At 45.5% G+C, this 141,891-nt stretch overlaps 7 protein-coding genes and 1 pseudogene across 10 annotated transcripts in view; 2 read left to right on the forward strand and 6 right to left on the reverse strand.

The window, feature by feature from the left end:
* Positions 1-4,875: 4,875 nt before the first annotated feature.
* Positions 4,876-18,553, reverse strand: LOC119806364 (zinc finger protein 398-like). Of its 3 annotated transcripts, none has more exons than XM_042054440.1 (6): positions 17,307-18,553; positions 16,065-16,197; positions 12,976-13,329; positions 11,380-11,506; positions 7,282-7,389; positions 4,876-6,860 (listed from the first exon to the last, which is right to left on the reverse strand). In XM_042054440.1, exons 2-6 carry the CDS (start codon positions 16,086-16,088, stop codon positions 5,755-5,757), a joined length of 1,719 nt encoding a protein of 572 aa, XP_041910374.1. In that variant the 5' UTR covers positions 16,089-16,197; positions 17,307-18,553; the 3' UTR covers positions 4,876-5,754. The 3 variants fall into 3 exon arrangements, with proteins under 3 accessions (XP_041910374.1, XP_041910373.1, XP_038173985.1); XM_042054439.1 differs by having other exon boundaries at positions 16,065-16,451; XM_038318057.1 differs by having other exon boundaries at positions 16,065-18,553.
* LOC121677096 (zinc finger protein 382-like) lies at positions 17,760-19,377 on the reverse strand. Its single transcript, XM_042054566.1, is given in 2 exon segments — positions 17,760-17,941; positions 18,531-19,377. Coding segments are annotated over 2 exon segments (942 nt in total). The 5' UTR covers positions 19,291-19,377.
* Positions 19,378-20,308: 931 nt separating this feature from the next.
* Positions 20,309-30,171, reverse strand: LOC119807356 (protein ZNF783). Its single transcript, XM_038319388.2, has 6 exons — positions 30,148-30,171; positions 28,037-28,375; positions 27,822-27,948; positions 27,579-27,704; positions 21,330-21,467; positions 20,309-20,424 (listed from the first exon to the last, which is right to left on the reverse strand). Exons 1-6 carry the CDS (start codon positions 30,169-30,171, stop codon positions 20,309-20,311), a joined length of 870 nt encoding a protein of 289 aa, XP_038175316.2.
* Positions 30,172-35,650: 5,479 nt separating this feature from the next.
* LOC119806368 (zinc finger protein 212) lies at positions 35,651-47,007 on the reverse strand. Of its 2 annotated transcripts, none has more exons than XM_038318075.1 (5): positions 46,871-47,007; positions 42,329-42,718; positions 42,073-42,199; positions 39,135-39,215; positions 35,651-37,492 (listed from the first exon to the last, which is right to left on the reverse strand). In XM_038318075.1, exons 1-5 carry the CDS (start codon positions 46,892-46,894, stop codon positions 36,639-36,641), a joined length of 1,476 nt encoding a protein of 491 aa, XP_038174003.1. In that variant the 5' UTR covers positions 46,895-47,007; the 3' UTR covers positions 35,651-36,638. The 2 variants fall into 2 exon arrangements, with proteins under 2 accessions (XP_038174003.1, XP_038174002.1); XM_038318074.1 differs by having other exon boundaries at positions 35,651-37,495.
* Positions 47,008-59,244: 12,237 nt separating this feature from the next.
* On the reverse strand, positions 59,245-88,006 carry Znf282 (zinc finger protein 282). The gene is made up of 8 exons (XM_038318058.1): positions 87,561-88,006; positions 84,990-85,409; positions 75,275-75,401; positions 74,716-74,835; positions 72,443-72,562; positions 70,782-70,895; positions 69,917-70,030; positions 59,245-61,675 (listed from the first exon to the last, which is right to left on the reverse strand). The coding sequence occupies exons 1-8, from the start codon at positions 87,723-87,725 to the stop codon at positions 60,843-60,845; spliced, it is 2,013 nt and encodes a 670-aa protein (XP_038173986.1). The 5' UTR covers positions 87,726-88,006; the 3' UTR covers positions 59,245-60,842.
* On the forward strand, positions 78,325-78,862 carry LOC119806373 (annotated as a pseudogene).
* Positions 88,007-98,243: 10,237 nt separating the features above from the next.
* LOC119806361 (zinc finger protein 398) lies at positions 98,244-129,615 on the reverse strand. The gene is made up of 6 exons (XM_038318049.1): positions 129,410-129,615; positions 120,586-120,981; positions 104,993-105,119; positions 104,528-104,638; positions 100,839-100,952; positions 98,244-99,931 (listed from the first exon to the last, which is right to left on the reverse strand). Exons 1-6 carry the CDS (start codon positions 129,431-129,433, stop codon positions 98,775-98,777), a joined length of 1,929 nt encoding a protein of 642 aa, XP_038173977.1. The 5' UTR covers positions 129,434-129,615; the 3' UTR covers positions 98,244-98,774.
* A 7,731-nt stretch (positions 129,616-137,346) lies between these two features.
* Znf786 (zinc finger protein 786) overlaps positions 137,347-141,891 on the forward strand; it is a 13,640-nt gene continuing 9,095 nt past the window's right edge. Inside the window, exons 1-2 of the mRNA XM_038318046.1 lie at positions 137,347-137,475; positions 140,863-140,989. Of these exons, the coding sequence (XP_038173974.1) occupies positions 137,458-137,475; positions 140,863-140,989 (145 nt within the window). The 5' untranslated portion in view covers positions 137,347-137,457. The remainder of the gene's footprint in view (positions 137,476-140,862; positions 140,990-141,891) is intronic.

Raw genomic sequence — 141,891 nt, forward strand, 5'->3', positions numbered from 1 at the left:
GGGCTCAAGAGGAGTTAAGTTTGATTATAAGGAGCATAGTGGGGGTAGGCACCCTCTTTCTCTGAGACAAGGTGTCACTGTGTAACCAGGAGCTCAGGATTTAGACCAGGCTGGGCTAGAACTCAGAGATCCATCTGCTTGAGTGCTGGGATTAAAGGCATGTGCCACCATGCCTGACCCGTTTCTTGGTTTTAACCAATCGATTAGGTCATATAACTTTTCTACTGTGCATGTTCCTTCCCATAATGCATCTGATTTTAACTGTATGCATGCCAATTATGCATATGCATAAGATGATAGGTAGGAGATTAACCCTAACAGTTCACTTGAAGGATGCAGTTTGCCTTACTGTTCATGAACCTGTTACAGAGTTTGTGACCCCTGGGAAAAGATCATAGACTCAATCCAGTTAAAGATTTACTGATTCGCTGCTTGCAGTACAAAAAATAAAAAAATCTCTGAGCCAAATTTGAGATTGCTTTAAGAGAAGGATGAGGAAAGGGCTTTTAAAGAGGAAAACCACAAGAAGACCTTCAATGTCTATGCAAGCAAGCAAAAACTGATCTGTTCTGCCAAGTTAAGCAACCCAACATCATAGACACATGCTTGGAAGGACCTTCAACGCAATCTTTGTAGTTGTTCTTGGCCCAGACATACGAGCATAAGACCCTGTTCCCCAGGATCTCCAGACTCCAGCTCATTGGCAACAGCTTCTGTAGTACTTTCCTACCTTTGTTCTTAAAGACTGGGTCTTGAGCCAGGTATGGTGGCCATTGCCTTTAATCTCAGCATTTGGGAGGCAGAGACAAGCAGATCTCTGTGTTCAAGATCAGCCTGGTCTACAGCAAGAGCTCTAGGTCAGCCAGGGCTACACAGAGAAACCCTGTCTTGAAAAACACTTACTATGTAGTCCTAGATATTCTGGAATTTGATATGTAGAACAAACTGGCCTTGAATTTTAGAGAGTCCCCTGCTTCTGCCTCCTGACTGCTGAGACTAAAGGTGTACATCACCATGCCCAGCCAAGTTTCCTTGCTTTTTCCAAACAGGGTCTCCTATAACCAGGCTGATCTTTAACACACTTTATAGCTGAAGCTGGCCTTGAACTCCTGATCTTCTTGCCTCTAGGATTACAGGTCTATGCCACCATGCCTGGTATATTCTTCCTTTTTGATCAAGATCTTTTCCCAAAAGTATTACTAATCCTATCACTTATAGTTAAGTGATTTTGGGGGGGGGTTGTCTTGTTTTTTGTTTCTGTTGTTTTGTTTTTTGGTTTGTTTATGAGCGGTCCCCATAATGCATCTGACAGGGCATTATATGTATTCCTGTGTCTACACATGATGTAGACAGGGTCTCACTGTAATGCCGGCTGTTCTGGAACTCACTGTATAGACCAGGCTGACCTTGAACTCAGGGATACCCATGTCTATGCCTTCTGAATGCTGGGAAGAAAGGTGTACACCATCAATTTCAAGACCCTTTTTTATTGTTTTTATTGAGCTATATATTTTCTCAGCTCCCCTCCCTTCCTCTCCCCTCCCCTCCTACCATCTCCCATGGTCCCCATGCTCCCAATATACTCAGATCTTGTCTTTTTCTACTTCCCTCGTAGATTAGATCCATGTATGTCTCTCTTAGGGTCCTCTTTGTTGTCTAGGTTCTCTGGGATTGTGAATTGTAGGCTAGTTTTTCTTTGCGTTATGTCCACTTATGAGCGAATACATATGATATTTGTCTTTCTGAGTCTGGGTTACCTCACTCAGTATGATGATCCAGATCCATCCTTTATTTTTCTCTGCTCTGTAGTGCTCCATTGTGTAAATGTACCACCTTTTCCTTATCCATTCTTCAGTCGAGGGGCATTTAGGTTGTTTTCAGGTCCTGACTATGACAAACAAAGCTGCTGTGAACATAGCTGAGCACATGTCCTTGTGGTACGATTGAGCATCCTTTGGGTATATACCCAAAAATGGTATTGCTGGTTTCAAGACCCTTTTTAAGAGAATATTTTGTATGAGTATGGGTGTTTTGTCTGTATGTATACCCATGCACCACTAATGTTCCTGGTGTCTACAGAAGCCAGAGAGAGCCCCAGAGCCCCTGGACCTGGAGATTGGAGTCATAGGTAAGGCACAAGCAGCCATGTGGGTGCTGGGAATCAAACCCAGGTCCATCTGGAAGGTTTTAACCACTGAGCCATCTCTCCAGCCCATTGCAACTCTCTTAGCCATTTCTGAGCAACAAGGTTGAGAAGAAATGGCCCTCAGTCTATGACTGCCTAAAGCTTATTATTATTTTAGTTTCACTGCTCCATAGGTGCTTCAAAGCACTGGGCTAACATGATTCAGATCATTTTATTTCTGTAGAAATTTGACAGGTAACAGGTACCCATCTCAAAAGGAATAGTACAAGGATATAGCAGCATATTGACAATCCTGGTTTGTATAATGGTTTCCAATTATAAACTCAAGCCTAAAGTTAACTACCTAAACCAACCAGATGACAACAGGGGTGAGATTTGTAAGCAAATACTAGAAGAAACTAGGTGCATTAAAATAAGTCGAGAATGAAGAGCTATAATGGAATAAAAGGTATAGTACAGCTTTCTTCTGAAACATACGTTCCTGCTATAATCACCCCAAGTTTCTGCCTCAGCTTTGCCAGCTTTCATAGCTTTTGAGGCAAGGTCTTATTGTAGTTCTAGCTGGCCTGGAACTCAATAGGTAGAGCAGGCTGGCCTCGAACTCACAGAGATCTGTCTGCCTCAGCTTCTGGAGTGTTGGGATTAAAGGTGTTTGGCACCACACCCAGTGCCTTTACAACACTTATCTATACACTCCTTAGTGAATAGATTTGGTAATTATCTAAGGCATGCCAGGTGGTTTTGTTCAGGAACAAAAAGTCCCAGTCTTGTGTATTTTGTCTTGGAGGAAGATAATTAAATGATTGTAGTCCAGACAAAGAGCTGTGAAGAAACGAGGCTGTTCGAAGAAGGAACGGCCAGTGTAAATGGTGAAGTCAAGCAGGGTTCCTCACACTGTAAACCTCACAGGCTGAGTCAGGAGCTTCAGGCCAGCCTGGGATACTGCAATGCAAGACATGGACTCAGCATATCTAAGTAACAAAAGAGCAGAAGGGGAATACAGTAGTTATTTTTGTGGTACTCTGGCTGAACATCTACAGAAGCAATCTAATGGAAGGATTTATCTTAGGTGGCAGTATAAGAACATATGGTCCATCATGGTGAGGAAAGCCTGGGTTGGCCTTGTCTGTGCAGGACTTCATTTCTGGGTAGATCTAGAAGCAGAGAGGGAAAGGCTTTTCTTTCCTTACCAGCTCCACAGCTTGAGACACGGGGCCTGTTCTCTCCACAGCTCTCCCCAACCCAGCATCTTCAGGCTTCAAACTTCAGACTAGTCAAACTCTAGCACCTCCCGCACTGGACTAGATTGTCGTTCCTGCCTGCCGCCACCTGTCCCCAGGTACTTTCACTTCCTGTTTTCAAACATTCAGTTCCTATCACATAAGACTTTTTTGTTTTCTGAGGTGATCAAACTACATAGTCCAGGCTGGCTTCAGGACTTCTTGAAGACAGTGTTTCAAGCAGTGAGGCTGGCCCTGTGAAACCAAGGATGAACTTGAACTGATCATTCGGCCTCCACATGCCAACTGCTGGGATTATGGGTGTTCATCAGAGCTGCCAGTTTATATGGTACTGGGGATCAAATCACAGCTTCATGAATTCTAGGCAAACATTCTACCAGGCTCTAGATCCCAGTTCCCATAGCATTTTCTCAAGACACTTGTTCATGCTTTGAGATTATGCAACCAGATGCAGGCCCTTTGTGAGGGAGGACCCGGGCAGTAGCACAAGCCTTACCCATGGCGTTCTCACCCTGACGGGTGTTTGGGAAGTGATCGCTTCCCTGAGGAAGGCACTGCAGAACAGGCCTAGTTTCAAAGTCCTTGTCCTCCTAGTGTGACAGCAGCTGGGTGACTTGGGGTCTACGGAGGCATTTGCTCATCAAGGAGTACTTTCCATGCTATGGGAGGGTTTTGTTGTTTGCTTTTTGAGACAGGGTTTCACTGTGTAAAGCCTTAGTTGTTCTGGAGTTTGATTTGTAGACCAGGTTGGCCTCAAACCCAGAGCTCTGCCTGCCTCTGCCTCTCCAGCGCTGTGACTAAAGGCATGTATCACCATGCCTGGCTACTATGGGACCTTTAAAATGGCACTGGGGTCGCTATGAGGGTCCATGCTGAGTGTGGGATGTGTGTGTTATGTAAAGGGCTCAAAAGGGTGCAAAGTAACAGTGAGGTGCCACCAGCACCTGGGGAGGGGAGACATCTGCTCAAGATCTCCCCAGGAGAGCCTGACACTTTGCTCACACTGAGAATAGAGCTGCAGCTGGGATGCACTTAACTTGCATTGGTAAATCCTAAGGATAGGGCTACTTTTCTTTTTTTTTTTTTGCTTAGAGAAGTAGAAAATAAAGGTTGTCTTATAATCAACATTAATTAATTAATGTAAGTTAATATATAAATATGGAGGTGGGAAGTGAATAGTGTGTGGGGCCACCTTATGGAAAGCACTTACCACCCATTCCACAGCTTCTATATTTACGTGCACATGTCTATGTGAGCATATGCTTCATGCATGTGTGTGTCCATCGAGGCCAGAGTTGCAGGCAGTTGTACTTCCGATGGCCCAGACCCCCAGCCTGCCTCCATGGTGCTTTGCATCATTTTTGCTTTCTGAACTTCAACATGGACACACAGTTAAATAACTCACTATTACCCAGATCTGGGGCTAAATAGTATTACTGCAAAATAAACAAGCAAACTTTGACAGGATCATTAGGACAAGAGGGAGAGTTTACAGTTCTTCCTAAATATCTTTATTTACAGGTTTTAAGCAAATATGTGAAAACCACCCCAGATGTAGACAGAGCCCGGAGGGACGGCGAGCAGCACAGGTCTTTCAGCCACATTCTTCAAAAGTGGAGACAACAACGACGCGAGTTCCAGCCCCTCCAGAGTCCTCGGGAACACGCAGGCAGTTATTCTAAAGCATGGGGCCACTGGCAAGAGACATGGGGTATCTCCCAACTCTGCCTTTGAACTCCTAAGGGATATTTTGTTTCTTTAAACAGGGACACGTGTAGCCAAAGACGACCTTGAACTTCTGACCCTCCAGCATTAACAGGAATGCTAGATCACAGGTCTGTGCCCTCACAGCCAGTTTAACTTGACGTGGGGACTGAACCGTGATTCCATCCATGCGTGCCAGATGAACACTGATAAGTCACATTCCCAGCCCTGTCCTCTGGAACTCTTGGAAACCAGTTTTGAGTTGCTCAGATGGAAGCAGAACAACCCAACTTTTCAAAATTGTAGCAATCCTAACTTGCCAGCCACCTTTGATGGGTGAAAAGCCCACGCTGCTGCCTGAACTGCTGAGATGGTGATATCAGGGAGCCACAGAATCAGGGCCTCTGCTGCTGCTAGCAGATACACTCATGCTTCATTCTTCCTTTACCTCTGTTTCTGCAACATTTCAGGGGCAGGAACCTTCCCTGCAGCGAGAATCTTAGGGGCACTTAGCACCTGCAGTCCATGGGAGAGACCTTCCCCTGGGAAGCCTACAGATGGCAGGTACCACACATCTGACCCAAGAAGTGTCCCTTAGGAGAGGCAGCTTGGATTCAAGGGGACCAGAAGCCCTATGTGGCCTCGTTAGGGACTCTCTGGGTGCTACCCTGCATTCTCCATCTTTACAGACAGACAGCTATGCAGAGACCCCACCAGACCTTCCTGACCATGGTCGCTGAGCTGCTGACCTCTGCCATAGGCCTTATGGTCCTGACTGGCCTTAGTGTCCTTGGATCTGGGAGAGATAGAAGGGTCACTGGAAAACTTGCCCCGAGCTGCACCCTTAAGGAGACTTGTAGGTGACTCAAAGCTTGGTGAGCTCTTCTCACCAGCCACATAAGCAGAGGAGGCTGAGTGGGTATGACTGCCCTGGTGGCGCACCAGCCAGGAGCGACAGGTGAAGCTCTTGCCACACTGGCCGCAGGTAAAACGCTTCTCCTGAGAGTGGCTGCGCAGGTGCTGTAGGAAACTAGGTTTGTGCGTGAAGCAGGAGCCACACTGGGTGCACTGGAAAGCATGCTCACCAGAGTGCACACTCTGGTGCACTGTCAAATTGGCCAGGCGTGTGAAACGCTTGTCACACTGGGTGCATGGAAATGGTTTCTCACCCGTGTGTGTGCGCCGATGTTCCACCAGTGTGGACAGGCGCCCAAAACGACGGCCACACTGTGCACATGGGAAAGGCCGCTCTCCCGTGTGGGTGCGCTGGTGCTCCAGCAGTGTGGACAGGCGGCCAAACCGCTTCTCACACTCAGCACATTTGTAAGGCTTCTCCCCGGTGTGTGTGCGGTAGTGCGTGGTAAGCGTTGACTGGTGGACGAAGCTCTTGCCACACTGAACACAGGTGTAGGCACGCTGGGCTGTGGGTGCACGACGGTTCCTGGTGAGAGTGACCTGCTGTGTGGCACTTTGGGGGCACTGGAGACTGGCAAAGGGCTGAGATCCATGGTGTGGGTGCTCATGCTGAGTGCTGAGCTCTTTGACAATGAAGTCCTGGCCATTCTCAGTGCCCTCAGTAGCTGGCACAGGCTGACTCTGAGAGCCTCGGGGGAGGGAGACCACCTCTCTCTCTCTGGAAACAGGGAGCAGATCCCCACAGGTTCCCCTCTCAAAGTCTTCCTTGCTGGGTCTCCCTTCAGTTGCCCATGCTGGGTTTGGTAGCACGGACTCTCCTTCCAGGATCCTTTTCTTGTTAGCTAGCCAGGTTTCTGGTGGGCAGAGACAGAGATGAGTCATTCCTGCCACAGGCTCTGGAGCTGGGCCACCTGATCCCCCTGTTCTTTGATATGGAAGGCCTGAGGCTCACACGACCCTCTCACTGAAGGCCCTCCCTCTGGTCCTTCTGCCAGAGGCCCACTCTATACCATCTACATGCCCTAACAGCTAAGCTGTGTACCTCTGCTTAAGGCCTCTTCTCATCGATACTTCAACAGCTTCCAAAGAGCAGCTCCCCAACAGCCCCTGATCTGTGCCACCAAGACCAAGAATGAGAAAGCCCGCCCACCACACCCTGATTCTGATTCTGATTCTGGTGCAGAGACAACAGGACAACACAGGATACTTGCTCACTGCAACTTCCAGACATGAATACAGAAAGCCCCAGATATACAGCCTATCCCTGGGCTTCACCTGAGCACAGATAGGCACTGGTCGTCTCTCGCAGACTCTTCTCATATGCCTCTTCCTCTTGCTTGATCCAGGGCAGAATACTGGGGGAGGATTCCAGCTGGCCTGGTTCTAAGGAAAAGAAACACCGAGGGCATCAGATGTCAGGACCTCTAGTGACCACAAGGAACTCGCAAAAGAACTGCAGAGCCCAGGAAAGGCAGAATAAATAAGTACTGGGATTTCTGGTAAGACTAAAATATGGTACGGTGGGGAGTCAGGAGAGCAGAGGTGCCACGGGCCAGCAGCCACAGCCACCCGTCTTCCTACAGGAAAGAACAGCTACAGTTTGCCTAGGCCCACGGATCCCTCCAGAATACAGAGCATATTTTGAGAACACTTCAAGCAGATAAACAACAGGATTAAATAAAGGCTCAGACTTTTCCAGCTACATGATCTCTGATGATTTACCTAACCTCTCTGAAGCTTACTTAATTTCTTCATTTATGTATACAAAAAGACAAAACCTACAAGAGATTTAAATGGATCAATATTTATAGTCTATAAGTATGAACTTTGTTAAACTGGAAATAAATGCATTGTACTAAGAGAAAAGGGCAATTCTTTCCCTCCTGCTAGTTTTTTGTTTGTTTGTTTTGTTTTTCAAAACAGGGTTTCTCTGTGGCTCTGGTTGTCCTGGAACTTTATAGACCAGGCTGGGAAGAAAGGTGAGGTGTGCACCACTACACCCGGTTCCTACTAGCTTTTTTTTTTTTTTTTTTTTTTGAGACAGGGTCTTACTATGTAGACCAGGCTGGCCTCTAACTCAGAGTTCCACCTGCTTCTGCCTCCTCAGTGCTGGAATGAGGGTTTTATCGTCTCTGTCTGGCAGCCTAAGTAACACAGTACCCTAGGGTAGGTGTCCTTCAAGGGCCAAGTGACCTCACTAGTCTGTTCCAATCTCTAAGATCCACATCCATACCACAGCTCATCATGCATGTTCTCCCAAATAAATAAATGTTAAGAAACTTAAAAGAGGAAACCATTTCAAGCCACAACCATCTAGTACCAATCACAAACTTCAATATTGTTCTAAGTTTGCAGCTGGAAATACAGGGTCAGCTTTCCATTGTTCTGATGGCACCTGTGGTTCAATCATACTGAGAAGATGCTCCCCAACCACAAGTACCCACCTCCCCTACACAGGCTGCTTCTATAATTTTAACCTAACAGCTGGAAAATTCCATTTTTAACAGGAAGCACTTTGAGCTTTGGAAGACGAAGTCAACAGTAATATACCACCTGGGTAAAGCACTTGCTACCAAGTATGATGACCTGAGTTGAATTCTTGGAGCCCACATATTAGGAGAAAAGTGATTCCCACGTTACCTCGTAACTTACACACACATTGTGAGGTCTCTGAGTATGTGCACCAATAAGAACAGCAGCTATTATGCTGGGAGGGACTTGGAATGGGAGAGGTAGCCAATAAAGAGAGGCTTTTTAAAAAATATTGTACATATGTACATATGTATCTGTGCACATGAGTGCAATGTGCTCAGAGGACAGAGGTGTCAGACCCTGGAGCTCACAGATGCCTGCTATGGGTAACTGAGCCTTTAGATAGCAGCATGTGCTCTTAGCTTCAGAGCACTCTCCAGTCCCCGAGAAACCTTTTAAATTGGGCCTGTGGTGCACAACTGTAATCCCAGGACTTAGAAGGCAAAGGCAGAACGGCAGGTACAAGCTCAAGGCTGGTCTATATAATAAGTTCTAGGCCAGCCAGGTCTAATAGCAAAACTGTATCCAGAGAGAGAATGTTTGGCCTCTGCACTACTGAGCAAAAACACATTCATATAAGAATGCACTTGCATAATCTAAAGGCTAGAGGCTCATTAGCCCCTGCCCAGGTGACCCTCTAACCAGCTTCTCAGACTCTGAAGTGCCCAAACCAATTAAACATGTTGAAACTGTAATGTCCATGCTTACTGACTGAAGATCCTCAAATTATGCTTTCCTCAGAAATTTGGCAGGAAGAGCTGCCTCTGGAAACTTCTAGAAAATAAAGCGAGTTTACACCAAATGACAGTGGAGAAGCTATCAGAGGATGGAGTGACTACTAAGACAGCAAGGACTATCCAAGGCTAGGCAGTCCTAAGTCCCCTGAGGACACCCATCCACAGCAAAAGTTCTGGGCACCTCCAAGGACATACCAGCTAACACACATTTCATAGGTCCTCAGTGAACCAACAAATGCCACCACCTACTAAGCTAGCCCTTCCTGGCCCTTTATACTCCATTCTCAAGTGCTATTGGCTGATTTCTGTAATCTGGCACTATACCCTCTCTGTGGTATCCCCAACCTGCAGGGACCCCAAAACACTTTTAACCTCTGTGCAACTTGCCAACAAGTCAGCATGTTCTTTCTTAATTTACCTGCCTAGAGAGCTCCCTTCAAATGAGGGCTTTTCTCCTCAAATATAGTAAAATCTAAAAACAAGGAAAGGGGCTTGAGAGAGGATTATTACAGCAGACCTGGGTTTGGTTCCCAGCACCTACATGGGGACGCTCACCACTGACTCTCAGCTCCATTTCTAGGGAATTAACATCACATGTGTACAGTGCCCCCACAGGCACATGCAGACAGGTGCATGCGCGCACACACCCCTCCAACATGGAATGATACCTTTGTTCTGAGCAAAAAGGGACTCTATCCCCTTTCAGCAGGAGTGGCCCCTTCTTCTTCTATTGTTTCTTTCATTTGAACTAAGGATTTCTTCACCTTTCAAAAAGCCAGGTGGCCGCGCGGTGGTGGCGCACGCCTTTAATCCCAGCACTCAGGAGGCAGAGGCGGGCGGATATCTGTGAGTTCGAGACCAGCCTGGTCTACAAGAGCTAGCTCCAGGACAGGCTCTAAAGCTGCAGAGAAACCCTGTCTCGAAACCCACCCCCCCCCCAAAAAAAAGCCAGGGTGGTTCACACCTATAATTCCAGTACTCCAGAGGCTGAGGTAGGAGGCCCAAATTCAAGGTCAGCCAGAGCCACCCAGTAACTTCCAGGCCAGTCAGGATTAGAGTAAGATCCTATCAGATAGGAAAAAAGGCTGGAGCTATAACTTAGTGGGAGAGGGCTTCCCGTAGCATTCACAAGGTTCAGTCTCTAGCAGCAGGAAAGCAAACAGCTTTGTGATCTGCACTCCAACTTAGTGCTGTTACCGAAGAGAGTGAAAACTGAGCTCTCACTCTCGCTGTTTGTCACCCTAGAGTGTGCCAGGCACAGCTTGGAAGGGAAACATCAAACTAAAACTTGGCTCCTTCCCTAAAGAGAACACACCTGGTGGAAGCAGGGTAAAGAGTGGGTCATGGGCATAGGCAGGGCATCAGAGGTCTGATGGAGGTGATAACTATCTGCCTCACCCTTTCCCACAGCTCCTGGGCTGACAGCAGAATTCAGTGGTGGAATAGGAACAGGTATAGTTACAAACTAAGTCCTAGGGGGACAAACAAAGCAGCGGAGGCCTCCATTCCACAGAAATGAACTGGGAGGAACTGGACAGTGAGGAGCAGATTCTAATCTGCGTGTCTCCACTGATGTCTTGGATGAGCAATTTAACCTTCCTGCAAGCTCCAAAATGATGCAAGAGCTGGGAATGTAGTTACAAAATTCCAGACCTAATCAAGTATCACATAAAAACACACTTCTGAACACAAGGCTGGAGGACCTAGTGTTTACTGCTAGTCCTCAATTATCAGACCTGAGATATCTTCAGAAAGCATGCCCATGGGGCTGGAGAGATGGCCCAGTGGCTAGGAGCACTGAACGCTCTTCTGGAGGACTCAGGCTCAATTCTGAGCACATACATGGCAGCTCACCACCATCTACAGCTCCAGTTCCAGGGAATCTAGCCTCTGCAGGCACCAGGCATGCATAAAATACATAGACACACACAAGCAGGCAAAACCACCCATACATACAAAATAGAAACATGGCTACACTTAATTCTAAAGATGGGAATTAAAGATATCTTCTAAGACCAATCTGCTCTTGCTCTCAGATCCAATGATCTCAACACACCAAGGAAAAGAATGAAACATATCTGGAAGCCTTGGGGACGTCTCTTACCCAGAGCACCCAGTACCTCACGGCTCTCTTTTGCTACGTCCTTGCAGAGCTCTTTCTGCCAGTCTTCCGGGCTGCCTTCCTGTTGCTCGGGGAAACACTCAGCCACCTCTTCAGTAGTTATAGAAACCTGGAGGAATACAAATCCCCACACCCCTTCAGAGAACAGCCATAAAAGGCTCCAAAATTATGGGCACCACTGACCAAATGCTAGCCTCTGTCCACATTTCCACAGAAAAGTGTCCTCCCACACCTGCATCTTCAGCTGGAAGCTGAATGGAGACACTTTCTTAGATTTCGTCTCTCGAAAGTCATCCTGGGGCCTTCCCTTCTAGCCCACCTCCGTTCCTGTGTTAGCTGTCTATACAGAACACTTTCTACCAGGGATCCTCCCAGTGGCCACAGCAGGCTGAGATGCAGATCAGCGCCTCATCAGAGAAGCTTCTTCCTGTGATAGGTGAGAACTATCAAAGACCCACAACTGGACAACGTGCAGAGTGAGAAACTGTGGAGCACTCAGTCCTACATGGAGTATCTTCATTAGCCCTCCCCTCAAAGCTCAGGGATCTATGTGGAGAAGGAGGAAAGAAGACTGTGGGAGTCAGAGGACAACTCCAGGCCACAGTGTCCTCCAGACACAGCCAGGCTGTCCATGTGAACTCGCAGAGTTGGATGGAAGTCCCACTCCTAACTAAGAAGCTATCTGCAGCTAATAGCTGATGGCAAAGGAATGAGCAGTTTTTCAGTGGCGTCTCACTAGGTATGTTTAACCACACTTCATGGCAGGCCCCACATCCCCACATCCAGTAGTTGGACAACATAAAACAAATTAAATGGTATTTTTATTGACTTTGCTTAATTTTGCTTTGTTTAGACATGCTTTTGTCTTATTAGTCTTTTGTTTGTATATTTTGGTATCTGCCTTTTTTTAAAATTTGTGTGTGTGTGTGTGTGTGTGTGTGTGTGACAGAGTTTCTCTGCGTAGTTTTAGAGCCTGTCCTGGAACTCACTCTACAGACGAGACTGGCCTCAAACTTATAGAGATCCGCCTGCCTCTGCCTCCCAAGTGCTGGGATTAAAGGTGTGTACCACCACTGCCCAGCTGTTTTGGTGTGGGTTTTTTTTTTTGTTGTTGTTGTTCTTTAAGAAAGAGAGAGAAAAGAATGTAAATATGGGTGGGTAAGGAGATAGGAAGACTCTGGGAGGAATTAGGGGGAGAGGAAAACATGATCAAAATATATTGTATGAAAACAATTTCTTTTTTTCCCCTCTGAGACAAGGTTTCTCTGTGTAGCCCTGGCTGTCCTGGCACTCTGCAGACCAGCCTTGTCTTGAACTCCAAGATCCACCTGCCCCTGCCTCTAAGTGTTGGGATTAAAGGTGTGTGCCACCAATTGAAAACAATTCTTTTCAATTAAAAAAGAAAGGGGGGGGACCATTGTGTAATAAGACAACTGCTGCTGCCCAGACATGTCCTTCCCAACAACTCGCTCTACTGCCTAAGCAGACACCTTGCCAATGTCACACCCTCCTGACATTTTTAAAAGCTCTTAAGGTTCACTGTAGCTGACTGGAGTCCTCCCTTCACTCTGTGAATACCTTGGGGGCTTCATCCTTGCTGCTAGCGGGCAGCCTCAGGACCCAGGAGTTCCGGGTTTGCATCTGGTTCTCCAGGTTCTCCAGCCGCCGCTGCAGCAGCCCGTACTCCTGCAGCAGGGTCCCCAGCACGGCCCACTTGCCCTCCAGCTGGCTGCTGAGCTCCATGGCTGTCTTCTCACAGTCAGCCAGCTTCTTCTCTGCTGACCCTGTTCGTATTTCCAGGCTTTGAAGATGGACAGCCTGGGACTCTGTTTTCTTCTCCACCGCCTGAACAGCAGCCAGGATGGCTAAAAGGGAGATCTCCGCAGACTGGATCTGGGCCTGATGTTGGAAGTCTGTCCCTACATGCCAGTCCTGTGACCAGAGACAAGGAGATGGGTTGGCTTCCAGAAGAAGGCCAAGAACTGTTCTCAATACAGTAAGATCAGGATCTTCTGGAATGGGTTCAGACTCCACTCAAAGACAACAGACACTAGACCCCACAGAACCTTCATGGGAAGAATATTGAACCTAGATTCACTGCAATGGAAAATTAAATAGTGAGCATTCAAATGTATACCAGATTTAATCTTGCTCTGTTGCAGAATATTTAACTATGTAAAGATGTATTGAATTTGTTTTACAACGGAAAGATGTGTTACATTTGTTTATGTTGTCGAATATTTAACTATGTAACGATGTGTTGCTTGCCTGCTTACGGCACCTGATTGGTCAATGACACCTGATTGGTCAATAGCAAGGGAGGAGGTATAGGCGGGGCTTCTGGCCGGGAGTAGGAAGAATTTTGGCTCAGGGGCCAGCCAGACACAGAGGAAGCAGGAAAGTAGAACAGACAGAATGAAAGAAAGGTAAAAAGCCCCGAGGCAAAACGTAGATGAATATAAACAGGTTAAATTAATTTAAAAGAGCTAGTGGGATAAGTCTAAGCTAAGGCTAAGCATTCATAATTAATTAAGTCTCTGTGTCTTTATCTGGGAGCTGGTTGGCAGCCCAAAGAAAACTCCAACCCTACTATTCTACTTCTACTAACCACCTTTTCATGCTCTGGAGACAGCCCAACAAGACCACAAAACCTGCATACCCAATGGCAATATCAGCTCCTCCTCTCCCCACACTGGGTTTCTTAGTATGTCCCTGGCTGTCCTGGAACTCACTCAGTAGACCAGACTGGCCCGGAACTCAGAGATTCTCGGGCCTCTGCCTCCTGAGTGCTGGGATTAAAGGCCTGCACCACCACCGCCCGGTACCCTCACCTCCTCTCACAGCAGCTTCCCCCAAAGTGAGGCCCTGCAGTTCTAACCTCAGTGATTCTAATGCTGTGTGAATTCCTGACCTGCCCGAAATACTAGGTGTCTTAGTTAGGGTTTCTGCTGTAGCGATGAAACACCACGAACAAAAGCAACTTGACTAGAAAATGGTTCCCTTTGCTTACACTTCCACATCACTGTGTATCACTGAAGTCAGGGCAGGAACCTGGAGGCAGGAGTTAGAGCAGAGGCCATCGAGAAGTGTTGTTCAGTGGTTTGTTCCTTGTGGTTTTCTCAGCCTGGTTTCTTATAGAACTCAGGACCACCAGCCCAGATGTGGCCCACCGACAATAGGCTGGGCCTTCCCACACAAACACTAGCTAAGAAAATGCCCTTCAGGCGTGTCTACAGCCCAATCTTTTGGAGATATTTTCTCAGTTGAGGTTCCCCCCTCTCAGATGACTCCAGCTCGTGTTAAGTTGGACACAAAGTCTGTGTGACTGAGGTACCTCATCAACTAGCCCCTGAACAGTCACCACACTGGAAGCCTTGATCTTAGCTGCCAGTAAGTGGGGACCAGAGAAAGCTGAAAGCCAGCATCTTAATCAAAAGGAAATAACCCCGAGAATATCCTGTCTAAAGGAGCTAGACAATGCATCATGTATAACTAAATAATAAGACAAAGCAAGGAGTTCCTCTGTGGGGACAGCAGATGAATCCTGGAACAGGCCTCTTCCAGAACTGGACTCTGTGCAGTCTGGGGCTAAGATACACCATTCCCCCTAAGGCTCTGTATTCTCAATTACAAGGACATCATGACTTTCTCTCTCTTAGGTGGCCAAGAATGAAATAAGCTACAGGTATGAAACAGCTCTCAGGTTGCATGACATTACCTTATATTGTATTACTAATAAACACGAAGGTTCCAGCCCACTGGCCAGAATTTTATATATTATAAATCAAAGACTGAAATGAATCGACTTTTGTGCCACTAAACTTTCTCCAAGATATCTTCCATAAAAGAACAGCAAAGTGCCCCGCACAGTGGACACTGTCGCTGACCCGATCCTTCCCTCCCTTCTTTTACAGCACCATGGGGCCAGCCTGGGGTCTGACTGCTGGCCCATAACAAGCTATGGTTGGGAGGAGTCTTCACAGATAAGGGTCAAATATCTTCGTCTCTCTGTGACCCTTGCCACAAATCTGGCACCGAGAAGTGTCTCTGAAGTTACTGCAAAGCTATAGCCAGCAGATGACCTCTACCTTCAGAGACATTATCTCGGCAGTTCATTCGCACGAGTTGGAAGCCAAAAGGTCAAGCCTGAGCTTAAAACACACCTAACCAACATTTATAAAGATGACTCGCCCTAACAACTACAGTAGCAAAGTCTTCCTGTGGGTTATTGGGAAATAGCTGGCGAGGGTGTATGCATCCACCCTGAATGGAATCGAATTCAGGCCTGAAAACCATGGAACTCCCGTAAGCAGTACAAGATTATGGCTCCCAAGACCAAAAGGGCTAGCTGGAGGGGCCTTAGCTCAGGAATAGATCTGAGATGGCCAATAATTGCGAGAGGAGGTGGAGAGATCCCGGAAAAGGAGTCCTGTGGAATTAAAAACGTCCACAGCCGGTGCATCGGGCCCAGACGTTTCCTGGTTAAGCTCAATTGGCTTATATTATGATCAAAACCCGGACAAGGACTTTATCCTGTGGGCAAAGGAGTCTTAGTCTTCCTCCCTGAGACCCTACCGAGCTCAACCCAATTTCAGGTGATAAGATGTGCTCCAAGCAAATTGAGACCGTTTCGCACCCCCCACATGGTCTGTGCGGGCCGCCCTTACCGGAGCAGCGGCCGCCTCGGTCATGGCTAAGCGCGATCCTGCCTCGTCTCAGAGTTTCCGCAGCGATCTTCCCTACCGACGGTCCTTTTGGCCCACACACAACAGACTCGGACGGCGGTCCGGGGCAAATAGCCTCGGGACGGAATACAGAGTCGTGAGCCAGCGGTGTCTCAGCTGCTCCTCCTCCACTGCTCCCGCGGCTGGATCGATGGCCCCACCCTCCGCAAGCAGGCTCCCCATTGGCTAGTCATGGAGGTCCCGCCTCCTGGCTGCACAGAGCCCAGACTCCATTGAGGTGCCAAAGCACCAGCCCGCAGCGTGCGGGCGCGTTGTCTCCACTCCGCAGGTGTGAGCGCCAGGTGTCTGGCTCCCTTCTCCCATGAACACCTGCGTGGAGCCAAGCGAACCACTGCGGTCATCAGCTCAGACTACCCAGTACAAACTAGGCCACAAGCAAGTAATTATTCAAACGTGTTTATAGAGCACCAATTAGGCTAAGATTGCCACCATCATAGTTCTTAGAGCCACTGGGCCAACCATTTCTTTGTTTTAAAAAGTGAGGGAGCCAGAAGACTCTAGGATCAAATCTAGACTCCACCGTTGGGCTCCTTCAACAAGCAGCCTTCGTTCAGTTCATTTTTAACTCAAAACACTCTTTAACATGTCCTAACGAATTCCAGGATAAACTCAGTAAGCCCGATTGGGCACAATGGCGCAGGCAAGTAAATCCTAGCATTCTGGAGGTAGAGGCAAGAAAATCACTCAAACCCAAGGTCAACCAAGGTTACACAGCACCCATTTTCCCCACCCCTAGCATTTGTTTTGCGCTTTAAACATAGAATACTTGCTTCCAGGGAGCATTTAGCATTAGAAAAGAGGCCCAGGAACCTCAGCCCAGCACCTCCAAAGCAGGGATGAGCTCTTGCAGCTGAGGATTATGCTGGAGACAGATATACTGTATACATCCTGTCTGAGCGCTTACTGACAGCTGTTGTCTTGCTTGAGGGGCTTAGACAACAGTTGGGTGAGCAGGCAAGGAGGATCCAGAACCATGGCTGAACTGCCAACGACTTGCCTACTTATCCCTGGCCCAAGAATGATGGCAGTGAGGGCTTCTGAGAGGCAAGGGTCTGAATGACATCAGAAAATAGCACAGCCAGATGATGGTACCTAGAAGCCCTCCTGATTATGCCCAGGTGTTTGAGAGCCAAACAAGAGAGTACCAGGAGAGCTGGAACCTACCAGGCTGTGTGGGCAGCACCCGACATGGCGTGGCAAAGAGGCAAAATGAACCAGCAACCCTCAAGACGCTGCAGTCTGAGACTGTCACCTCAAACCCCTGGGCTTCAGCTGGTGCTTTTGAAGGGCCCCTCAAGTACCAGCTTGGCTGGAAAGCATTTCTAGAAACTGAAGGAACTGCCACTTGGAAAAAGAAAGAGGTTCTTCCTGATGGAGGCTGTCTGGGGAAAAAGGGCACAAGATCAACAAAGAAGAGAAAAGAGACGCAGACTTAAAAGGACAGACAAAACTAGGCATTTGTCTAGTGCCTCTTGACACAGACTACTCTACGGTGACAGCTGGGCTGTTCTGTGATACAAGGAACATGAGGCTCAAGAGGGTGGAAGGATTCCTTAGCTTCATCCCAGAGTCTTCCTGGGCTTGCTCTAGTTTCCGTCAGGCATTTTTGCAGGTCTGTCACAAAGGGTCAAACACACTACCAACCCTGAGACCTGAGAGGAGTGACCCATTCCTAGCTTCCATTTCCCTCACAACTCCTAGAAAAAGTAGTAAAGGATGCAACTGCCACACCTGAGCCTCTGCTTCAGAACAGCAGCCAAGCCCCCAAAACAGGTCTACACTAAGCAGGTCCTCCCACCCTGTCAGCACCACATGGAGGAGGTAGCACAAAGTTCCTGCCCCTCAGCGGCTTTGGATCTCCAAGAAAAAAACTCAAAGCAACAAAGTAAAAATAACCAAAAAAAAAGAGAAATGCAAATTTCCAGGGCCTTCCTTTAGTCAAATGTGAACTCTGCTTTTTTTCTCAAGTAGACTACAGATTTTCATCCACGCAAGCCTTCTCCCCAAGGTCTCTCTTGTCCCATCCTGGAAGAGACAAAACTTTCTATTCCTACTGACTGCAGTACCAGCCAAAGGTAAGGAATCTTTCACAAGTCAGGAATGTCCAAAAGAGAGGAATCAGGAGATAGAGGCACCTATCAAACACCTACAGTCACCAATAGGATGACTTCTTATTTGAATGGAGAACAATAAAACTCTCCAAAGCCATTCCAGAATGACGGACCAATGTCAGGTCAGGAACAAGGGAAAGGCCTGAGAGTACAGATCCCATCAAGGGTACTCAGGAGAGTCAGAGGGTGCCATGGCAGGCTCCTCTGGTCACCCTTCCTCTTCAGGGCTGGGCTCACAAGTGGACAGACAAAATGAGGAAACACAGGACAGCCTGGCCTCATGAGTGGGTCTGCATGTGAACAGTCAGGTGGTGGTTCCTGTTGAAGGCCCGGCCACACTCAGGGCACTGATAGGGACGTTCGCCAGTGTGGATACGCTGGTGACGAAAGAGGTCCGAGGGCCGGCGGAAGGCCTTGCCACAGTAGGGACAGGCAGGCCAGCCCTGCTTGTTGCCTGTGTGCTGATGCTGGTGCAGTATCAGGGTCTTCCGTCGCTGGAAGGAGAGCAGGCATTCACTACAGTGGTAAACCTTAGCTGTTGACCTTTGTCCCATGAAAGCACTGCCTGCCAGGGAACGGTGGCTTGTGGGCTCCTTAGGTAGCCAGCTGATGACAGGACCAGGCACCACCACCTCCCCTGGTTCCAGTGTGGAGTGGCTTTCCCCTGACCCAACAGGCAGATCACTCCAAACCTCCCTGTGTTCCTCCGCTTCTACATGGGTCCGCTGATGGATTGTCAGATTAATCTTCAAGCGGAAGCTCTCCCCACAGTCAGGGCATGAGAATGCCCGCTCCCGTTGTCGTTGTCGAGGAAGGATATGGGGTGGCTCCTCCCTAGCCTCTGCGGCCTGGGGTTTCCTAATCAGTACCCTAGGCACTCCCTGGGCATGATGCCGTCTGGGGCCTCTAGTCCTGGGCCTTTTGTGGGCTCTATACATGGACTGGCTCAGGGACTCCAGAAGCTGCTGCTCAGATTCGTCCTCAGACTGTGCTTCTGTCTTGATGGTCACAGCACCACCACCTGGCAAAGGAATCATGACTGGTTTCCAAGAGGACTACATGGCTCCCCTTACCATTTGATCCAGGTCCTGTTCCAGGTTCAGGCCTCTTCTCCCTTCCCCAGTTTCTATGAGTGTCAGTCCTATTCACAGACACTATGGGCAGACCTAATGGATTATTCACCTTTGTTTGCTGTATTGTGCTCATTCTTAGATGTGCTAAGAGCAGAGAAGGGAGGAAGTTACAGAAGCCAAGAGGAGCCAGGACTATGGAGTCCAGGATTTGACTTTGGAAGACAGATGGGTGGGACTCTAGTGGGGAGACACTCCAGCCATGGCAACAGTGATACCAAGACCCTAAGTGTTGTGAAGATACTAGTTACAATAGAGATGGATAAGGAGCCCATGGGCCCCAACTGCTTCCAGACCATGATTAAGAGGCCTTGTGACTGTAATCCCAGCACTCAGGAAGCTGAGATGGGAGAATTGTCACAAATTTAAGACAAGCCTTGGCTAAACAGTGGTTTTAAAGCCAGTCAGCCATATACACCCCGAGAGGGGGTGGGGCTACGGGAGGGACTTGCCTGTGTGTCACTCATCCCACATAAATCCACTAGAACATCTACTGCCCTATCAGCCTGTGACTCCTGTAAGGGCTCAGTGCAGGTCTCACTTGATGCAAGGGTGGAAACAGAGTAAAGGTGAAGGGACAGAGCCAGGAAAAGCCCAGGCTGAAGTGAGGACAGTGGCCCTCAGGTGCAGACAGCAAAGGTCTTGTCGTTGAGCCCTATCAGAAAAGCATGGACTTCAGGTGCAGCAGCTTCACTTACACCACAGGTCAACGTGCGGTGCCAGATGTCCCAGCTGTGGATCTAGATAGACCAGCTCACAGGGTTCCTGTGGGCTTAGAGCACCATATGAACAGCCTTCCTGCTACTAGCTGACCATCGCCTAAGGCACGCAGCGTGTCCTCAAGCGGGACTTTCCATTAGGCCAGTTGACCGCAGGCTGAATGCTACTCCCTATGAGGCTCGGCCACAGTCACAAGTGTCTCCTTTCACTCACCTGGTCCCACAGACGGCAGGCTGTCTGGGGGAGGGGAGGGTGGAAATTCTCCCTCTGTAGATTCTCCCTCCTGTTTGATGGGTAAAGTGCTGGTGCTGGCTGGAATTCCTATGAGAGGAGAGAATCAGATGAGAGCCATTCCTGACACAAGTATCACAGGAGACATGGCCATTTCCCCAGCAGGTCCTGAGCATGCTTAAGGGCCTGCGAGGAAGAAATCTTCAGGCGTCCATCTGGAGGGCTTCTGAGGTAGGAACAGAGCTAGTAAGGCCACAAGCCCAGTCACATGTAGGCCCAGGCTCACAACCTCTCCCTCCACATGCTACCCTTCATCAGCTTTAAAATAACAGAAGGTTTGGAAAGGCCCGAGGACAGAGTCCCAGGTCTGTGATGGCCAGGGACACCACCCTCCTACCTGAGGTCCCACGTTACAAATTCTGTGCAAAAGCTTGAGCTTACACACTGATGAGGAACACAGAGAAGGGAGAAGTCATGTGCTATGGGGGAAAATGCAGAGAAACCACTATAAGGATTGGGAATGAGGCCAGCATCAAGAAGGAAGAATAGGGGGAAGAGAAGTAAGCACAGCTGAGAGCATAAGGATCGGTGCCCTCTGCGTAAGTCTCAGAAAAGGACCAGCAAAAACTGCCTGTAAACAGAACAGACACAGGATCCTGGGTGAGTGACAAAAGTCAACGTTCTCAACAGGCTTTCAGAAAACTGAGAAACTGCAGCATGTCAACCTAGCGCCACACTGGAGTTTCCTAACTGACCGCCATGTTGGCATTGCCACTGTAGAAGATCCAGCAGGTCCCATTCATACTCCTACCCTTACTCCATCCAGACAGGTATGTCCAGGCCCCCACAGTGCTATTCAGACATCTGAGCACTGAAGAGACTAAAGCTACCTCTCCAAGGCCCATCTTAGAGGCTTAGAGTCTTTGCAGAGTTCAGTATTTGCTTGTTTCCTATGCTGAGAACGCCAGTGTTGCTGCCCACCTGTCCTCACTTACCAGTGTCTGTCTCAGGTGGAATAACTCTTGCTTCCTCTTGCTGCGGCTGCTGTTGCTGCTTAGGTGCTTGCCTTTCTTTTGGCTCCTCTAAGGCAGGGCTGGCTGGACTTGAGGCATGCTCTGGACTCAGAGGAATTCCTAGAAACACAAACCAACATCACTGAGAACAATACCGAGGTCTCCTAGGCAGGTGGCCAGTGACTCTGGGCCACACTAAATGCAGTTTCGGATCCTGGGCTTAGAAACCAAAGACAGGATGTAAAAATACAGTGGCTACGCCCATTGCCCCACAGCTCTACTCTTGTTGTAAAACCTCTTTTGTGTTGTGTTTTGACACTGGGACTCTCTACATAGCCCTGGCTACCTTGGAACTCACTACGTAGACCATGCTGACCTCAGACTCAAGAGATCCACCTGCCTCTGCCTCTCTTCCCTGGGACTGGAAGTGTGTACTGCCATGCTGAGCTACGTCTAAGCCTCTTTGCCCATAAGAACTCCACCTAAAATGTAATCAACTGAGAATGCAAGACAGGAATGACAGCTGGATCAAGAACCTGGCTATCCGCTCACATGGTGGCTGATAATGAGATGTAACTTCAATACCATAGGTCTAATGTCCTCTTCTGGACTCTGTGGGCACTTCATGCATATGGTATACATATATATAGCAGGTAAAACATCCATAAACAAACAGTAAAATAAATGTAAAAAAATAATAAGTTTTTAAAAACCTGGCTATTTAAGGCAAGGAAGAAAAAATGATGTCCACCAGACATCAGCGTGGCTTCTGGCTTTCCCCCAAAACTACCTTCTGTAGTGCCAGGGAGTCCACTGGTACAGCAGAAAAGACACCCCAAAGACATCTTTGGAGCTCTGATGTCCTTAAATACTTTTTTTTTTGAAAAGGGATTTTTTTATTTGTTTGTTTGCTTGTGTGTTGGTGTTTTGCCTGCATGTAGTCTGTCTGTGTCGGGACATCAGATCCCCTCGAACTGAAGTTACAATTATGAGCTGCCATGTGGGTGCTATTTTCTCTGGAAGAGCAGTCAGGACACTTAATAGCTGTGCCACCTCTCCAGCCCCCTAAATACTCTTTCAGGACAACTCGACCTCCACACCTATCCTCTTCATACCCTTGGATCCACGCATGGTGTTGGGTGTGGCCGGCCTCCCAGAATAGTTTCCTACAACCTGGCTGTGACTGTGGTTATTAGAGGGTCCAAAATGAGCCTAAGCAGCCTCTCATGAACAGAGCTGGGGGAAGGATTAATTTTGCTTTTCTTTTCCTCTTGCTTTTGTCTTGTTTTGAAGACAGGGTCTCACTATATGGGTCTGGCTGGCCTGGAACACAACATTTAGATTGGTCTGACTTTGAACTCATAGAGCTACACTTCCCTCTGCCTCCTGACTGCTGGGCACCAGCCTTCTTTCCTTCTTAACAAAAATTACTAATGAGATATTAGAGTGTGTATGACAGAGAGACAGACAAACAGATGAGGGGGGAGGTATATAGGTCAGAAAACAACCTTCAGCAGTTGGTTTTCTTCCACTGTGGGTTCTGGGGATGGAGCGTCTATCATCAGATTCATACACAGCAACTTTCACCACATTGGTGAGGACCTTTTACCACTGCTGAGCCATCTCAACTGTCCGTCTGTGTTTGTTTCCTGAGACAGAGTCTCTAATGTCTTCCAGAGTGGTCTTGAACACACTATGTGGCTGAGGAGAACATTAAACTTCTGATACGCCAGCATCTACATCCCTAATGGTGGGATTACAGGCATGAACCACCATACCCAACTTTTCTGGTGCTAGGGGTCAAACCGGGGCTTCATGTAGGCTAGATAAAACACTGTACCAAGTGAGATATATACTTCATACTTCCTTTCTTCTCTCTTGTCTTTCAGGACCAAAACAAAAACAAAACAAAGCAAAATAAAAAACCAAATTATTATGAAAAAGATACTATGAGCAAAAGGGTTGATGGTTAAAGAGCTGATGGAGTCTGTCTGATATGAAATCAGCCAAAGGTTCCTACCATGGACCCACATGTGCTGAGGACAGCTGGAAACAGACACATTTGGATGAGAAATTCACAATCACAGAAAGAAGAGGCTCTATCTCTACGAGTCTGAACTCACCAGTGTGATTTTTCATTAACACAGGGTGCAGGGAACAAGGACAATGTGTGAGGCACACAAAAGCAACCTAAGCAGGGCCTCTCCACTGTCAGCACTTCTCTTCCAGGGGAACTGAGAACCCAGCCTCAGAGTCACGAGAAGTGGATCTGTAACTGACAACACTGCTCCCGAGTCTCTTTCACATTCCAGGGAGCTGTGCTGGACGCTGGAGGTCACACCGCGCACAGACATTATACACGCAACAGTCACTAGGTCTTAAAATTGTTACTTCCATAACAAACCCAGAGACAGCTGCTTCAGCTTGGTGTGCTGCTCATACCTTCAACCCAAGCACTCAGGAGGCTGGGGCAGGAGGATTGCTATGAGTTAAAGGCCAGCCTGGGCTACATATTAAGTTACAAGCCAGTTTTGGTTATTGTGTGAGACCCTGACTGAAAAGCAAACAAAGCCAGCAAGATCGCTCAGCAGGTAAAAGCCCTTTGTTGCCAAGCCTGTAGTTCCATCCCTGGGGCTCACATGGTAGCAGGAGAAAACTAACTCCTTCAAATATTTTTCCTGATCTGCATACATATACAAGACACATAAAAGAATATAACTTTTTTAAAAAAGCAAATAACAGCAAAAAGAAGCCAGTGTGGTGTCACACGCCTGCAATGACAGCACTTGGAAAGCTGAGGCAGAAGGACCGCCAAGGTGGCTACAAAATGAGCCCCAAGCAAGCCTGGGGTACAGAATGAGACCCTGTCTCAAAAAGCAATACAGAATGTCTATAAGGGCCAGTGAGATGCTTCAGCAGGTAAAGGCATTTACTGCCTAGCCTGATGACCTCAGTTCCTTCTTGGGACTCATGTAGTAGTGGAAGGAGAGAACCAACTCCAGAAAGCTTTCCTCTGACTTCCACACATGGGCACTGTGATACATACCCATATCTCTCCATACACACAGGTAAGTCAGGTGTGGCAGCACACTTCTGCAGTCCCAGCACTTAGGAGGAGGAGGGAGGGGGACCAGGAGTCAAAGACCATCTTTTGATGACATACTGAGTTTGAGGCCACCCTGAGCTACATGGGACCTTGTCACAAACACACAAAACAGCAATAACAGAAAGACAGCTGCTGCACTGGCAGATGGCAGAACAGAGTTGCTGAAGTCATATATTCGGCTCCTTATAGGAACTATAAGCAGAAACGGTGTTTGTCCTCCTAAACCATGCAAAGCACCACAAGACACTGGTTCAGAAGAGTGAAGCCCCAAGACAGAGAAAGGGAAATATGGAAGAATATGAAACCCTGGCTGTTAAAGTGCCATGGCACACTGGGTTTCTTTATTGTTATCTGGAGTCCTCAGTGTTAGATACTTTCCTCTCATGGACTTAAAAGGTGCCCAAGTGCATGACTGTGAGAGGAAAAGGGGAAGCACTCATATAGAACTCGTAACTATAAATCCAATATCATGGGATCCCAAAACCCTCTTCTAGCCTCTTTGAGCACCAGACATGCATGTGTTATACAGATATACATATAGGTAACACACCCATACACATAAATAATATTAAAAAATAAATAGCTGAGCAGTGGTGGTGCATGCCTTTAATCCCAGCATCCAGGAGGCAGAGGCAGGCAGAGGTGAGTTTGAGGCCAGCCTGGTCTACAGAGGGAGTGCCAGGACAGTCAGGACTGTTACACAGGGAAACCCTGTCTCAAAAAACCTAAATAACAAAAAGGGAACTACAAAGGGAATTCCAAGACAGAAAAACCTGAAACAGAGAAACCCTGTCTCGATGAAAGGAAGAAAGAAAGAAAGAAAGAAAGAAAGAAAGAAAGAAAGAAAGAAAGAAAGAAAGAAAGAAAAATAGGTTTTGGCAACAGTTGCACAAAGCTATACTAAAAAAAACCACAGAAATTAAATTAGCTGGGCATGAAGACTAGCATGTAATTTTAACACTTGGTAGAAATAAGAGAACCAGTTCAAGGTCATCCTTAGTTATATACCAAGTTTGAGATCACTGCTTGCTACATGCCTTAATAAATAAACAAACAAAAAATCCTCCAAGCATGGTGCCACAAAGAATTAAATAGTAAATGACATATGTAAACATCTATGTATATATGCATATTTGTGGTACTGAGGTTGACCAAAAGCGTTGCACACATTAGGCAAAAGCTCTGACATGAAGCTATAGCCCCAGGCTTACTTTCACTTTTTAAAATGTTTATTCAACTTCTTAAGTCTTTTTAAATTTCTACTGATTATTTATTATTGGTGTAAGAGTGTGTGTGAGTGCGAGTACAGCCATGCTATCACATGAGAATGATGTGCAGTTAGAGGACTACATTTTGGGATTTAGTTTTCGCTTTTCAACATGGGTTCTGAAATTTGAACTTGGGTCATCACACCTTTAAGCAAACCCTCTTACCTGCTAAGCCATCTTACCAGCCCTAATTTCATTTTTTGTTGTTGCTGTTTTTGGTTTTGGTTTTTTGAGACAGGGTCTCTCTGAGTAGCCTTTGCTGTACTGGAACTCACTTGGTAAAACAGGCTGGTCTTGAACTCAGAGATTCTCCTGCCTCTGCCTCCCAGATACAGGGATTAAAGGTGTGCGCCACCACTACGACCACTTTTTGAGAGAAGATCTCATTAAATTGCCCAGGCCGGCCAGGAACTCATTCTGTAGACTAAGCAGGCTTTGATCTATGAGTCTCCTGTTCTCCAGGACAGTGTGGATTACAGACCTGTTCTATAGGCCACATTTTATTTGGTAGTTTTTTGGTTTTTAGTTTTGTTTTTTTGAGACAGGGTCATATACCCTGTGTTAGCCTTAAACTCAAACTCCTGATTCTTTCTGGCTATTTGACTTTTTAGAGATTACAATCCTCCCACCTCAGCCCCTGAGGTGTTAGGGTTATACTTTAATAGGCAAATTGTACGGTACTTAAGTTACATCTCAGTAAAAACTGTTGAAAATATGGGAGGACTTTATGTGGGGTTTTATAGATTTAAAAGACATAAACCCAGTGCAGCATTTGAACTTTGAGTTATTAAAATTAGGATCTAAATTCCTACTGAAAATAAGGACCAGGTATTAGATGATTTTCTGTGTATGGGATGATGATATTGTGGTTAAGTCTAGAAAAAGGGAGATGGGTGGCAAAAATCTCCATCACTGACTTGTTTTTTTTTTTTTTTGTTGTTGTTGTTGTTTTGGACACAGGGTTTGCCTACAACTCACTGCTGAAGATCAGCGATGACCATTTGGTGGTCACTGTATTATTCTACTTTGGCTTATGTCTAAATATTTTATTTATTTCATTGGCTAACATGGTAGCAGAGGCCTTTAATTTCAGCACGTGAGAGGCAGAGACAGGTAGATCTCTGTGAGTTCAAGGCCAGCCTGGTCTAGACAATGAGTTCCAGGACAGTCAGGACTATATAACAGCAAAACCCCATTTAAAAAAAAAAATTAGTAAATAAACATGTGTGTATGTGTGTAAGTGTTTTGTCTGTGTATATGTACACTGCATGCATGCCTCCTGCCCAGAAGAGAACACCAGATTCCCTAGAACTACAGTTACAGACAACTATAAGTTGCCATGTGGGTGCTAGGAACTGGACCCAAGTCCTCTGGCAAGAGCAGTGAGTGTTCTTAACCACTGAGCTTCCCCAGCACTCAGGAGTCAGTAACATTCCCTTTGGAGCCACTGAAAAACACTGGCCATGAAGGCCCGGCCCAGACTGTCCCAGAGAGAAGCACAGCAGCAGTGCTCTCCTGCTGACGGCAGAGCTGAGCATCAGAGACAGGAGACGGACATGGACACCTGAAGGCGGCACACGGCAGTGGTGAAGCCACCATGTTTACCGTAATGGAAGCCTATTGTATCCTGGACCTCACAACCACACCTTTAGTGCCGGCGCCACCCACACAGAGGCAGAGTCCTATAGCTCTGAGGAGAGGCCTTCTGCTTACGCCTGCTCAGAGCAGCCTTGCACAAAGTGCAGCCCATTCTGGGTGACGGGTCTGTGCTCCCTTTCCACCCTGAGATGACCCAGTGTATCCACGAAGGTAGTGTGTTCACTTTGCCCAGGTGCTCACAATACCGCCAATACTTACCAGTGTTTGGTTTCCTTGGGCATGTTGTCTCCTCCTCACTCCCCTTCTGGCCCCAGGGGCCTGCAGGACAAGGCTCTTCTCCTCTCTCTATCCGGGTGAGGATGTTGGGTTTGGAGATGGCATAATCTGCATACAGAACGGGGAGGGGATGGGGAAAGGTCTCGGTCTCGCTGCCTAAAGGAAAGGCAAAGACTGTAGGAAGCCGTGCTCAGATGGAAGCCGAGGTGCCCCCTGCAGCCTTACCCAGGGAGACCAGCGTCTCATAGTTGTCTCTCATCACGTGCTTGTAGAGCTCCTTCTGCCAGTCCTCCAGCTTGCCCCACTCCAACTCGGAAAAATACACAGCCACGTCATCAAAGGTCATAGGCACCTGAAACCAGTGTCACACTTGTTCACCCACACATTTACAGGCATGCGTCCCCAGGCTTCCCACCTCAGGGCTCCCCACCAAAGGCTACCTTGGGGACCTCGCCCTTGCTGCCAGGGGGAAGCCGCAAGATCAAGAAGTTCCGGTTGCGCATGAGGTTCTCCACGTTCTCCAGCCGCCGCTGCAGCAGCCCGTACTCCTGCAGCAGGGTTCCCAGCATGGCCCATTTGCCCTCCAGCTGGTTGCTGAGCTCCACAGCTGTCTTCTCACAGTCAGCCAGCTTCTTCTCGGCTGTCCCTGAGCGTCCTTCCAAAGTCAGCAGGCGAGCCAGGCAAGAATCCACTTTCTTCTCCAAGGCCTGAACGGCTGCCACCACAGTCCACAGTGTGATCTCTGTGGAGTAGAGGTATGAGCTCTTCTCTCCATCTGGCTGGGGTTAAGAAGAGGGGTAGGAGGCCTCTTATTACACATCTGCTTGTACCTCTGAGTACTTTTGCTCAAGAAACAAAAGGATCATATAATCAAAATATCTGCATCTTAAACCAGGCATGATGGTACATATCTACAGTCCCAACATTTACAAACTGAGGCAAGGAGATAGCCTCAGGTTCAAGGGCAGCCTGATCTACACACTTCCAGGCTAGCCTAGCCTAAAGAGTTGAGACCAGCCAGGTGTGGTGGCACACGTATTTAATCCGAGCTCTTGGGAATCAAAAGCAGGTGGACCTCTGTGAGTTCAAGGCCAGCCTGGTGTGGTCTGCCTGGCAAATTCCAGACCACCTAGAACTGCATAGTATACCAAACACTGTCTTAATGTAAACTGCAGCTTTACATTTAAAAATTCACCCAACCTGAAATAAAAATAAATATTTAGAAAGAAAAAACTTGTATCTGTTTTAAACATGTTCACACTTTTCTTGTCATTATTTCCTCCATGATGCAACGATTAGCCTTTCTATTGTACTGGAAATCTAGAGATGACGCACCACCGTATTTTGGAGTCTATGAGTGGATTATATGCAAACACTACATTATTTTATGTCAGGAACTTGAGCATCCCTTGTCCACTGGGGGAGAGCTGTAGTTGTTGCAATAATGTGATAGGTAGTGTTGAGATCTATCCTGTTGGCAAGTTTAGGGGGATATTAGGTGCCACAAGACAGGTGAGGGATAGGGCAGGTGGGATGACCTGGAAGACATCATCTGGACAGGTATGGGAAGGCCTTCCAGCCTCACTCCCATAAAGCCTATTTTCTTTTCCTTGTAGGCAGGGAACCCAGAAGGGCACACAGCAAACTAAAGGGAAGGAGAGGTTCCCTTCAAAAAGTTTCCAGGAAACTAAGGTTTCAGAAACTTGTCTGAGATGTATTGGTGATAATAGATAATACTTACAGAGAGATTTTTTACAGGCAAAAGTTCTAGCATGTTCTCTGACATGGCCATACCACCCTTCTAAAACTGCTAAACTTGCAATGATTCTCAACCTTCCTGGTGCTGCGACCCTTTAATGCAGTTCCTCATGTTGAGGTGACCAGCAACCATAAAATCATTTTGTTGCTACTTCGTAACTGTAATTTTGCTACTGCCATGAATCGTAAATATTTGATATGCAACGCCAAGGGGTTGCGACCCAAAAGTTGAGAACCACTGAGGTAATAATCTTTAAAGAAACAAATGAAAAAGGTCACAAAATTCAGAAACCTGTTGCTAGCAGGATTCAGTCAAATTGTTTCCTAAGTAAAAGTAGAGTTGCTAGATATTTTAAAGGAGGTTTCATTCTAAGGTGTTAGTCTGAGACTTAAGCTCGGCCTCTACCTGCCCCTCTGCAACCTCTGCTTTGCGGATGCGGTGGGTAGGCCACACCGGGCCCTCCTCGGCCAAAGGCCTCAGAAGAAACACCGGGCAGGGGCTCTCAGCTGTGTCATCTGCAGGGTTCTTCGAGGCCTTCAGGAGGCATCTGAGCGCCCGGCCTAGCGAGGTTCCGGGGGCCTGGTCGCGGTCACCGGTCTAAGGGCGCAGCCCACGGGGCCTGGTGTTTGAGCCGCCCGCCGCTGGGCGCAGGCCCGTGGCCTCGGTGTCCACCGGGCCGGTGTCTCCATGACCCCCGCGGACTGGGTGAGGGCAGGGTAGGGAGAGAGGGAGCGCTCCGGGCCTGGTGTGCCGAGACCCTCGCACGCGGCGGCCACCGGCCGGGGCGCTTACCCGGGCGGGCGCCGCTTCAGCCATGGCTACCGTGTCCTCGCTGGGGTGCGATCCTCCGCCGACAGGACGGACCACGCGCGGGCTGAGGTTCTCCGCCGACAGGTTGGGCCAAGCGCAGGCTGCGCGTCGGTGACGAGCAGGAGCCGCCCAGCGTCGGAACTGCTTGTCTGGCGGCCGCAAACTCCAACCGACCCGAGCCACGTGCCCCGCTGGCCCTTTAACGGAGCCGCGGGGGAGGCCGCGGCCGGGCGCGCACAGCGCCCCCTGCCGTCCGAAGGGGCGCACCCGAGAGCGCTCCACCCCGCGGCCGCGAGCCTGCGACGCCGAGCCTGGCAGGGGACGCCTGGCAGCTGGCCTCGACGGAAATTCAGGGAAGACGCCCGGGAGGGAAACCCTCAGGAAATTCCCAGACTACACGCTCGGGCGGAACACCCTCATCCCAAGAGTTTTCAGAGTCCCTTTTCTAGGGTCTGTAACCTAGAGAGGAGAACCTAGGAGGAAAGATAAAGGGTCCTAACCCTCCCCCCCCAACCCCCCACACACACACTTTCTGGTTTTTCAGAACAGTTGGGAATCCCTAAGGGGAAAAGTGCTTAAAAAAAAAAAAATCCAAGCCCGAGACTGGGATCTACCTCAGTGGTAGTGGTAGAGTGCTTGCCTGGCTTGTGCCAGAACCCAAGGGAAGTGCTTCCGGAGTATCCTCTCACGCACCCGCATTTGAGGTTCTTAGCCTCTGGGATTTATGAGTGTCACCTGCACAGCCCGGGCAGAGCCCCTTCTTCCAGCCCTCTCTGCCACATCCAGCCTGGGCTAGCATGGGCCATCAGCAGGGCATCCTGTAACCCTTGGCTCCAGGCTGATGACCCGGCTCTTCCAGCCAGGGGAGTTCAAATGGCACAATGGACAGGAGGACAGCTACTGTGTCCAATATCCTTCTCAAACTAGAAACCCTTACTCAGGAAGCCCAGAATTAACCTTGGAATATAAAGTAAAACCTGCTTTTCTTGGTTTCCTGCATTTTTTACTCATGCTATGGTCTTTATCCAATAAACCAGTGAACTTCCCGCTGGCAAATTCTTTTTAAATTTTATTTTTTGGGTTTGTTTTGGTGTCTGTATTATTTAAAATATTTTAAAAATAATTCTAAAATAATCAGTTTTGAGGCTGGCAGATGACGCACCGTGTAAAGTGCATGGCGGAACTTGCTGCCCAAGATGATACAAACCTAATGGTCTAAGTTCCTCCTCCAGGGCTTACACAGAAGTAGAAGGGGAGAAGTAACTTCTACTGACCTACACACACTGTAAATAAAACCTTTTTTAAAAAATTAGTTGCAGCCGGGCGGTGGTGGCACATGCCTTTAATCCCAGCACTTGGGAGGCAGAGACAGGTGGAACTCTGTCAGTTCGAGGTGAGCCTGATTTACAAGAGCTAGTTCCAGGACAGGCTCCAAAACAACAGTGAAACCCTGTCTCGAACAACAAAACAAAAATTAGTTGCATGCTCGGCATGGTTGCACACACCTTTAATCCCAGCACTTGGGAGGCAGAGGCAGGCAGATTTCTGAGTTCAAGGTCAGTCTGGTCTACAGAGAGTTCCATGATAACCAGGGCTACAGAGAGACCCTGTCTTGAAAAAACGAAACCAACCAAACAACTTCATATTCATCTGGATGTGGGACACTTCCCTGTAACCTCAGCACTCGAGAATCTGGGGCAGGGAATGAAAGCACCAGGTCTGCTTGGATTACATAGCTAAACCCTGTCTCAAAAAATCCATCCTTTTGGGGGCTGGAGAGATGGCTCAGAAGTTAAGTGCACTGGCTACTCTTCCAGAGGTCCTGAGTTCAATTCCCAGCAACCACGTGGTGGCTCACAATTATCTATAATGAGATCTGGTGCCCTCTTCTGGCATGCAGGCAGACATGGAAGGAATGTTGTATACATAATAAATAAATCTTTTTAAAAAATCCATCCAGCCGGGCGGTGGTGGCTCACGCCTTTAATCCCAGCACTCGGGAGGCAGAGGCAGGCGGATCTCTGTGAGTTTGAGACCAGCCTGGTCTACAAGAGCTAGTTCCAGGCCAGGCTCTAAAAAAGTTGCAGAGAAACCCTGTCTCGAAAAACCAAAAAAAGAAAAAAGAAAAAAAATCCATCCTTTTCTATCAGTAGTGCACACTGTAATACTGTGTTAGTCTAGGGAAGTCTGTAAACAGGTCCAGTGTCAGAAACTAGATTTTAACAGAAAACAAACCACAGCCAATGTGTTCTGCTCACTGATGTATCCTGAATGTTAAAACTGCCGACATAACAAGTTTCCATCATTTATTTGCTCTCAAAAGAAACGAGGAAAAGTAAGATGGTTTAAGGGAGGAAAGGTGTTTGCTGCCAAGTCTGTCACTGGAGTCTGATCACATGGTAGAAGGAGAGAACTCTTGTCTTCTGAGCTCCCCCGTGTGCTGATGTAGGCCAATTTTTCTGTCCCACCGACGAGCTCCCAAATCACGACATGGATACTTATTAATTATAAAAGGTCAGCTAATAGCTTAGACTTGTTTCTAACTAGTTCTTAAAACTTAGATTAAATCATTTCTTTTAATCTAGGTTTTTTATGTGGCTCAGTTATCTTTATTTTGTAATGCCCATGTGGCTTTCTCTGCATCTGGCTGGTGACTCTGCCTTCTTCTTCCCAGGATTTTCTCTGCCCCCCAAATCCTACCTAGCTATTGGCCATTTAGCTTATTAAGCCAATCAAGTGACATATTTTCAGTGTGAAGGACTATTCCACAACATGCTCACACAAACAAGTGTAAAAACAGATGAGGCAAGCTCTCTCAAAAGGAGCTTAGACACCAAAAGGCAAGAGGCTGATTCAGGACAGGAATAACGCAATTGCAGCCCATCTGGCGTGGCAAGTAAGGTAGGCTGTAGCAAGCCTTCAGCACTAGAGTTTGCTTTGGATCAGCAGCTGGGAACGCCACAGCAAGACCGAAGAAAGCCCATGTTCAACAGCTCCACAATGTCATATGGTGGTGAGACTAGCTAGGCTACCTAGAGCCAGGTGTAAGTGAGCATTATGTGTGAATAGGAAGGAGAGGCATGCCAGTTTAGTTGGGCATGTGACATTGCGGCCCTATGTATTACGTGCAACTTAACCAGTTCACTTTCCAGAACCACCTTCTCCATGCCTCCCAGAGCAGCATTTCAATGTATGACAGTTGAAACGGGCAAGTCATTTAAAACAGCGCCTACAGAGCCTGGAATGCTGACTCCCACCTGAAATAACAGCGTTCAGGAGGCTGAAGGTGGGAGGATGGCTGTGAATTCAAGCCTAGGCTACATAGCAAGTTCTGTAACAGCTGGGGCGGGGGAAAAAGGAACACTTCCTGAATCTGACCCTTGGAAACTCATACTCGTGGGGGGACCAACTCCTACAAGTTGTCCTCTGACCATCACACACACAGACAGACATGCATGCACCCATATACATGCAAATGTTAGAGATCTAAAATAAAAACACTGCCTACTGATGGGTTCACAATGTTGTGTGTTCTGAAACCGGTGGTGCACACCTTTAGTCCCAGTGCTGGGAAAGCAGAGGCAGGTGAAACTCTGAGTTCAAGGCTAGCCTAGTCTACAAAGTGAGTTCCAGGACAACCAGGGCTACACAGAAACCCCGTCTTAAAAAAACAAACAAAAAGTATGTTTTGTGTACACATGGACCCACGAGCTTTCCCCAATGCCCTGCTTTGTATAGACACCTGTGTTCCACCACTCAGCTTTGATTTAGACACCTCCATGTCCTCTTCCTGTTCTTGTGTTGAACAAAACTACATGCCATAAACTACATGTCCCAAGTTACTCATTTTGTTTTGAATGAAGATTCAGTTTCTGTCTTTTGGATATAGGTCTCCATGAAGGGTATTGCCAATCTTAACAGCACAATTGAAGGTTAACTCTACACCAGGAACTGCTGTTCGGGTGGGGAAGCAGGAATCTGAACTTTTTTATTATATGTACATATATATATGAAATTATCTATTATACATTAAGACAATCTTGCTACTGTAATGCAAAACCATGGTGGATTGGAGGTGCTATTGAGTTTTCTCCAACATGAAGGAGGTCCTTCTGTTTAATTCAAAGTCCTACACAAGCTCAACTGGGGAGGAGGGAATCTTTGCCTCTGCCAGCCCCTCCCATTTTCAGAAACTTTTAAAACAAGTTCCTTCATGTGTTGGATACTAGAGTATCTGTCCCTGGACGAGGAGGGATCTCTGAAGCCTTCTTTTTTGACCTGGCCTTTTAAAAAAAATCCTAGGGGCTGAGCAGGGATAGCACAGGCCTTTAATTCCCGTACTCTGGAGGCAGAGGCAAGCAGATCTGTGAGTTCCAGAACCACTGAGGCTATTACAAAGTGAAACCCTGTCCCGAAAAACAAATAAACAAAAATCCTATTGTATTTCTAATGGAATTTTCACGAGTTTTGTAATTTTGTAACTATCCAAGCTCCACTTCCTAAACTTTCAGTACTTTTAATGAAAATTTTAAACTGCAGGCATTTAGGTGTTGTTTGTAGACGTTCTGCCCAATGCACACCCAGCCATCTCTGAGAAGATGACACTGACCATCATACCCACAGCCTCTCTTGGGTTCTGAAGCTTAGCTCTCTGCTCACTGTGACTTCCTGGCTTTTCCTTTGTCTCTTCTCACCTCCTGCTGTCCTGTGTAGTGAGATTTGGTGGGATAAAGTATGCTTTTGTCCCTACCCCCTGCAACATACGGGTTTCAAGTTTTACTATTGCAATGAAAGTGCTATGTGCTGGCATTAAAAGGAAATGGTGCTCAGCATGGTGGTACTTGAGAAATGATGATGGGAAGATCAGGAGTTCAAGCGCGGCTTCAGCCTCACAGAAGTTCAGAGCCAACTTGGGCCATATGAAACCCCACCTCAAAAAACAAAAATATTCTTTAATGTAAATTCCGCCAGGCAGTGTTAGTGTTAGTACACACCTTTAATTCCAGCACTTGGGAGGCAGAAGCAGAAGGCGGCAGATCTGAGTTTGAGGACACCCTGTTGTACAGAGAGGGTACCAGAATAGCCAGGGTATACTGTCTTGAAAAACAGAAACACAACAAAAATGCCTCAACCCAGAGGTGTAGGATGGAGTCTGAGGCTGTACTACTTTCAAGCTCCTAGCAGGTACTGTACTGACACCGTACTTCAGGGAACAGAGAAACAGAACCTAACCTTGACACTAAAGTGTAAAACTGTAGAAGCAACAGTATCCCTGGTCCAGCATCTGAGCTCTGAGGCATGATGGTCATAGGGTCAGGCTAGGCTTCCTGGAGAGGAACCTCTCTTCATTTGACTCCTGGTGACAAGTCTTGATAAACAGAAACATCCCATGTGATTTTTTTTTCTTAAATACAAGTAACAAGATTTATTCCAGACATAGCAGAACATCCAAGGATACATTCACATATGACCAAGGAACCCACCCTCCCCAAATGACAGTGGGGCAGGTACTCAACACTCCTGAGACAAGCATCTGTGCTTTTTCTCCTTCATCTCTGGGAAAGTCATTGGAGGGTCTAATTTGATCCTCAAGAGACACCTGGTGTAGGAATCAAGCGCTGCCTTCTACTCCCTGACCCCAGAACTGCAGAAACACAGCAAAGCCAGGGGCAAAAAAGAGTAGAGTATGAGACACCAAACTCCCAGAACTGAACTCTCAGCTTCCTCAAAGAAGTCTTTACTCCCAGAAGGGGCTTCAGGGACTTCTACTTGGCCCACCTGAGAAAACTAGCCCCATCTGAGTGCACTCTGAAACCCACCGAGGGAACCCAGCAGTGTGTCTTGGCCCTCTGGACTATGTTAAATGTGGGTGGGCTAAAAGAGCCCATAAACTATTCCCTCCTGGAGGGTAGGCTCAGTTCCCATGTTAGGAACAATGTCTACAACTCTTGAAATTTATAAAACAAGTTTTGAGCTATATTTTAAAAAAATCAACAAGAATCTAACTCCAAAAAGAGGTCTTTAGAACAACCTAAGCAGTTCATTTAAATTATTTATACTAGTTTTTAACAAGGAGGCTAAAAAAGAAAGGGAAGTAGAGGACAATACTTCCCGGAACTCTCCACATAACTCTGTGGCCCCATTCATTCAACTGTGGGAAGACGTGTGAAATGCTAGGGTGGGCCCTGGAACTGGCCCCCAGTCCCTGCAGTGTGACAGTGCACCAGAAAGGAGAAAAACAAGGACCTGAAGAGCTAAAGAAACAGTAAACCCAGTAGCAGGGCCAAGATGGCAGAGGCTGGGGCACAGATCTCTCCTGTGTCTCAGACTAGCTTTTGTGCTTAGCCAAGGGGGGTGGGGGGGGCAAAGAAGAAACAATTTTCCTCAGGAAGAAGTCAGCCTAACTTTGTAGTGTCTCTGCGGGGGACTCACGCCACCCCCCTCCACCCCCGGACGGTGAGGGGCTGGCAACCTTAAAGCAGGCCATTGGGCCTTCCATGCTCTGGAGCCAGCCCACCCCTCTCCCGCTGGTGAATTTTCTGGTGCTGCAGGAGGTGCTGCTTCTGGACAAAGCTCTTCTCACACTCGGGGCAGCTGTAGGGACGCTCGCCAGTGTGGATGCGCTGGTGCCGCACTAGGTCAGACGGGTGGCTGAAACTCTTGCCACAGTACCCACAGATGAGAGAACTCCGACTTTTCCTCCATGGGATGTGGCCAGGCAGAGCGACTAAGCTGTTTGGTGAGAACCTCTCCTGGATATGAGGGCTGGTGCTGGGGCCCTCCTGCTGGTGGCAGCGCTGGTGGGTCGCCAGGCTGACCTTGCAGCTGAAGCTCCTGTGGCACACATCACACTGATGCAGCTTCGACTTTTTGGCTTGTGGTTTCAGTCGTGGCCTGGGCCTGAGGCTCTCCTCTGGTTCTGTGGCCGAGTAAGACTCTCTGCCCACGTGGCTCTGCATATGTGCAGTCAGCTGCTGCTTGTAGCGGAAGCTGATCTGGCATTCAGAACACTTGTATGGGCTGCTATCCCTTTTCACCTTCAGGCCCTGTCCACACTCCTGACCCAATTGTACCTGCCTCTGAGACTTCTGTTTTCGGGGGCAGTCCAATTTTCTACCAGGGGCAGGGTTTCTACTGCCTTCAACAGACTCTGTGTTAGAGTCCCCAGGGCCTGAATCCAAGAGGGCAGAATCTCCTGGATTATTCCAGAACACAGCCTGCTCCACGCCAAAGAAAGCCTGCTGTTCAGCAGCACTGGAAAACATGCTGGGCAGACCTGCAGGGTCCTCCTGCTTGTACAGCACCTCCTGTTTAACCATGGCCCTATCTGCTGCAAAGAAAAGACCAACAAAAGATTATATTCCAGTACTTCTGGTGTGTCCAGAACCAAATGCTTGGGTACTTCAGGAAGACTCAAAACAAAGCTTCTTAGGATGACAATCCGGAGGAGGATCTCAACATCTTACTCTTAGACAACAATGTTATTATATTCTCCAAACTCATCTATAAGCTGGTGCTTAAACTCTATGAAAAATGGAAAAATACACTGTAACCACTTGGTTCAAAAGCGTTAAAATAACAAATTTGAAGCTGGGCCTGGTGATACAGGCCTGTAACCTCAGCTACTCAGAAAGATGAGGCAAGAGAGTCACAAGTTAACAGATTGCTTAGGCTGCAGGGCAAGTTCAAGACCAGTGTGAGCAACTAAGTGAGACCCTATCTAAATTTTGTTTTGTTTTGTTTTTTGAAAACATGGTTTCTCTGTGTAACAACTCTGGCTGTCCTGGAACTCGCTCTGTAGACCAGGCTGACCTCAAACTCCCTATGTCAAATTTTTAAAAAGATGTTTTAAAAAGGGGCTGGAGATAAAGCCCAGCCGCAGGTACAAGGCCCTGCGTTTAACACTAAACCAGCAGTTTGAAAGCCACACGACGAGGACGACTCAGTGGTTAGAGCGGCTGCTGTTCCTGCAGAGGACTCAAGTCCAGTTCCCAGCACCCACATGGTGGCCACAACCATCAGTAACTCCAGTTTCAAGAGATTTGATACCTTCTAAACTTCAAGCATGAAGTACACAGGCAAACAGCAAAAACACCATGCACATAAACTAGTAAAATAAAATTATTTCGTTCTTCCTGGATGTTCTGCTCAAACGCTTCTCCTCATTTCTTTCTCCCTTGGTCCTGTGATTTGTTGCCCACCCTCCACCGCTCACTCTGACCACAGCCTATTATGTATATTACTTACAGGGCATGAAAAAGCAGGCTACACAGTCTGCAATACTCCAAAGACTGACAGGGGTTAAGGACCATCTAGAACAGTTCTAGTCAAAGTATGGTGGCTCACACTGTAATCCTACTCAGGAGGTAGAATCAGGAGGATCATGAGTTCAAAGCCAGCCTGAGCTACATAGTAAGTCCAGTCTATCGTGGACTATGTAGTAAGACTTGTCTCAAAAACAGACAGAGGCCAGAGAGATGGCCTGCTGAACAAGAGCACTTGTTCCCAACACCCACACCGGGTGGCTCCCAATCATCTATAACTCCAGCTCAGGGAGGTCCTACCCTGTCTTCTGTGCTCCATGGATACCCCACACACATCATACATTCACGTACACACATGCATACATATAAATAAAAATGAAAAAAACCTTTAAAAACAAACAAGCTGGGTGGTGGAAGTTCCTAGGATCAGGAAGGCAGATGCAGGTAAATCTCTGAGTTTGAGGCCAGTCTGGTCTACAAAGGAGTTCCAGGACAGCCAGGCCTACACAGAGAAACCCTACCAAAAAATAAAATAAAAAAAAAACACAACAACAAAAACAACAAAACCAAACAGGAGTCCACAACCTGCACGTGCCAGTATTGGTACTATTTGGCAGTTCAGCTGTGGATACACTTTATAAGCTATAGGAACCAGAAGGGTAGGGATGGAGGAAGAAGACAGACGAACACTCTAGAACTACTCACCCAGGTGGGTACCTTCTTCTACCAAGTCACCCACCATCTCTGCACCCAATTCCACTTCTTCTTCTGGCTGGCCAAGGACCTCTGGGTTGGAAAAGATACAGTGTGAGTCCAACAGAGTAAAACTTGCAGCATGCTGGTCAGACACCACTGAATAAACGACCAATGCTAGGGAATCAGTACTAACAGTTAAAAAGAACCAGATAAGGTTACTGCCATTTTTCCCCAGACATTTCTGGCCAATGGAAATTTCAAGATGTCATTGTTTTTAATGACTGGGTAATACCAGTCCATTGTGTAAATACACCACACTTTCTTTATTCATTCTTTAGTTGAGGAACATCTTGATTGCTTCTAGTTTCTGGCTATATGAATAATGCTGCTATGAACAGAATTGTGCAAGTGTCCTTGTGGTATGATGGAGCATCCTTTGGGTATATGCCCAAGAGTAGTACAGTTGGGTCTTGAGGTAGATCAATTCCCAATTTTCTGAGAAACTACCATATTGATTTCCGAAGTGGCTAAGTTTGCACTCCTACCAGCAATGGAGGCATGTTCTCATTGCTTTGCATCCTTGCCAGCATGAGCAGACCCTAAGTTCTGCTGTTCCTTCATTAGGGCCGCGAGCTCATGGGCCAGTGTCCACACAGCACCATCACCTCTGCCGTACAGCTCAAGTTTTTCCAAGGATTCCTTCCACAGGGCCTAATTTCATCCCCCTGGCCTCCTTGCTGAGGCAATTCCAGGTAATGCAGTCTCTGTGACGCAGGAAAATAGCCTCAAGAGAGTATATGACCCATCTGGGGTAACATGGTCACCTCTTTGACCCACTTTGACTTTTCTCACCCCCATGGATCTGGTCCAGTCAGTGGCCTCCTTGGTATTTCTCCAAGGACCCACATTTAAAAAGCATTTATCTAACAAGAAAAGAATACATTTGTTATACAGCATGTATTGGTAATATTTTATACAAAAGACTTCCAGTCTACCAAACAAACACAGAGACAGCAGTGGCTGGTAATGATGCTGGCTAATTGATTGGCAAGAAAATGGGTTTTGTCGGCCTATACTGTATATCTCAATACAAGTGGAGACCAGAAAGAAACTTGTGGAATTTAACTGTGTAAAGATATGCTACATTTGTTTAACTATGTAAAGATGTTGGAGGAGGCTACTTGTTGGTTCCAGGCTGCTCATCCCCAAAATAATCACACAGAAACTGTATGATTTAAATCACTGCTTGGCCCATTAGCTTTTAGCTTCTTATTTGCTAACTCTTACGTCTTAATTTAACCCTTCTCTATTAATCTGTGCATCACCATGAGGTCGTGGCCTACCAGCAAAGTTTTAGCACGTCTGTCTCCTGCGGCTCCATGGCTTTTCTCCAACCCTGCCCTTCTTTCTCCCAGCATTCAGTTTAGTTTTCCCCACCTAGCTCTGTTCTACCCTATCAGGCCAAGCCAGTTTCTTTATTAAGCAATGATATTTACAGCATTCAGAGGGGAATCCCACATCACCTCCCCCTTCACAAAGATGTTATATTTGACTATGCTGCACTTATTTAAAGATGTGCTGCTGTTTCACCTTGCCTGCCTACGGCATCTGACTGGTCTAATAAAAAGCTGAATGGCCAATAGAAAGGCAGGAGAGAGATAGGTGGGGTTGGTGGGCAGACAGAATAAGTAGGGGGAAGAATCTAGGCTCAGCTCAAGAGAACAAAGAGAGAGAGGAGAGGAGAGAGGGAAGAAGAGAGGACAGATGCCCAGGACAAGTTAGGCAGCTGCCAACCAGATATGGAAAAAAGCAGTGAAAGTAGGCCATACAGAAAGAAGGTAAAAGCCTTGAGGCAAAACAGATGAAAACACAAGTTAAATTAAGTTGTAAGAGCTAGTGGGATGCCAGGCGGTGGTGGTGCACGCCTTTAATCCCAGCACTCGGGAGGCAGAGGCAGGCGGATCTCTATGAGTTCGAGGCCAGCCTGGTCTACAAGAGCTAGTTCCAGGACAGGCTCTAAAGCTACAGAGAAACCCTGTCGGGGCGGGTGGTGGTGGCGGTGGTGGTGGTGGTGAGCTAGTTGGACAAGCATTAAGATAAGGACAAGCATTCAAAATTGCTAGTAAAAAGAAAACCTGTTACAGCCGCTCTAAGGAGTCAGTCAGTTGTCTCTTTCCATCGTGGAATTGAATGCAGGTTATCAGGCTTTATAGCAAGCACTTGTACCCACTGAGCCACCTCAGCAAGACCAACCTGATCTCCAAATGAGTTTCAGGACAGCCAGGGCTACATAGAGGTTTTTTTTTCTCTCAAAACAAAACAAAAGTTTATTATATTTGTGGTGGTTTGAAGGAGAATGGCCCCATAGAGTCATATGCTTGAAAACTTTGTTCCCAATTGGTGGAACTGTTTGGTAAAAGTTGGGTGTAGCCTTGTTAGAGGAGGCGAGTTGGTGGGGGGAAGAGGGAACAGGGCTTTAAGGTTTCAAAAGACTGAAGCCAGCTTGAGTTAGTTTTCCCTGCATCTTGCTTGCAATTCAAGATAGGAGCTCTCAGGGCTGTTTCAGTTGCTTGCTACCTCCTATCTCTGCTTGGCCATCAAAGACTCAGAAACCATAAGCCGCAAATAAATTTTTTTCCTACAAGTTGCCTTGGTCAGTGTCTTATACAGCTACAGAAAAGTAACTAATACTTCATAGCTATATAGTAAATGCCTATATTATACTTCAGCAATAATATCATCATAAATAACTTCAAGAAGCGATTTGGTTATCACAGAGAAGAAATACAAAAGGCTCAACCCAGAGACCTTCTCAAGTCTCTGCAGGTGAGCGGACCTGGAGACTCATTCCTCCTCCCGGCACAGGCTCTGAGGGCAAGAGCCAGGCAGAGTCCCAGGTGCAATCAGGAGGGCTCTGAGAGAATTCAGAGAGAAAATGGCCACTCACTCAGAGAGACCAGAGTCTCATAGTTGCTCTCCATAACATTCCTGTAGAGCTCCTTCTGCCAGTCCTCCAGGTTCTCCCACTCCTGTTCCGAGAAACAGACCTCATCATTTTCAAGGGATTCGGACACCTGCAATTGAAAGCCACAAGAAATAAGCACTTTGACTCATATCATGAGTGCGAGCCAGTGATTTAACATCTTGACTAATCTAGGGCTGAGCTCCCCTTCTTTCCTAACTTTTAAACTTAGAGATTCTACCTTGGGGGTCTCCCCTTTGCTGCCTGGGGGAAGCCGCAGGACCCAGAAGTTCCTGTTGCGCAGCAGGTTCTCCACGTTCTCCAGCCGCCGCTGCAGCAGCCCGTACTCCTGCAGCAGGGTCCCCAGCATGGCCCACTTGCCCTCCAGCTGGTTGCTGAACTCTACAGCTGTCTTCTCAAAGTCAGCCAGCTTCTTCTCAGCTGTCCCTGCTCGTCCCTCAAGACTCTGTAGTCGGGCAGCCTGGGATTCCATCTTCTTCTCCACAGCCTGAATAGCGGCAACCACTGTCCAAAGTGAGATTTCTGTGGTCTGAAAATATGGGCTTTTCTCTGTTGTTTGTGAAGGTTGTGTGGCGGGAGCTAACGGTGTGGAACGCCGTTTCCTCCTGTGCTGTAGGATTGAGGATATGAGGCCAGTGAGACAAGGTCACTTCCAAATATCAAATAAAGAAAGCAAGACCAGGCTCCTAGCTAGCTTCCTTAAAACAAACAAATTCAAACATACTTTTTTATTCTGATATTGTGCTGGCTAGTTTTATATGAACTTGACATAAGCTGGAGTCACTGGAGAGGAGGGAGCCTATACTGAGAAAATGCCTCAATAAGATCAGGGTGCAGGCAAGCCTGTAGGGTATTTTCCTAATTAGTGTCTGGTATAGGAAGGCCCAGTCCATTGTAGGTGGGGACACCCCTGGGCAGGTGATCGTGGGTTCTATAAGAAAGCAGGCTGAACAAGCCATGGAGAGCAGGCCAGTGAGTGAGCAGCACCCCTCCATGGTCTCTGCTTCAGTTTCTGCCTCCAGGTTCCTGCCCTGACTTCCTTCAGTGACGAACAATGTTATGGAAGTATAAGCCAAATAATAAGCCCTTTTCTCCCCAACGTGCTTTTTGGTTATGGTGTTTCATCAAAGCAATAGAAATCTTAAGAAAGATATTGAAAATTTCATGTGGGGCCGGGTATGCAGCTCTGTTGATATGCTCACCCAGCATGCACAGAGCCCTGACCTCGATCTGAAGCACCACATAAACCAGGGTGTATGCCTGTAATCCCTGCACTTGAAAAGGAGGCAGTAGAGTTAAAAATCCAAGGTCATCCACTACACAGCAAGTTCAAGGCCAGCACAGGCTACAAGAAGCCCAGTCTCTCAAACAAACATTAAAATTATAACAAAAAGGAGGGAAGAAAGAAAAAGTTACATATACTGTACGTCTACATATAATTTTGAAAAATATCAGAAAAATAGATAAAAATCATCATACAGTTAAGCTTTTCCCTCAAATTGTCCTCTGCCCTCCACACTCATGTGTGCACACGTACCCAGACACCACACACACACACACACACACACACACACACACACACACACAGACACACACAGAGTAAATAAACAAATGTAAAGAACAATTTTTAAAGCTGTTGTTGGGCTGGTGAGATTGCTCAGCAGATAAAGGCCAAAAGTTTGATCTCTGGGATCCACGTGGTGAAAGCACAGAACTGACTCCCGGAGCCGGCATCTGACACCCAACCACACGAGTGAAATGGCACATTCACTACCCACGAAATAAACAAACAGAAACAGGCCAGGCCTGTTGGCACATGCCTTTAATCACAGCACAGGGGGATGTTCATGAGTTTAAGTCTATCCTGGTCTACATAGTGAGTCCCGGGTCAGCCAATAAGACTCACAAAAAATTCAGTACTAATAGTCAACATTTACCTACTAACTTGTAAGGCCATTCTCACCATAAACCAAGTTCTTTTCCCTTTCAGTCTGTTTCCGCCATCTTTTGTTCTCTCCTATGGGTTAATTTTTCTGTCACTTTATTGGTATTGTGACCTTATTATTGTGAAACCCTGACCAAAAAAAAAAGTTTACTCTTTGACCCAGTGTTGCCCTCAAGTCCCATCTTTAGTTTTCCCCCCAAAATCTCTTGATTTCATAAATTTTATCAAATACAATTGTTCAGCAAATGCTCTCAAAGTTGGCTTCACAACTCTGCTCATAATTTAAGAGTTCATGCTTTCTACTTTTGGGTTATAAAAATTATTATGCTTTTCTTAAATTATCACATAAAATGATGGGCTTATGATTTATTATACATTTCAAATATCATTTACATAGGGTTTTCTTCCTCAGTATTTTTTATTTTCAGTTGTTATTATCAGGACATGAATTTGGCTTAGCAGTACAGAATCCTCACCTGAAGGGATGTCTGAGAATACAAACATGTTCAAGAACAGTTTAAATAAATTCTACAATGTCAAAACTGTAAGTTCAAGTCTAGCTGGGATTTTGGCGGACCTTTATTGCTTCGTCTCAAAGAGGTCTGTTGGTGAGGCACAACTAGGAGTGGAATGATGAGAAATGGAGTCTACTGGTCCTCCCACCCCATGCCAGTGCTCATCTCATCTACAGAAAAACCCTTCCTTTCAAGACTGCATGTGTCTTAAGTGAGCCAGATGCAGAAATGCTGCCAACACTAGTTCCCAGGTCAGTGTTAACTCCTTGAAAGTAAACCCTGATAAATCTTTCAGTACACTCCAAACTAGTTCTTACCCATTTCCTAGACAAACCACAGTCAATTCTAGGCAAGGCAAAGTTTTCAACACAAATTTCCTTTGTTTTTTTTTTTTTTTCTTTCACAAAGAGATATCTCAGGATCCCAAAGTTTCTGAATCCAAAATGCTGCAGTAAAACTCAATTCAAAAACAAAGGAGCACAAGGGTGATCCTCCTGACACTGTCTAGGAGTCTGGGGATGAGACAGCCTAGGGGTCTGCACCGGGTTTGTCTTCTCTGCCAGTAAAAGAACTAAAACCAAGAAAAATCTTAAGCTCCACAAGTAGCATCAGAAAAATTTCAAATGCTACCGACAGAATCCGCAGACAAGAAAACGTGTGCAACAGACACCCAGAGAAAAGGGCCCTCTGCAAATCAGAGGGTACCCAGGAAACTGTGTTTGTTTGTTTTTGAGGCTGGAGCTTTTAAAGCCTCTCAAGAGTTTTCCTCTTATTTATTTATTATACAATATTCTGTCAGTGTGTATGCTTGAAGGCCAGAAGAGGGCATCAGACCTCATTACAGATGGTTGTGAGCCACCATGTGGTTACTGGGAATTGAACTCCGGACCTTTGGGAGAGCAGGCAATACTCTTAACCGCTGAGCCATCTCTCCAGCACCGAGTTTTTCCTCCTCTAATTTAGGATTGTTCCATTTGAAGATGGTTGATTGGCCCAGAATTGTTGTGCCTTGAGCACAACAGAAGTGATGGGAGACAAAATCCTATAAAGCCTTTGATCTAGGCTGCCAGTCTTATCTCAAGTAAGGAGGGTAAGGAAGATCTTGAAAATTGGCACCTTTATTATCTAACCATAGCCCCCTATCCCTGTTTGCCTAGCAGGAAGTCTGTCTAGCACTAGGGTTGCAGAGGCAAGTCAAAGCTAGCGTGGTCTACATAGCTAGTCCCAAGCAGCCGGGACTACAGGTCAAGACCTTATTTTGAAAGATTAAAAATAAATTAGACAAGAAAAAGGCTTGTGCTTGTAATCGCTGCAATTGGGAGTCAGAGGTGGGAGTTTAAGGTCATCTCGGATAGGCTAGGCTGAGGCGCATGTGACTGTGCCTCAAAACACTACCACCACCAATCAAAAGCGAGCATAATGGCTCACACCTGTAATCCTACCACTGGGGAGACCGAATAGAAAAGGCTGTCACCAGGCTCCAGATCAGCCTGTACTTCAGAGTGAGGCTCTGTCTCAACAACAACAAAAAAAGCCAGTTAAGTTCCGTTTATCCTGCCCTTTTCCTAAGTTAACCGCTACTGTGCCAAAGTAGAAGACTGGAGCCATTAAAAAAAAAAAAATTAGAAATTTCTTTAACAACGAATCCAACATTCTCAATTCAAGTTAAGGAGACAAAGGCCTAGAGAGATGAGCACAGGCTGCCGAAAGAGGTGAGCGCTGAGATATTCCTCAAACCAATTTTCAGTGTCTTCCCATTCCCTGAATACCTGGAAGAGGGGGAAAGCAGATAATATTGCGCACCTACAGCTCTGTAAGTACACCTGTCCCCAAGGAGAGGTGGCCCCGCCTAGTTTCAACCTGTAGCTGCAAACTCAGTACAGAGATCTACAACAGAACACGGCACCCGGACCAAAACCCACTGGTCGGAGAGAAGCCCTAAGTCCCGGAGTCTCCCGCAGCTGAGATCAAAGGCAACGAGCGGTTTTAAACCGCGCCATCACTCCAACTCAGAAAACGAGTCCCTAGTTGGCACGAAGCAGGGAAATGTGGGCGCAATCACAATTCAACAAGCTTCGCAGAAGTTTCTATGGGAAGACGCAGAGGGCCAAGGCTCCGAGCCCGGCGCAGAAGGCTCAGGGAGCGAGCGGGCGGAGGCTGAGGGTCGTCGGGAGGGAGGGCGGCATCCGCCGGCGCCAACGGCCGCTGAGGGAACCAAGCCCGCGAGCGAGCTCCGCAAGCCCCGCCCCGGTCAGGGCGCTGTCTACCCCGTCGCCCTCGCCGCCCGGCCGGCGCGTCTTACCCGAGCAGGCGCCGACTCCGCCATGGTCGCAGTCGCCCCACAACACCGACTGGCGGGAGAGTGCTCCGGCGGTGTGCCACTCCGCCAAACGCCCGGACTTCGGGAAGAAGCCGCCGCCGCCGCCGCCGCCGTGTTGATACAAGGTGCATTCTGGGAACGTCCCCCCCCCCCCAAGCCAAGAAGAGCTGCAGCCGCTGCTCCCGCCGCGCGCTGTTTCTATTGCGCCACAGTGCGCCGGGAAGGTGAACAGCAGCTCGGAACCCCAGTCTTTGAGTGTGGGGTATAAACCCCAAGAGCTCGCAAAATCAAGAGCATTTTTTGAATTTAAGGTAAGCCCTGCACACCGCGAAATACTTTAAGAGATTCAGATATGTGAAAGTTAAAAAAAAAAAAAGATACGTGGGAAGGACAGGGATTAGTAGACAGGGTAATGGGTGGGGTGGATGCGATTGCAGTACATTCTGTACATGAATGTAATTGTTAAAAAATAAAAATAATTTTTACAAAAATAATTTTTAAATGAGTAAATTCACACTTTTCTCTGAGGGAAGAACTTGAAGAAAAGGTGTTCTCAAAGGTAAGTGATTTCATTCCAAACACTCACAGGTTACTTGGCTTTTTAGAAATTAGAAACATGGGGCCTGGAGAGACAGACAGCTCAGAGGTGAAGAGCACTGGCTGCTCTTTCAGAGGTCCTGCATTTAATTCCCAGAAACCTCATGGTGGCTCACAACCATCTGTAATGAGATCTGGTGCCCTCTTCTGGTATACATATTGTACATAATAATTTTTTTTAAAGGGAACTAGAGGTAACCAGGTGTGTTGCAGAATTCAAGGTAGCCTTAATCACAAATAATTAACCTAGTCCTTATGCCATGGCAAGTGTTAGAGACAGTATGTTGTGCATTCTGGCTTGGAAACATCTGGCCAAATTATCATCACTCTGGAGTTTTTGAGGCCAACCTCAGCTATATAGCGAGTTTCAGAAATACCAAAAGAGACATTGACTCCAAACAACCCCCCCCAACATTAACCCCAGAACTCCACCAGACATAAGTCATTGTCCTTAACATGTAGTCACTTTGAATCCCAGAAACAGCAGAATGTTGAAGGATAGATCACCTCTCAGATAATGGCAGTTGTCCATAAGTGTGAAGCAGAAATAACCATCTTGTAGGAGCCAGACGGATCCTCTCAAGCAATTCAATGGCAGCAATAAGGACTTCTTCCTACCTCTTTGCAGAACCAGAACTGGGACAGCAATCACTAGACCATATATTGACCAGGACTGCTTGATCATGCCTGCTTTCTTGCCCTTTGTTCTGAGTCTATATAATCCAAAACATCTCAAAGATAGATTTAAGGTCTCTGGACCCCTAATTCTCTTCTCTGCTTTTTACCTTATCTCTTTAAAAATCTACTTGTGTGTGTGTGTGTGTGTGTGTGTGTAAGAGAGAGGGGGGGAGAGGGAGAGAGACATGCCTTTAATCTCAACACTCAGGAGGCAGAGGCAGGTGGATCTCTGTGAGTTCCAGACCAGCCATAGCTACCTAGTGAAACCCAGCCTCAACTATTTAATTATTTTTTTTAAGGCACAAAGCCTGGAGAGCTACCTGGTTCCATTCCCCAGAACCCACATGGTGGCTCACAGCCACCTATATAACTCCAGTTCTTGGGATCTGACACCCTCTCATGGCCTCCAAGGGCTTTTACATACACGGGGCACACATATACTCATGCAGGCACACAAATATACATGTAAAAATAAGTAAATATTTAGATGTGTGGTGTGTGCTCTCTCTGTATTTGCTACCTTTATCTTCCCACTGAGAATGTGAAGCAATCTATGTAAAGTGTTTGTGGATGCTGTATGCCTGGCATGGAGCAAACACTCAGTAACAAAATTTCTGGCTTCTGTTTTGCTTCTGTATTTGCAAGAGCAAAGCTTTGTCCTGCAAGGAACTCACCAAGAAGATGTCACTTTGTTGAGTCTCTCTCAGAAACTACATTTGTCCCTTTCTATTGACACTCGGATGTTGACACAGGCTTCTGGAAAGATCTTTCACTGTGGCTCCCAGTCACTATACCTGGTGCTGCCGCTATTAGAGGAATAAGGGCATCGCACACAGTTAGGATTTGTCTTCTCAGCAATTCATCTGTAGCGGGTGAGCGCTACACATAGAGCCAAGAGTGATGCTGACATTATCTATAACAGAAAAATCTTTGCAACACAAACAAAAATTCATTTTCCTTTTCTGAAGAATAGTTTATTGACTATACTGCAAGAGAGCAGCCACCTGGGCAGTAACTATGATAATCTACAATCACAAATAGCACTTTGGTGGTGGTCGCGTTGGTGGCCTTGAACTCCTAATCCTACTGCCTCAGCCTCTTGAGGGTTGAGATCACAGGTATGTATCCTAAAATAATTCAATTTTAAGTTTAAAACGATGTTTTTAAAATATCTCTAGCCCATAAATTTTCTACTTTGTGTATGGTTTGTAGCATATATACAATATACATAACACATATATGTAAACATATGTATGTAGCTATACCTATGCCTAGACTTTTTTTAAAAAAATTTTGAGACAGCATCTCTCTACATAGCCCTGGCTATCCTGTAGACCAGGCTGGCCTTGAATTTACAGAGATCCACCTGCTTTTTCCTCCTGAGTGTTTGGATTAAAAGTGTATATCACCATTCCCAGCATAGACTTTGGGGGTGGGTGTTTCAAGATAGGGTTCCTTGTAGCCTAGGCTGTCCTGGAACTCACTCTATAGACCAGGCTGGCCTTAAACTCAGAGATCTGCCTGCCTCTGCCTCCTGAGTGCTGGGACTGAAGACGTGCATCACCACTGCTCAGCCTACATTTTTTTGAAACCTGTCCCGTTTAGTCACCCCTGCTAACTTGCTAGTCTTCACAGAACAAGGACCATGCTTTTCCAGGTCAATAAAAATATTAGACTGAACATACCTTGGCTCCAGGTACCTCCATTGCTGTGTGTATACTGGGGAACCCTGTTTATATCACCAGCCCGGCATGGCTCTCTTCCCCTGGCACAGGATTTCCCTCCCTGTAGGAACGACTCCTCACAGGTGTTGCTTGTTGTTGTTGTTTTCCTTTATTTTTTCCCACCCCCAGAACTGAGGATCATTCACATCTTTTAAAAGTGCCCCCCCCCCCGCCATGAGCTATATCCCAGCTTTTTTTTCCTTTTTGTTGTTTTAGTGTTTTTTTAAAATTTTTTTTATGGTTTGTTTAACTTTATTTTATGTGCATTGGTGTGAAGGTGTCAGATCCCTTGCAACTGGATCTTCAGACAGCTGTGAGCTGCCATGTGGGTGCTGGGAATTGAACCCGGATCCTCTGGAAGAGCAGTCAGTACTCTTATCCACCGAGCCATCTCTCCAGCCCTGTTTTAGTGTTTTGAGACAGGGTTTTTCTATAGCTCTGGCTGTTCTGGAACTTCCTCTGTACACCAGGATGGCCTTGAACTGAACCTCCCAAGTCCTGGGATTAAAGGCCTGAGCCACCACTGCCCTGCTTTTTTTTTTTTTTTTTTTTTGAAACGTGTTATCACTTTATTGCCCAGGCTGGCCTTGAACTCATTCTTTAGCGCTGACAGGCCTCAATGTCCTTAGGATGGCCTTGAATTTAGGATTCTTCTCTGTGAGCCTCCTCTGAGGCTGGAGTCACAGACTTTGGCCCCCACGGCAAAACACTACTGGTCGAAGGGCAAACACTGACTCAGCCGGGTCCCATCATAGCATCCCAGCCTCCAGGCAACAGTCATTGAGGCAGGACAGGTTTACACCGTGAACAGGACCAAGGAAAGCGCTTCCTCTCCAGCAGTCATTGAGGCAGGACGGGTTTACACCGTGAACTGGACCAAGGAAAGCGCTTCCTCTCCAGGGACAAAGTAAAACCGCACCAGCTTAGAAAGTCTTAGCTCTCATTTTTTGAGGAAGCTGCTTTGGAACAGAGACTGAACACAGAGAAGGGAGCAGAGATCAGAGGTGATTTTCTCTGTATCCTAGGTTGGTTCAACTGCACCTCTGAGTCTGTGAATGTTGGTTTTTTTGTTCTTGTTTCTTTTTTTTTTTTTGTTTTTGCTCTTTTGGGGGGCCTGCCACCTAGCTCCCAAATAAATCACACAGAAGCTTAGTCTTATTTATAATCACCTGGCTTTAGCTTGGCTTGTTTCTTGCCAGCTTTTCTTAAATTATCCAGACTACTGTTAGCCTCTGGGCTTTTTCCTTTTCTTACTTCTGTATACCTTACTTCCACTCTTACTCCATGACTAGCTGGGTGGGTGACCTCCTCCCCTTGTTCTTTCATTGCTCCCCCTCATCCTCATTTCTCCTTCTATTTATCCGCTCGGCCTGCCAGCCCTGCCTGTCCTTTCTCCTGCCTAACTATTGGCCATTCAGCTCTTTATTAGACCATCAGGTTTTTTAGACAGGCAAAATAATACAGCTTCTCAGAGTTAAGCAAATGCAACATAAACAAAAGTAACACAGCTTAAAATAATATTTTACAACAGTGAATGATTCCAGGTTCTTTCCAGAAGTTTCTACATTCTTGGGGGGGTCAGCCAGCTTCTGTTGATCATACTTACAAGTATTTGAACTAATAAAAGTATTATGGGGGACTATAGGGATGGTTCAGCAGTATAGAGCACTGGTTCGCCTGGTGGTGGTGGCACATGCCTTTAATCCCAGCACTTGGGAGGCAGAGGCAGGTGGATCTCTGTGAGTTCGAGGCCAGCCTGGTCTACAAGAGCTAGTTCCCGGACAGGCTCCAAAGCTAGAGAAGCCCTGCCTTGAGAAACAAAACAACACACACACACACACACACACTCAAAGAGCACTGGTTCTTCTTTGAGAGGACTGGGCCATCCACATGGTTGCTCACAACAGTCATTCTGGTTCTAAGGGACCTACTCTGTTCTGGCTTTTGTGGGCTTCAGGCACATAGTGGTACACAGACATATATGCAGGTGAAACACCTACACACTCGTATTTTTTTTTAACTAAGGACAATAGGGAGCTGGGGACTTTCCCTGAGCTGAAGTAAACAAACATCTACCCTCTCTTTAGAGAGCTCAAACAAACCAAAGTAGGATTCCAGCGTAGGGAACCAACACATTTATTGAACATTTACAGAGCATGGTGGGGGTTATTTACAGGGTTATAGGTGACCCTGAAACAGCTGCCCCACGGGAAAGTCACACTCCAGCATGGACAACTGGAGTCTCCTGTCAGCCAGCCTACACTCTCATGTGCTCTGGTCTTCCCTCCTGAGAATTGAGGCCACATGCAGCTAGAGAAGAACTACAGTCAAATAGCTGGGAGGTGCAGGAGGGAGCTGCTGAGATCTCACACCCCCTGCTCTTTTTCTATGGGGGAATGCCAATGGCCAACAAGCCAGATTTGGTTTCTTGTAAGCAGTCACAGCTGCTCTGATGAAGATAATGACTTACACTTGGGGGAGGGGGCAGTGCTCTATGACACTGGGATGCTAGACACCTTGTCTCAATTTTTTTTAAAAAAGTATTACATGAAGCCGGGCATAGTGGTGTGTATATGTTGTAGACCCAGCAGGGATGGGGGCGAGGTGCTGAGGCAAGATTTTTCTTCTCTGTTTTGAAACAGCATCTTGCTAGATAGCCTAGAACAGGCTCAGTGTCAGTCATCCTTCTGCCTCAGCTCCCTCAGTACTAGGATACATACCTAGATCACCATGCCTGGCTTAAAGAAAGATACTGAGTTTGACATCAACTTGGCTACACACCCCACCTTTAAAAAGTATTATAGTCTTCTGTGATCAAACCAAATACAAGGGCTCAGAAGGTCCTGTCCTGTTCTTGTGCTTTCCTTGGGCACAAGGAGAAATTTCTAGGACCTAGAGATATTTCTAGAAGGCTCTGCTCAAAATCAGAGAAAGATAAAGCCTGGAGTGACAGGGAACTTTATCAAGGAGAGAACAGGACTGGAGCATAATTTTCCTGACCCAGGACCTCATAAGAGCATGGATGGAAATAAATGGGGTATAATCTGTTCATGCTGAAGACACAGGCCTGGCTCAGCAAAGGTGAAATGTGGGCAGTAAAGGACAGACCAGTGAGAGATGGCCAGAAAGGTTAAGTGTGTATTGTTTCCATAGGTGCGGTGCAGAGGAAGAAACGCTCCTTTAAACACAGGCCCGGTGGGGCTGATGAAACGGCTCAGTGGGTAAAGGCACTTACCAGACGAGCTTGGGTGACCTGAGTTCCTCCCTTGGAACCCAGGTAAAAGTGAGAGGAGAGGACTGAGTCAACAATGTTGTTCCCTGACCTCCATAGTGTACAATGGAACACCCCCCCATAATAAATTTTAAAAAACAGGCCTGGTGACACACACATACACACACACACTTATATGATCCCAGCACTTGGTAGGCAGAAGCAGGCCATCCTCAATTACATAGTGAGTTTGCAGCAAGGCCTTGTGTCCAAAGCAAGCAAACAAACAAAAAACACCTCCAATAAAACAACTTGGCAATCAATCAATAGAGATCTGCTAATAAATAAATAAATAAATAAATAAATAAATAAATAGATAAATCAGGTCCACCACTCCACGTAAAACGTGCAACATGGTAGCAGCGGGCCATGGTAGCAGCCTGTTTTTAACACTAGGGTGCAGAGGGATGGGGGTTTCTGAGTTCAAAGACAGCCTTGTCTGTGTAGTAAATTCCAAGCCAACTGGAGCTATATGGTTAAATCCTGATTTTAAAAAGAGCAACCACAAAAAGAAAGACATTTCCTGTGTACCTATTGCAATAATTTCTCAGACACCTGACAAAAGGAAAAAAAGTGATATGAAGGGTAAAGCAGCAAGCATATCTACAAAATTAACATTATGGGGAGTATTTTTTCAGACAGGGTTTCTCTGTTAAACAGTCCTCACTGTCCTGGAACTCATTTTGTAGTCTGGGCTGGCCTTGAACTCACAGAGATCTGCCTGTCTTTGCCTCTGGAGTGCTGGGATTAAAAGCGTGCACCACCATTGTAGTGTGAAGCAGCGGGGCTGCGTCCCGCCACCTGCCGCTGGCTAGCTTTACCCAAAATAATTACACGGAAACTGTATTCTTTTAAAACACTGCCTGGCCCATAGTTTCAGCCTCTTATTGGCTAATTCTCACATCTTCCTTTAACCCATATTTAGTAATCTGGGTAGCACCACGAGGTGTGGCTTACCAGGAGAGATCTTAACCTGTGTCCATCTCGGAGAGGAGCAGCATGGAGACTCACTATGGCGACTGCCTGAAGCGTCTCCCCCACTCTACTTCCTTGTTCCCACAATTCTGTTCTGTCTACTCCACCTACCTAATTTTCTGTCTCTTAAAGGGCCAAGGCAGTTTTCTTTATTAATTAACCAATGAAAGAAACATAGACAGATAACTCTCCTCCATCACACCATCACCCAACTGGGAGTATTTTCTAAAAGTCATAACTTGGATGCTTCTTCACAGGGAGCGAAATGTGTATGTGACAAGATTTTGTTTTGCTTTAGCTTCCAGAGTAGCTGGGACTACAGTTGTGGCTGTCCTGCTAGATTTTCTTTCCCCTGCATATCCCCTTTTTACATTGTTTACTTTGAATATATTAATACAAAATCTCCAAAATTCCATTCATTGACTGATGGCTTGGAAAAAATGATACACAATTCCTCTTAAAGAGCAACTAATATTTTGCTTAACCAGCTTTTTATTGGCCATTCAAATTGTGGGAAAAGAGGCCACAGGAAATGGCTTGGAAAACAGAAGGCAAGCAAAGATTGAACAAAATTGTAGAATAAAAAATTAAGATTTGGGGATTTCCCAAGTATATCCTGAAGAGAAGGGCTGAGGAGAACCCAGAATAGAAACAAGCTGCCCCTTAGTAAGATGGGGGAAATGCAGGATGGAGAAAGATCATCAGGATGGTAGGTTCTGAGACATTGCTGATAAGAATGATTCAAAGTCTTTTAAGAACAGAGACAGAAGCCGGGTGTAGTGGCACACACCTTTAATATCAGTGCTTGGGAGGTGGTGGCAGGTGGATCTCTGTGACTTCAAGGCTAGCCTGATCTATATAATGAGTTCTAGGACAGCCAGAGCTACATAGTGAGACCTTGTCACTAATAAACAACAACAAAAGAACAGAGACAGTTAATGGGTTCGGGATAATTTTAGGTCATTTGCTGTGCCGTGCTGAAAGGAGAAGCTCTCTCCGAGGCTCTGACTTGTAAAGTATAAAGGCCTATTACATTTAAGTGTTTTATGGGGGAAATCAGTGCAGAGTCAGGGGGATACCAGCCCTGGGCCCACAGTTTTTCCTGTAGAGTTCTTTATAACATTAAAGGCCAACAGGCCCAGGTTGATTAGTCAGGACTGGTGTGACTTTTCCCCCCATTTCCCCCTTACTCTCCCCACCAATACCCAATACCCAGGGACCAGATCTCAAACAAACAAACAAACAAACAAACAAACAAAGAACCAATATGACACTAAAATCCTTGATCATAAGATATTTTTGTTTGGAGTTGGTGATATAGCTCAGTTGATAGTGTTTGTCTTGTACACATAAAGCCTCAGGCTCAGACTCAGCAATGTAGAAAGCCTCTGTGTTGGTACATGCCTGTAATCCCAGCACTCAGAAGGCAGAAGCAGGAGGATCAGAAATTAAAGGTTATCCTTGGCTACATAGGAAGTTGCAGGCCACTCTTGATGGAGGATTCTCATTGGCTAATAAACAAACTGCCTTGGCTTTTTGATAGGGCAAGATATAGATAGGTGGAGTAGACAGAACAGGAAAAAGGAAGTGAGGTAGATGGCTCAGACAATTGCCCCGCCTCTCCTCCCTGGGACAGACCGCCATGCCTCTCCTCAGGGAGACAGATGTGATGAAGCCAGCCACCAGGTCAGACATGCTGAATATTTCCCGGTGTTACATAGATTGTTAGATATGGGTTAGTCAAGATGTGAGTAAGAGGCTGAAACTAATGAGCCAGGCAGTGTTTAAAAGAATACAGTTTCCGTGTAATTATTTCGGGGCATAAACTAGCCGGTGCCTGGGAGCTGGGCGGAATGAAAAGCAGGCCTACACGCAGCTCCTCACTACACACTCTGAACTACATAAGACCATCTCAGAAAGGAAAAAAGAAAGAAGGAAGGCAGGAAGGAAGGAAGAAGGAAGGAAGAAAGGAAAAGGCTTGGAGGCAATACAGTAGAAGGTTGCTTATCTAACATCTAGGAAGACCTGGGTTCAAAATTTAGCATCAACCACCCCACCAGAAAAGGGGGGAGGCACTTGCTGTGGAGTCATGAGGACCTAGATCCAAATCCTCAGCACCACATAAAAAGCCAGGTATAGCCGGGCGGTGGTGGCGCACACCTTTAATCTCAGCACTCAGGAGGCAGAGGCAGGCGGATCTCTGTGAGTTTGAGACCAGCTTGGTCTATAGTTCTAGAACTGGCTCCATAGCTACTGAGAAACCCTGTCTCAAAAAAGCAAACAAACAAAAAAAGTCAAGTATACCTGTAGCGCCAGTGTGCTGTGGGCAGCGGAGGAGGAACAGAAGGAACACTAGGGCTTGCTTGCTGCCAGCTTAGCCCAGGTCCAGTGAGAAACCCGCTCTCAAGGGAATAGGCAGAGAGTGAAAGAACAGGACCCAATAACCTCTGCTCATGTACATGAGAGCATCACACACAAAATGTTTGCTCAGAAATTAAAAACCCATTTCAATTTTAAAAGGAACATTTACCTGTATTTTTGTCATTTTCAATGGTCTCTGGCTTATCCCGGCTTCTCAAAACTTTCATTGAATCCTTTCTGACCTCCTTTGACAGTTAATGCTGCTCTTCTATCAAGTTCTACAGGGGTGCACCACAGTGGATCCCAGGCTTGTTGATGGTCGGCTATGGGACAGCTGAGTACTCCGTCTTCATGGCCCGCACTATGCCTCACCATCTAACTATACAGCCGATAAGTTTGTACCTCTCTGCCCTGACTCATCAGCCTTCTCCTTGCCTCACAATCCCTGTCCCCTGCCTTCCTTCCCCATGCAGCTCGTGCTTCAAGCCCGACCTCTCCAGGAGTTGCACCTGCTGCTTCATGCACCACAAGCTCAGCATGTCTTACATAGACCAGCTACAACAAGCATGACTAACTACCACCTGGGATTGCCCATTTCTTCTTCGTGTGGGTCAGCCTCCTAACCCATCACATGTAAATCATCCCCCAACACAGTGCCTGTCCTGACTGACACGGGCTAAAATGTCAAAATGGGTAATTCAATGAATGGCCATGCAAAGGCCAGCATTCTAAAAGTTACTACCTTTGGTCAGTTCTGAGAGCAGAGCTGATTGTCCCCAGGGCCTGTTTCAGGACTGGGGCCACTCATGGTGTAGTTGAAGAGAGCCCCAGAAACCCACTGGAGCATGCTCCAGGAACCCACGGTAGGCACTGTGGGCGCTGGTGCTCACTGGCTATGTATGGCTTCTCTAGACCAGTGTTCTCCAGCGTTCTATGTCGTGCCACTGTGGCAAGCCTACGGGAGATCAAGCATGTGTTTCCCACGTCTATCCTCATGTAGCTACATGGTTTCATTCTCCCACATGTCCTCTCTCTCCTACATTTCAAGCTTAACAAGAATTGGGTCTTACCCATGGTCACTAAATGTTTAATAATGATCAAGGGCCATCTATCTTCAATCTTATCCTCTAAACACTTTTTCTATAGAATGACACAACTCACAAAATGTTAAGGGACCAGGTCAAGCTTGGTGGCGCACGCCTTTAATTCCAGCGCTCAAGAGACAGAGGCATGCAGATCTCTGTGAGTTCCAGGTCAGACTGGTCTACATAGCAAGTTCTAGGCCAGGCAGGACGTCATAGTGAGACGATGTCTTTAAAAACAAAAACAAAAAAAGTGTTCCACAGGGTGCATGCCTTTAATCCCAACAGCTGGGCAGAGGCAGAGGCAGACAGGTGTCTATATGGGAGGCCAGGCCAGTCTGGTCTACAGATTAAGTTCTAGGATAGCCAAGGCTACACAGAGACCTTGTGTCAAAAAAACAAAACAACAAACATAAAAAAAAAACAAAAAAAAAAACAAAACAAAAAAAAAAAAAAAAAAAAAAAAAAAAAAAAAGGTAAAGGACTCAGGTCGTGCCCAGTGTGACACCGCAGTTCTCTAGAGGGCAGACATGACTACCATGGAGCCGAGTTGTGGTAGCCTACAGGAGACCTTGGTCCAAAGTCACAATAAGACAAACAAAATACAACCACTGAGTCTATGGTAATGGCAGGGAGGCTGTCAATGTCCCTTGTGGAAGGAGGGGAAAGGGTGACAGCTGACTCACCAGAGGACCCCAGTCAGCCCCCCTCTGCCCCAGTTGTATATAATTGTAGACTGCTAATGTATGAGGTAGCAAACAGGGTGGACCTCTGCAGTGGCGCTGCTGCCTGAGTTGTCCAAGCGTCTGCAATTAATCTTGGTAAGCGCACTCACCAAGCTGCACTGGGTGGAATCCATCTTTGGTTTGTTGGAGTGAATACTACTTATATGGCTCCCCAGGTCCCTCCTGGTCAGACTCCCTGTACTCTTGAGCAGCAGCCTTTGCAAGGCTCTGTACCTAGAAGGGTGTAGTGACCGTACAAAGAAATGTTGTGATCCATGAGTCAGCTGTTTGGACAATGAGCACAGGTCCAGAAGGGCCCAGAAGCTCTGAGCGCTAGATGTTTTAATCTTCCTGGCTCCCCACACCCCTCTCACTATTTGAGACTATTAGCTCACACACACACACACACACCACAAGGCTAGAGAGACGGGTTCTTGCTATTCTTGCAGAAGACCTGGATTTGGTTCCTAGTACCCACATCAGGAGAATGCCATGGAGGGCTCCAGAGCCTTGGCTGTCAACAGCTCCATCACCATACCTCTTTGGGAATCAGCTTCTTGGAGGTAAAATAAAGGAACTCAAGCTATGTGTTAAATGTTTTAAACTCATGTCTCAGTCATTATTACCCCTCCCACACACTTCCAGCAGTCAAAAATATTTGGATCTTACCTTCCATGATTTAGATTATGAATTACTGTCTTTGCTTTTGAAAAGTAGTAGATTGTCCCCTCCCAAACAATCCCTGAACTGGAGGGTCCCCTCCTACTCTGCTAGAACCCCACTGAACCCTCCCTTGTACTCATCTCAAGATAACTTGTTTCCCTAAGATCAGCCTCCTTCAAAAAGCTGAGTGAAGAAGTTCCAGCTTATTGGGTTGCAGTTCATTGAAGTCTGCTGGAGGATGCCATGCTGGAGGACGCTACAGCTTTGGGAACATGCAGTCTGCAATCTGGATACCTTTTATTTAATTTCAAGAATTCCCTTTGCACGGCAAAAAGGGGTCTGAGGAAAGCGGAGCAGCGCAGATGAGCAGGACAGAAGCAGAGCGCTCACAAAGGTGGTGCCATGAAATGCCGGCCACCCACCACGCTCCCTAGCTTGGAGAGAAACAGGATCCACAAGAGGAGCAGGAAAGCCATTTTAGACACAAACAAGGGTCCTGGGGCATGCCACCCCACCCCAGTGCCTGGCCATGCAAGATGCTGAAATGGAGACTGGCCCACCAGGCTGCGGTGCTGGGAGCCACGGAGCTATGCACCAACATGAAAAGGGAGTCCTTTGGCGCTTCCCAACGCGCCGGCAGGGTCAGAGCATAGTAGGTCTGTGTCCATTGTCCATGAGCACAATCATTTAACAGATAGCACCAACTGGGATGCCCAGGGCAGGAGAGAGCTCAGGCTCTAGCACCCACTTGCCCAGCCCTCCTGGGCAGTCTCATTCCTTGGTGGCTACTCTGGCAGCCGGTCTTTCCTCACCCTGTGCCCTGGGAAACTGGAGTAAATCATCAGGGTGAGGTCTGACCCAGGGCACCAGCTGCCTCGGAGGGTCTGGCCTTAACTGTGCAGTGAAAAGCTGCTGCTGCACCTGACTGGATGATCAGAGTTGGGAAAGACGGGCTGGGGGACCAGGTTGCGAGGGCCCACGTTCAGGCCAAGAGCAAGAACAAGCCTAGCCATTTTACAGCCAATCAGTTCCCCATTCCCAGTAACCCCAGGAGTTGGCTCCTGTTGCTTCTGAGGGGATTTGGGGGATCCAGGAAGGGAAGGGAGAGAGGAGAGAGACCAGGAAGGCCAGGTGAGAGCGGTCTGAGACCGACAGAGGTAGGCAGTGTGTGCGGTGGGGACACTGCACTGGGCTGGAGCCCGGGTGCGGCTTGGCCGCCATGTTCTCATGCGGTCTTGCTAAACAACTATCTCACCTGTGTCTCACTTTCCTCAGTTACCACATCAGGAAAATCCTACCCCACCTATCTCAAAGGGATAAGCTAAGGGTGTAAATAGTTAACGGATAGAAAACACTTCTTAAAAAAGTATAAAGCGCTGTTAGAGCGCGAGGCAGTGTTGTCATGAGAATGTTACCCTTAGCGCATCCCTCAGTTTCCCATTGCGTCTTTGCTTGCTTTTTCAGGGCGTCTCCTCACCTTAGGATGAATAGTATTTCCTTATTTCAGAAGGGTTTTGAGACTCCCTGGTCACTTTCCCTGATCAGATCTGTGGCCCCGGTGGCCAGTGGGCACACTAGGAAGTCCGAGGCATGTCCAAACGACTTCTGCTGCCTTGCTGTCCCTCTGGAACCTTCCCTGGCCACTGGGTTCACCCTATGAGATGAACTGAACTGTCCAAGAAAGTTGGACAGTACTGGGGTACCCCGGTCCACCCCTTGGAATACCCTGTCTGGAGTGCAATTCCTGTGCCGATTTCCAGCAGGAGGTGGGGAGAGGGCGGGGAGGTGCGCTGACAACGGTGGGACAGGAGGTTTGGTCCTCAGGAACACTGGCCTGCCCCAACTCCAGTCTGGTCCTCCCCGCCCCCCAGCCCAACCCTAGTCTCGTTCTGGCGGCACCTGGAGCGGCCGCGAGGCCCCCAGGCCCGGGCCGTTGTGCACGCGCAGGTGGTCCTTGAGTGACTCCTTGTAGCGGAAGCTCTTGCCGCACTCGCCACACGTGTAGGGCCGCTCGCCCGTGTGGATGCGCTGGTGCTTTAGCAGGTTCTGCTTGCGGATGAAGCTCTTGCCACAAAGCGCGCACTGGAAGGGCCTCTCGCCCGTGTGCAGCCGCTGGTGGTTCTGCAGGTGCTCCTTGCGGCTGTAGGTCTTCTCGCATTCGGAGCATTTGTAAGGCCGCTCGCCGCGGTGCGTCATCTGGTGGCGGATGAGGCCAGAGTGGCAGTTGAAGCTCTTCTCGCACTCGGCGCACTCGTAGGGCCGTTCCTTGGTGTGGCTGCGGTGGTGGATGATGAGGCTCTTGCGCACGCCGAAGGTCTTGCCACACTCCAGGCAAGAGTAGGGCTTGCTGCGCGCGCCGTGAGCCAGGAGGCTTCGCCGCAGGCCGCCCGGGCAGCAGCTGCCGCAGCCACTGCCCACACTCGCGCCTGCATCGGTACCGCTGCCACTACCCGCACCAGTGCTGCCGCCACCACCACCGCCACCGCCACCATCGCTGCCACCTCCCGCGCTGCCTTCCCCACCCGGCTGAGTTTCGCCTCCGGTACTGCGCTCCCCCGGAAGCGCGGGGAAGCTGTCCTCCAGTAGGCTGCGGTTCCCGGGGCCACCAGGGTTCTCTGGCACCGCCAAGGTGGGCAAGCTCTGCTGGTGAGGTTGGGGTTGAGGCTGCGCAGAAGCCGGGGGTGGGTTTTTCACCAGCAGCAGACTGTCACCTAGAGGTGGGGAGAGAAACAGAAGTGACACGCTGATAGTGCTCTTCTTCAGGGTCCCGCAGTGTCCCAGAGTGGGACTTGATCCTCTGGGCCTTGGAATTAGGGATAGGAAAGCCCTCCAGATCTCTTCTGCTACCCAGAAGTCAACTTACTTCAAAGGTTGACTGTTCAGGGGTCTAGAGCACCAGGTCTTCCTCGAGATCTGGGTTGGATTCCCAGCATCCACAACGCAGTTCAACTGTCTAACTCTAGTTCTAGGGGATCTGATGCCCTCTTCTGGCCTCCATGGGCACCAGGCACACCCAGGGAGCATAGATATAGACATGCTTGTAGGCACACACACACACACACAAATACACACATTTAAAATTTTGTAAATATAGACTAAACTGGGTATAGTGACACATGCCTTTAATCCCAGCACTCTGTGGATCTCTGAGTTCGAGGCCAGCCTGGTCTACAGAGCAAGTTCCAGGACAATGTTATTTATCTTTGGAGATTGTCTCAAGGTGAAGGAGAGAATTTTCCCTAGGTGAAAACCCATCTAGAGTCTTACCAAAATGGAACACAGTGAGCTCAGGCTCAAACCTCAGAAAGATGTGCAGTTAGAGCCTGAAAAGAAGTTGGGTGACCAGGATGGTGTGAGTCCAATCAGGACCTAAGGGAACAAAACTGTGATGTCATTTCACAACATGTCTCACCAGAAAACTGCTTCTGCCCAGGAAATAGTGCCTTTCCATTGCACCCTAAGCTCACCACTGTTCTGGGTACAAGTGTGTGTGTGTGAGCATGTGTGTGTGTGTGGCAGGGGAGCAGTGGGTAGAGTCCAGACTCTTTGTGTCAGAACCATGACCTCAATTCCCTATATTTAGGAGTCTTCTTATGCCTTCTCCTCCATCATAATGTTATGTCCTCCCCCCGAAGAGGAGCTGAGGAGCCTGACCCCCATTCAGAGACAGCCTGTGGGAGACGGTGAAAAAGGTGAATTCTGACCCACCCTTTTTCCCCTCAGCACTCCCACTCGGGAGTAGAGCTAAATGGAGGCCACTTCTCAAGTCACAACTGCCAAGTTCCTACCCTATCCTTGAGACTCGCTGGCACCTGCAGCCAGTTCTTAAATACCACCTTACACAGAGCAGGCTACCCTCCCTTCTGGCCTAGTCAACCTTGACCACTATTTCTAGAGGAGCGGCCAGGAACAAAACCAAATTCATTCTCACCTGTACTCTGGATGCTCAAATGCATTATCATGGCTCCAAAGCATTTTGTGGGATTGGTTCTGGCCCCCGTAGCAGCTACAACATGGGTTTTTGCTGCTGCTCCACCAAAGCCTGTGACTTCACTGCTTTCACACATTCATTAATTCCCAGAGATGCTTCCCAGCCCAGCCCTTTTTTTTTTTTTGCTTGGCCCAATTCAGCACTCAAGGTCTAGCAATACAATCACTCGATGGCGAACACTCTGGTGGCTTCTGATTCCTCCACAGTTCAGTTAGTTGCCTAGAGAATCCCAACTCTTCCTCTTCTCTCAAGCACTTGCATGTTGCTGCAGGAAACTGTTCCCCTGTCCTGAGACCCCTCCCCCGGCCCGGTGCCCAGGCTCTTGTCTTCAGTGACTTCTGCTTTCCACTCTGTCATTGTCATACCCCAGGCCCCATCCTCCTCCAGCTGAGTCTCCTTGTGCATGGCACAAGAGCTTTCAGTTTCCAGTTACTGCTGGGCACTGGTTCAGATACAAGCAAGAGACTGGGATCTGGTAATCAGGTGTGAGAACTCTGCTCTGGGAGACTTCTGGAGGGTTCCTTAGTCCTTAGAGCGCTTCCTCTCAACCTTCCTAATGCTATGACCCTTTAATACAATATCTTAAGTTGTGGTGACCCCAACCATAAAATTATTTTCATTGCTACCTCATTACTATAATTTTGCTACTGTTATAAATCATAATATAAACATCTGTGTTTTCTGATGGTCTTGGGTGACCCCTGTGAAAGGGCCATTCCACTCCCCAAAAGATGTGGTGACCCACAAGTTGAGAAACATTGCCTTAGAGTTTATAGGAAAAAAATGGACTTTCCTCTGCCAGCCAAGTCTGCAGGTGATGCCTGGGATAGCTGATGTGATGATGACATCAGCCCAAGGTTGGTGCCACACCAAGGCAGCCACTGAAAGAGATAGAAAGAACCTAGTTCCTCAAAACATAGCTGGGTCCTCAAATCAAGTAAGCCTGGCCTTGAACTGCCTGCTGTAGTTACATAGAAGAATAAACTTCTTTATCCCTCAAGGTAGTTGAAATCAGTCTCTAAAGGAGTAAAGGGTCTGTCTAGGTATTGGAGCTAGACAGATGACTGAGTGGTTATGAGCACATGCCGTCCTTCCAGGGGACCAGTGTTAGGTTTTCAGGACCCACAAGGCAGCTCACAAACATCTGTTAACTCCAGCTCCAAGAAACCTGATGCCCTCTTCTGACCTCTTGTGACACATGTGCACAGATTATACACACACCCTGCCAAAAACTCATATATGTAAAATAAAGAAAAAAAATCCCCAGATCCCATGTGCCCTGCCCAACCTGCCATCTTATCTCATTTTGCTGTGAGATAATGCTCTTTTACACTGTAAAGATTTGTCACTTGTACTGGTTTATTAAACACTGATTGGCCAGTAGCCAGGCAGGAAGTATAGGTGGGGCAATCAGACTAGGAGAATTCTGGGAAGAGGAAAGGCAAGAACAGAGTCGTCACCCAGAAGCAGAGGGAGCAAGATGAGAATGCTTTACTGAGAAAAGGTACCAAGCCATGTGGCTAAACATAGATAAGAATTATGGGTTAATTTAAGTTGTAAGAGCTAGTCAGTAATAAGCCTGAGCCAATAGGCCAACCAGTTTATAATTAATATAGGCCTCTGTATATTTCTTTAGGACTGAACAACTGCAGGACCAGGTGGGACAGGAACGTCTATCTACATTTCCCTGTTCTTTTACACAGCCCTATTTTATCAGGAGTCAGAGTTTCTCACATTTGCTCTTACCACTTCATCACCCCTCCCTGCCCCCTCAGGTTTGAATTCAGGGCCTTCTACATGCTGGGCAAGCATTCTACCACTGAACTATATCTCCAGCTGTTTTTCCATTGTTTTTAAGAGAAGGTCTTACTATGTAGCCCTAGCTGGCTTTGAACTCAGAGAGGTTCACCTGCTTCTGCCTCCCAAGTGCTCAGATTAAAGGCTTGAGCTACCAAAAAAAAAAGGAAGAGGAGGAGGAGGAGGAGGAGGAAGAGGAAGAAGCAGAAGAAGAAGAAGAGGAAGAAGAAGAGGAGGAAGAAGAAGAAGAAGAAGAAGAAGAAGAAGAAGAAGAAGAAGAAGAAGAAGAAGAAGAAGAAGAAGAGGAGAAGGAGGAGGAGGAAGAGGAGGAGGAGGAGGAGGAGGAAGAGGAAGAGAAGGAAGAGGAGGAGGAGGAGGAAGAAGAAGAGGAGGAGGAGGAGGAGGAGGAGGAGGAGGAGGAGGAGGAGGAGGAAGAGGAAGAGAAGGAAGAGGAGGAGGAAGAAGAGGAGGAGGAGGAAGTAGAAGAAGCAGCTAGAAACAGCTTTTGTGAAGGTCATGAATAATCTCTAGTTGTCAAATCCAATCGTCTCTTCCCTGCCAAGCATAGTCAGTCTCTCTTGGGACACTGACATAACTTTTCTCTCCCTTCCATCCAAGAGATTATTTTCCTCCTAGCCTCAGTAAGGCCATGTTTTGGTCTCTACTGAGACTTCTTTCTTTCTTTCTCTGTTATCTGTGTGGTTTAAGAGCTCACATGGTCTACAAGCCTTGAAACAACTAGCGTAATAACTTGATTCTTTGATCCCAGTTCTGGAAATGTAATCCCTAAGTCTCTGGTGTTCCGTAGCTCCTGAATACTTTTTTTTTCTTCTTTCTTTCTTTCTTTCTTTCTTTCTTTCTTTCTTTCTTTCTTTCCTCTTTCTCTCTCTCTCTCTCTCTCTCTCTCTCTCTCTCTCTCTCTCTCTCTCTCTCTCTCTCTCTCTCTCTCTCTCTTTTTGAGACAGAGTTTCTCTGTGGCTTTAAAGCCTGTCCTGGAACTAGCTCTTGCAGACCAGGCTGGTCTCGAACTCACAGAGATCCGCCTGCCTCTGCCTCCCGAGTGCTGGGATTAAAGGCGTGCACCACCACCACCCGGCTGGTTCCTGACTTCTTAACGGAAGTATCCTTATTGCTCCAAGAGGCACTGATGGAGTATGCTAATGGGCTCATGGTGGACCCCTAGACAGCTGACACTAATAAGATGACTGAAGATGGGGCTAGCTATGCCAGAAATATCAACCTCATAATTAAACTTGGAATCTGTCACTCAACTTCGAGAGAGGGGATGAGAGAGAATGAGTTGGATCTCATGGTGTTGATTCAGTCAGTCACACCCACAGTAAAACTACGCACACTGAAGCTTAGGGGAGCTTCACTGGCAGGCAGTACTCTGCATACTGTTATATATCAATACGTTGGAGCATGGCATATCCTGACTCATTTGGGAAAGGACCCACCCAGACCTATCTGGATGTCTTCCTTCTGCTAGTTCTGATTTGAATCTATTGGCTATAATGAAACTGTAATTATAAGCACAGCATATTCCTGAATTTTGTGGGGAATTCTCTCAAATGTTTGAATGTGGGAGGTAGTAAGAATCCCAGAATTTAGAGTCCAAGGTAGAGATAGCCTAAAGCCTCACAAATGGGATGTTCATATCTGAAGTGAGTGCCATATTAGACTCAACCAGGTAGATAGTGTCTAAAGTCATCCAACCTATAACTCCCAAATCTATCCATCTCTAAACCTTGAACTCCAACCTCCTATACTCATCTACTCGCTCACTACTTGAAAGTCACCTGAGATTTTAGCAGAGTCAAAGGTGGAACACTTAGTTTCTAGCTACTTGGCTGTTCCCCAGGCTGAGCACTTCAGCAATGGTCCTGCCCTGTGTCCTTTCCCTTCAGATACAGATCTAGAAGGTATTCTTGATGATTCACTTCACATGTGCCCATCCGTTGCTTCCCGTCCCTTCTCGCCATGCACACTGCTGCTTTGCCTACTCTGACTTAACTTGGCTTATTGCAAAGTTATCAGCTTGCAAAACATTTCCTCAGCTTCCCTTCTAGCTCTGAACCCACCATGCCCATTCCTGAACTGACCTTGTAAAAATGAAAACCAGGGGGCTGGGGAAGACCGTTGCAGAGGATCTGGTTTCAATGCCCAGTACCACCTCCCACCCCCGGCAGCTTACAACTGTTCATAACTCCAGTTCCAGAGGATGCAATATCATCTTCTGACCTCAGATACGAAGATGCATACAGTGCACATACACGCAGGCAGATAAAACACTCAAACACATAAAATAAAAATTAGTATAAGTAGTCTAAAGAAAAATGACCAGGCATACTTGTGAGTAAGGCAATCAGATCTCATTACATTACCCTATTGAACTCCCTCTGCTCGGCTCCTTTCTTATTAGCATACAGTCCATGGCTGGATGACGGCTTAGTTAAGTAAAGGGACTCAATCCTTGCCTAATGACCTGAATGCTAGAGCCCACAGGGTAGAATTGGAGAGCTGACTGCAACAAGTTGTTCTTTGAAAACACACACACACACACACACACACACACACACACACCACTGCCCCAGCCCTAGCCCCTAAAGGCCCCTAGGCTTTGTTCTCGCACTTCCCTCTAGTCTGTCATTCCAGCTAGGCCTGTGTGGCCTCTTTCTGGGGGGCGGGGTCTAGAGCACATCCAGCTATCCCTTTCCCAGGAGGCTTTTCCTGGTTCTCTTGCCCTTAGCCCTATTGCTCGCTCTGTCTTCCTGTCTTCCCCGATCTGGACACTTGGAGCACTGGCCACCCTCTACCTTTGCTTAACGTGATTGCTTTTTTGGCTAGTTTATTGACCTTCGCCTCCTACAAAGGAAAAGGTCTTCCATCCCTGCCTGTCCTGTGTACTTACAACACTGCATAGCCCTGAACAGGCACTAGTAAATTACTGTTAAACAAACAGAAACTAGAAAAAGTGGGACTCATTGTTTTGATTCAAGGCAGTGGTTAACATGGAAATTTCATGCATTCAAAACACTGGGAATCTGCCTACCTAGCCTAGCTCAGCCTCCTCTGGAAGCCATCATGTAGTCAATGGACTCTGAAATCCTACCCTGGCCTGCCTAACAGAGTCTCACGCATAGCAGTTTTTAGTGAACTGGATTTCCAATCTTCCCCTACAGTCTCAATTCACATTTATCAGTATATAAAATAAGGAGCCTCTTTCACTAAACTACCATGTCCAGTTGGGCTGAATGGCCTTGAGTCCAGCAAGGACACCCTGTGCACCACTCCCACTTGTGCATGGCCGAGGGTTTGGGAAGGAGGCTGGTCAGCCAGTATATATTTCTGCATTTCATCCTCTGCCTCCATCACCCTCTTTCCCGCCAATCCCTTTCCAGAAGGTTCTTACACATAATACCACATCTTCCAAAGCATCTATCTAGCTGTTCCTGGAAATCACTATACTAAGGCTACCATTAAAAAAAAAAAAAAAGATTTTCATCTATGGGGCTGAAGAGATGCCCCAGTGGTTAAGAACACTTGTTCTTGCAGAGGACCCAGGTTCAATTCCAAGCACCCACATGGTGGCTCACCACTGTCTATAACTCCAATTCTAGGGGATCCAATGACCTCTTCTGACCTCCACATTTAAACGGTGCACAGACATACATGTGAACTATACACATAAACCAAAATAAGTAAATCTAAAGGTTTTTAAGATCTTATTTTAATTATATGTGTTGGTGTGGGGCTATGTACATGGGTGCAATGCTCATGGAGGCTAGGGGTGATAGATCCTCTGGAAGTGGAGTTGCAAGGGATTGGGAGCCACCTGCTGAGAGAAGGTGCTGGCAACCAAACAAAGAGTAGTATGTTCTCTTAACTACTGAGCTACCTCTCCACTCCAAAATATTTGGAAGATCTAGGTTTTTCTTTTTGTTTTATATTAATCATTATTATGAGTCTGTTGTCCTAGAGCCATCTAAAACCTCACAGAACCACAGATGAAATGCTGGTTTCAAATTCTCGTCTTAATAAGCAGGAGGCAGATTTTCTTCAGCAGAAAAAAGAGAGGTCTTGCAAAAAGGCTACAGTAACTGATGGGGAAACATTTCTAGATCCTCATAGTAACTGATGGGGGAAACATTTCTAGATCCTCACAGTAACTGATGGGAGAAACATTTCTAGATTCTCACAGTAACTGATGGGGAGCATTTCTAGATCCTCACAGTAACTGAGGGGGGGCATTTCTAGACCCTCATAGCAACTGATGGGGGAAACATTTCTAGATCCTCATAGTAACTGATGGAAAACATTTCTAGATCCTTATGCTGCTGTAATTCTGGGCATTGCCTCCCAAATTCCAGGGCTCAAAGACATCCCCCAAATAAAATACCCTGACCGAAAATGTCCTATGAATTATCATATTCAAACTAAAGTAGGAAATAGGCCTTTGTAAAGCCTAGCAAGTTCTCTGGGGCTTTCCCAGATCTGTTGCTACACCTGCACAAACCCAAGGAAAGGCTCCTCTGGGCCCATGAGCTCCTAGCCACCTGGAGAAACGGGAGTGTAGGACCATGGACAAGAGCTGAGCAAACTTCCTGGCAATGCCTGGTGAGCTAGGTCCAATGCCTTCAAAACCAGACCTAGAGAGTCAGGAATGTGCCTCTGTTGTTAGGGTGCCTGCACCAGTCTGTGGTCAGAGGCCTACAATCCCGGCACTCAGGAGGTGGAAACAGGAGCAGCAGGAGTCCAAGGCCACCCTTGGCTATATAAAGAATTCAAGGCCACCCTGGGCTATATAAAGAATTCAAGGCCACCCTGGGCTATATGAGTTTTTGCCCCAAACACCCTAAAACATAAAATTAAAGTAAATTAAAAATGCCAAATCTCGAAATGGTGGCTAGGGGCTATTGAAGTGGCTGCTATTATCATTTCTTCTGGTGTCAGTGGTCAACCTCCTGGTTCTCCTCCACATACATTCCACTTCAAACAAGGACTCACCTCTCCCATCCAGTGATAATTCCTCCAGACTTTAAAAGGCTGCCACCAGCAAAATCACCCTAGAAAGGAACAGGCTGAAAGCAAGCAACTCTACTGCAGGCTTCAGCTGCTCTGGACCTAATACCCAAGGGCTCTAGAAGAGGCACACATTACTCACTTGGGCCAGAGTCTAGTCCAAGCTCCCCTTCCATTGAGTCACGCGAGCCCCATGGGTACGGCTGCTCTTCCTGTTTGATCCACGACAAAATGTCATGTGCTGAGATGAGAGATTCTGTTATCAGGAAAAAAGGCAACCTTAAGACTTGATTCAGTTTCACAGAGTACCCACTATCCACTGATCAGAGAGACCACGGGGCCAGGCTATGCTGGAGAAAAGCTCAGCTTTGAAGGCCCACAGCACCACAGCTGGCTGGTCTGACTAACTGTGCAAAGGCAGCAGCCAGGGCCACTGACAAGCCCACTGCAAGACCTGAGGACTCCGAGAGGACTCTGCTTCCACCTGCTGGGTCCTTTCACCGGACTCCTAGGCTCAATTTCTCATCCTACTCTCCATAGACTAGGATGAGACCTTCCAGCTCTAAAAATTCATATATAAACCCATCCCCAGCTCAGGGGCTGAGTTTCCCTAAACAGCTGGAACATCCCCAGAATTTTCATGGGAGTTATCATACAAATGAAATTCCAGAAAGGGACTGGAGAGATTGACAGCACTCGCTGCTCTTGCAGAGGACCCAAGTCCACTCCACCTATATCAGCAGCTCACAACCTTCTATACTTGAGCCCCAGGGAATCTGGCCTCTGTAGGCACCCATATACAAATAACTAAAAATAAAATACATCCTGAAAAAAAAAAGAAATTCCAGAAAATATAAATTACTTGTTCTTTGACACACAAACACACATGGCTTTTAGAAGCCTTTTGGTTTTGAATCTTCAAAAAGCAATGTCAAGGTAATTTTTGTATCATTTCCACTGACACAATGAATATTAAATTTAATAATTCACTGTGACATCTTTCTCACCTGAATTGGGATCTGTGGGAATATCTCTCTCTGCCAAATCTTGCTGGTCCCACACACACTGCGGTTCCTCTTGCTTAATGCGGGACAAGAGGTCCTGGGCCGAGATGGGGGAGTCTACTCGGAAGAACAACGGCGACAAAGGCGTTAGAGAAGGGGAATTCCCACCAGTCTGTGTTTTCAGTGAATACAATTTCATGCAATTGTTTGTTTTCTTTAAAAGTTAAGGATAAGAATAAATAAATTATCCCACTTAACTAAAGGTTCCAGCCACTCTGGCCATAATGAATGGAGCTGTGGCCGAAGTCCAGCGGATGTCACAGGGCTGTGAGTAGGATACAAAATGTCCCCAGACACTTAACTAGCCAGGATGAGGTCTCTGCTCTGGAGCTATGACCTCCACAGAAGAAGGGACCTCATGAAGGCATTTCCCAGGAAAACAGCCCTCCAAGGAGGCCTCTTATCAGTATCTGAATGGAACTTTTCTAAGACAAAACATCCTTTAATTCATAGGCTTCTAAACCAGTGGACAACACCTGTAATCCCCACACTTGGGAGGAGGAGGCAGGAGGATCAGAAGTTCAGGTCACCCCTGACTACATAGAAAGTTCGAGGCTAGCTACATGAGTCTCTCTATCAAAACTTTTTCTCTTTTTTTGTAATCAAACCAAATTTATCCTTTATTTACCACCTTCTTATCTCTTAATGGTTTCTCGAGACTTGATGCTTTAAGGAACTCATCTGACAACCGGTGGAGGCACAGCGCCTGCCCTTTGGCCGCCATCACTTGCCTGTGTGTCTCAGGCTTTCCTGGAGGAGGGATGAGGTTGGAGTAAATGGCGGCTACCTTCAGTGTCCACATGGCAATACCAATCAGGTATCAGTTAAACATCATCCCGGATGTTATTATGAAGGGATTTTAGCTGAGATTAACACTGAAGCCGGTAGACTGAATATAGCAGACGATCCACTATAATGGGGATGGGCCTCATCCAACCCGGGGAAGGTCTTAACTGAAAAAGATGACCAACCCAAGGAAGAGGGGATTCTGTCAGCAGACAGTCTTTCCCGGGTCCCATCCTGCTGGCCTTCTTGCTAGCAAATTTTGGATCTGTCAGACACTATAATCACAATAGCCAGTTTGTTAAAACAAATCCCTCTATATGAATACATGTACATGATCACATTGCACACACACAAACCATTGGTTTCTTCTCTCTGGAGATTGCACACACCTGCCATAACAGATTCTCATCTAAATACAGCTCAGCTAAAACACCATTGAGGGCATGCAGCAACGGGGTACCTGGCGTGGAAGTGGTAGCCCATAAATATTTGTGTAATGTAACTTTGTGGTCCAGGAACAGGTCTTACTGGCTTTGATATTCTGCCACCCATAGAGCCCAATAAAGTGCTTGTACTAAGCTGTTTTTACAAGGAACAGAGGGACAATCCAAAACTTACTAGACAAAGAAGAGGAAAAAACAGAATAGAACAGGCAAAGCTGAATGTAGTTATAAACTCTCAGTGCTGAGCACCATGTTTGTACCTCTGTAGACGCCTTCTCAGCCCAGTTCTGGGGTCACAGCTCTTCCTCTGCTAGCCAAGCCCTCTGGGGGTTACAGACCCCTCCTGGGCCAAGCGGCTATATTTGGTTCACTTACCAGTGATGGATTCTGTGGGGATGGCTCTTTCTTCCAGACCCCTCTGGCCCCGAACACACAGGGCTTCCTCTCGCTTCACCTGGGAAGACATGTCCTGTGCAGGCACCAGGGGCTCTGTTCCTGGGGAGAGAGGACCATACTTCTTAGAATCTTTTTTCAGTTTATTGGTCACCAGGGTGTTCTGTGGTCAGAATCATAGTTGTCAGCACTCCAGGGGACAGCACAAGCGTCTTGGATCCCTACTGGAGATATGTGGGACCCTGAGGAGCAGAAAGTTCCAGTAGCAGAGAAGTGAGAATATTCAAGAAAAAGGGACAAGTAAAAGGATGTGATGGCTCATGGCTGCAATCCAATCAGTCAAGAGGCTGAGGCAGGAGAATCACCATGAGTTGGAAGAGAGTTTGAGCTACATAATGAGTTCTAATCCAGGTTGGGCTCAGAGTAAGACCATGTCCCAAAAAACAAGACTAGCCCAACAGCAGCAAAAAGTCTGAGAAGCCACAGACAGGCTTTGAAGACGGTAGGCATCCCTTATAACTGCTGGGGCCAAGCAGAGCTCGGAACAGGTTTGTGTGGGAGTCACTTGCCCCTGGTTTGGGATTTGTTGTTGTTGTTGTTTGTCTGTTTTTTACTGTAGTGTCCAGATACAAACAAATTGCTCTATGAAGTAATCAGGCTGAGCATAAGTACAATCAAATACTGATGTTGGGTGAATAAAAGTCAACAGCCTATATTTTTCACAGAATCCCACTTTGTGACCAACAGGCCTTTTTTTTTTTTTTTTTCCTTTTTTCTTTTGAAACTTTCTGGGACAATGTAATAGCTCTTGGTGGAAGACACCTCAGGTAACAGGAAAGACTACGGAAGAATCTGAAGAGAGTGATCCTGGTTTCAACTCCATCGCCATCTTGCTCCGTGAGCCACTTCACCTCTTTGGGTTTGTCTGGCCTTTTCACCTAAAGTAAGTTCTGGTTCTGTTTTATGACCCATGATGGTTTGATAACTCAGTGAAACTGCTGAAATTACAGGGCTCAATATGTAAAAAGCTGTCATACAATATTAGAAACTGTAACCACAGCTGCTAAAGAAAATCCAAGGTGCTTGAAGACTGGGAAAGGCCACTGAAATGAAACATCCTCCTGTGAAATCCAGAGACAGAGGCAGGCCTACCTGCAAGAAAGGGAAGTAGGGAAAGGCTGCTAGTGAGTGTGGGGATTCTCAATCTGCATGTGTGCCTGCAGGCCAGAAGAAGGCACCAGATCTCATTACAGATGGTTGTGAGCCACCATGTGGTTGCTGGGAACTGAACTCAGGGCCTCTGGAAGAGCAGCCAGGGCTCTTAACCACTGAGCCATCTCTCTAGCCCCAAGTTGCTAATTTAAAAGGAATAATTTTATGACCAATAAACTATAACAAAACTAAAGATTGGGGAGGAGAAAGAACAGTGCTGGGAATTTCCATGAAAATATTATTTTAAAACAGTGGTGGGGGTCAATAGCCAAGGGGTGAGAGTTCATACGTCAACAGAGGACAACAATATAGTGTCACTCCACACCTTGCCCAACATTGTTCAAGAAGCAGAGGCACCTGGGGAAGACCTCCAGGGCAGAACTAGGGCTAGACCCTAGTGTCTTCCATCCCAGTAAAAGCTGCCAAAAGTGATATTCTTAGGACTAATGGTTCCTTTATGAGGGGAAAGACTTGAGGCAAGTGGGGAGGTGTGTGCATATTAAAGCAGGAATGGGCTGAGATGCAGATTATACTCGGGCAGTAAGCAAGCAGTCAGGCAGGACCACACCTCTGCTGCGGCCTTCTTTCCACCTCCTCTGGGAGTCTCCCAAGTCTAAGACCTCATGTACCCCATCAAGGTGTCTCAGCTCAAGCCTTTCCTTACTTGGTTTTTATTTTTTGAGATAGGGTCTCACTATGTCACCCTTGCTGGTCTGGAATTCTCTACATAGACCAGGCTGGCCTCATACCCACAGAAATCAACTTGTCTCTAATGCCTCTTGAGTGTGAGGATTAAGGATACGTACCACACCTAGTCTCTTCCCCTAGTTCACCGATAAGCTCAGAGCCATCAAAGGTCAGGCAATAAGTATGGCATGGTTTTAGGTCCTGAGGGCATGTCTTGTGGCAGAAGTGGCTCCTAGGAGCATTAAGAGCTAGTCTCTCCTGAGACATACAATATGGACTCCTTGTGCGAGTACAGGGTGCCCAAGCTCTCCTCTTCTGCGCCTCCCTGTTCCCATCCCTAGCTCAACAGCCATTACCTGTGTCTGCAGCCACTGGGATTTCTCTCTCTTCAGGGTGCTGCTGCTCCCACACACAAGGCTCTTCCCTAGGTTCTGCCTGGACTGGAGCATCTGGCTTGGACACTGGGCCATCTGTGTCTGTGAGAGGGAGAGAAAGGGAAAGAAGGGTTGTAGGGAGTTGACTAGTGAGTGCAGACTGAGGTGCTGGGTGGAGCCGGGCTCTCTGTTGCCAGTGTCCCTCAGAATGGTAGTCATTATGTAAGGAGGCAACCATGAACGCAAGCCAACAGGATCCTGGGCTTCCAAGGTAGAAAGAACTGGTTTCCAAAAGTCAAGAGCACACTACCCACAGCTGACCCCAGGCTGTTAGGAGGCAATAAGGGGATAGAAACTTGATATTTTATGGTATTTTAGAATAACAGTAGTGTCATATACACTACCACAGTGACAGGCTCAGTTGCCACCCTTTTAATTTGCATCCTATCATAAAAAGTTCCGTGTTCCTTTCCTTTATGCCCCTTTGCATCTTAGAACCCTGAGCAGAAAGCGCTCGTCAATGGAGGGGAGGTATCCTTACCCAGGGACATCAGGGTCTTGTAGTTCTCCTTCACCAGATTGCTGTAGAGCTCCTTCTGCCACTCATCTAAGTTCTTCCATTCATCCTCAGAGAAGTAGACAGCAATGTCGACGAATGTCACTGGGACCTGGGCCAACAAGGGGTTCAGTCAGTAGCCTGCTGCTGTTCCTCATCCCACTCTCCTGGGACCACAGAGCCAGCCTATCTCAGGCTTGGCCTCTGTTCCCAGCACCCCAATTTCTACATCCCAGGTCACATCTGTCCATCCAGAGGTTCAGAATTCCCTGTAGCTGGCCTTCCTAGGTATCCAATAGCAATGGTGTTATTGCTACCCTTTTCCTTCTTTTTTTTTTTTGTTTTTTGTTGTTGTTGTTTGTTTGTTTTTTGGTTTTTTGAAACAGGGTTTCTCTGTAGCTTTGGAGCCTGTCCCGGTACTAGCTCTTGTAGACCAGATTGGCCTTGAATCACAGAGATCACCTGCTTCTGACTCCTGAGTGCTGGGATTAAGGGCGGGTACCACCACCACCTGGCCTTCTTTTGTTGTAAACATTTTATTTATTTGCTGTGTATTATACAAATGTGTGTAGAAACATCTATGCAATGGAACATGCAGAGGTCAGAGAACAACTTGCAGGAACTGGTTCTCAAATTCTACCAGGATCTAGTCTGTCATACTTAGTAGCAAGAGCCCTTTCCTGATGAGCCATTTCTTGGCTTTCTCTTTTCTTTTTCATTAAACACTTAGTCCTGCCCTTTGCCATTTCAGACAACTAGACACCGAAGGCAAAGCCAGAGTCATTGTGCTTCTTTGGGAGTTCAGGGTACAGGGATATGAGAGATGCCAAATGTGGGGATCAGGAAGCCAAGAGCTGTAAAATTGCATGACAAAACCTGTATTTCAGGTCGGATCACCTGTGTGTACACAGTTAATTTTTTTTTCAAGATTTATTTTTATTTTATGTGTGTGAGTGTTTTGTCTACATGAAAATGTCTGTGTACCCTACTTACAGAGGCCAGAAGAGGGGCTCGAGTCTCTGGAACTGGAGTTACAATGGTTGTAAGCTTCAATTTGGGTGCTGGGAATCAAACCCGAGTCCCTTATAGGAACAGTCAGTGATCTTAACCACTGAGCCATTTTTCCAGTCCCCAAAAGTTAAATTTTGTCACAAAAAATGGACAATCCAAGGCATGTGCCTCAGCACCAGGATCCTGAGCTGTCTTTATGAGGAAGTTCTGGTATGGCCGTGGCTGCCACCAGTCACTGCCAGTCAAGGTATTCTCACCTTTTGTAGAGAGCTGCAGTAGCCTCAGCCATGCCCACCTCAGCCTCTCCAGCACCACCTCACTCCTAACCAAGTCGTTTCACTTCCATTAACTAATTCCTGAACTTCCCTCTCTGATCACACAGGCTTCCCTCCTGCCCCTCTCACATCCCTAGTGAACCAGTGTCTGACTCTCACCCTGCGATCCAGGCCCCTCGTCTACATACCTGCCTGCATGTTCAGGGCCAAAGCTGGCCTGTGTGGGACATTGGTGTGAATGAAAAAGAATGGGCAGGGCCAGGTGCAAAGCTACTGATGCAAGGTCTGTCAGCCCACAAGCCAGGTGCATAAAACTGCAAGAGGACCCTATGCAAGTGTGATATACACAACCGTGCAGTGGCCATGTGCCTACCAATTGACAGCTCCCTGTCCATCATTAGGGTTAGAACCAGAGCTCCTACCAGACTTGGGCGAATCCCCAATCTGGGAAAGCATGCAACCCCTTTCTTCATTTTATTTCCCTGTTGCTAGATGAAACTACAGAATTCTGCCATCAACATCTGCCACAAGTTCACACCAGCTGCCCCTTGGCTGCCTTGGAAGCCTTTGTTGGCCTCTGATTGACACCTTGTCAGGTTCCCCGGAAGTTTACTGCAAACCTCACTCCCCAGCACCATCTGGCCTCCCTGCACTATCTCCTACCTCTCTCTGACCCCAGGCTGGTGTTAGGGGGCCTCTTCTCTGCCCCTTTCTTCTTGCTAAGTCAAACCTGCTATATTCATTCTGTATTTCTCCACTGCCTCCCATCTGCAAAAGTCAATCCAAATAATGCTGATGTTCCACATCTCCAGTTTCTCTCTCTCTCTCTCTCTCTCTCTCTCTCTCTCTCTCTCTCTCTCTCTCTCTCTCTCTCTCTCTCTGGCTTTTTCTCCTGAGGGTCATCTCAGCTTAGGAAACCTTCATTCTCTCAGACTAGATGGCTTCGTGGGTGAGGATACTGGCCACCAAGCATGGTGACCTGAGTCCAATTCCCAAAACCCACACGATGGAAGGAGAGAACTTACTCCTGCCTCTACACCTGTGTTACGGTGTATGTGCGTACACATCCACACACACTAAATAAGAATAAATAATAAATAAATAAATAAATAAATAAATAAATAAAATTGAAAACAAAACAGACCCAGCTGGGCAACTGTGGTGCCCGCCTTTAATCCCAGCACTCAGGTGGCAGAGGCAGGCAGATTCCTGCTATCTCCGTTCACTCTGCCTGGCTCCCTTATCCTAGTTAAAGTCTGTTTTTCCTTTTTCAAAATCATATACATTTTAGCTTCATAAAATCTAACATCTATCCTCTAAAACAAAACCATATCCTGAAAATTCACCAATGACTTGCTACTAAAATCTCCCTTTGATAAGACAAACTCTGGTGTTGGAAGTCCTTCTGTTTATGTGTTGCTTTTAGTGGTTAATGAATAAAGAATCTGTTTCAGCCAGTGGCTTAGCAGAATAGAGCTAGGCGGGGAAAACTAAACTGAATGCTGGGAGAAAGAAGGCAGAGTTAGTGAGATGCAATGGAGCTGTTAGAGGGGAAAGACGTGAGCTGCTAGCTGGGACTTTGCCAAGAGCCTTGTGGTAAAATATAAAATAATGGAAATGGATTAATTCTAGATGTAAGAGCTAGATAGCAATACACTTAAGTGATTGGCAAAGCAGTGATTTAAATAATATAGTTTTGCTTTTCCTGTAAGTAGCCAGAGGTGACCCGTGAAGACAGTTCACTACTCTCTTGACCCAGAAAACCCTAAAAATCATGCAAGTCAAGAGGATCAAACCTTCAGGTTCACTTTAAGAACACCCGTGAAACGGCCCAGGCCATCAAGGGTATGCATATCTGAAAAGCCACCAAGTATCTGAAAGATGTCACTTTGAAGAAGCAGTGTGTGCCATTCCGACGGTACAATGGTGGAGTCAGTAGGTGCGCCCAGGCCAAACAGTGGGGCTGGACACAGGGTCGGTGGCCAAAAAAGAGTGCGGAATTTTTGCTGTACATGCTTAAAAATGCAGAAAGCAATTCTGAACTGAAGGGTTTAGATGTAGGCTAACAGTCATTGAACACATCCAGGTGAACAAAGCACCTAAGATGTGTCGACGAACTTACAGAGCTCATGGCCGGATTAACCCATACATGAGCTCCCCCTGCCACATGGAGATAATTCTCACTGAAAAGGAACAGATTGTTCCAAAGCCAGAAGAGGAGGTTGCACAGAAGAAAAAGATATCCCAGAAGAAACTGAAGAAACAAAAACTTCTGGCATGGGAATAAATTCAACATGAAATAAATGCAGATAAAAGTAATATATATAGTTTCTGCGTGATTATTTTGGGAGTCCCCCTTTCTAGAGCTTTCTTGTTCGGTTCCTGTGACTGTGTTGCCTGTTATTCAGCTGCTCATGTCCTCTTTGCTGTTTCTTCATCTTCAGAGATGAAGCTCTGCTATTATCTTTTTCTGTTTCTTCTCCTTTCTCTTGGCAATGTCATTGTTTTTATTGCAACTGTTACCTCTTTAAGGAAGGCTTAAGCTTTCTTTGTCGCCTTCAAGTTCCACAGCCTTCTAAGTCACTCCTTCAATCACCTGTAAGCATCTAGCACTAAATATATCCAAGGTGTGTTCACCATCTTCTGCAGTATAGCGGCCTCTTCATTTTATTTTACCATTTTCTTGGAGAATCAAAACTTCAGAATAATTTCTATACAGTTGGAAGCAGGCATCACTCTTTAAAGCCTCATGCTGACATAATATAGAAATCTAAGCCACAGTCTGAGATAGAAAGGAGCCTGCAGAGTAACTGCAGACAGGAAAGCCTACCCATGAATTAGTTAGAAATCCATCAGTAGACATATAGGGCTAAAGGATCGGAGAGACTATATCCTTCCTGGACCTAACAGATAACAAAAATGCATCTTGAACACCCAAGGACATACAGTGAGCCATTAACTGTGGCACACAACACTCATGAACACTCTAAGTTTGTAGTGGTTATAGAACACACCAGTGATTTCTTTTTTTTTTGTTTTGTTTTTTTTGTTTGTTTGTTTTTTTGTTTTTCGAGACAGGGTTTCTCTGCAACTTTTTTAGAGCCTGGCCTGGAACTAGCTCTTGTAGACCAGGCTGGCCTCGAACTCACAGAGATCCGCCTGCCTCTGCCTCCCGAGTGCTGGGATTAAAGGCGTGCACCACCACCGCCCGGCACCAGTGATTTCTTTTGTGCGTATGTGTTCATGTTTGTGTGTGCAGGCTCACATATGTGTATAGGTATGTGTGTATGCCTGGGTATTCACTTCCTTTGAGACAGGCTTTCAATGACTTAGAGCTCATCTATTAGATTAGATTGGCTGGCCATCGAGCCCAAGGGATCTTGTGTTTACACCTCCCTAGCATGCAATTACAAATACACACCAACATGCCTGGCTATTTTTCATGGATTCTGGGAGTCAAACTCAGGTCCTTGTGCTTGTATGGCAAGCATGTTGCTGATTGAGCTGTCTCCCTAGCCCAATAAACATTTTTTCAATCCCTTCAGGTTAGACAAGCCTAATTCTCTACCTCTTGAATGCAGGCAGAATTTGGTAACTGCCTTATAGCAAATGAAGTGAAACTGTATAGCACAGACTCCACAACACCCATCCTAGTCTCTCTTTGAATCCCTCATTCTAGGAAACAGAGAGGTAGCGTCTATGTTGTAAGTAAGGTCAAGGAGTCTTGGGGGGGGCAAACAACCAGGTAAGGAGTTGAAGTCAACCTTTAAATGACAGCATTACCAGTCAAAAGTCACACTGAAACCTCACAGGACTGACTGAGCAGAACCACCCAAGCTGTCCCCAGTTCCTCACTCACAGAAACGATCAGGTGATATATATTTTTAAGCTACCATTTTGGGGTCATTTGCTGCCTTTCAACAAGTAAGTAAGAATGACTACATAGTGTTTTCCCATAAACAAAAATCAATGACTTCTTGTAACTCTAAAAAGCAATTACAATGTTATCTTCATGCTATAAACGACAACACTGAAGCTCAAAGGGACCAAGTAGGACTTTGCATTACTTCTGACACTTCTTTAAGAAGAAACTGAAGAGGTTCAGAGGCAACAAAATATACTTGGCCAATAGTAGGAAAGTCGGAAGATGGCACAGTCAAGATGCAAACCCAAGCCTGCTGGAAAAAAAAAAAAAAACCCTAACATTTCCATTATCATGCAATGGTGCATGACAATGCAAGGCTCCTATCACTTTATTCAACCTATAGAACAAGTGGCGGCAGGTAACGATACTGCACATATTAAGGCACACAGTAGAGACAACAGCAAAGGGAAGCAGATAACGAGATGCTGATCATGCTACTCAAGCAACATATGCAAAATCACAGTTGCCGCAGGATCCACTCAGGGCAACTACAGCTCAGTTTCTTGCAGCCTAGACACACGGATGTCTGGCAGCTCTCCTGGTAGTGTCAACAGACTGGGTGTCCCTACTAAGGCATGGTCCCTTCCTAGGAGTTCTGAGTTCTTTAGTGAAAGACTAAGTAAATGTGTTTCACATGCCATCTCTAAGCTGGTTGCCACTATCAACACAAGGTACAGCCATGAACCAATAATTTACATTCTGATTAGGGGAAGCTAACCAAATGAAAAAAAAAGTAAATATTCAAGATTCAGGAAGAACCTGGTACTTTGCTTATTTCTTCTTTCGGACAGGGCCTTGTTATATAGCCCAGGCTGGCTTTGAACTCAATTATCCCAGACTGGCTGCAAACTCAAAATCTTCCTGCTTACCAAACGCTGGTATTCCAAGCATGTGCTACCACACTCAGTGTGGGGCTTGATTCCTTAGTAATAAGGTGATCATGGGAGGGCACATGGATTAAATAACAGCTAAGCAAACCCCATGGAAGTGGGGGACTGAGTAGAGAAGCAGCCAGATAATCAGGGAAGGTGCTTCAGGGAGGAATGCCCCTAAAGAAGGTGGCAAAAACCTGGATGTTTATTCAGAAGATATGGGAAGCCAGGGGTTGATGTGATGGCTCGATGTGCAGAGACACCTGCTACCAACCCTGGCAACCTGAGTTCCATCCCTGGGACCCAAATAGAAGGTCAGAATCCACTCCAACAGATTGTCCTCTGATCTCCACAGACATGCTATGGTACATGCCCCTCAACCACCTAAATAAAATACACTTTAAAAAAAAATTAAACCAAAGCTTACATGTGAACTACATTTAAAAAAGAAGAAAAAGATGAGAAGCCAACAGATAGGTACAGTATGAGACTTTTTTTTTAAAGACAGGGTCTCATATATCCCTAGGGTGGCCTTGAATTTGCTATGTAGCCTTGATGATCTTCAAATTCAGATCCTCCTGCTTCCACTTCCCTTTCACAAGTACTGTGATTACAGGCGTGTGCTACCATGCCGAAGTTTATGAGGTGCTAGGGATCAGTTCATGCATGTTGGGCAAGCGTTCTACCAAATGAGCCACATCTCCAGCCCATGAATGAGGTATTTGAATGGGATCACTGCGGCTATTCTTTTAGGTATATATTGTAGCATGGGACCTAAACAAGGATGGGGAACAGGAGCAGGTCAAGAGGTTGAAACAATAAAAAGGTAGATGAGACTGGCTGGAAGCAGGTGATGGGACTGGTCAGACTATGGGGGTGTACCAGAGGTGGAGTATGAGAAAGACAGTAGCTAAGATCCCAAGACTTCGATCTGAATGACGGAAAGGATGGATATGTCATCAGCAAAGATGAGGGTGACTTTGGACAAAACAGGCTTTAGGCAAAAGACCCATAGTTCAGTCTGGTCATATTAAATCCAGAATGCTAAGGTAACAGAAAGAAATGTGCACCTGACCTCCAAGAAAAAAATTAGGGGTGGGGTAGATGGGAAAGGGTGCATATGGGAGTCATAAGCGAATAAACTGCAGTTTAAACCATGGGTCTGGATGACGTTATGAGCAAAGGGGTGCAAATGAGCACAAATGCTAAGGCTGAGCCAGGACCACTCCACAAACATTCAGATGATGGAAGGAGAAAGCAAAGCCAGCAAGGCAGTCTGAGAACCAGCATCTAGTGAGACAGAGAGAGAATGAAGAGAGAGAGGCATCCTAGAAGCACGTGAAAGGTGTTTTTAACGAAGGAGTAGCCACCTGCTCCTGGTGACGGAATTAAGAGGATGATGGCAGAGACCAGACTAATGGTCTTATAGGTAGACATAATGAAGACCTTAGGAGAGAAGATGGGATAAAAACGTCTGATTGGAGTTGGTTGCAGAGAGAGTTATCCAGTTACCAGTTTACTGAACAGATGAACCTGTTCAATGAGAATAAAGGGTCCAGACAGCCCAGTTCCTCCACTACATAAAGTACAATGAAGGCTAAGAAATAAAGGAACTGAGCCTATAGATTTCAAAAAGTCCTAGGCCAGCAAGAAGGCTTAGCAGATAAAAATATATGTCTCACACTGAGTGGTGGCACACCCCTTTAATCCCAGCACTCAAGAGGCAGAGGGAGGTGGATCTCTGTGAGTTCAAGGCCAGCTTGGTCTATAGAGCAAGTTCCAGGATAACCAGAGCTGTTACAAAGAGCAACCCTGTCTTAAAGAAAGAAAAAGAAAAAAAGAAAGGAAGAAAGGAGGAAAGAAAGAAAGAAGGAAAGAAGAAAAGGGAAAAAAATGTATGCCTCACAAGCCTGATGACCTAAGTTCAACCCCAGAACCCACGGTACAAAGAGTGACCCAAGTCCTGAAAACTCTCACCCAACCACGTCTGACTCGTTACATTTTGATTCAAACAAGAAAATGGAGAAAAAGAATCAATTGAAAATCTGAACATTATGATGGAAGAGATGGAGCTTGGGTAATGTGGAACTTGTCATAGATAGACTGGTCTCAAACTCAGAGAGATTTGCTTCCTCTGCCCCAGAGGGGCTGGGATTAAATACATTCACCACGATGGCTGGTATAAATAAAATTACTGATGCCTAGAATTAGCTTCAGAATAAAACAAGTGTTGGGGAATTAGTAGAAAAAAAAGATCAGTCAAGAGTTTGATTGTTGAGGCTCACGATGGGCACTCAGGGGTTTAATAGCCTACCTACTTTGGTATGTATCTGAAGAGCCTGGAATAAAAAGGTAAGGATGTAATGAATATAGATAGCTCTTCCAAGGCATTTTATCTGTACTGATGGTGAGAATGAGGTAGAGGGAAGTGTGGGGTCCAGACAGGACTACAGTATTCACATGGTGGTGTGGAGGGTCTAAGAGAGAGGAGACAGCTGATGATGTAGAGGAAAGAGTGGGGGTGGACACGGAGCCACAGAGACAGCAGACCAAGGGATGAACTTCTGTTTATGGGAACATCTCTTTTGTTTGCTTACTACATCTATTTGCATGCACGTGCGTGTAAGAGAGCAACTTGTGGGAGTCAATTCTCGCCTTCTATAGTTTAGGTCCCCAGGATCAAACTTAAATCATCAGGCTTGACTACAAGTGATTTTTACCAAGCCATTGCCAGCCCTATTTTGCTTTGTTTTTTAATTTATTTATTTTTCTGTGTGTGTGTGTGTGTGTGTGTGTGTGTGTGTGTGTGTGTGGTGTGTGTGTTCCATAAATGAATGCTGGTAATTGCGAAGGTTATTGGATCTCCACTGGATCGCCAGGAACTAGAGTTATAGACAGTTGTGAGCCACTTGATGTGGGTGCTGGGAACTGAACCCGGGTCGTCTGGAAGAGCAGCCAGCGCTCTCAACCACTGAGCCTCTCTCCAGCCCTGCTTATGTTTTATCGAGACAGGGTCTCACGCCATAGACCTGGGCTGGCCTAGAACTCACTATCTAGTTCAAACTGCCTTCGAACACATGGACTCCTACTGCCTCATCTATTCTAGTGCTTAGAGTCCTCGTGTGAACAACTGCATCCAGCTTTGGAAGCCTCCATTCTCTCAGAGAAATAGACAACAGGGCCATCAACTTGAGAATGCAGTATTGATGGACCAGGATGGTGGAAATGAGAATAGAACAGAATTCTAAATTCTAGAAGGACCCATCTGAAATTAGTGATCATAACTCAAAAATGACTCTAGGCAGCATGGTTTCAAGACTTTCTCCTATCCAGACAAACATGTACATTGTCAAGTGAGTAAAACCAAGACAGCTGAACAACTCAGGGAAGCAAGATCAAAGCCTCTAAGATAAGCATATGGGGATGTTGTGGGGAATAGGGCCAGCTCTGCTGGGGCACAACACTCAGGACCAAGTAAAGGGCATAGGACAGGCTTCACATGGCCATTGAGACAGCATGGGACCAGTGAAATCTGCACCGCTTGACAAGATGAGATCAAGGGTTTGTTCACCTGAGTGTATCCTCACCTCTAGCCCTGGCCCTGTCTCACCACATACCTTGGGGGCCTCCCCCTTGCTGCCAGGGGGCAGTCGCAGGACCCAGAAGTTCCTGTTGCGAAGCAGGTTCTCCAGGTTCTCCAGCCTTCGCTGCAGCAGCCCATACTCCTGCAGCAGGGTCCCCAGCACAGCCCACTTGCTCTCCATGTGGTTACCAAATTCCACGGCTGTCTTCTCGCAATCAGCGAGCTTCTTCTCGGCTGTTCCTGTACGTCCCTCCAGGTTCAGCAGCTGGCTAGCCTGGGCATCCACCTTCCTCTCTACAGCCTGAATGGCAGCCACCACGGTCCAGAGTGAGATCTCTGCTGTGGGCAACTGGGGTTCGCGCATCATTCGGTCAGGAAAGACAGGGGCCCTGTCTGGGAAGGGCGGGAACTGGAAAGGCATTGGTCGCCTGGCATCCATGTCCCATTCTTGAGCCTGTGTACAAGGGTAGAAAGTGACAGCTCAAGGTAAAAACGTGTGAGAGAGAAGGCGGCCTAAAATGGGATAACCAACCAAATGCTATGGAGAATCTTTCTTCTACCCAGCATGCACCTCTGGCTGAGCTCATTAATGACATCAGTGACAGCTAGAGCAACCACCCATCCATCCAACTAACCACTCTTCCATTTCCTCTTAGGAGAGCCAGACTGCGTACAAGTTTACCTGCCTTAGCCCATGGCAAGTCTAGGTCATGGCCCCCTGCCTAATGTGTCACAGACCCTTTCTCTGACTAGAACAGCTGCTTTCTTCATGGGCGGCACCGAATGACAAACTTCCCATTTGGCTCTCATTCTTTGTTTCAAGGTAGGAATTTCCATGTAGCTTGTGTGAAGTTAATCTTTGGAGCAATCTCTTTTGCAGGTTAGGGCAAGAATGATTATCTCTGCTTTACAGATGATGAAATTAGGGAACAAAGAAGCAGCTGGTCATTCTTCAGCACCGCCCTGCACTGCCAACCGGCACGGTTCTAGGTGCCACAGGTTAACACAAACACTTTGCAAAAATGCAGCCTCTGCTATTCCTACTAGGCCTACCAACCAGCCAGAGGAGACAAGGACCTAGGCTAGGCGGCAGACCACAAGTCGTTGAGTTCCATACAGAGCCACCTTTTCATAACTATGCAAAATGAAAATAGATTTACTAGGCAATATTACTTATTAGACAGGAAGAGGGGCATTCTTCACCCCCATGAGGGCCACAAGGAAAAGCTCTTCGCTTCCTTCTCTACTTCCTGAGAAGGGGGCTCCCTGTGGCCCAGAGCTGTCTCTGTATTTTTCAGGAGGTCCAGGCTGGGATTTGAGCCCTATGGCAGAGGAAGGAGTGTGTACGCTGGTCAGGGTGTAATGGGTGACAGGCTGATAACTGACTCTTGGTCCCACGCCGGACAGGAGGAAATGTCCCTTTCTCTCTCTCTGTTTTCCCTGCTTCTGCTCTTGGAAAAAGTGGAACCCTACAGCTGTGAGGTGAGCCTTTGACAATCATACAAACTATTTTCTCTAATTCAGAGAAGCTGTGACCGCCCCCACAGCTCAGAGAACCACCCATCTAAGAATTCCTCTCTGACATGGGAGAGAGAACAACCGGGCCCTAGCAATACCAGCCCCTGCCGGGTCCTGGTGGCTGGATTGCCATCAGAGCCATCCACTGGGGCCTTGTCAGAGAAAAGGAGAAGAGTAGCAGTGGAAGTTTAGGAAGTCAGGGGCTGTTGCATCTCACCAGGTTTGAAGATCTATTGCTGATCGTTCTGCTCAAAACCAACACAGAGACTCCAGACTGACTTGTCAAGTCCTAACTCCTGGCTGAGAACCATATGGGAACACGGGAGCCTTCTGCGGAGTCCAGTCCCGGGGCAACTCTAAGCCTCACCTCTGAGACAGTGATCCGCAGCCACTCTGAACCCTCTTCCCCTTGTGTTTTATACCCAAGGCCGTGCCGGCTAAGTCCTAGGCACCCTGAGATCACTTACAGAACGTAAAGAAACAGCTGGAGCCTTCTCTCTAACCCCCAGGACCCCAAGACAACGCTCAGGGATGCGGTTTGGGCGTAGTCAGTTGTCTTAAGCTGCTCGGGCGATTCCAATTTGCAGCCAAGTTTGCTAACCCAAGACGACAAAGTCCCCTTCCAGGCCCTTCCCTGGCTCACCCCTTGTATAGAGGAAAAGTGGGCTGCTCTTTATACTCGGAGAAAGACAGCAATAAAACAGCTTTACACCCTTTTATTAAGCTGACTACAGAGTAAACATGGTTGAAGTGTTCCCTCTGTGGGCCAGGAAAAGGCCTGCCGCAAACCCAGGCGGATCGGACGCCAAGAGGAACCCCGGTCCCCGCTCAGGGAAGCGGCCACGGCCGCACCAGGTCCGGAGCAGCACGGCCCTGCTTCCTGCAACCCGTGGGCCCTGGGCCCGGGCAGCACCGGCCCGGGCAGCTGCTCCGTGGCGGCGCGGAAGGCCCTGGCGCTCGGGGCCTGCGCCGGGCCCTCTCCGGCGGCCGCTCGGGACCGCGGCAGCCGCGAGGCTCCCCGAGGCCCGGCCCCGCCCCGCCCCCACGGCAGCGGCGCGGCCATGGCGCCCGCGGGCGCTGCACCCACCTGCATGGGCGGCATTCCTTCGGCCATTTCCGCGCGCAGCGCCGGCTCCTGGTGGCAGACCTCCTCCGGGGGCAGAGCCTGGGCCCAGCTCCAGCTCCCGCTGTCCAGCCCCAGGCCCTGGATGCCCAGCTGCTGAGGCTGCGGCCGTGTTGACACAAACTGCATCCTGGGAGTGCTGTTCCCCGCTCGGGCCGGCCAGGGAGAAGAAGAACGTTTTCCAGGCGCCTTTCCCCTTGCCGGGGCCGGACAGCTCCATCTACAGCCCGTAGGAGCAAACAGTCCCCTTCGGTGGCGCTCCCCGCCCTTCGCAGCCAGCGCGCCAGCCAATGGCCTGGGAGCTCCTGCCCGCCTGCAGGGCTGGCCGGGGCCACCCCAAGCTGGGGGCCACCGCCGCCCCCAAAGAGGAGATGTGGTGGCGAACCCGGCTGCTAGGTCTGAGGTGGCCGGACTTCATTTCCCAAGCCATGCTGGGGCGTGGACCCTGGGCTTGATTCCTATTGCTTCTAAGAATGCATTGGACATCCCAGGAGAGAATGGTGCCTCACCTTTGTGAAAATTTTACTGAAATATTTACTGAACACCTACTGTGTGTCAGATTCTGCTTAGGCAGAGGGTGGTTTTTGTGGTTGCATACTCAGGTTTAAACATCACTACTGGCTGTGATTTTTGAACATTTACTGTCTCCCAGTTTCCCATGTTCTATATAAACAAGGGTGTGGGGGGGTACATTAGTCTTAATTTAATGTTGAAAACTTAGGAACTAATGCCAGGCACACAGTAGGCTCTCAGCAAAGGTAGTTACCCTAACCCTTTTGCCAGACGTGGTGATGCACACTTTTAATCCCAGCTCTTGAGAGATAGAATCAGGTAGATCTCTGAGTTTATAGCCAGAGATGGCTCAGTAGTTAAGAGCACTGGTTGCTCTTCCAAATGTCCCGAGTTCAATTCCCGACAACCACATGGTGGCTCACAACCATCTGCAATGAGATCCGGTGCCCTCTTGAGGAAGACACCTGGTCAGTTGTCCTCAACAACCTAGATCATGAAACCAAGTATGGACAAGTTCAACAGAATGGCCATATACAAGCTGTCCATGCATCTGTCAGCATTGCCAGGGCATAAACCTCACTTCAAATTTCAGTTTCAGATCTCTGAGTTTATGGCCAGCCAGGTCTTTTTAGTTCTAGGCCAGTATTTTTTTAAAGGTAATCCCCCCCCCCAAAAAAAAAGATAAGTCCCTAAGTCCCTATAGTTATCTACAGCATACTATCCACTTTGTCTTCCTAAATGACCAGTCCTCATCTTGCCTGGGGAGAGCTTATCACCTTAAGGAAAGTCAGACCTGATGGAAGCTATGAGTTTTATTACACTTAAAACTGAGAACAGTGTGAGGCTGTGTGGAGAGGTGAGGTGCCAGAGAGGCTGTCTTCAGAAGGACAGTTATCAAGTGCTTTGTTAGGCTTGCTTCCAGAATGTAAAAATGGGTATTTCATAGCCTTATTATTCTCAAGGAGCTTAGGGGCCAGTGAAGATCACGGTTCCAGAAGTCAGTGGTTTCTTCTGTTTCCTGGATACAGGTTGTACGCGTGCAAGTGCACATATCCCATTGTAAATATCATGTCCACTGTTATTAGAAGAACCAGGGAAGCCCAGTCTGGAAGCTCCAGGCAAATGTTTCTACCAGCAGTCCACATCTTAGAAGACATATTCTGACCTATGGGATGTGAACTCTATTTCCTCCTTCCTAGAGATGGAGAATTAGGTTATTCCCAAGTGTTGAAGCTCTCTCCTCAGGATTAAACTAATACGACTTCCCGCCTTAAGTGTGTAGCAAGTCATAGCAATGTCCCTTTTTATACAGCAAGAACCCACCATCTAATTCAGTTTCTTCCTTGCAGGTGGACTTTCACACAGCTATTTATACCTTTGCCTTATGGCAGAGTTTCTGCTTAGGCTAGAGGTATAGTTCACATTTTTATATGTACAAAATACTCAAACAGGTTCATATGCACAGGTTCAACATTTCTGCATTATTTTATAACTATCAAGCCTATCAACTATGGGACACAAAACCCTACAATCAATACAAGCTGAAGGGTGTGGAGTAGAAGGAGCACTTCTGGAAGGAAAACAAAGGCGGGCATGAGGGAGGAGCTGCTGGAGCTGCACTGGTCATGGACCCTATGACAGATGCTCCAAGTACAGAGGAACTGAGGAGGCTGATATCCCAGGCTGCAAGACAGCCTGCTCTGGGAGTGTTCAGTCTCCAGCAATCACTGGTTAACTATGAGCTCCCTGCGAAGCAAAATGGGTAACGGGTTAAAGTATCATAGTTAATGTACACTTTTTTGCAAGAGATAGACTTAGGACTGGCCTTTGATCTACCAGGTGGAGATTAACTGATTAATTCTCTCCAAGAATTCTATAGAGACTGCTCTGGACAGAGGACAAGAGGGGACTCAAAAGTTTCAGAACATTTATCTACCATTTCCTCCAATATTAATATAAATGGGGGTATTCTTGTCTATCTTAATATTGAAAAATTATAAACTAATGTCTGGCACATAGAAGGCACTCAGCAAAGGTAGTGACTCCACCCCTTTGCCAATATGGCGGTACATGCCTTTAATCTCAGCATTCTAGAGGCAGAGGCAGGTGGAGTTTTATTTAAAAAAAGAAATGACTAGGCCTACTCTCAGCTTAAGTAAAGAGGATAATAGGTTTCTATCTACTAAATTAGGTCCCATCCCTAATTTAACAAGCAGGCTTTCCATGTGATATTGAAAAATCTATCATCTCAGAACTCTGGAAGCTGGGGCGGGAAGATTAAGAGTTCAAGGCCAGCCCGGGCTTCCTTGAGTCAGTCTCAAAAATAAATAAACCAACCAAATAATTCAAAAAAGGCTATGGACTACCAAGGTGGCCAGTGGGATTGGGAAACAAGGGCGGCCTAAGAGACTCGAGCTTTCCTCCCTGCTGGCATGTGTGTGGCTATAGACCTACCTCTGGGATGAAATTATGACTTACCACTATGGAGTCACAGACCCTTTATTATTCTCTAACCCTCACTCTCTGCTCTAGGAAAGCAGGCCAACTTAGGCCATTTCCAGTTCAATAACTAACTTTCTCATTCATGATCTAATCCTCACACTCTGGAAGCACTTGAGGGAACTTGAAAAAGCAAAACCCATTCTCTGTCAGAGCAATGAAATCGTGTCAGAGTGGGCCTTGGCTTTTAAGTATCTCCTAAGTCCCCCAGGTCATTCTCATATTCATCCAAGAACAAACTAGTGCAATAGTCATTTGTACATCTCCTTGTCCTTACCTCACAAGATCATGTGAGAAAATGAAAATCCTGAATCCTTCTGGCTAATAACATGAGTTAATTGTTTTTTTTAAAACTGTGTTTATACTGTTTATTCACTGAGGTTGGCTGGTAGATATTGCATTTCTTACGTTATTTTTAATTATTTAAAATTATAAACTTGAAGCCAAGAACTGATTGGCATATATTAACTCATGTACATCCTGAATTTTGAATTCTGCTTGGTTAAACAAAACCAAGTCTCCAGAAATGTGCCTGCTATCTTCCTGACTTGTCATTCTCCATATATTTATATTTATGAATATTATGTACAAGGGATATGATGTAGTAATAAAGGACTGCAATCTCTGAGCTTGGAAGGTGAAGACAGAAAGATCAGGAGTTCAAGGCATCCTTCGTTATATGTCAAGTTCAAGACCATGCTGGGCTACATGAGACTATGTCTTTAAAAAAGTTTTTTCTTGCTGGGCAGTGGTGGCACACACCTTTAATCCTAATACCCTGGAGGCAGAGGCAGGTGAATCTCTGAGTTCAAAGCCAGTCTGGTCTACAGAGCCAGTGCCAGGACTACCCAGAGAAACCTTGTCTCAGAACAAACAAGTTCCTTGCAAAAGTTGCAGCATGGGAGTTATTGTTCCAGGTGGTTATGAGGACCCAACATGGAAGCTGGGAACAAAATTCTGGTCCTCTGCAAGAGCAGCAAGTACTCTTAACTCCTAAACTCAAGCCCTACAACAATTTCAAGGTTTTTTTTTTTTTTTTTTAATATTTATTTATTTATTTATTATGTATACAATATTCTGTGCGTGTGCCTGCAGGCCAGAAGAGGGCACCAGACCCCATTACAGATGGTTGTGAGCCACCATGTGGTTGCTGGGAATTGAACTCAGGACCTTTGGAAGAGCAGGCAGCGCTCTTAACCACTGAGCCATCTCTCCAGCCCCTCAAGGTTTTGTTATAAATAAATAAATACTGTTTTACTAATAAGCACACACCCACATAGTTCAGTGAGGTTTTATCAAGCCCTTTATTTGGAATGTAACTTCAGAACTTCAGAATCACTGTTTCTGAGGCTGTTCTGATTAGACTATATTGTTCTGCCTTCCTTGTGTGGTCTTAGGCATGACATGGAGGGTACATTTAATTGACCAAGTTGACCAAATCCATCATATGTCTGTGACTGTGGTCAGTTCTATAAAATGAAGAAGAGGCTGGGGATGTAGCTCATTTGGTAGAGTGCTTGCCTAACATGCACAAAGTTCTGAGTTTGATCCCTAGCTCCATAAAACCAAGAAGAAGTTCAATTCCTAGCAACCATATGGTGGCTCATAACCATCTGTAATGAGGTCTGGTGCCCTCTTCTGGCCTGCAGAAATACACACAGACATAATATTGTATACATAAAACCAAGAAGAGGCAAAGAAATCTAGGCTACATACAAAGTTTGTAGATGTCCTGGGATACATGAAACCCTGTCTCAAAAAAGTAAAAAGAAAAAGGAAGTAGTGTAGAGAGTGGGGACTGAAGAGCAGGCATGGTGGCACTCATCTGTAATCCCTTCACTAGGGAAGCTGAGACAAGATTGTGAGTTTGAGGCAATGGGTTCCACCGAAAGATTTTTGTCTTCAATAAACAAGCACACAAAAACAGGAGCAGGGTCAGAGCAGGGTAACACCTCTCCTTTCCTTGACTTCAAGTGACAAATGACTCCTTTCACAAGACAAACAGCATCTTCCAGGTATTTTGAGCAAAGACACTATGCATTGGAATTATGATAGTGTTTGTGAAACAGAAGTAGTTGAAGAAACCTCGATAGGTATTAAACAGAACCCTCCCACCCCACAACACTGAACTACTATATTCTTCATTCCTGGACACATTTCTGAGGTTCACAGATGCTGGTGCAGGGGCCAGAGGAATTTTACTGCTGAGTTAGGATGAACATGGGAAGAACTGGGCCAGATTTCCCAATTATAGAATCTAAACAAAGAAAAACTGAGAAATATTTAAAAGAACACTTAAATCTTTTTTTAAGATAGGGATTTTTTTGTGTAGCCTTCGCTGTCCTGGAACTAGCTCTACAAACCTTCAACTCAGAGACCCACCTACCCCTGCTTCCAGAGTGCTGGGATTAAAGGTGTGCGCCACCACCGCCCTAAAATTCTTTGTTTTAAAACAGTGGTTTAGAGCACTTGTTGCACTTGCAGAGGACCCAGGTTCAATTTCCAGCACCCACACAGTGGCTTGCAATCATTCATAATTCCAATTTTAGGAAATGTGACACCCTCTTCTAACCTCTGCAGGAACAAGGCATGCACATGATGCACATACATACATGTAGGCAAAACACTGACACATAAAATAAAATCTAAAGAAATGTTTTAAAGAGGTTGAGGAAAAAGAAGAAAAAACAAAAGAGAATCAGACCCATATGGGGTTGTGGCATTAGAAACTTATGTGGGGTGGAATGTATAGAAAATAATCAGTAAGAGTTCACACTAAATTTATGAAAAAGATCGTAGCAAAAGGCTGAGCCAGCTAGGAGTCTTGTACTTCTGTGGAACAGCCTTTTTTTTTTTTTAAACAAAAGATGTTTGTTTTTATGTGTATGAGTGTTTGGCCTACATGTGCATATGCACACACACACACACACACACAAACACACACCCCACATGCATGTCTGGTGTCTGCAGAGTGCAGAAGTCAGAAGAGGGCATGAGATCCCTTGAAACTGGAGTTAAAATTGTAGCCACCATGGGGGTGCTGGGAACTGAACACAAGTCTTCTGAAAAAGCAGCCAGTGCTCTTACACAGTTATCTCTCTGGGCCCTCTTTGTCCTCCCCTCTTTTTTAAAAGCAGGGTTTTCCTATGTAGCCTAGACTGACCTTGAATTCTCAGCAATCTTCCTGCCCCAGATTCCCAAGTGCTGGGGTAACAGGTGTGAGCCATCACACCTGGCCAATTCTTGGTTCTTAACACTTGCCACTTCTAGTTCGGCCTGGCTTTGTGACCACCTTTTTTCAGGTTGGTTCTGTAAAATATTATGTTGTGAGTTCTTAAGTTCTAACACCACTGAGATACAAAACATATTACAAATACCTTTAAAGAAACAAATTCTTCAGAAGATAATATATTACTTGAGGCTTGAATCTAGGTCTGCCATAAGAAGCTCTGCTCCTAGTCATTAATATTGTACTAACGATGATGAGCATTAAATCCCTACAGCCTCCTTAACTCCACCCTCAATCATTCTGACCTTGTGTGGAAACCAGAGGACTTTGGGAGTCATTGTTTAGGAGCCACTGACTTTGTTCTTAGAGACAGAGTCTCTCAGTGACCTGAGGCTTACCAATGAGGCTAGGCTGACAAGAAGCCAGCCAAGACCTCCCCAGTGCTAGGATTCAAGCATTGATTCTAGCTTTTTCATGAGTTCTAGGGATTGGACTCAGGTACTCATGCTTGTATAGCAAGCACTTTACTGAGTTATCGCCCCACTGCCTAATTTTGAACTAATTATCTTCTTTATAGAAACCTGAACCTTGCCAAATAACAGCCTATTGTATTCACCCCATATGATAAGAGAACCAGAGTGAGCTGAGCAGTCCAAGATATACATCTAATGGTGCATGACTTTAATCCCAGAATTTGGGAGGCAGAGGCAGGAGGATCTCTGAGTTCAAGGTCAGCTTGATCTACAGAGCAAGTTCCAGGACAGCCAAGGCTACATAGAGAAACCCTGTCTCGAAAAACCAATGTGTGTGTATGTGTGTGTGTGTGTGTGTGTATCTATCCAAATAGATATGTATATGTATCTAATAATGTCAGGTTCTCATCTGAAAATGCCTCATTGCTACTCAGGCAACTGCAGGAGTTGTTTTTGTTATCTAAGGAGCTAAGGCATAAGAAGAGGGAAGGGATGACCTGCCCCTCTCAAGAAATATGATATAAACTTGGGATTTCCAACCCATTGAAATGAAAAGAACTTAGGTACTTTTTTTTTTCAGTGAGACTTTTTGAGACTGAGATAGTATTTGTTGTCTCATAAGCCATGGGGATTGGCTGAGATAGCTATAGATATCATCTCAAGAGAAGCCTAGGGAAGCCCCTACCAGAAATTTTGTAGAGTTTATTAATGAAAGAAATGATGTAGAGCATGGCTCTCTCTGGAGTTTATGACTAATGTTTTCATTATCAAATACCAAGTAGGAAGGGATCAATAATCTACTTTCTAAACAATTAACCAACTTACATTTATTTCTTATCTGTGACTGAAGCAGAGGCTCATCCAGTGCTGATAAAAAAAAAAAAAAAAAAAAAAAAAAACAAAGAAAAACAACAACAACAAAAAAACCCTCTAGTAAGTAAAGTGTAAATCTGGTTAGAGCTAACTCCTGGAAGAACTCTGAGGAAAAGTTGTGCCATCATCCAAGGGACAGACAGATCAGTAGGACACTTGTGGGGTTTCCTCTTCCCTACAGTCATGAGCTGTCACATGGACACTAGACCTCTTTAGTTGTAGAGTTAAATGTACAGTTTCTCTCAAGACACCAGATAGACAAAGAGATTCTACTTGCTGAAAATTTGTTGGACTTTACATTTTCCAATGAGCTACATTTGAATCTTTGACAAATGGGTTCTACTAGAGAGGAGATTGGTGAATGGAAAGAATTGACTATTCAGTAGCTGAAGTTGCTGGTAGTGGTGGAGCACCTTTAATCCCAGCACTTGGGAGGCAGACAGGCAGATCTCTGTGAGTTCTAGGCCAGTCTGGTCTGCAGAATGAAGTCCAGGACAGTCAGGACTGTTACACAGAGAAGCTCTGTCTCGGAAAACAAAAAACCCCAATAGCTGAAGATCCTACTTTGAGCCAGATTAAGGATTGGGATTGATTCCACAGCTTCCAATGTTTGGCTGGTATTGGAACTCTATTCTCTTTTGGCCAGTTTAGATCCCTGCTGGCTACAGTGCCTAACAGAACATGCACTGGGGTCCATTGGCAGTACTCTGGTACACAGACCTCCCACTGGCTTTTGTGTCCTAGGTAAATCTGCTGAGTTTAGATGAACTTTAGATGTTGTCTAGCCCCACAGCAGTTTCAGCAAACATCTCCTCCTCAGCTCTAGCAAAAACTTGCCTCACCCTGAGAATGCCTTGATTCCTTCTTTTTCAGGTGCAAACCACACAGTCAAGTCCCTAGTGAGTCATTAATGAAGCTGGAACATGATTTGGGGATTTCAGGATTTCCAAGTTTTCCTGTGGGATGGTGCAGATTCTGGCTCTTTTTCCCAATAGACCACAGTACTGCCATCATCTGTCTTGTCTATCCCTGGGAGATTTTCACTGCCTACAGGCTGAAAGTTATGACAGCAGACCAGGTTTCACATACACTTATGTCTCCCGGGATCCTTGGTATTATTAATGTCACGAAACAATGTTTTATATATGTAATTATCCTGAAGAGCAGCATGTTCAGGCAGAACTTTGCCAGGAGCACAGTGCCTAGGTAAACACCATTTCCTACTGTGGTTGCAGGGCCTAGTAACAGGAGAAAGCATTCCCTTCCTTATCCAGAAAGTATTCTGTCTGAACAGCTCTAGACCTCATTCTAGACATCATAGAAGACTTTGGGGGAATGAGGGGTGTGGGAATAAACAGCTTCCTGCCCCAAATACGTGGTTTCTACATTCTCCATCTTCTACTTCAGGACCCATTAAGAGCAAAACAACAAGACAAGCTGATTTCCACCAAGTTTCTACATGAGTTTCTCTGCTTTGGTTTTCTTGCCTCATTTGGCTTTGTCTGGACAGAAGCCAAATGAAGGACAGAATTTTGGCAGAGGAGAACTTTATCACAAGATTCTTCTTTCTTTGTAAGAAGTTTCTAGAGGCTCACTGTAATGGTCTGTCCTGTCTCTTTAAGAGACAAGCCCCACCCATTCCTTCCCCTGTCCACTTTTGAGGCAGGACAATCTTCCTTCTGTTTCTGAGCCCTTCCTCCCATCTCTCTCCCAAAGAGGCAGCTCCCTTCTCCCCTCTGTTTCTTCCCTCTTTCTCTCTGCCTCTCTCTCTCAGCTCTTTCCCCTTCTCCCCTTTCCTTTCCCTTCCATAACCCACTGAATAAATATCCAACTTCACCCTGCATGGTATGCCTATCCATCTCAGTCTCTCACCCACCATGTGGCTCCCTGCATGGTACCTGGCTGTCTTTGTGGCCTGCTGCTGTGGTCTTCTGCCTGCTGCCGCCACTTGGGGACCTGTGGCCTTTTATTTTTACCAGTACACTCACCATTTTTTGTTTGTTTGCTTTTTTTTTTTTTTTTTTTTATACAGGGTTTCTCTGTGGCTTTGGAGCCTGTTCTGGAACTAGCTCTTATAGACCAGGCTGGCCTCAAACTCACAGATCTGCCTGTCTTGCCTCCCGGATGCTGGGATTAAAGGTGAGTGCCACCACTGCTGGCTTACACTCACCTTTTAACAGCTTCATTTTGGTGATAAAAATGTGAGAGCTGAAAATGGAAGAGGACACACACCTGGTTGCACAGACATTTAGGAACAGAACTAGGTTCAGATGCTTTCAGATGACTAAGAGAGGCAGAGAAAAGAAGGCATGGAAGCCATGACACCTCAAAGCACAACAGGTGGCTAAGTGTGATAGTACATGCTTTTAATGTTAGCACTCTAGATGTAGAGACAGGCGGATCTCCGAGTTCCAGCTTGGCTACACAGTGAAGCCCTGTTGGTCAGACAGATATGATGTCTCACTCTCGGTGACTGAGGAGGGTCTCACTGTGTTCAGGCCAGTGGGGTAGGACAGGCAGGAAAGCCGTCCTCTCAAGAGCATCATGCTACACCACTGTTGTACTACCGAAGAACAAAGCACTTTCTGAAGTGCTGCTGAGCACTGTAAGAAACTAAGGTTGGGCATGGTGGTCCACCCAGAACAAGAGGCAGAGGCAGGCAGAGCTCTATGAGTTCAAGGCCAGACTGGTCTATGAAGCAAATTCCGGGCCATGATATATAGTAAGACCCTGTCTCAAGAGAGAGAGAGAAAGAAAATCAAACACCAGAAATGAAAAAAACATGATCGCCTGCTTGGAAAAGAGAAGGGATACATAGATATAAATGACTCTAAATTCATGATTCAGGCAGATTTTTAAGCCATGCTACCACTGTTGTGCCTGAGATCTCTGGAATCTTTAGCTCCTAAACCTGAAGAGAGAGCTCTCCTCCTCAATTTCTAACCAGAGCTGTGGTAAAGTTCTCTATCCTCTTTAAAAGCTGCTACAAGAGTCTGAATGTTTCAAATCAAGCTAGTGAAAGTTAGGAACTGTCTCCTTAAATAAGCTATCAAAGTCAGATTTCTTTTTCACCAACATTAAACAAAATGTATTAGCAGACAGAATCTAGGCCTAGGAAGGAGCCCTGGTCACCATGTTTCAGGGAAAGGTGACTACACAGGCATGAAGAGAGCTTAGCTGGTTTGAGACATGGCACCTAACAAGCAGCTAACGCACATTCCCCCAGCAGTCACCTCATCACTGAGGAATTAGAGAAAGATGGCTTTGAGGTTTGGGGGCTCTTTCCAGCTCGTCTCTATCTAGAGGCAGTCTATTCTCTGCTATCCTGACAGAATGATCAGAAGATAAATCTTGCTGCCCAAACTTTGCGTTTGTGGTATCTGAAAAGACATGGATGCTGGATTCTCTTCCAGTTTTCAAAATATGGTATTCTTGTACTGTTGTGGACTTGCACAAGCATGTCTCTAGTTGAGTGTAGACCCCCAAATTCCTTTATGTAACAGACAATAATTACTATGGGTTGTGGAGCTTGTAGGCTTTCTCCTGGACTTCTGCTCTACTGTGAACATAAATAACCAATGGGACACAGATCTACAAAACCACCCCTCCATTCCCTTCCCCATACCACTGACTAGATTCTAGACCTTCAGTGCTAACACCTAGGCCAGAGGTTTCCAGGGCAGTTAAGAGTGGACCAGGCGGGTCTGGTGGCTGTGCAGAAGGGTCCCTATCACTCGCACAGCCTCCACTGTGACCTGTCCGCAGGTGGTCCTTGAGTGTCTGCTTGTAGCGGAAGCTCCTTCCACACAGGGCGCAGGGGTAGGGCCGCTCGCCCGTGTGGATGCGCTGGTGCTTTATGAGGTGGTGTTTGCGGATGAAGCTCTTGCCACAGTGCGGACACTGAAAAGGCCGCTCACCTGTGTGCAGCCTCCGGTGGTTTAGCAAGTGTTCTTTACGCATGAAGCTCTTGCTGCAGTCTGTGCACGGGTAGGGGCGTTCGCCTGTGTGGATCATCTGGTGACGAATCAGTGCAGAATGGCCATTGAAGTCGATGCCACACTGAGGACAAGAGAAGGGGCGCTCCTGCGCATGTCCCCTCTGGTGCAGCAGGAGACTGATTTTCAGGCTAAAGCTACGACCACACTGTGGGCAACGGAAAGGCCTCTCACTTGCATGAGCGCGCCGATGGCTGGTGAGTCGAGCCTGGTCAGCGAAGCGCTTGGGACAATCAGGACAGAGGAAGGGGCGCTCAGTGCTGTTGTGGACCCGAAGATGGTACGTGAGTCGTGAGGGGTGAGTGAAGGTCCGGGCACAGTGAGGGCAGGTGGGTGGTGTTTCACTGGCATGGTCCTGGGAGGTGCTACCAAGGTCCACCTGTGGGGCAAAGTGCTTGGGACACTGGGCACAGGTTAAGGGGTGCTCAGCAGTGTGGCTACATTGATGTGTCATTAACATGTCTTGGTTGAGACTCTTGCCACAATGGTGGCATGAGAACACCTGCTCTCCAACTGGAGGTGGGAGTGGGTAGCTTCCTAACTGAGTAAAGGTCACTTGTCCCTCTGAGGCCTCAGGCAGGTCAGTGGCTGTGCGTCCAAAAGGTGTCATGGGAGTACACTGCTGGCTTTTGAAAGCTACATCTACAAAAGCATCCTTGGCTGCTGGTGGTGGCGGGGCAGAGAAGGCTACAGGAACTTCAGGACACAAGGAGGCTCTAGCCAGGTCTTCAGCTTTGATGACAAGTTCTTCGTCTGAAAGAAGGGATCAGAGTTATCTCACCATTACCTCTCACGTTCCAACAGTTCAGGCAGGCTGCTCTAAGAGCTCACTGCTCAGGTAAACTCAGGGAAGGGCTCTCATTACTAACAAGGCCCCTGTTACATTACACATATAAGACTGTACGTTGGTGCTCCATTTTGAAAAGGAATAACCTTGGCATCAGTCTTCCCCATGTTATTTTATGTTTCACTTTTACTCAGTAACTTTCTCCATTGCCTGGTGTGATAGGACCTAAAATCTCCTCTTGACTTCTAGTGTATGTTCTATGAGAGAAACCCCTCCTTGACTCTACCTTCCCTGAAACAGAACACATTTCCACCTTTACGTCTTTGGTCATTCTGTCCATCCTTTCTAAGAGATCTTCAAATGCTCTATTTTTCCAATTCTCATATTTTTATTCATTTGTATACATTTATTGTTCTTCCTCTAACAGTCCTGTTTTTCTTTTTAAAATATAGTGCTAAAGACTGAAACTAGGGCTTTGTTTTCATCACTGACATACGCAGCCCCAACAATGCATTTAAAAGTATGTTTTCTGGGCTGGTAAAATAACTCAGTGAGTAAATGCATTCACCATCAAACCTGACAGCCTGCATTCAATTTCTGGGACCACATATTAGAAGAAGGGAACCAACTCTGATGAGTTGTCCTTGAATTTCTGCATGTGCCTCCTCACACACGAATAAATACATTTTTAAAAAAACTTTGCTTTCCTACTTAAAATTTATCTTGGTGGCCTTTTGGGTTCATCTCTAACTTGGCTGACCATTACCTTCCTTTTCTTCCTGTCTGTTCCTTGTCTTCCTAGAACCCTGTCAGCTGCATTTAGTCACTGCTAGTGTGAGCAGAATATGAACGTCTGTTCGCTCAGTTACTCACCGGCATAGGAGCCTTTGTACAGGTCGCTCTCTTTGGACTCCTGGGGGACTCCAACCTGAGGCTCTTCTTCTTGTTTAATCCAAGACAGAATGTCTGAGGTTGAAAGGCCAGGCTCTATTTGTAGAGAAAAAGAGAATGGTTTTCAGGGACTTGAATCAGAAGGTGAAACTGTGCTGGAGAGTTGGCTCAGTAGTTTAGGCACTTGTTGCACTTACAGAGAACCTGTGTTTGATTGCTAGCACACAATCATTTGTAATTCTAATTCCAGGGAATCCAGTGGCTTCTTATGACCTTGTTGGGCATGCAGTACACATATACATGCATGCAAAACATTAATACACATAAAAATAATAAATCTCTTAAAAAGGTAACATAATCATGTTCATTGACATTATTAATTTTTTTTTGAGACAGGGTTTTTCTGTGTAGCCCTGGCTATCCTAAAACTTGCTCTGTAGACCAGGCTGGCCTTGAATTCACAGAGATACACCTGCCTCTGTCAATCAAGTGCTGAGATTAAAGGTGTGTGCCACCACAGCCCAGCATGACATTGTTAATTCTGTACTTTTTTCTTTTTGCTATGTAGCTCTGGCTGGCCCTGAATTCACAAAGATTCACCTGCTCTGTTTCTGAAGTGTTGGGATTAAAGGTGTGCACCACCACATCTGCTACTTTTTTTCTTTTAAAGGCATAAAATGTAGCCCAGATTGGTTTTAAGCTTGTTATGTGTCTAAGGAAGACATCAAATTCCTAAACTTCCTGTCCCTACTCTACCTGTACTACTGAGAATATAAGCTTGTGCCATCATGCCTGTGAAATGTGACTGTAAAGTCATATTTCTGATGAACAGAATTTCGTTCACTTGGAACCTTCTCTTCACAGCCATCACTCCTCTCTCCTCTCTCTCTCTCTCTCTCTCTCTCTCTCTCTCTCTCTCTCTCTCTCTCTATCTCTCTCTCTCTCTCTCTATATATATATATATATATATATATATATATATATATTTTGGTTTTTTGAGACAGGGTTTCTTACACTTTTATTTAGTGTGTTTGTGCATGCACGCACACATGTGTACACTTAAAGCAAAACCTTTAGTGGTTTATTCTCTACTAATGATAGAGAGCTTGCATTTATTCTCTAGATATTAACAGCTTTCTATTTAACCCATATCAGCCAAAAAAGGACATCCTAGGTCTGGGAGGAAATAACAAGCACAACAGTTGTGAAAGAGTATTGTGTGAGGGAAAGTGGAAGAGGGAGAGAGAGAGGAAGACACACACACACACTGAGAGAAAGAGAGAGAGAGAGAGAGAGAGAGAGAGAGAGAGAGCGAGCCCTTTCTGGGGGGAAGAGTTCTTTCAAAAATAATTCTTAGGTTCCAAAGAACTTTACATCTCTCCCAAAGTTCTGAAAACAGTGGCCTGTGTCATTCAATAAGCAAATATAAGGATCAATATAATTGTGCATGTCTATCAGCCCTTGGGAAGGCAGCTTATTGCTAGTCAGTTATCAATTGTTTATATCTTTTCAGCGGACAAGGCTACAAAGAACACACCATTAAGAAAAATCATCATGATTCCATTTATCTATCTATCTATCTATCTATCTATCTATCTATCTATCTATCTATCTATCTATCTATCTATGGTTTTTCAAGACAGTTTCTCTGCGTATCTCTGGCTGTCCTGGAACTTACTCTGTAGATCAGACTAGCCTCGAACTCAGAGAGATCCGGCTGCCTCTGCGTCCCTGAGTGTTGGGATTAAAGGTGTGCTCCACCACTGCCCAGCTTATGATTTAATTTTAATATTTTGGATTCATATTTAAGATTACTGGGTGTAATGATTAGCTTTAATTGACAGTTTGATACAACCTAGGAAAAGAGTCTTAATAAGGGACCATCTATATTGGGTTAGCCTGTGGTTATATTGAACTTTGTAAAATGAATAAATCAAGCTGAGCACAAGAAAGCAAGCATGCAAGCCTGCACGCAGCATTCATTTCTTTCTGCTATTTACTATGGATGTGATGTGACTGGTTACTTTAAGTTCCACACTCCAGTTTCTTCACCGTGATGGACTGCCGCCTGAAATTGTAAGCTAAAATAAATGCTTTCTCCCCTAAACTGGGTTTTGTCAGGACACTTATCATAGTAACAGAGATGAAACTAAAACAAGTGGTTAGTAGTCTTCTCCTAACTGAAAGGAGCCAGGGCTCATTCCCTGTGTCAGAAGAGAAATTCACACAGGCCAAGACTGCTCATCTTGAGAAGGAACTGCATGCCAGTATAGAGATCTGGAAAACTGTTCTTTATACACAACACTTCCCCGAAATTACAAGAGTATCCTACTAAGCCTCAAATGCCAACAATATGCTTTCTTCTGACCACCTGCTTTCCTTGAGGGATGGTAATATGAGTACCTTAAGTAGAAGAGGCCTGTGTGAAAACTCCAAGAAAACCCCGAGTGTCTAATGAGCTTCTATGATGGTCTTTTGTATGTACTGTTACATTCAGTGCCAGAGGGATTAAATGTGTCTTGTGAGACACTGCAGTGAGGGGACTCTGGGAAGCTTGCTTCTGGCTGCCTCCATGTATTTTCTCTGATGATATTGCTTCATATCCAATTGCTGTTGCAAATCTTAGCTGTATGACTGTATGCTGAGTCCTTTGAGTTTGTTTTCTACAATATTTCATATTGATTGGTTCAAGTTACACAAATCATATTCTCAAGTTTGGGTAAATATATAGGCTGATAATCATCATGGAAAGCTAAAACTATAAACAATAAAAGCAGTATTAAGAAAAATCAAACCTAGCTGGCCAGTGGTGGCACACACCTTTAGTTCTAGCACTCACGAGGCAGAAGCAGTTGGATCTCTGTGAGTTTGAGGCTAGCCTGGTGTACAGAGTGAGTTCTAGGGCATCCAAAGCTATATAGAGAAACCCTGCCTCATAAAAACCAAACAAAGAAAAAAAGAAAAACAGAAAAAGAAAAATCAAATGATGGAGGACTCTCACTGGCTAATAAAGAAACTGCCTGGCCCATTTAATACGCCGGCCCTAAGGTGGGTGGAGTAGACAGAACAGGAAGAAGGAAGTGAGGTAGATGGCTCAGGCAGACTGCTGTGCTTCTCCTCAGGGAGACAGATGCAATGAAGTTCCAGCCCAAGATGGATGTATGCTAGAATCTTTCCCGGTAAGACACCACTTTGTGGTGTTACACAGATTATTCGATATGGGTTAGTCAAGATGTGAGTAAGAGGCTGAAACTAATGGGCCAGACAGTGTTTAAAAGAAAACAATTTGTGTGTTGTTATTTTGGGGCATACACTAGCCAGGCGGCTGGGAGCCGGGCGGGGACGCAGCCCGCAACTCCACACTACAATCAAACACAGTTTGATCACTTAAAGCAAAAAATGTACTGAACTACATATATGCAAAAAAGATATGTATATATATACCCCCCCCAAAAAACCCAGGGGAGGGGCTATCACATAGCGGTAGAGTACTTTATTGGCATGTATGACATACTGATAGGTGAAGGACAGGTTATCATTGAGCTCCTTCTAGTATTTAAATGTCCAACCAAAGTGTAAAATGTTTTAGCACTGAATTGCTTTGGACACCTCTAAAACCCCCCTCTCTACCCAGGAAAAGGAGCTTAAGAGTATATAATCTTTTCTCTTACCTTCACTGGCGTCTGCCAGAATCTCACTTGCCTCTGGCCTTGGTTGGTCATCTGTACTGTGTTCTTCTGGTTGAATCTGAGATAAGACATCAGGTTGATTCATGGCATAATCTAGAAGAGGAAAAATGGAAAGCAGGCGTGACAGAGATAAATCAGTATGATAACCACGAAGGCAGCTGAATGTTTGAGGTTCACAAATTAATTTCCTTTAGATCCTTTATCACTTCTCCTCATCTATCAACCTCCAATTATTTACAAGTTGCTCAAGAAAGGAGGTAAAAGAAAATATAACGTATAAGAAAATGCACATAGTAGGTTAGTTCTGTCCTTCTTTGACTTAAAATCAGATTCTGAAATATATGAGGGTGGGCGGACACTGAGATGAGGGCACTAGAGGAAAAGGAACTGTCTAAGCCCTCTGAGAATGGCTGGCACCTCATTCCAAAGGTGCCCACTCAGCCTCACCCATGGAGACGAGAGACTCGTAGTTGCCTTTCATGATATTCTTGTAAAGTTCTTTCTGCCATTCTTCTAATTGTTCCCACTCTGGAGTGGAAAAGTAGATGGAGACATCATCAAATGCCACAGGCACCTAAAATTACAATCACATGGTTAGTTAGTCCCTCCCATGCAAGTCAGTCATTCAGTAAATCTTTTCCTCCACTCTTCTAATCTTTTGTCAAAAATATTTCCTCTTGCTGCAATTTCTCCCACACATTGAAGAAAGGATCATTCCATGCCTCATGACTTAATTTTTATAGCCTCAAAGGAAGGTCAATAAATATTCTGGGGCCAGTGAGAAGGCCCAGTGCATAAAGTCACTTGCCATTGAGCCTTGGAACCTGAGCTAAACTGCCACAACCCATATAAAGGAGACGTGTCTCTGAGTTATCCTTGGACCTTTACACATGTGCTGTGGTGCATTTGTACCCCCTCCCCACACACAATATAAATGTAATGTAAAAAATACTTTAAAATATTCTAAACTGGGCATGGTGGCACATACCTTTATTCCAAGAATTTGGGAGGCAGAGACAGGCAGGTCCTTGAGTTTGAGACCAGTCTAGGCTACAGAGTGAGTTTCATAAACCTGTCTCAAATCAAACAAAATTTTAAACAGCTTATGCTGTTTTCCTTAGGTTTTTAAATACTACTTTTATTAATTGAGAATTTTATTTGTTTGCTTGTTTTGTTTTTTTGAGGATTTCTCTGTGTAGCCCTGGCTGTCCTGGAACTTGCTCTGTAGACCAGGCTTCCTCTGCCTACCAAGTCCTGGGATTCAAAGTGTACACTGTCACCACCGGGCATAAATTGAGAATTTTATACAATGTATTTTACTCCTATTTATCCCCTCTTCACAGGTCCACCACCACCTTCCTATCCACCCAACTTCTTGTTCTCTCTCTCTCTTTCAAAGCCCATTGCGTCAAATGTTCTTGGGTGTGGGGCCGGCCATAGAAGCATGGTTGACCTACCAGGAGCCACTCTCTTTCTTCCAATGCTCCTAAACTTATCATTAATAAACTTATAAAACCCTGACAAAACACAAAATATATAGCCAGAACCCTTCCTGAAACATACTTAGATGTCTTGTGTCAATGTGACGTTGAGTGAAAACATCCCCGTGTCACGTTAGAGCTTCAAGCTGTACTGTCAGGTCACCTGTTTTATTTGCACCCCTCAAAGATACCACTCCTCAGGACATCTGATTCCTCTAGAACTGTGTCTGTCTCTGACTCTTCTAATCTTTTCTTAACATCTCCTCTTGATGCAAGTTCCATGTCTCATGACTAAAAATCAACAGGATTTATCTTAGAATAGCATGTATTGAACCAGAATTTAAAATTCTCTCTATATCCTAAGTCTTTTTCGAATATTTGCATATTTTTTCTGTTGTTGCTTTTACAAACGTTAATTTTCCTTCATATTTGTTGTGTTTCTCAGGAACTATGTAAAGTCTTCATTTTTCTTTTTAATGGTTATGGTGTTTAAAATGTCAAGACTTAATCATAACCTTCACTCTTTCAATGTCTTATATAATTAGTTTATATAAACATGTGTCTATATAGTAATTGTGCTATATTTGTACATTCTTGGCCTGGAGTGTATTTCAGTTGGTAGAGTATTTACCTAGCCTGTGTAAAACTCTTGGTTCAATTCCCAGAACCACATAAGCCAGATATGGTGGTGTACTCTTATAATCCTAACACTCAGGAGGGTAAAGGCAGGAAGTTCAGTTATGCCTATCTATTGACTTTGAGGTCAGCCTGCCACACATGACCATCTCTAAACACCAATACACATATTCTTTCATACATCTCATCACTTGACAATACAACTTTATGTTTTACATAGCTGTTCTACTTGGTCAAGCCATTTGTAAAAGCAAGTTTCTTCAATGGGTGAAGGAACTGTGAAAGGATTCCCATTAGGTTTTTGCCTCTGTTCTGATATATTGGATCTAGAAATAGAAAAGCTTTGAACCAGCCCCCATAACCAAAGAAATTCTTGTCATTTGTGTCTGGGTTTTCCTTTTAAAGAACATGCAGAAGGAACTGAGAAACCCCCCTTCTCCAAAGTATCTGGCATTATTTCTGCAACAGTGTCTAGCTATGTATCATAGGCTGGCTTCCAGTTCTCCATCCTCATTCCTTAGCCTTAGCCTCTCAAATACTGGGATTACAGGAATGCACTATCAACTTGCCTAGTATTTTGATTTTTTAGCACGTTTACCTACTCATTTCCTTTGGATGTCTTTCAAAGACATATCTCTTTCTGTTTTCCACTGAGAGTTCTCATAGGGAAAGAAGGTCTAGGAGGTGTCACAGGCTAGCTTTATAGAGTCTTAAATGAAATGTTTTGTTTTGTTTTTTCAAAATAGGGTCTTACTATGTAGACCTCACAGTCTTGGAACTATGTAAACTATGTTGACCTTGAACTCACAGAGATCTGCCTACCCCTGCCTCCAGGCCACCACACCTGGCTCCAATTCTTTTAAGATTTGTTTTTTGTGTTCGTGTATGTGTGTATGTGCACTTGGATACTGGTGTTCTTGGAGGCCAGAAGAGTGTGGCAGATCTGGAAGCAGGAGTTACGGTGGTTGTGAGTTTCCTTATGTGGGTCCTCTGAGAAGCAGCAAGTACTCTTAACCGCTGAGCCAACTCTCCAGCCCCTCTAATTCTTCTCTATGGCCTCTGAGACGTCCACTTTATCCTGCAAGCTCTTCAGTTTGTACCATGAAAAGATGTTCCCAACTCACTGCAGTTAGTCTTCAGCTCGGCTACATGCTTCCTCTCTGACGCATTCACTCAGCCCGTGCTTTTCATCCCACCACTCTGGTTCTCTTTTGACATCTTTCCAACTTCTAGTTACACTTTTTCAGTTTGGCCTCTTAAATTTTAGATCACTGCTTCATCCTCCTCTGCCATGTTCTTCAATATCTGGTTTGAGTTCAGCAATTCATTCTCTGTCTAAAAAAATTAGGTCACCTAAATCCACAAACTACCTATTTGCAGTTTTGGGTCAGAATTTTCATTGTTTTCCATTTTCAATGCATTTCCCACTGTCTGCGTTTCAATGTTTGCAACTTGTTGCTGTTTAAGCAACATGCTGAAGCTCCTTTCAGCTAACTCTTACGCTATTTGGAAAGCCCAGAATTTTCCTCACTCTCATCTTTCTCAAGCATCATGCTTCATTTTCATTTTCTTTAGATACACTGATCTGTTTTCCTATTCTAGTTTTTTTTTCTTTTGGGGGAGTGGGATGGGGTGAAGAGACAGCCATGGGTGTTAGGAACCAAACTTTCATTTTTGGTTGCGAGCCTAGCCGTTAACACCTGACCATCTCTTCTTGAAATATGTTTTCATTGATAAAATAAAGTACCACAATTTCTGATAAATGTCTTCCTTTGTAGCACATATTTTACATATTAATTCATGATCTTTTTTTCTTTTAAGAATTGGAGGTCTTGCCGGGTGGTGGTGGCGCACGCCTTTAATCCCAGCATTCAGGAGGCAGAGGCAGGCGGATCTCTGTGAGTTTGAGGCCAGTCTTGTCTACAAGAGCTAGTTCCAGGACAGGCTCCAAAGCTACAGAGAAATCTGTCTCAGAAAAAAAATAAAATAAAATAAAAAGAGAGAAATAAAAAGAAAAAAGAGAAAAAGAAAAGAAATGGAAGTCTTGCTATGTTGCCAAGGCTGCTCTCAGACTCCTAAACTCAGGTGCACAGCCCCGCCTAAACTCTCTTTATGGATGCTCTGTAGAGCTGAGTGGTGGTGGCCGTAGCGGGTAATCCCAGCACTGGGGAGGCAGAAGCAGGCAGATCTCTGTGAGTTCAGGGCTACAGAGAGAAACCCTGTCTCAAAAAAACCAAACCAAACCAAACAAAACACAAAAAACTCACCATGTAGTATTTATCAGTTGATTTGAAAATTTCATTATCTGACTATCTATTTCATCTTGAATCTTATTCCTCTCTTTCCAGTTCATATCTAGATCTTGTTGCCTCCAGTTTTTTCTGTTTGTTGTATCTACTTTGAATTTTTTAAAAAGTTCATTAGTCAATGTATTTATTGTTAAATTTTATGTGATTTACTGACTTAAAAGATATTTTCCCTAGCAGTTCTATTTTTTTACTGTGATTTCTGGGTCAACCCTAGTGCTTCCCTCATGCTATACAAATTCTCTATCACTGAGCAACATTCCAAGACTGTTTTGTAGCCTTTTCCCCCCAAAGCAGTTAGGCTTTTTAGCCAACATTTTCAGCTAACATTTTCAGTCATTAGAGAACAAACTCATTACACTCATAGTCTTTGGAGGACATTTTGGTTTGTTTTTTTAGAGATGGCATATTTCTGTGTAGCCCAGTCTGATCTAGAACTTGCTATGTAGCCAAGGATGGAGGGGATCTGGTAATCCTGTCTCCACCTCCTGAGTGTGGGATTCTAGGCATGTGCCACCACGGTCAGTCTCTTTGGAGACTTTCTACTTGAGCAACAGTTTTTCTTCAGCCCTAATTCTGACACTTCAGCCTCTTAGTATTTTAATTTTGATCTTAACAAGGTACTCCACTCTATTTTATTATTTATTTACTTAATTATTGAGACAGTCTCATGCAGCTCAGACTGGCCTTGGACTCCTGACCCTCCCACCTCCATCTCTCAAGTGCCAGAATGACATGTATATGTCACCATGCCCAGCTCATTGGGGGTTTTATTGTCTTTTTTCTCTTCCAAAATTCAATTAAATTATTTCTGATATTAAGATTTTTGGGTTTTGTTTTCCTGTGTTGCAAACCAAATGCTGACCTCATGCCCTTACATGTGCTAGGTGAGGTACTCTACCACTGAGCTACATTGAGTCACTGGTGTTAAGATTCTAATTAAAGAAATTATTTATTTTATTATTTATTTACTTAATAATTAAGACAGTTTCACGTAGCCCAGACTGGCCTTGAACCCTCCCACCTCCATCTCCCAAGGGACATCTCGGAATGTACCTTGCAGCATCATTTTTTCTAAGTCTTCATTTTCTGTACTAATTCCCCTCTGAGTTCTTCAAGCAAAACTGAAATTTTCTTTGGTGAGTTTGGTTTTCACTAAAGGCACTTGAATTAATTTTACAGCATTGTGTACTCATTCCACACCCACTTTCAGAGTCTGACACTAGTTTTACTTTGTTCTTTGGCAGTTGGTTACTTATTATTTTATTTTTGAGACCAGGTCTCACTATGGAGCCCTGGCTGGCCTGGAACTTGATACGAACTCACCAAGATATGCCGGCCTCTACTTTGAGTGCTGGAATTAAAGGCCTAAACCAGCGAGTTGATACCTGGAGAACCCTGACTAAGAATCTGTCAGCCCACTATCTTTTTGAGGAGAAAACTGTAAGAAAAAGTGTCCACATTGGAAAGTGAGCTGGCAGTCTTGACAAAAGTTCTGGCTTTCTTTCTTTCTTTCCAGGAGTAGTTCCCATTTCCTTCTTACTAAGGCAGAAAGAACCTCTACAGGCCAAATTGTACAAGATTTACACACAGGCTTGTCAAAGGGTAGGGACGGAACTCGCATCCATTCAACCCATTCCACCAGTACACTGGGCTAAGCAATGAGGCACTGGGTTAAACGATGTGGTCCTATGCTGGGGAGCACTGGTTCATCCCACCAGACCTGTCTGGTCTCCCAGCAAATAGGAGATACAGCAATCAAGGAAGGACAACAAGAGGGCAGAGTAGGGAAGTAGCAAGAAGGAGAAAGTGGAACAAGGAGGCACAGCAGCAAGACGAAGAAAGGCAGAGCAAGCAGTACCAATGAAACCAGATAAGTGAGGAAGAGCAGCAAGGGGAAGGTTTTGCAGCAAAAAAGAGGGCAGAAGAGGGTCAGGCTGCTGCCCTAGATAGAATCCCTGAGAGTTCTGGAGGAAGAGAAGATGCCACTGGATAAAGCCCCTTTCCTTCTTAGTAGACCAGCTTCCGCAGGAGTCACTACCTCAGGCTAATGTCCTTCTCCCTCAAGCTCCTTAATCAATAATATTTTCATTTGTTTTATTAATATTTTAGATAACCTGGCTGGCCTGGAACTCATGATCCTCCTGTCTCAGCCTACAAAGTATTGTGATTACAGACCTATGCCATCACTCCTGGCTCCGTTAAATAAATCTTAGTATCTACTTAGCTGCAAAGTATTATGTGAGGTAACAAAAAAGATGCTGGAAAATTTAAGACACAGCCCAGTCCTTATTTCACAAGGCTTCAAGGAAAGAGTTCACCTCTAGAGCTATGCATTTTGGGAAGGTAGACACTATTAGCTACAGTCATTCAGAGCAGGGACAACTGCAAAACAGTTCTGAAGATCCACTACATACAAAGTTCTCCCTAAGCACCACAATTTTTAAAGTATAGTTTCTGTCCAAAAGAGGCATATGATTAAATGCAAATTGATAATATGATGTGGGAGGGTCTTCTGTTTGAGTTGATTTCATTGGTTAATACAGAAACTGCCTAGCCCATTTGATTGGCCAGCCCTTAGGTGGGTGGAGTAGACAGAACAGAATGCTGGGAAGGGAAGTTAATAAATCGCCATGCCTCTGCTCTCTGAGCCAGACTGCCGTACCTCTCCTCAGGGAGACAGATGCGATGGAGCCAGCCACCAGGACAGACGTGCTGAATCTTTTCTGGTAAGACACCACTCGTGGTGTTATACAGATTATTAGATATGGGTTAGTCAAGATGTGAGTAAGAGGCTGGAACTAATGGGCCAGGCAGTGTTTAAAAGAATACAGTTTGTGTGTTGTTATTTTGGGGCATAAGCTAGCTGGTGGCCGGGAGCTGGGCGGCGGGAACGCGGCCCGCATCTCCACACTACAATAATAGAGACTTGAAATTTTAGAAACAGATTTCTAATAGAGATAAAATGACCCTAAAATGATGGAATTTGGGTTTAGTCTACAAGTTTGAGGCTAACCTGGTCTATATAGTGAACAGCAGGTCAGCCAATGCTACGTATTGAGACCCTGCCTCAATAAAACACAGGAATGAAGGAATGAAGCAATGTCTCAACAACTCTGAGAAAGAAGTATTTCTACAAAATCTTAGAACTAACTAGGCTATCAACCTTGTATTAAATTATTATTACTCTGTGGTTTTATTGTTGTTGCTCTTTGCTTGTTTGTTTTTTTTTTTATTTTTGGTTTTTCAAGACAGGGTTTCCCTGTAGTCTCTAGAGCCTGTCCTGGAACTAGCTCTTGTAGACCAGGCTGGCCTTGAACTCAGAGACCCACCTGCCTCTGCCTCCCGAGTGCTGGGATTAAAGGCGTGCGCCACCACTGCCTGGCTGTTTGTTTTTTAAAGATACTGTTTTGCCATGTATCTCAGGCTAGTCTTGAACTCAGAGCAATCCTTCTGCCTCAGTCTCCTAAATACTGGGATTACATGTATGCTACTATGTTTGGCACTCTCACATTAAATTAAAGACATTCCTAACATGAAGTATGCCTCCTATGTGTCTTATCTTAGGAAGTTTGAGGATGTACTCCAGGAAACAAATGAGTAAAAAGTATTGGTGCTTGAGACATATTGCATGGCCTCGGGACAAGATAAGTATAGTAGGCTAGGAAAGCATTGCATCCAGATTAGATTTAAGATCTGAGGAGAACCCAGGATATGAATCCAGGTCAGAAAAGGAGAAGGACACCTAGAAGTCTTAGCGAAAAGAGAATATGCTGTAACAGAATACACAATATAACTCAGAACTTTCAGAGACTGGAGACTACAGTAAAAGTAGTTAGTTTTGTTTTTGTTTTTTTTTTTTTTTTTGGTTTTTCGAGACAGGGTTTCCCTGTAGTTTCTAGAGCCTGTCCTGGAACTAGCTCTTGTAGACCAGGCTGGCCTCGAACTCAGAGATCCGCCTGCCTCTGCCTCCCGAGTGCTGGGATTAAAGGCGTGCACCACCACCGCCCGGCAAGTAGTTAGTTTTGAAGGAACATCTCTACTGGAAGATACAAGAGCTCTGTGAGCCCTTAGAAAAAAGACAGCAAAAGGGAGATGACTCAGTGGCTAAGAGCACTGGTTGGCTGCTCTTTAAGAGGAACGAAGTTTGATTCCCCAACACCTAAATGGCAGCTTGCAATTATCTGTTGGCAGCTTGCAATTATCTGTAACTCCAGTTTCAGGGAATCCAGTGCTCTCTTCTGACCCGCATCAGGCCCAATGAGCAGACATAAAGGCAAAGCATCCATACACAAAATAATAATAATAAAAGAAGCAACTGCAGTCCTAGCCCAGACATTTTCAAACCTTTTGGTCTCAGAGTCCTTTATAACCTCTTTAAAAGTTCACAGATCTAAGACCAGGGAGGGGGCAGCATGTGAAAGAGCCTGACACTTGTGGTGCAAGGCCGACAGAGGTGGATCCCTGGAATGAGAGGGGTCCACGAGAGAAACAATGAGACGCTGCCTTAAAAACAAGGTGGAAGGAGAGAACTGACATCTGAAAAAGTTGCTTCTGACTTCTACACATGCGCTGTGGCAAGCATGTGCCCCACCTGACAAAATAAATAAAATATAATTCTAAAAAATACATTAATTAAAAATAAATAAGACATTCACTAAAGGGAGGACCTGGTCCACTAGAGGAAAGTACTCTACCAACAGAGACACATTTCTCAATCCAAATCTTCAGTACAAACTAGAATTAAATGCATTTTATTTTCATAAGGAAATATCTGAAAGAAAAAAAATTTTATATATGCTTTTGGAGTTTAAATGTCATCGACTTGTCTAGGTACAATATAATTTTAAATTACCTTTACTGCTATTCTATTAATTAATAATTAATAATTAATTTAAGTGATCCCAATGAACATCTGAAGGTGCCCAAGAGAAGCAATAAAACACCCAATAGGGAATTCTATATTAAAACCCAAGTCTGCATGCTTCTGCCGCCCAAGTGCTAGGATTAAAGGCATGAGCCATCACATCCGGCCTTTTCACTTTGTGTGAAGCACAGGCTAGCTTCACACTTGCTGTGTAGCTGAAAAGTGACTTAAACTCCTCATCTTCTTGCCTTCACCTCCTGAATGCTGAGATTACATGTAATTACATGTATGTGTTACCATATCCAGTTTATTTAGTGTCAGGAATCGAACCCAGGGTTTCATGCACGCTGGGCAATCACTCTGTAAACTGTGCTACATTTTAATCTAGTTTTTTGTTGTTGCTTTGTGTGTGTGTGTGTGTGTGTGTGTGTGTGTGTAGTTTGCTTTTGTTTATTGAGACCAGGTGTTTCTGCATAGCTCTGACTGGCCTGTTACTTATTAGCAGATCAGGTTGGCTTTGAACATGAATAAAATCCTTCTGCCTGAGCCGCCTGTATTTTGTAAGGCACCATGTGGTTGCTGGGAATTGAGCTCAGGACCTTTGGAAGAGCAGGCAATGCTCTTAACCACTGAGCCATCTCTCCAACCCTTGTATTTTGGAATTACAGATAGGTGCTACTGTTGTAGAATATTATTTTAAGATGTGTTACATTTGTTTATGCTATGGAATATTTATTTAAGGATGCAAAGGTGTGTTACATTCTTTTATGTTGCATTTAACTCTATGAAGCTGTGTTACTTTGCCTGTCTAAAACACCTGATTGGTCTAATAAAGAGCTGAATGGCCTATTTAGCAAGGCAGGAGAAAGGAAAGGTGGGGTTGGCAGGCAGAGAGAATAAAAAGGAGGAAAGATCAAGGAGCAAAAGAAGGATAAGGAAGAGTACTCCAGGGGCCAGCCACCCAGCTACACAACAAGCCACAGAGTAAGAAGTAAAGAAAGGTATACAGAAATAGAGAAAGATAAAAGCCCAGAGGCAAAAGATAGATGGGATAATTTAAGAAAAGCTGGCTAGAAAAAAGCCAAAGCTAAGGCTGGGCATTTATAAGTAATAATAAGCCTCTTTGTGATTTATTTGGGAGCTGGGTGGTGGGCCCCACAAAGAGACAAAAGAGTAAAGAGAAAAAACCAAACAGCATGCTACCATGCCTGACTCTGATTAAACTTTAAGTCCTTATTTCTTTATAAAATGGTAAGTAAATCTCCTCAAAGGATTATTGTACTAAGTGAAAATATATATCAGAATACTCAATAAGACTTCAGCTAGGACTAAAGAGATGGATCGGTGGTTAAGAGCACTGACTGCTCTTCCAGAGGACCTGGGTTCAATTTCCAGCACACACATGGCAGCTCACAACTGTCTGTAACTCCAATTCCAGGGGATCTGGTATCCTCACTCATACATGCAGGCAAAAAAAAACCAATGCACATAAAATAAAGTTTAAAAAAAGATTCCAGCTAACACTCATGGAAAGTGACTTGAAATTTCCTTTGCTATGACACCTCGGATAATAAGTCTGTATGGTTTACTAAAGTTAGTAATGGTTATGTCCCCATTTCATAAACCAAGATGTTATTATTTTATAACAATAAAATACTGTACTCAAAGCAAAAACAACATGAATAATCTGTATTATATACAATTACGTAAAAGTTATATATCTCTACATAATGCATGTAGGTATATAGTAAACACATCTGCTGCAGTATTAATAAATTCTCTCTGGAAAGACAAGGGAAAAAGCAATACCTGCTTCTGAGGAGTCTTGGGAGTGTATTCTATGTTTTTCTCTCACTTTTAAAAAACGTGTGTAGGTATTTTACCTGCTTGTATGTCTGTGCCTTGTGGCTGTGGAGGCCAACAGCAGATCCCCTGGAACTGGCTGTGAACCTCCATGTAGATGCTGGGAATAAAAACTGTGCCCTCTGGAAGCGCAGTCAGTGATCTCCAGATCCTTATTTTTAATAGTTCTATACTTATACAGAAAGGAAGGAAGGAGGGGGGAAGGAAGGGAGAGAGGGAGGAAGGGAACTCTATTCCTACCATTCTTCTCTTCCTATTTACTCTACAACTGTGCTATTCTAATAGTCCTCTATCTCCATCTTGCCAGTCAAGCAAATTATGTCATGATTTCCTCTGACAGCCACGCTGCCAATCACGTCCACTATCTTTACCTTTCTAGACCTCCCAGTATTGTAACTCACGAATCACAATTTTCCTTCTTAGCCCTGTAGCTCCACCCACTCTCTGATTGCTTTCCTGCTAACTCACTGGTGTTTTCTGCTGACCCCTTCTACCTCTGAAGCTTATCTCTTGTTACCCACTCTCTCTAGAGACGCCTAGCCTCTCCCCCTCTCTCATCGCTTAACTGACAATACTATCTCCGTGTCAAGGGTTCTTCACCCTTCCTTGAGTTTCTTGAACCTAACATTGCCCAGGGATAACTACTCATTCCTTTTACTCCCTGAGGCACTGTGATTAGGCAAGCCAGTACAGAGGTTCTTCCATCTTATATTCTTGCTGAAGCCATTTCAGGTTTAACTAGAATCTGATCTCCTTGATGGAAAAGCCCATGGAAAATAACCCGACTCTGTTCTAGGAATCAAAGGACAGGGTATCTTAGCTAAGTTATCTTAGCCTTTGTTAAAACTGCTTGTTTGTAAGGAACCCCTTCCAGCTAACTGTTCATCTTAGTTGCCTCTTTGTGCAGAACCCCTCCAACTAACCACTTTCCTTACTTCTGTTAAGACTGCATGCTACAGACTGCTTACTTCTACAAAGCCCCCTGCACCTACTGAGCGAGGAGCCAGTAGGTTTCAGCCTTTAAAACCCCTATGTACTGAATGGGAGTGGAAGTGAAGATGGGAAGGATACTCAGGACCCTGAACACCCAGGTGTGGTCTCAGTCTGCCGGAATAAAGACTTTTCAGTTGGCTATACACTGTGTCTGAGGGTCTGAGCGATCATCTCTAGTGAGCTCCCCATATCAGTATCTTAAAGGAAATGTTACCATCTAAGTTTATTTTCTTTTCATAAAGATTACTTTTATTTTATGTGCCTGTATGAGTATTTTGCCTGCATGTATGTTAAGTGTATTGTGTGCATGCCTGGTGCCTACAAAGGCCAGAAGAGGGCACCGGATCACCTGGAACTAGAGTTATAGATGACTGGAACCTGAACCCAGATCCTCTGTAAGAGCAACAAGTGATCCATCTCTCAGTTCCTTCTTTCATTTCTTCTCTCTCTCTCTCTCTCTCTCTTCCTCCCTCCCCCCTCTCTCATTCCGTCTTGGTTTTTTGAGACATGGTTTCTCTGTGTATCCCTGGCTGTCCTGGAACTCACTCTGTAGACCAAGCTGACCTTGAACTCTCAGAGATCTGCCTACCTCTGCTGGGACTAAAGGTGTGCATCACCACCACCCAGGCATCTCTCAGTTCTTAAACTATGAGCCTAAGAGTCAGTAAATCCACAGAGTATATGTTTCAGATCCAGCTAGGTTAAAAATACAATGCTGCTGTTTATTGTTGGTAGCCATAAGATCTTGGGCAAGTTAGGACTCTTAAGAAAATTATAAGCCTTGAAATAAGTAAAACAGAACACTAAGTTCTCAGTAAATCATCCCACAGTTAATTTACAATGACAGTTATTCCTCATGCCTAATTCCCAGCAAATAAAATCCTGACCCGTCTAGCAGGTCCAGTTATTCAAGGTCTGAAGAGGCACTACCTGAAAGAATCAAGGGCGGGAGAGAGAAAGGAGACCAAGCAGAGCTCTGTTGTCAAGGTCTCTCTTTATTAGGGTAATGGTTGTGGCTTATATAGCCCTTGAATGAGAAACTTGGCTTGGTGTGGGAGGAGAGGTAGGAAGGAACTTTGCCAGGGTAGCAAAGGTCACCAGTCAGCACCCCTGGTGTAAGCGGAAACATTCTTTTTGTGATTCCGTTAACAAACAGTTTTCAAGATAGCTGGAATGTGGGGCGGGTTCTGTTAACAAACAGCTCTCAAGATAGTTGGAATGTGGGGTTCTCTGCAAACATCCTTAGGACAATGGTCCCTGCCTGACAAGATCCTACTACAGTCCCCGTGTCATCTCACAGCCATGGTGTCATCTCTCAGGCCACTCCCACTCTCGTGTTATTAGTGCTCCCTCCCTCACCATTTCCACTTTGTTTCTGTTCTTGCCTCAACAAATCTCCACAAAGCAGCCAGCATAACTTTTCTAAGCATAAGCCAGAAATAATTCCTGTACTCAAGTTCTGCAGTTTCTTCTCATTGGACTTAAGTTTCTCACTCAAATTCCATTCCTTGGTCTTAAAGGTCATAGTATCAGTCATTTATTATAATGTCTATGGAGTTTTAAAAATTATTCTACTTTGAACTCCAAAAATGTTAAAATATACTAAGCCAGTTGAGTTTTTTGTTGTTGTTGTTGTTGTTGTTTTTGCTAATAATAAAGTCTTGCAGGAGCCAGGGGTGGTGAGAAGTTATGGTGGTGCATGCCTTTAGTCCTAGCACTCGGGAGGCAGAGGCAGGCAGATTTCTGTGAGCTCAAGGCCAGCCTGATCTACAGAGTAAGTTTCTGGACAGCCAAGGCTACACAGAGAAACCCTGTCTGAAAAACAAACAAACAAACAAACATAAAAAGAATAAAGTCTTATTTTGTACCCCAACTCATTTCAAACCTCCATTCTGGAGGTTTAATGCCAGCACTTGGGAACTTGGGAATCAGAGGCAGGTTCAGGCAGACCAAGCCTGGTCTACAAAGTGAGGTCTAGGCCAGACAAGACTATGTAGAGAGACCATATCTCAAACAAAACTTCAAATTTCCATCTCCTGCCTTGGCCTCCTAAGTGCTAAGATTAAAATAGTGTGTCATCAATGCCAAAGCAGGTAATGCCTGGAACAATGAGAATTCAATGATTCCACTCTGTTTCTTCAATCGTGCGTCTAGTCAAGCATGCACACTGGCTCACTGGCCTTTTTCCTTTTCCTGTGTTATAAATCTACTGTGCCTTGGGGACTTTGTATTAACTACTCTTTCCTACCTGGAAAGCTCTTCCTCAGCTCTTCTCATAATCTTGGGCCTCTTCCTGAAGTTCACTCAGCTCAAATATCAATTTCTTGTGTGTGTGTGTGTGTGTGTGTGTGTGTGTGTGCGCGCGTGTGTGTGTCTGTGTCTGTGTGTGTCTGGCCTGGAACTCCCTATGTACCACAGACTGGCCTCAAATTTTCAGAGATCACCTGTTTCTGACTCCCATGTGCTGGCATATGATACCATACCTGGCTAAATATCATTTTCTTGGTGAGACCTTCTAAGGCATCCATATGAAAATAGAACACTAAGAAGAACCTGACTTTACTTTTATCAAAATATTTAAATATGTTTCACATGTTAGTTTTTTTCTTTGAGAAAATATATAAAATAAACAAAAAATGTATTCAAGAAATACTTGTGGAACCCAAGTATGGTGCCCCGTGCCTGAAACCCCCATTACTTGAGAGGTTGAAGCAAGATTCTAAGTTGTGAGCAGGTCTGGGCTACATATCAAACTCGTAAGCCAAAAAAAATTGTTTTTTGTTTTTTTGAGACAAGACCTCTCTATGTATTCCTGGCTGCCCTGGAACTGTTATATATACCAGGCTGGCCTCAAACTCACAGAGATCCTCCTATCTCTGCTTCCAGAGTGCTAGGAATGAAGGCATGCCTACCTCCCCCCCCAAAAAAAACATTTTTTTTTTTTTAAGATTTATTTATTATGTATACAACATTCTGCCTTGATGTATGCCCGCACGCCAGAGGAGGGCGCCAGATCTCAGTACAGATGGTTGTGAGCCACCATGTGGTTGCTGGGAATTGAACTCAGGACCTCTGGAAGAGCAGCCAGTGCTCTTAACCTCTGAGCCATATCTCCAGCCCAAAACAAAACATTTTTAAAGAATTAAAAAGGCCTGTGTCTATGAACAAACAATTGTATAAATGAAAGAGTATGTTTGGAAACTAGGCGTCTTGCTGTCAAACAGTGATCATCAAAACTTCCTTTCTGTTTTATAACTAGTTCTTTCAAAAGACGGTGCTAGCATCTCAGCATGCTTACTCCATGAATGACAGCCTAGACTCACAGATGACCCTAGCCCTTATAAGAACCACATGATTATAATCCCTTACATTGTCCTCCCTCTAACTTTTCACCAAAATTGTCACCCAAATTCAAATTAACTGATTTCAATGAAATTGAACTCAATTTTCTCACTAAGATTGTGGCAGGCGGTTTTATAAAGAGAGAAGTGACTCATATGCATGAAAAGTGAAAGAGATTAAAAGAGGAAAAAGAATCTAGGGTCAACTACGGATTTTCTCTCTGGAAGGCTGACACTCTAAATGTACATGTACTGAGCCACGGTTGTCCCATGACTGTAATCCTAACACTTGGGAGATATAAGCAAAAAATCAGCAGCAGTTCAAGGCCAGTCTTGGCTACATGACTATCTCACAAAAACAAAGAAAGGCAAGGAAGATATGAACATAGTAGAGTTCTCAAGTAGACAAACATGAAATACCTTCAAAGTTCCATCAACCTACGAAATTTTAAGAGGAAATAAAAATATCTAAGTACCTGACTGACCAAGACTACCCTTAAACTGCTAGTGTCTGAGCTAGTGGTACCGCTGTAACCTAGAAGTGGGGTATTACCTTTGGGATATCTCCTTTAATACCTGGGGGCAGCCGCAGGATCCAGAAGTTCCTGTTCCTCAACAAGTTCTCCAGGTTCTCCAGCCGCCGCTGCAGCAGCCCGTACTCCTGCAGCAGGGTCCCCAGCACGGCCCACTTGCCCTCCAGCTGGCTCCCAAGCTCAGTTGCTGTCTTCTCACAGCTGGCTAGTTTCTTCTCTGCTGTCCCTGTCCTGCCTTCTAGGTGGAGGAGTCGCCGGCTGTGGACCTCCACCTTCCTCTCTATGGCCTGCACAGCAGCCACCACTGTCCACAGGGAGATGGCTGCGGTCTGCAGGTGTGCCTCATTTGTTGCTGGAGGTGTAGGAAGAGGAAGAGGCTGCAGAGATGTAAGGCATTCCGAGTCCCAGTCAGAAGTCTACGTGCAATGGAGAGATGGGGGCAAGACGTTGAGTTAGAAGGACTCCTGACTCTAAACTACAACCAGATAAGAGCTACTTAACTGTCCAGCTGATAATAATCAAAATAGTTTTAGGCCAGGTGGTGGTGGCCACCTTTAAGTTCAGCACTCCACAGGCAGAAGCAAGATCTCTGTGAGTTCTAGGCCAGCCTGGGATACAAAGCAAGCACCAGGACAGGTTCCAAAGCTACACAGAGAAACCCTGTCTCAAAAACCAAAAAAAAAAAAAAAAAAAAAAAAAAAAAAAAAAAAAAAAGAAGAAGAAGAAAGAAAGAAAGAAAGAAAGAAAGAAAGAAAGAAGAGAAAAGAAAAGTTAAGTCTCTCTGTTATATTGTTGCTCTGAAACCTGTAGGCATCAAAAGCCAAGGGAACTGTTTTGGTGGGTTCAAGAATGAACTGGGAAAGATAGTGATAAAGATAAATAAAGTGGCTTCTTAGGACCAGTTTGGCCCATCTCTCTAATAAAGGATCCAGAAGTTCAGGTTGCTGCTGCCTCTATCTCTGGAAAGGGCAAAGAATTCTCACCAAGTTTCACTTACCACAGTGCTCTACGACAAATCTCTTAAGAATTTATATTCTAGCTCTGTCTTTCACTGAGGTTATACGCTACAACTATACCAATTGGTAATAACTGACAGACTGAGGATGCATAGTCTAGAGAAAATATGACAACTACTTTCAAATATTCAAGGGTTATGAAATTGAAAGTAGGACAGGTTTATTTAATCTTATACTATAAAACTCCAAAGGACAAACTAGATGTGGAAAAATAGGTGGGAATTTGGAACCCCAAATCACAACTCCCCTATGTTGTCCTCTGCACTAAGGAAACTGAGTCAGGAGAATTGCTCTGAGTTTGAGTCTAGTCAGGGCTACATAGTGAGTATCAAGCCAGCAAGGGCTACAATATCAAGACCTTAATCCCAAACCCTGATCCCAGCCCCACAAAATAGGCGGGTAACAATGTCAGAATTAGATGTTTTTCCAAGAAAGCCACAGGCTATTCATTACTGAATGTACTTTGAAACAGAGTATCATAAATGGAAGAAATCTGGACTAAGCCTCCTCAAGGCCTGACTCTCCTCTCGGAACCCAACACACGGCTCTGGCTACAGCCCTCTATTTCCACTTCATGCACTGTCTTAGTCTCATTTCATTGATCTCCAATCCATTAATAATAACTCTAGCCTATGATGACTCCATCTGCCCAGGCCTACCGCCTGTACATGGCTTTGCTTTCTTCCCTGCTTGACCATTTCTGGCACCTTTCAACCCCATTTCACTCCTGTCACTTGCTGGCTGACCTCCTACTTTGAATGAGTTGAATCATTCACTTTTTTTTTTTTTTTTTTGCTTGTTTCTACAAGCAGTCGAGTGAGATCTACAAAAGTAAATCATACAATCATGTGAGATGCTGTCATACACCAACGGTCAATGCTCATTGACACTACCAACACTATCCAGTGCCCTCCAGGCTTCTGCAAACTCTCAAACTAATGTGCAAAGAATCAGCTAGAAAAGGCTGGGCAATCGGCCAGTGAGGCGGCTTAGCAGATAAAGACACTTGCAAGTCAAGCCTGATTATCTGAGCTAAATTCCTGGGACCCAAATGGTGGCAATTCTGTTGAAGGAGTGTAGTGAGGTGCTGCGGGCAGGCCTGCTTTTCATCCTGCCCAGCTCCTGGCCACCGTCTAGCTTATACCTCAAAATAACATCACACAAATTGTATTCTTTTAAATACTGCCTGGCCCATTATTTTCAGCCTCTTACTCACATCTTGATTAACCCATATCTAATAATCTGTGTAGCACCACGAAGTGGTGTCTTACCGGGAAGTTTCTAGCTTACGTCCATCTTGGGCTGGAGCTTCATCGCGTCTGTCTCCTCTCTCAGGAGAGGCACAGTGGTCTGTCTCACTTAGGAGAGGTGTGGCATCTGACTGAGCCATCTACCTCACTTCCTTCTTCCTGTTCTGTCTACTCCGCCCACCTAAAGGCTGGCCAATCAAATGGGCCAGGCAGTTTCTTTATTAGCCAATGGGAGTCCTCCATCATTTCCCCTTTTTCTGTTTAAACAAAAAAGAAAGGCTTTAACTTTAACATAGTAAAATTACATATAACAAAACAGTTATCAAGTAAGAATTACAGTTACAATATTTATATCTACTTTATCTTTTATCATAACAAAGGAAAACAACTATAACTATCTATTCTTCAGCTCCATCAAAGACTCCAGAAGGACACAATATTACCTAAGTAAATAAGAAATATGCAATTTCCAAACTCTAGAAATGATAGAGACATCTCGCTGCCTGGACAGTCACCCAAAGTTCTTTTGTATTGTTGGGGCATCTATCTTCGGCCTATAGGCCCACAGTATCCAGCAGACTTTCCCATGAAGCAGGAAATTTCAAAGACAGTTCAGTCACTATCTGCTGTGTCCTGCAGAATGTCTCACAGACTCTTTCATGAATCAGGAACCCAGAGAGATCATCTCACCTATAGGCAAGTTCAGCAATCCTCTCTCTGAGGGTTCTCTGTGTCCAGTTTATGCAATAGTCTAGGCAAGAGCAATTTCTTGCCCAAATGGCTATCAAACTCCATAAGTAGCCTCTTCGATGCCCATCTCCCTCTTGAAGTAGATTGGTGCTGCCAGGAGCAGATGTGTCATGAAAAGCATTAGGGCTTTTGTCATGAAAAGCCCTAAATTATTAAAACATTTAAAATGCCATATTCTATAGTCTTTGAAAGATATGAAGAATGCATATTTAACTTAAATATATCTCTATATATCTAGAAAATCTAACTAACATGACTACAAGCTTTACTATTATTGATGACTATTCATTAACAACCTATATACATTACATTTTTTAAATGAACTACACAATCACAATACCTTAATCAAGATCAGACATACATATACATATAACAAAATTGACCTTAAAATCCATACCAACGCAAATTATTCATATCTATATCATATCCCCCTTTAAATGTAAAAGAATATTTATAAGCAATATTTGGGAATATGGGCACAGTTATTTCTCTCCCAACTGCTTCCTGCTGAATGGGGACGCTGTTAATCAGATCTTTCATGGTGTAACCTGTGTGCCAGGTTCATCTCAGTCATCAGTTGGGTAAAGTAATTTTCTGAAGGTGTTCACAGCAACCTTTCAGGAGGGCGTGGTCTATCATACCATATTGGGATAGAAGCAATCCACAGAGTCTCATTTTCTGTAAAAACAAAAGAAGAATCTCTTTTCCAAAGTATCATATCCTTAGATCCAAATTCTGAAGTCAAGGTATTTTCAAAATATCTATGTTGTATTAGTTCCGCAGCATTTATAAACAAATATCTTTTAGCAGCTGTTGCTCCTTCCTCAGCATTCAAACAATCCAAAGAGAGCATAATAGTATACAGTATCAAGGTTCTCTGTATATTTTCCATCTTTGTGCAGCTTTGTTTTAACCTCTATTTCGTTTATTTTTACTTTTACTTTTTGAGACAGGTTCTCTGTATATCTTTGTCCTGGAATAACTCTATAGACCAGGCTGTCCTTGAACTCTCAGAGATCCAATTGCCTCTGCTTCCCAAGTGCTGGGATTAAAGGCGTATGCTACCACACCTTGAACTCACAGAGATCTGTCTGTCTCTGCCTCCCAGGCATTGGGATTAAAGGTGTGTGCTGCCACACCTTGAAGTCACAGAGGTCAATCTACCTCTGCCTCCCAAGTGTTGGGATTAAAGGTGTGTACCACCACAACAAACTACTTCCTTTTTTTTAAGAACTTTAACCTTTAGCCTGCATATATTTTTAACACATCATAAATCATTTAGACATTTTCTTCGACTTTGAATCTTTCTTTTACTGTATATCTCTTTTTCTGACGACATGAGTCTTTAATTTACCAAACAATATCGGTAGGACTAAAGCCGTGACTCTAGCCCATTCCTTAGCTTTCCAGCCTCATGGCAGAGATACTGCTGTAGCCATGTTTGTCACCACAACTCTGTGGAGGTTCAAGGTCCCTGCCAGCAAGCAAGCTGCAACGGTGTCAAACAACACTCAAAAGCTCCATAGTCAGGACTGCCTGCTTGAAAGAGTCAGAGTTTACCCTGGCAGGATGGCCCAGAAAGCCAGCATTTTAAAACAGCACAACTTTTTTCCTGCTGTGGCTGAAAACCGAAAAGCACACATTCAGCTTTTCATCAATACCGTTTACGTGTCTTGTGGCAGGACCTCTTAAAAGGACTGCAGGGTTTTGCAGCTAAAGCTGAGTCAGGAAGCCTCTCTTAGATGAGAGTGCTTGCTCTAGCAAGTAAAGCCAAACCCGAGAAATTGTTGTTACCAAGAATCCATTCTTTACTCTATTCTTTCCCAAGCTTTCTCAAGCATTCTGTGGATTCAGTTATCCACGTGGGCGCCATTCTGTAGTGAGGAGCTGCGGGCTGCGTTCTTGCCGCCCTGCTCCTGGCTGCCTGGCTAGCTTATGCCCCGAAATAACATCACACAAATTGTATTCTTTTAAATACTGCCTGGCCCATTATTTTCAGCCTCTTACTCACTTCTTGATTAACCCATATCTAATAATCTGTGTAGCACCACGAAGTGGTGTCTTACCGGGAAGTTTCTAGCTTACGTCCATCTTGGGCTGGAGCTTCATCGCATCTGTCTCCTCTCTCAGGAGAGGCACAGTGGTCTGTCTCACTTAGGAGAGGTGTGGCATCTGACTGAGCCATCTACCTCACTTCCTTCTTCCTGTTCTGTCTACTCCGCCCACCTAAAGGCTGGCCAATCAAATGGGCCAGGCAGTTTCTTTATTAGCCAATGGGAGTCCTCCATCAAAGGAGGTTGGTTCCCAGCAGCTTAGTAGCTCAGACCCAAAATAATCACAGAGAAACCATATTATTTAAAACACTGCTTGGCCCATTAGCTCTAGCTTCTTATTTGCTAACTCTTATATCTTAATTTAACCCATCTCCATTAATCTGTGCATCACCATGAGGTCGTAGCCTACCAGCAAAGTTTCATTGTGTCTGTCTCTGGCGGTGGCTCCATGGCATCTCCCTAACTCCTCATTTTTCCTCCCAGCATTCAGTTTAGTTTTCCCCGGCTACCTGAGTTCTGCCCCATCAACAGGCCAAGGCAGTTTCTTTATTCATCAATGGAACTCACATCATATAAAGGGGAATCCCAAATCACAACTCCCCTATGTTGTTCTCTGCACTAAGGAAACTGAGTCAGGAGAATTGCTCTGAGTTTGAGTCTAGTCAGGGCTACATAGTGGGTATCAAGCCAGCAAGGGCTACAATAGCAAGACCTTAATCCCAAACCCTGATCCCAGCCCCACAAAGTCATTGACAATCCAGTTAAAATCCATATTTTCATTCAGCAAGTGTGATAAGAAATGGAGATGGTGTGCTTTGAGCACATTCTTAGGTGATGGATGCTCTACCTTCTGATTTAGAGAGCAAACAGGGAGGGCAGAGACTTATTCACATAGCACCTTACACTCCAGAGATGACATGGTGTCTTACTTTAAGAAAACTGAAGTGAGTCAGACTATGGTGGTGCATGCCTTTGATCCCAGCACTGGGAGGTAGGGGGAAGAGGGGAGACAGGCGGATCTCTGTGAGTTCCAGGACAGCCAGGGCTATCCAGAGAAACCTCTCAGAAAACAAAAAAAGGAAACTGAAGAAATTAGGCCTAAACTCTTCTTCTTTATACTTCTTCCCACACCAAACCTATCAGTAATAATACATGGGTCCTTTCTTTCTCAAAGGAGCTTGATCTTGTTTAAAGCCAGTCTCTCCACTTGTACTCTTAATACCAACCCTTCTACCTTATAAGGTACATTAAAAAAATAACAGCTGGTGTGGTGGCAAATGCCTTTGGTCCTAGCACTTGCAGGGGCAAAAATACTTCTGTGAGCTTGGGGCCAGCCTGAACTATATATTGGCCAGTTGGGGCTACATAGCAAGATTCTGTCTCAAAAAGACTCAATAGTACTCATAGTAGTAAAAAAATTTGTCAGGCTGGGCGGTCATAGTGGACGCCTTTAATCCCAGCACTCGAGAGGCAGAAACAGGTGGATCTCTGTGAGTTTAAGGGCAGCCTGGTCTACAGAGTGAGTTCCAGAACAAGCTCCAAAGCAGCAGAGAAACCCTGTCTCAAAAAACCCAAACCAAAAACAAAACTAAAACAAAAAATTGTCAGTGAAGTGCTCAACCAAATGGGGCATCCACACCACTGCCCAAACCCCAAGGCTCAGCGACCACGGCGGAAAAAGGGCAACAAGGTCCTAAGACCTAAGGTTGGACTGGAGTGAAACAGTGTCTTCTGGACGTGACAAGAACGCGGCACTCACGAACTCCTATCTACTGTGGCTGCCTGCATAAAATCAAGCTAACCAGCAGGGCGGTGGTGGCACACGCCTTTAATCCCAGCACTTGGGAGGCAGAGGCAGGCGGATCTCTGTGAGTTCGAGACCAGCCTGGTCTACAAGAACTAGTTCCAGGACAGGCTCCAAAGCTACAGAGAAACCTTGTCTTGGAAAAAAAAAAATCAAGCTAGCCAACATTACAGCATAGAAGGGGAAGAGGAGGTTCATGAGCTCCCACCCATAACTGAGGAGCTATGGATAACTGACGGCATCTGGGGGAGGGAAAGCCCATTTTTTAGGGGTGTGGCTCCTGGTAGGCCAACCCCATTCTGGTGGATGGAATATACACCAAGGAGTATAAGAGAAGCACAAATTGGACTCCATGGGTCATATAGACACACAGGTACAAAACTGGGGGACACTGGTAAAGGAAGGGGGTGAACCTGGGAGGAGCTAGGAGAATGAATGGGGTGAACATGATGAAAATACATTCTATTAAATTCTCAAAGACTAGAAATGTTTTTAAATCGCTTAGATTTATTTTATATATATGATATAAATATATATATATATGATATAAATATATATATCAGTACCATGTTGCTGTGTATACATGTGGCACCAGGAGAGGGCATCAGATACTCTAGAACCGGAGTTACAGATTCTTGTTAGCCACCATGTGAATGCTGGACCTAAACCAGGGTCCTCTGAGAGCGCAACAAGTGTTCTTAACTGCTGAACCATCTCTCCAGCCCCTAAAATTGTCTCTTAAAATTAAAAATATCAGTATTTCCCAATTCTTTGTCATAAAACAGATTTGCCCTGGTCAGTACCATAGCCACTGACTCCATGTGATCAGTGAGGGCCTGAAATGTGGTCGGTTCAACTGAGATACGCTGCGTATAAAAATAATAACGGTGTGAAGACTTAGGATGAAAAGCTGTAAAGTCTCATTAACAATTTTGTATTATTCAATGCTATTGAAATATTGCATGCATTAGGCTAAATAACACATATCACTGAAATTAATTTCCTGTTTTTACTTTTTTTCTTTTCTAAGACACATAATTTGGTTATTTGGCCAAGGATATTCTAAAATTTCTGATCCTCCTCTCTGACTCCCAAGTGTGAGAGCCATGGTTTTACCTCCTAAACAAGACGACTAGAGAATTAAAAGTATGTGCACAGCTTTCAGCATGATGGTCTCTACTATCTTTTAAATTGTTTTTTGTTTGTTTGTTTGGAAAAAAATTAAGCTCCAGGCGTAGGGATGGTGTTCTCTCTGTTCTATTCCCCGCCCAAACCCACTGCTCCTGTTTTCTTCTTCCTTCTCTTACTTCCTAGTGCTTCCTCAGCGGACCTGCCCGCCATCTGACCTATTAAAACGTCTCTTTGAGTTGACCAACGGCTTCTTGGGTGGCAAACACAAGCAATACTTTCCAGTCGGAACGTTCTGTTAATCAACCATTCCCCCTTCCTTAATGGCTGTGTGCAAGGGCTGTCCCGGTTGCCCTGGTGGCTCTGGCATCTATCCTCTGCAGGCCTGCAGCAAACAAGCACACGCATGACTGGCTAAGCCTGCGCCCTCGTCGGCCCTTCCAAGGTCCCTGCAGGGCCTTGTCCGGGCGGGCGGGCGCGCGACAGTGGCCGTCGACGCGCAGTCTGTTAAGGGCACACCTTGGCTTTTACCTTCGCCGCCTCGCAGGTGACTGTCCAGCCGCGCCTAGCAACGACAGCTCTCACGGCTGTACACGATGGCTGGCGGATTTCAGAAGCCCCTCGAGCCCACTTCCCCGTCCTGCGGGCTAACGCGAAGCAGCCCCCGCGCGTTCGAGCTCGAAACCTCATACCCGGTCCCCCGGCGCTGCAGTCCGCGGTGGCCCTTCAGGGCGGGCGACAGCCGCAGACCCACGCGGGCGACAAGGCCCGCGGTCGTCCCCAGCCTCCGCGCTCCCCCTAAAGCCCCGATGACAGAGACGCCCGCGCATCGTCGCCCTTACCGGAGCGGCGGTCGTCTCTGCCATGGTCCTCCGCTGCCCGGTCCGGTCCCGGGGGTCGCCGCCGCACACAGGCCGGGCTGCTCGGTGCTCTCCGCAAGCGGCGAGAAGCGGTCTCGCGTTGCTCGCACTGACAGGACTCGCGCGGCAATCCGGCTTCCGGGAGCGCAGCGACGCGGAGGAGCTGAGTAGCTGGTAGCCTCCGCCGCACCGGCTGCACCCGCCCCTCAGCAGGCGCTTCGTGAACAACGAGTGCGGCGGGCGTTCCTCCGGCCTAGACGCGCCCGCTCCCGTCGGTCCTCCCGGGCCAGCGCGCCCCCTGGCGGCCCCCGCGTCCGGCGCACCCTTCCAGAGGTCAGCTTCTGGGAAGAGAGTTTTGGTGAACGGAGATCCCACTTACATACTTGGTTTTCTCATCCACCCAGAAGGCACCACAGATGCCAGGTAGGTAAGGCCTAGCAGGCAGCGTCTAGGCTGGACAGTAACCCAGTCTACTACCACTGTAGAAATGAGTGACTTAGGTGAGAATGACGGAGTTATATCTTTTGTAGAAATTATAAATGAGGGCTGGAGAGATGGCTCAGAGGTTAAGAGCACTGACTGTTCTTCCAGAGGTCCTGAGTTCAATTCCCAGCAACCGCATGGTGGCTCACAGCCATCTATAATGAGATCTGGTGCCCTCTTCTGGCATGCAACCATACATGGAAGGAATGTTGTATACATAATAAATAAATAAAATATTTAAAAAAAAAAGAAATTATAAATGAGTGAAGCTCACACTCCATGTGGCTTGCATTGGCCACAAAGATCGGTCGATTTTGATTACTGCTTCTCTTGGGCTTGGCTGAGAAGTGGAATTGTTATAATATTTGTTTATTTTTATTTTTTGTGTGTGAGTGTTTGCCTATACTTGTATCTAGTGTGGTGTCCATGGAGGCCAGAAAAGGGTGAAGGATTTCTTAGAACTGGAACCACAGACGTTGTGAGCAACCATGTGGGGGCTGGGAACCAAACTCAGATCCTCCGCTGAACCATCTCACCAGCCCCTTTTGAGACCAACAAAAATAAAGCTTGCAATTATATCTACTGGATCTGGACTAAGGGACAGTGAAGACAAAATTGTGTGCTTAACAGAGTGTGTTGTAGAAAGATAATCACACAACCATAACTTTCCAGCATACCTCTCCTTTCAAACACAAATGAATCAACGTCTTCTCAAGCCTGTATTTCAGTAAATGAATCCAGTCAATTCTCTAAAGAATAGAAGAGTCTGTAATTCCCCAAAGTATGAGGGTCATCTTCTTGGACCACTTCTACTTGAGCATACTGTGTTATTTAGTGTACATACAAGGTAAGTACCTTATATTAATTTGAGCATGAACTGTGGTCAGATGGTGCATAGTTGAGAGCTAAAATCATCATTTTTGGAACCAGAACATCACCATAACAGAATTAACTTCTATAAAATGAAAAGAAGGTGAAGACAAAGATGAAGGCAAAGAAGAAGAAAAGTTTGGCCTCGGGAAAATTACTTAGTGATTTTATTATTGAAAGTCATAATTTAAAAATTTGGACTCAAAAGAAAAGAACAAAGCCTGATATGGTGCTACTCACCTTTAATCCTAGTGCTGGAGAGGCAGAGGCAGGAGGATTTCTGTTCGTCTAAGTTTAGCCTGGCCCCCACATAGCAAGCTCCAAGCAATCTAGAGCTACACAGTGGACTCTACACCCCCCGAAAAAAAGAGTAGTAATTTCCATGTTCTTTGTTAGCTTTGTTTAATTGTTAGATGCTCTTGTAAACACTAAATATGGACTTCTGAATTATTAAATAAGACTCCTTATCTTTTTATTTATTTCAGGCTTTTAAACTGTGTAGCCCAGGTAGTGGACGATGACTTTAACTCCTGACCCTCCCGCCTCCACCTCCCGTATTTCTTATCTGCTCTCTGCCATGTGGTGGCGCTGTCTCTCAACATGGCGTGTTCATCTTGCTTCACTCTGCATCTGCTCAAAACTCTGGAGACTCTGCTCTTCTTTCCTGCCCTGAAAATCCTGCCAATCAGCTTTTTATTAACAATGATAGCAACACATTTTCAGTGTACAAGATTATTCTATAACAGCCCATCCTGCTTCTTCTGTGTCTACTGGTATCTCTCATGCCTCTTCCTTTCTCTCCCTGGAAATCCCACCCATATCTCTTCCTACCTATTGGTCATCTGTAGGGTGTAGGAGGTCCTTCTGACTATGTGTTGCTTTCATTGGTTAATAAACAAACTGCCTTGGCCTGTTGATAGGGCAGAACTTAGGTAGGCATGGAAGACAGAACTGGATTCTGGGAGGAAAAAGGCAGAGTCAGGGAAATGCCATGAATCCAACGCCGGAGTAAGACATGCCGAATCTTTGCTGGTAAGTCACTGCCATATGGCGATACACAGATTAATGGACATGGGTTAAATTAAGATGTAAGAGTTAGCCAATAAGAAGCTAGAGTTAATGGGCCAAGCAGTGATTTAAATAATACAATTTCTGTGTGGTTATTTTGGGGCTAAGCTAGCCAGGCAGATGGGACAAACAAGCGGCTCTCCTCCTATAGTCATCTAGCTTTTTATTACACCAATTACAGCAAATGCATCTTCACACAGTGTACAAATAGCTCACAACAGATAAGACACTTTCAGCTGAGCTCTGCCTGTTCAAAATGATAATGCTATCACCAAGCTGTTAAATGTTTCTTCCTCTGATAGTAATTATTAAAATAAAGACTTATATTTAATTATTTGTCTTAAATATGCTTTGTGGGTGGAGCTGGAGCTGGAGAGATGTCTCAGCAATAAAGAGCACTTACTGCTCTTTTAGGACTGGGATCCTGTTCCCAGAACTGCATGGCACTTGGCAATCACTTGTAACTTTAGTTCTACAGTATCCAATGGCCTCTTCTGGCCTCCAGCTCCTGCACTCACATGATGCACAGAGAGATGGCTCAGTGGTTAACAGCACTTACTGCTTTTGCAGAGGACTTAAGTCCTGTTCCCAGCACCCACATGGTACTAACAACCATTTCTAACTGCAGTTCCAGAGGATCTGGTGTCCACTTCCAGACTCTTCAGATATTTCATGCACATGCTTACAAACAGAAAGGCAAAACACCTATATACATAAAATAAAAAAAATAAACTTTAAAAAAATCCTGAATAGCTGGGCGGTGGTGGCACACGCCTTTAGTCCTAGCACTTGGGAGGCAGAGGCAGGCGGATCTTTGTGAGTTCAAGGCCAGCCTGGTCTACAAGAGCTAGTTCCAGGACAGGCTCCAAAGCTACAGAGAAACCCTGTCTTGAAAAACAAACAAACAAACAAAAATCCTGAATATATACTCACATTGTAACACATATGTAATGTGTTCATTACATATTTGTAACATATGTGTTACATATTGTAACACATATTTGTGCCTAGGGTTGTGCATAAGCTTACCCAAGATCTCTAGTGACTGTACTTCCAGTTTTGTTTTTGTTTTTTGTACTAGCTGGAAACTTGAAACAGCCAAAATGTTCCACACCAGGAGAATGGTTGCTTAAACTGGTAAATCTATACCTTGTAACATTGTTTACCAAAATAAAGGAAATAAAATGTTCTATACAACAGTATACTAGTATCAACTCCCTGATTTTGACATTACAGCATAATATATAGTGTGACCTCTAGAGGAAACTTGGTTCAGAAGATATTTTCTGTACAATCTTTGTAACTTCCTATGGATCTATAGTTATTCCAAAATAAAAATGGTGTTTTTAATCAACACCTCCCATAAATACTTGGCCCAGTCTTGCATGGCAATTCTTACTTTCCTAAATAAGGTCTCTCCCTTTAAATGCGGTGTGTGTTCCAAGGCTTGCTAGTCAATCACTCTCTTTGCTTTATATGTATGATTCTTTTATTATGTATAAAAAAATAAAATCCTTCTTCTAACCCTTCCCAAACAGTTCTATCTACTAGGTACAATTATTCAACCACCTATGGGGGCAATACTCATTCAAATTACCACAGGTAGCAATTGCTCTTAGCCACTGAACCATCTCTTCATCAATACTCTGACTTGGTTGTTGTTGTTTTGAGATAGGACACTATATAGCCTTGGTTTGCCTGGAACTGACTATATAAACCAGGTTGTCTTCAGACTCATAGAGATCCACCACCCTCTGCCTTCCAAAGTGCTGGAACTAAAGACATGCACCACCACACCTGGCTTTTATCCAGCCATTCAATCTGTGGGAAAAGTGAGAGAGGGATGAGGTGAGTGATAATGAATTGAGGGTTGAGCCAGGCATGGTGGCGCATACCTTTAAGCCCCCAGCACTTGGGGGCAGAGGCAGGTGGATCTCAGTGAGTTCAAGGTCAACCTGGTGTACACAGAGCTCCAGACCAACCAAGGCTATAGCAAGACTATCTAAGGTGAAAGAGGGAGAATACCAACATAATCTAATTGCCCCTATGTTGGCAGAGACTGTTTGTTCATTCCTGGCCACCCAGACTGAAAATAATTATTCAGAAACTATATTAATTAAATCACTGCTTGTCCAATTGCTTAAGTGTATTGCTAGCTAGCTCTTATATCTTAAATTAACCTATTTCCATTATTTTATATTTTCCCACAAGGCTCGTGGTTTACTGGTAAAATTCCCAGGCCTTGATTCAAAAAAGCCTCTCCCTACTATTTCCTGTGTCTCTCTATATGTCCTGTGTCCTCCAAAACCTCTATGGCTAATTTTGGTCACCTAGTAGCTAGCAGTACTCTCTGATTCAAGGTAAGCTTTGTTGACAGTCTGTGGAGTGTTAGAGTGCTATCAAAATATTCTACAACATTTTACCCTTTTGTCTAAATAAAAAAGGAAGGTTTTAATTCCAACACAGTATAACTATATACAATAAGAACAATAACAAGGAAAGAATTACATTTATAATGTTCAATACATTTGCGTTTAGCAAATTCAAAGAAAACACTCTATTATCTATTCTATCTTGATGAGTCCAAATTTTTGTACCTAATTCACATTCTCTCCTGACTTGTATTGACAACTCAAAACTACCTTTTTAGACCTCAAAACATTTTCTTAGATAAACAATTTAAGCTTTTATGTCTCTGAACCTTATATACTTTACAACTCTTTTGTGAGTTTTTTTTTAATTAGGTAATAAGAAAAACTGTAGATATAAGTTTCTGTCCCTCCTGATCCAGTCCCAAGGAAACACACATTTGGCATCCAATATTTGGGGTACAAATTCATGAAAAAGCCATTTTTGTGAGACTTTTTAGCCACGGCACAGGCCAGAGCTGTACCCAAACCTAGCACCTTGGGTTCGGAGAAAAACTAGCCCTCCCAGCTCTCATCTGCCGGCTTAGCTTCCTCTCCTGTCTGGGTTTCATGGTGGTAGCATGGACCTAGAAACTCCATAAAGTTCTGACAGCAAATGTGTCTCCGCCAATACCACCATGAAGCTAGCTAGACTCTCAAAAAGTTAAAGAATGGGGCAGAGCCAGGCACCAACGTCACAGCTTCCATTCTAGCCACATCACTTAGCTGGTTAAAGACTCATGTGGTCAGAAAAAGATAGTGACATACAGCAAAGACAGATTCAAACAAAAAAATTCTAATTGGTTTACAGTGTGTTTAAAAATATACATAAGGTTGGGAGAGAAAAGAAAAAGGATAGAGATAGTCCAAAAAAAGAAAGAAAGAAAGAAAGAAAGAAAGAAAGAAAGAAAGAAAGAAAGGGCTGAAGAGATGGCTCAGTGGTTAAGAGCACTGACTTCTCTTCCAGGGGTCCTGAGTTCAATTCCCAGCAGCCACAGCCATCTGTAATGAAATCTGGCACCCTCTTCTAGTGTGCAGGTACACATGGAAGGAAGGCTGTATACATAATAATATAAAAAAGTAAAAAAAAAAGAATTGCAGTGTCCTCTTTAAAAAGAAAAGAAATAGAGTAGCTGGCTAGCTGTGGTGACACACCCCTTTAATCCCAGCACTTGAGAGGCAAGTAGATCTCTATGTAGATAGACCCTGTCTCAAAAAAAGGGAGGGGAGTATGGTTGTACCTGGGAAATGGAAGCCACCACAAGTCTCTGGAAGACTAGCCACTCTTAACCACTGAACCATCTCTTCAGCCCCTTAGAAAACAGAGAAACCGGCCAGATAAAATGTTGCATACCTGCAATCCCAGCATTTGAGAAGTGGAGACAGAAGATTATGAATTCAAGGTACCCTGTTGGGGTGGCTGACCACTCCCTTGTATGAGGGCGTGGCCGCCCCAGGGGTGGAGGATACCTTTAAAAGAACCGGGTTTGGGGTAGGCCGGGCCCTTCCTTTTCCTCTTGGTTCGCAGCTCTTCCCTGGAACCTTGGCCCCGTAAGTTTATTCCATTTTCTCCCTTTATTAAAACTGATTTATTCTAAAAGGACTATTTTTGGTTATTCCCAAATTCCTCCGACCGCAGCTACAGCACCCTCTGCCACAAAGTGACTAGGAAGCAAGCCGCACCTTGAGAGACTGAAAAAAACAGCTGGAGCTCTGGAGAGGCGACTCAGTGGTTTTGAGTCCCAGCACTTCCATGGCATTTCATGCCTGGCTGTGACTCCAGTCCAGGAATCCAATGTCCTCTTCTGGCCTCCAAAGGCATTGCATGCATGGTGTGTGCAGAGATAATTGCAGGTGGGAAACAACCATATCCGTAAAATCTTTAAAGAAAACCAAACACGTTTGCTGTTTGGCGTGGTGCACATGCCTTTAATTACAGCAGTGGAGAGGCAGAGGAAGGTGTGTCTCTAAATTTAAGGCCACCCTGAGATTCCAAGACAGCCAGAGCTACATAGTGAGACCCTATCTCAAGGGCTGGGGGGAGGGGAGGAAATCTGTTTTACTAGACATTTAAATTATTTTTATAATTTTGTTAGGTAGGGTGGGTGCTGGAGGGTGGGGTCAGAGGACAACTTCGTGGAATTGTTTCCCTCTCTCTTTTATCTGTACATGGATCCCTGGGATCAAATTGAGGCTTCAGCAGCAAGTGTTTTGCCTACTGAGTCAACTACCAGAACCCATGTGTGATATTTTCTAAAATAAACCATTTAAATAGCAATACATATGTGTACATGCCACTCTTCCATGCCAAATAGGTGCATGTGCGCGCTGACATAACTATTCAGGGGCTCTTTTACTTCTCTATCTACTTGCCCCATACTATACACTTTCCTTATGATACTTTAGCCAGACCGCTAACACAGCAGGAAGCAATGTGAAGTTAATTGTCTGGGGATAGTGGCTGTGTTCCATTCTTACTCCCTTTATCACTGTCTTCCTGTGTTTCCATTTCTCCCATGTCCCTTTTCCTGTGTCTTTCTCCACTTTGTCTACTTCCTTTAGAATCTAAGGCTTCGATGCTGTGGGCTCTCTGTTCTCACTAGGGCCCACCTGTCCGCTACAGCAGAAGCCGGAGGCCTGAGTGGCTAACTTCGTTTTCTAGGGCTTCTCTCATCAAGGGAGGGGACCCCACCCATGCTCAGGTCAGTGGACTGCTCTCAGTCTTGAACAGGATGTATGGAAAAACACGCACTTCTGACCCTGACCAGGTATACCCCCTAGTGGCAATCTGTTCCAAGGGAAGGCCCTTCATCCGGCCATTTCCTTGCCAGTCTTAGTCTCCATCTCCCCGTGTTGATTCCTGAGCTCACTGCAGAGATGGGCCTTGTGGGCCATCTTGTCTCAGAGCCACTCTGGAGGTATCGCCTTCCCTCATCTCTCTTTTGGTTTCTTTGTCACTGCAGAGAAAAGTGGGCTGTGGCCAGGCGAGGCTCGGGTGTTGACCGAGCCGCTCCTCCTGCCCGCAGGGGGCGCTGTGGGGCGGAGCGACGGCCGCGATCCACCCCCGCGGGGGCTGGCGCTGGGCTTGGGGCGAGTGGGGGTTGTGGCCTGGGGTCGGAGAGGAGCGGGTTCCCGCCTCGTCGCCGGGAAGCGTGGGCGTCGCCGGGGCCGAGGCCCAGGCTAGGCGTGTCCGCGCTGGCCATGGCCGGACTCGCTCCGGTAAGGGCCCCGCGCGGACCGGGCTCAGGGCGGGAGCGGGACCGCGGGCTGCGCGTGCGGCGGCGTGGGGACCCCAACAAAGCCGGGTCCGCGCGCGCTGCGCTCGCCTGCGACACCGACGGCAGCGGCTGCCCAGCCTTCTCCCCCGAGCAGAGCGAGCGCCATCGGGGTTTGCGTTTCCGAAGGTTGCAGTGGTGTCCTGCGGGTTCACGATGTCATAATTTAGTCTCCGACTGGCGTTCACTGCGTTCACGTAGAGTGTGTGCGGGTGGGACCTCACGCCAGCAGGGTAGAAAAGGGCAGTAAAATCTGCGTGCTTGGTTATTTCGTGTTTTGTTGAAATTAGGGAGTAGAGGGAATGGTTTTTCTTTATGCTGTCCTAACTGCTCTATTAAGCATTCTTGATTAGTAAATAAGACGGAGATAAAAGTAATTTTAAAGCAGCCCATACTTTCTCACCGAATGTACAGTTGTTCAGGATTACGTATACAACAGATAGGCAGCACTTTTATAAACATGGTTTTGAATAAATGGGAGATGGCCACTCCTGTTGATGGAAAAATAAACAATAAAATATTCTTCCATAAATACTTTCAGTTTCACGATATGACAGATGTTTGTGAGTTTATTAAAAATAGGTAATATAGCACAGTTGCAAAAAAAAAAAAAAACCACCCACAATAGTTCTTCCACGGGGGATATGCTCTCCAACCCCCAGTGGATGCCAAAAATGTAGTGTAGTAGGAGCTGTAATGTCTTAACTGTCTTAACCAAGCACCTCCTGTGCACTATTGCTGCCGAACTCTTGCAGTTTAAACTTAAAAGGCAGGCAAAATCTGGCATGATTTTGGTTGTTGTTGTTGTCATCTTCACAGTTTCACAGGTTGAAGGTTCATTCTTTCTACAGATTTTTAGCGACTTTAGCGTAGAAACTTTTTTAAGGTGGGAAAATGGGAAACTCACTTTTCTCCTGGAGGAAACACTTTGGAGGTGGGCCTGGCAGGACTTGGGGAGGCAGAAGCAAAAGGATTGCTGCAGGGTTCTGGCCAGTCAGACCTTCACTCAGAAAACAAAACAAAGTACAACTTTACAGCAATTTTTTGACATTTTTATCTGAATTAGCAATACCTGCGTTTTCACTTTGGTGGCATTATTAAGAAAAGGAAGGGTGTATGAACACATATTTTGATAAGGAAGAGTACTAGATAATTCTTTGTGTAGGGACTGGGCTGTGTTTTCTTAGCTGATAACCACTAGAGGCCAGTAGCACACCTGAAATTTTACAATCAAAACTGTCTCCAGGCTTTGCCTATGTCCCACAGAGGGCAAATTGTGCTGAATGAGAACCGTTAACCTACTGTTTCTCACAGAAGAAACTGGACAGAAGCAGATATGAAATTTGCATTCGTTTTTTTCTTAATACATTAACCAATTAGGGCAAATTGCTGTTTTTTTTGTTGTTGTTGTTTTGTTTTGTTTTTTGTTTTTGTTTTTGACACAGGGTCTCAGCATAGCCCTGGCTGTCCTGGAACTCACATTGTAGACGAGACTGGCCTCTGCCTCCTGAGTGCTGGAATTAAAGGTGATTATTACTATTCCCAGCACAAAATTATTGTTTTAAAATAAATTGTGTAACACAAGTAACTTGCATTAACTTAAAATATTGGGTTTTGCCAGGTAGTAGTGATAGCACAGGAGGCAGAGGCCGACAAAGCTCTCTGATTTCAGGTCAGCCTGGTCTTCAGAGCGAGTTCCAAAACAACCAAGGCTAGAGAAAACCTGTCTCAAAAAAAATTTTTTTTTAAATAAGACTGAGCAATGGTGGTGCATACCTTTAATCCCAACACTAGGGAGGCAGAGGCAGGCAGTTCTCTGTGAGTTCAAGGCCACCCTGGTCTACAGAGTGAGTTCCAGAACAACCAGGGCTATACAGAAAAACCCTGTTTCAAAAAAAAAAACCAAAATGGAAATAATATATACTTTATTTAATAGCCATAGTAAATAAGCACATGCCAATAACAAATGAAGTTAAACTAGGTTTAAAAAAATCAGCAAGGTGTAGGGTTACAGCCATATAGGCAGAGTATTTCAACTAACAAATATATGATTTACATAAGTTCTAATTATGAACTTCAGCAGCTATTTTTCTAGTTAACCATGATAAACATAAACACTAAACAATTTTGAGCTAGGGATATCACTCAAAGGTAGAGAAGTTGCCTAGCATGTGCAAGGTTCTGGATTCAGTCTTTCTCTCTCTCTCTCTCTCTCTCTCTCTCTCTCTCTCTCTCTCTCTCTCTCTCTCTCTCACACACACACACACACACATACACACACACACTTCACAACTCAGGTTGTTTATAGTCTTTGACTTAGGGATACTCTTCTATGAAAGTAAAAGTGCTGATACCTAAAGAAGCCCATCCGAGCATTGTCTATAATTTGCAGAGGGGAGGCCAAGCATCGAGGCATGTCTTTTAATCCCAGCACTGGAGAGACAGAGGGAGGTAGGTCTCTGTGAGATCTAGACCAGTCCCGGTCTACATCGCACATGAGAGCCTGTCGTAAAATAAATACATAATATTTACAGAGAAGGAAGAAGCAGTGTGTGTATGGCCCGTTAATGGGCTCTGTCTCCTTGTGGAGTATGATGTAATCACGCAGTTTACCCCAATGTGAGTTTACTTTCTTGTATTCATCTGAACAAATGGTCATGACACATTACGTGAATCACACTGATTTGGCTTCATTTTTGTAAAGAGCATACCATCCCATACACAGATATGTAGTCTGGAGATACATATGAGATGGGTGTAGAGGTGAGAGCAGAGCAGAGATAGAGAAAACAAATTGTTTTGCTTATTTAATTATTTTTGTGTGTATGGGTGTTTTGTCTGTATGTGTGTCTGTGCACCATGTATGTGCAGGGTCTGTGGAAAGCTTAACAGGGCATTAGGTTCCCTGGGACTGGAGTTACAGATGGTTGTGAGCTACCATGTGGGAGCTGGGAACTGAACCTGGGCCTTCAGGAAGAGCATCCAGTGCTCTTGATTGCTGAACCATCTCTCCAACCCACAAATCACCCCCTGCCCCCAAATCCTGAGACAGCGTCTCACTCTGTAGGCCTGGCTGCTCCTGGAGCTCACTCTGTAGCCCTGGCTGCTCCTGGAGCTCACTCTGTAGCCCTGGCGGTCCTGGAACTCACTCTGCACACCTAGCTGGCATTAAACTCCCAGAGATCCTCCTGCCTCTGCAGATCACTTCTGTGGAAGTAACTGCTGAGTCAAAAACAGCCGTCTACTTTGTAAGTCTCACATATGCAATGAGAATGAACTGGAATCACTTGTAGCAATCATGACTGTATCTGTATAACGTCTCTCGCTTCAGTTACCGCTGACCTTCGAAGATGTGGCCATTTATTTCTCTGAGCAAGAGTGGCAGCATTTAGAAGCATGGCAGAAGGAACTGTACAAGCATGTCATGAGAACCAATTATGAGACTCTTGTCTCTCTAGGTAAGGAGCTTTCAACTCCTTGGTGAGTTTTGCAGCTGGATCTTGTGAGAGCTCCTCAGTCACTTGATCCTCTTGTGAGGGAGCAAGATTGCTTAGACACTAACTTAGAAAGTCCCTTTATCTCTTTGTTGTTGTTGTCAATAAAAAAGTATACATTACCCATCTTTATTCGGGGTGGACATTGCAGGACAGCATTTAAGACAGCACATAATGTCACTTACAGGTAGCTAAGACATATGTTAAAACGTTTCCCATCACAGTTTACTGAGATGCTTGGTTTTCCACTGAGAAGCACACCTGCTTCATGCCCATAGTACATGTGTGCCTTAACCTAGAAACTGGTCTCCTTGCAGCTTTACAAAGGGGTTAGAGACTGCAAGAAACTAATGGTCTTCCCTGTAGTGTGATTCTGAATGAGTGTACCCTGACGTGTTTAAGGGTAGCAGCCTCTGGTAAGGATGATGGATATTTTTTCCTTCTTTGGTTCCATCATCATTATCCCTCCTCTTCCTGTGTGTGATGCTGGAGATAACATCTAGGTCCTTGCATGTGCTAGGCAAGGGCTGTACCACAGAATTAAACATACACCTCCTTTATAGTTCTTGGTTTTGGGGTTTTTGTTGTTTTATAGTTTTTTGAGACAAGATCTCACTGTATAGTTGAGGCTGGCATGGGACTCACTATATAGATCAACTTGCCTCGGGTGCTGGGATTATAGGTGGGTAGCAGCCGGTTGTGGCGGCTGGAAGGATATACTGAAGAGGCAGAGCAGGAGGATTATAAATTCAAGGTTTGCCTGGGCTACATATTTGTGGGGAATGGTGGTACACACATTTTAATCCCAGAACTTGGGAGCTAGAGGCAAGTGGACTCTGTAAATCTGAGGCCAGCCTGGTTTACAT

Source organism: Arvicola amphibius, chromosome 2, assembly GCF_903992535.2.
Source record: "Arvicola amphibius chromosome 2, mArvAmp1.2, whole genome shotgun sequence".
In the NCBI taxonomy this organism is placed as follows: domain Eukaryota; kingdom Metazoa; phylum Chordata; class Mammalia; order Rodentia; family Cricetidae; genus Arvicola; species Arvicola amphibius.

Excerpts from the sequence above, each read along its gene's own strand:
- LOC119806364 (XM_042054440.1), bottom strand. The coding sequence starts at position 16,088 with ATGACCGAGGCGGCCGCTGCTCCG. Across the intron at positions 13,330-16,064 it reads CCGAGGCGGCCGCTGCTCCG|GACTGGCATGTAGGGACAGA; the intron begins GTAAGGGCGGCC and ends CTCTGGTCACAG. Across the intron at positions 11,507-12,975 it reads GCAAGGATGAAGCCCCCAAG|GTTTCTATAACTACTGAAGA; the intron begins GTATTCACAGAG and ends GTATTCCTCCAG.
- LOC119807356 (XM_038319388.2), bottom strand. The coding sequence starts at position 30,171 with ATGGCTGAAGCGGCGCCCGCCCGG. Across the intron at positions 28,376-30,147 it reads CTGAAGCGGCGCCCGCCCGG|CCAGATGGAGAGAAGAGCTC; the intron begins GTAAGCGCCCCG and ends TCTTAACCCCAG. Across the intron at positions 27,705-27,821 it reads TGAGACGCTGGTCTCCCTGG|ATTATGCCATCTCCAAACCC; the intron begins GTAAGGCTGCAG and ends TTCTGTATGCAG.
- LOC119806368 (XM_038318074.1), bottom strand. The coding sequence starts at position 46,894 with ATGGCGGAGTCGGCGCCTGCTCGG. Across the intron at positions 42,200-42,328 it reads GCAAAGGGGAGACCCCCAAG|GTGTCCGAATCCCTTGAAAA; the intron begins GTAGAATCTCTA and ends TTTCAATTGCAG. Across the intron at positions 37,496-39,134 it reads AGAAGAAGGTACCCACCTGG|CAGATAGGGCCATGGTTAAA; the intron begins GTGAGTAGTTCT and ends TTTTCTTTGCAG.
- Znf282 (XM_038318058.1), bottom strand. The coding sequence starts at position 87,725 with ATGCAGTTTGTGTCAACACGGCCGCAGCCTCAGCAGCTGGGCATCCAG. Across the intron at positions 75,402-84,989 it reads GCAAGGGGGAGGCCCCCAAG|GTCCCAGTGACATTCGTCGA; the intron begins GTATGTGGTGAG and ends TTGTTGGCCCAG. Across the intron at positions 70,031-70,781 it reads TCCCACAGATCCCAATTCAG|AATCTCTCATCTCAGCACAT; the intron begins GTGAGAAAGATG and ends TCCTGATAACAG.
- LOC119806361 (XM_038318049.1), bottom strand. The coding sequence starts at position 129,433 with ATGGCAGAGACGACCGCCGCTCCG. Across the intron at positions 104,639-104,992 it reads CGAGTCTCTCGTCTCCATGG|ATTATGCCATGAATCAACCT; the intron begins GTGAGGCTGAGT and ends TTCCTCTTCTAG. Across the intron at positions 99,932-100,838 it reads GTACAAAGGCTCCTATGCCG|ACGAAGAACTTGTCATCAAA; the intron begins GTGAGTAACTGA and ends CCCTTCTTTCAG.